The sequence below is a fragment of the Mytilus trossulus genome, chromosome 12 (genome assembly GCF_036588685.1).
Source record: "Mytilus trossulus isolate FHL-02 chromosome 12, PNRI_Mtr1.1.1.hap1, whole genome shotgun sequence".
Classification (NCBI taxonomy): Eukaryota; Metazoa; Mollusca; class Bivalvia; order Mytilida; family Mytilidae; genus Mytilus; species Mytilus trossulus.
The window spans coordinates 13,069,489-13,213,667 of NC_086384.1; the positions used below are offsets into that span (position 1 = coordinate 13,069,489).

Sequence of the window (144,179 nt, forward strand, 5' to 3'; positions counted from 1 at the left end):
AACATGCCATCTACAGATAACAGTTACATAAACAAATGCTATAAACATATTTCGAATTGTAAAATAGTTATTTTCAAAGGAAAGCAAGCCAAACATGAAATCATCATATCCCATATAGATCCATATACGTAGGAGAATTATGAGGATATAGCCTATAGGTACCGGAAATGTGATGTTATCGATCAAAAATTTCTTTTGTAAGAATAAAAAGATCAAAGTTGCATAGTTTAGGGAGTCTTACTTAAAATTGATAGAATTTTTTCATAACTTGTCAACATGAAGTAAATTTCAACGATACAGGTTGCCCAAAATTGTCAGATTTTTTATAGATTATGCATAGAAAATCAAATTTTGTAGATAAAAAGGAAACGTACAATTAGAACTTTAAGATAAATTGGAAAAGATTGTTCTTATAACATACTTTCAGATAAGAAAAAGAACAAATGGGGTCATTGAACTTATTTTATTGCTACATATCAAAATAGGTAAATTCATAACACTTTCTATTATAAAAATTACTCTATCTGAGATATCTTTCCTTATTTTGTTTTTGAGAAATTGTCGTCCTCGAAAACAACGAAAATAGGTTATCCATGAATAAAAGTACTTTTACAGTAAATAGAAAATGTCTAGAATACCGGTAAATAGTATATGATTGCATACATCTTCCATCATTTATGCATGTTATTACTATCTTTTTTGCTCTTGTGACGGTTGATTTATTAAGTGTGAAAAGGTAACATTTTTAGTGGTATTTTGTTTTCCGGAATAAATTTAGACGATGGTTTCTGTTATTTATATCCAGTATTTAATAAAAACATTTATAAATCATTACCATAATTACTAGTTCTTTGTTAAACAGATGGATGATGTATAATTATTCGAAAGATTTATTCCTTTAGAGCCTGTAATAACGGCTTACCATAAATCTACGGTGTGTTTCTTTTATGAATCTGTTTTTGTGAATATATCGTATGGCCTAATCCTGTATTAATAGATAGTGACTAACAATAGTAGAAGTTGCTTATGTTACTCGAGTGTAAACGATTTCTTACATTGACTAATGACTTTGATAAAAACGAAATGTTGTAGTGATGAACTATAAGCCTGGTATTGTTGATCTTTAGATTCAGATTGATAGTGTGAAGTTTTACATAAAAAAAGAACTAAAGTGTAATGTATTCAAATAGTCGGATCAAATATACAAAAATAAATGTCTTTCTGATAAACGTTGGATTTGTCACTAATCTTTCGAGCACTCATTTGTTTTGTTCAAAGCAAATGACTAAACCCGGATGAACTAGAGCTTTAAGGGTGAAAGTATGAAATCAATTTAATTTAATTGATATATAGTTTTTTTTACTGCCAAGATATCAAATGATGTCATATGGATGAATCTTATAATAGCAAATGAAAACATCGAAATACAAGAATCGTGTAATGGTATGAAGTAAGATCATCAGAAAAAACTTTTTTTCATATACATTTTCAATCATAAAAATAAAATAAAAAATGCATGTTTTTAATTTGACATTTCTTTAAGTTTTGAGACGGAATGAGGCAAAACAGTTGCAACTACCAAAAGTATGTTATTAACAATTGTTTATGACTGTAAACAGTTATCAAAGGTACCAGGATTATTAGTTAGTACGCAAGAGTACGCAAGACGCGCGTTTCGTCTATATAAGACTAATTAGTGACGTTGATACATTAATATTATAATGTACTATGTATGATGTATTTGTTTATATATGTTGGGTATACAGTGTGATGATACTCTAAAGTGAGATGGTCACGCTAAAGTGCAATAGTCAACGCTAAAGTACAATGGTGTCAGACGCGTAAATGAGATGGTTATTATATATGTTAGATATACAGTGCGATGATACTCTAAAGTGAGATGGTCACGCTAAAGTGCGATGGTCAACGCTAAAGTACAATGGTGTCAGACGCTTAAATGGGATGGTTGGTTGTTTTCAACATGTTTTTGTCCGATCGTATAACACGCTAAAGCAATGTGTGACATGTGGTTCAGTCAATGGTTATCGTTTGTTGTTGATTTCCTATTACTTTTGCATATTTTTTTCATCGATATATCAAGCCGCAGTCTTTTTTTTTGTGAATCATTTAACACTGATCATTGTATAACCCTATATAGCAGATTATGCGTTATCAACCAGTTGTTTCTGTTTAAAGTCGCATGATTATTAGTTACGACGGGTGCAACATGTGGAGCAGGATCTGCTTACCCTTCCGGGGCACCTGAGATCCCCCATAGTTTTGTAGGGGTCCGTGTTGTATATTCTTTAGTTTAATTATGTTGTGATATTTGTACTATTGTTTGTCTGTTTGTCCTTTTCATTTTTAGCCATGGCGTTGTCTGATTATTTTCGATTCATGAGTTTTACTGTCCCGTTGATATCTTTCGTCCCTACATACACGAACGGTATTTTGGGTCGGATAGATAGTTCATACTACATGTTTTATTTACGATAATTGCCCAAACAGTGTAATAAGTACATTGCATTCGCTAGTATGTCCGGAATTTAGTAATAGTCGTTCGTTGGTATTTAGTTGTTGTTCGTTTATTGTTTTGTATTTACATCCAGTTGTAATTTTTCTCGTTTTAATCGTTTTACACTGGTTGTTTTGATTAACTTTGATCTTAATATAATTCTATTCGGCGTAAGCCAATGGTCCGCGCTAAAGGTTATATTATAACCTAAAGTTGCGTACATCAATCATATTAATGACATTATGTTTTGGCAATCATATGATTCGGCTACATTCCTGTTCGTTAGGTTGTTGTCTTGTTAACATATATTGATTATTCAACAGAAATATAGAAAAAAAACAAAAACACATTGTTCATCTTTTTGTTGAATTAACCAATAGAAGGTAAAAAAACGAAGACCTTTTTGGCACCCCAAGTAGTTTTGATTAAATTTTGAACAATTTTACAAACTAAGTTAACCTCTTCCAGAATCGACCAAAATGTCCCAGATTGTGATTATTAGTTTATCTTTTCTTTTTTTTTTTGGTGTAATAATATGGACAAACATTCTCGTCATAATGGTGTTTAACATTGCTAACGTCGATACGATTGCGCAAAACCCCACTTTCTGTTGTTCAAATAAATTTCACATACCATCGCACTACAGCGTAGGAAATTATCGCACTTTAGCAATCTAGCTTTACAATCGCGTTTCAGCGTCCGCATCCCACTATAGAGTTTCACATATATCTGGAATTTCGAATAAATATTTTCATGCAATTTTCGGTCAAAGAAATTATTGTTTTAAAATAAAATCCTTCAATCATAAACAATACATTCTGTGTTCAACTAACAGCGGTTTGTTATGTTTAAGAAAAAAAATGCAATGTCAAATTTACAATGATGTTTGTGTAATTCAACAGTTTGTCTACACGAGTAGACAAGTGAGCGCACAAGTGAGTAAAGTAATTGTTAATAGTAAGTTTACAGGATTCATAAGGAGGCTGATGCTTTTTTTCCGATTCATGAAATAGTTGAAATAGATGATACTCTGGTTTCGTAACAAAATGTCGTTTGTTTTCATATTGGAACTGTTTTGATAAGCATCGAGTAAGTAAATAGTAGATTTGTTGCACACGAACACAGTGCGCAGCCGTTTCCAGAACCCAAGTCCTCTTGGCTACTCTTTTCATCCAAAAGGTTTAATATTGCAAATACCATACTAATCAGTTGTAGATGTTAAAACGAAATTAGAAATTAGTATAGCGGTAGCTTGATATCGTTTTGACCACAAATAAGGCTGAGTTTTATAACTAACTATTTAGTTTAAAAATTTGTATTTCTTGGTTTCCATATATAGACAAAAGTAGTAAAAGATAAATATCGGAAATGATACTGTTGGCCATTTTAATAAAATTCCTGTTACAAAACTTTGAATTTTTCGAAAAAAAAACCAAAGGATTTCTTGGATTGCCTTAGCCGTATTTGGCACAACTTTTGGGAAATTTGGGTCCTCAATGCTCTTCAACGTTTTATTTTTTTTTAACTATTTTGATCTGAGCCTTATGTAGACGAAACGCGCGTCTGGTGTATTAAATTATAATCCTGGTACCTTTGATAACTATTTGAACGATATGTTATTACGGAAACTATCATCTTATTATTTTCAACAAGCCTTCGGTACAAATGTTGTTTATATTAATAACGTAATAAACATTTTTGTATTATATATCACTTCCCGTAAATGGCATTCTGTATGCACAATTTGTGTTGATTTTCTATATGATGAAACGATTCACGTTCCTTAATTTAAAGTTCCTGAAATAGTTTGCGTATTAAAGTTTGCTTTGATATTCTCGTTTGTAATTCATACTTTAGTAGGACTATTAGCCCGTTATCATATGTATTCATGGAACTTTGCATATTAGATGAAACACATGAAATGAACCACTTGCATATGAATAATTGATTCAACGCTCATTATCTTAAAGGATTGGGAAAGATTGTGCTTTCCATAATACATTCACACTCATGTTTGATTAAAAGAAATCTATTGGTAAATAAATTATTCATTTTAATACATTATATTTTAAAATCCACATTCAAATATATCATTTTTGAATGACCGAGTTTAAGTAATATAAGACCTGCATGGACTGTAATTCGACTGAAACAACGATGAAGTATTGGTCCATATTTAATGTGAAGCAGTGCACGAGTTTACGTTTAGAGCATCTGATATTCAGATATATGAGTACAAGAAAATAATGGTGTACAAGGGAACATTTAAAAATTCATTGAGACTGTCTGAAACACAATGAGAAAACAAATGAAAGGCAACAAAAGACCGAATCATGAAACCACTACTTACATATCTAAAGTCTGAGCAACACAAACTTTAACTAAATGTGAGGGAGATTTCAAAAGCTTCAGTGCTTCACAAGGAATAACATATTCAACTACTCAAGAGGCATCATCGTGTTTCTTGTGATAATTAGACAACTGTTGACAGGTCTCTTTCTGTAATGTCAACAGAGGACTGGTTGTGTTAACGATAATGTGAACATATAAACTATAAGCTATCACAAAGATACTAAAAACACTCATGTATTAGAATACATTAGACTGTTAAAGAGTTAACTTCAGCTTTTACACTAGAAACCCTTCAACCAGTTGGTTTATTAGATACAAAAACGATATATATGTAAGTTTATATACAAGACATGCGTTTCGTCAACATAAGACTAATCAGTGACGCTCATATTAAAAGAGTTATAAAGCCAAACAAGTACAAAGTTAAAGAGCATTGAGGACCCAAAATTTCCAAAATGTGATTAAATGCATTTTGTTGATAGCAAAGTTAAGAATTAAAATGAATCCATTTCGGTTTACGCTACCCGAACTCCTTGAAGAAAATCCTTTTTATTTTCTTATAAATGTTGCAAGTTCAAGTTCAATAGCCAATTGATGTCATTAAGTGTACAAGATAAGTCAATATTTGTTTGTATCGCTACTGATTAGATAATGAACGAAACATTATTAGTCTGAACTTATCGTAATTGATCATCCACCATTCATTTGGATTGAATACAATAAATTAATCTAATCACCACTACTACAAAACTCTTAATGTCGGCATTACAAATAAGTTAATGTGTTGTAAAAAGAATAATTCGAATAAAACGCTCAGTGCCTGGGTCAAACTTAAGTTAATGTTTGTAAACGGTTGAACATATTTGCTTGTTCGGCAATATATTCAATATTTGTACAACGACCATTTATATCTATTTGATCATTGGGCACTGAGGTTATCTGTCCAGGTCTACAAATCTTCAACTGCAAAAAGTGTATCGTCATCTTGTATCAGTAGAGCCAGTTTTGTAAGAACTCTAAATGTGTTTCTTATTATTTATTTAATAAGAAAAATCTGTTTTATGTTTATTTTGTAAAGCGTCAACTTCAAGTCGGTGGAGTCTTTAACCCAACACATAACAAATAATTAATTAAAAGCAGCTACACATGCAGATGAATCATATAAGTAATTATTGAAAGTTGGATAGATTATTATCATGGCAGGTGTTGCATGCATAGTGGGAGATGCTTAACATGCAACACACTGGTCTTGCTGCTTAAAGAGCTCATGTTTTTGCTACATTAATTTGACTACCAAATCGAATTATAAAATTTAACATCTGTAAACTACTGTTGCTTATATTAATGAGCATGTCCACGGAACACACCATTTACTGCTTGTTGAATGCTGTCTGCAAATTTATTTTTTGCGCATTTAAGTTCATTTATTTTTCATTTTAACTGTTGAATTTTTTTATACGCCAAGGCCTTTTCAAGTAGAAGTTTGACGCATTGTTGACAATAGATCATTTTTGAATGTTCTGTGTAGCTGTTTACCTTTTTTTTTATTTTTTAATAAACAATTGTCTCCAAAACATTAATGACACATCAACTTATTTTTATAATCCATTAACATCTAATTTATTTATTTTATTGGTCGATCTTGTAAGCTTTGTAAGTTCTTTATTGACAAATCATTTATCTGTTATGTTCCCCTTTCTGCATGGACTTAATATACTGTTTGATAGAGCGGAAGGTTGTAATGAATCGGACGTGTTTATCTTTTAAAAGATATATATCTCTTTTATATTACCTACTGGTCTCGGAATAAACAGTTGCATAGGAATTTTGGAACGGCCAATTGCAATTATATAGTGGGGGTGGGGTTGGGGGTGGGGGAAACCTTTTATGATTATTTTTTTGGTTGAAATATTTTGCTACACATGCAGTTTTTAAATGCATGTTATGCTGCAGAATATTCATTTTTATTCTCTGTAGGAGAACAATTTCAGCTTTCCAGGTCTGGCTCTGTCTTTTCAAAATCTTCCAGACTCCTTTTCATACATAAAATTCAATTTTTGTCCTCTTATGTAGGCTTTTGTTGTTTTTTTATGTAAAAAGTCGTATGTTTTAGAAGTAATGTTGCTTCTGACTCTTAAATATACAAACAGGAAGTACATTATTGGTCGGGAAAACTGCATTAAAACTACAAAATGTTTATCTGAAACTTAACAGTATTTGTTAAAACAGTCAGATGACTATTGAAAAGGGTTAGCTACTCTTGTTTTTATTTACCATTCTAGAAAGCTGCTCATAACGTGTACCCTTGTCATCTAAATATTTAAGCATGACCATCAATAGAAATATTGTATTTGATATTTTTTAAACACTAATGAAAATCAACTTCTAAAAAAACAAACAATTTATTAACGCACACTTCTGGATCTGAAATGAAACACCGAGAAATAAACCAAGTGCCCTTGAATGTTATTACAAATATGGACATACTGTTTATACTTGTCTCTATACACATTTTTATCTCATTCCGTTTCATTGGAACAAATACAAACAATTATAAAATCAGTTAAATTGAAATATTTACAATTATCTGCAACACTTGAATTGATTATGAAAAAAATATTGTATAATTAGGATATATTAGTCATCACGTCTGTGTTGACTTGAGTTAACATTGATATGTTCATAATTATAAATAAACTGTAAACAAAACTTAGAATTGTTGAAAAACTAAGGCTTTTCTACTCAGGAATAGATTACCTGAGCTGATTTGGCAAAACTTTTAGGAATTTATGGTCCTCAATGCTCTTCAACTTCGTTCTTTATTTGGCCTTTCCATTACATTTTTGATTCGAGCGTCACTGATGAGTCTTTTGCAGACGAAACGCGATTCTGGCGTAAGTATTACATTTTATTCCTGGTATCTATGATGGGTTTATTTTTATAATAACTACAGCGTAAGGTAGACAAGTGCAATCAGTAGCTTACATTTGAGAACACCATTTTCCCATGGGAAGCATTAACATACAATTATAGTATTCGCTGTTCCATAATGTTGACAAGGATACAAAGATTTGTAATTACGTGAGTTCTATCCTTGATTATCTTTTAAAATGCATACCTGGATTTTAATTGATGAAACAATTCACGTTCCTTCAAAAAATGATTTAAATGTCAAAATTTGCTTTGTCAATTGACATCAGTATTCATAACAATTTGAACATAAAACGGTACACACGAAACAAACTGCTAATAAACAAGCAGCTTTTTCATACGATCTAAAAATGAAATAAGTTATTTTGAATATGCTATATATGTAGGAATCAAATCTATGGTGGGTTCCAAATCTATGTACCTAATCTATGGTACATATGACGTCATGCCATCCCTAATCTAAATTGTAAGTTTTGTTATTTCCTTATCTAAGGCAAATATTGTTATTTCCTAATCTATGGCGGATTTTGGTTGTTTCCAAATCTCTGACAAATGTAGTGCAAACGGAAAACACTGCAGTACATATACGACAAATTACTTGTCTTAAACAAGTGGAATTATACGACAACGGGATCATGTTTTTAAACATTTGTGAAATAAACAATGATTTCCATAATTGTTTTAATTACGTAAATAATGAATTCAAACCTGAAAGATTGAAATGATGCGCCACGTAAAAATTAAAAAAAAACATCTGTGCATGGTTCCTGTTTAGCCCATTCATTTAATCAACGAGTAAGTCCTTTAAAAATAAGAAGGAAGGTTTTTATCAATATCAAAAAGGAAAACAAAATTGAATAGTTTAAATTTTCACATAATGTTATTTCATCGTTAATACTTTATTTATCTTTTGGTGACACTTTAAATCAAAAAGGTAACTGGTAATTTGATCTTTCACTTTATAAACTTTTCAAGCGGTAAACTATTTATTATAACTCCTTTTTCTAAAATATCCGGTACTGAAAAAGCCGCAGTGTCATTATTCATCGCTAGCTTCGGCAGGTACAGCACATGTTGTCCCTCTTTCGGATAAAAGGTGACAAAATAAAATCATGGCTTTTTATAAACCATCCTTAAATTGTTGTCGAAAGAAATACCTTCATTTGTAATTGTGTTCAAATCAATGGGTTCCGCCATCGTTATCGTCGACGACGATGTAATATGTCGTTAATTAATTATGACGTCATGAAAAATATCTGCCATAGATTTGGAGAAAGCAAAAATCTGCCATAGATTTAAGTTGTTTGGCATTTGTAACGTCACATTTGCCATAGATTGGGAATCTGCCATAGATTTGGAACCCGCCATAGATTGGAGTCCTACATATATACTATTGATATGACTCGGAACTAATATATCCCGCCATTTTTTTTTATTGTTATCTGATCCGGTAAAAAATCTTGTGTTTCATTTTTGCTTATTAACCTGATGTATATATGGAAATATTGTCTTCAAACAGATTTTTTTTGAATAGTGTTTAAGGTGGTTCCCAACACCTTTACTTAATTCAATTTGGCTTGTTAAATTTTCTTAAAGTTTTGACAAAGTATTAACTTTGACACTTTGACATAAATACAAAGATTTCAAAAAATTTGAACCAACGGTTAAATCAGATAATTACACTGTTTATACAGCAGTTTGACAAACACTTATTTTGATCATTGAAAAGCTTAATATTCCCTTAACAACAAAACGTCTTTAAAATGTTATGATTTTACACAGTTATCTCCCTGTAGAATTAGGTTCCACCTTAAGATACTATTACAATGTTAACTGTTGTATCCCAGTTATTGGCGTTTTATCTTTAATGTTTGTTTGTTTGTGTCACAAATTGTTATCAATATAATGAATTACAAAATTGTATGTAAGTGTCAAAAACAAGCGAGGGGTTAGGCTAGCTAAAACAAACAGGTTTCGTCTGCATATGAAAATACTTGTTCCAAGTCAGGAATATGACAGTTGCTTTCCATTCGTTTGATATGTTTGAGCTTTCGAATTTCCCATTTGATAATGGACTTTCCATTATGAATTTCTATCAAATTCTATCATTTTTGTTATTTTACATAATCCGTTTTATTGTGTAATGTATTTTGTTTTTTGAGTGTTCATTATTTTCTCGATATTGTTGTTTGTTTAAGTGGACATTATCGGAAAAATGATCACAGGAAATGAGTGGATAACAATTTTTACAATTGATAATCAGTCCATTTCCTTCTATACTCTATTAGAAATACTCGAAAGAATCCCATATAGATGTTCAGTGTCTTTAGGTCAAGCTATTCAATTGTCAATTGCTGTCCTTGAATTTAGAAGATAAGCCAATATTTGTATTTATCGCTACTGATTAGATGATGGAAGAAACCTTATTAGGTGATTATTTGTCGTAATAATCATCGAACATTTGGATTGAATACAATAATTAAATCATATAATCAAGATGATATTCTATTTAATATCAGCCTTACTCCCGATATTGTGTTGTATAAGTTATTGTTAGAATAAGACGTACTGTATCCGTTTCAAACTAACGGTTTATATCTTTTCTAGATAGGGAATATGTATTTGTAGTGCAATTTATTTAATTTGTCAACAGTGACTTCTGATATCTATTTTCTTTTTAAATTTTAGTCTCCTATCTTTCCTAAAAATAACAAGTCGTCCGCTTATAAAGGTTTTGGTTGACTAGTTATGTAAATAATATTAAAAAAATGTAGTATTCATTGAAAATTAGACATCTCTTCACAAGAGACCAAATGACACGAAATAAGACCTTGTGTATCAGGTTTTTTTTTATCATTATTATTTAAATGCAGTAAGTACATTATAATTGCGGGAAAAGTCTGCAAACAAACAGATGAAATTTCAAACTACAAAGTGTCGAATAAAGACCTAATATATAAGTTGTTATATATAGTTATATAAAAGATTCTTATAATATATATCCATAGTGATACTGAACTCTTGTTACCTTAACAATTAAATCTATCCATTCATAGAACAGTTGTGAAAAATACAGCTTTCATTAAATTAACTTTGATTCATAACGTTTCTATAACCAACTAACATTTATTATATCCTCTCATCCAAGAAGCAAACTGCAAATAAGACATGGATTGAAGGGAGAATTTCACTTTCATCAGTTGTTAAAACAAATATGTATATCATATATAAAATTACTTCAAAATTACATTTATCGTCTTCCATGTCGATTGGCCTTAACAAACAATTATGCAATCTTTTGAATAAAATAGCAATTAACAATTACATGAATTTTACGCCACGCTTAAATATACCAAACATTAAATACAGACTTCCTTTTCAATTCCTGGTCAATCAATAGAGGGCTTCTAGTTAATTGAAATATATTGCATGATAATAATAAATTACATAATTACTACAACGTAAAACAGTTTAGTGAAATCAGTAACTTCCACTACAGGAACACTATTCTTCACTATATAAAACAATAAATTGCAATATTGTTATCAAAGATAATCGAACGGAAACCAATTTTATAAATTAATTTAGCACTGAGAGACATTGAAAATAGTTCAACTATATAGGATTTGCATTTTTTAGCTTTGTGTGTATATTACTTTTTTTATTTATAAAAATCTATCGCCCTACAAATATTGGCTATAACGTGTTGGTTTCAATTAATATTCACATCCTGAATGGACATTCAGATATATTGACAGTGTATATTCTATTAACAATCCAACATTTTCAGATTCTGTTCAATTAAAACATTTCCTCAAGAACTAGCAATTAAAAGAAACTTCATCTGTAGAAGGGAAAAAGTAAAATTGCAAACAAAGAACTCCAAAGAATATTCTAAAAGAAAAGTCCTTAAACAAACGACAAAATCAAATACTAGTACTCAAACATATCAAATTAATGGATAACAATTAGATTACATTTCTGAACGCATTCGGTATTCAAAATCTTGCAGCTACTACCCAAACTTTGTAAAACATCACCATTGTCTGAGTATTATTAAACGTATCTACTTGAAAACGGAGTAGATACATTTATCCAGATTTATGTGTGTATGACACGTAATCTATGACGTCATGCTTTTTTACGTTTATGCTCATTCAAACAAATTGTTATACACATTCATCATTAATAGGTTAAATAAACTAATGGTAGTTAATGTATAGAATTTCAACAATTCATTTGTGGTTAATGATGAAAGTGTCCGGGCGAAGGTGAATGAACTCACAAAATCATACAACTCTCCTCCGCTATTATAACAACTGCAATTGTCAACTATGTGTCATGTTCTATTACAACATAATTAGTTTAAACATATTTATTTTTAGTGGATTAGGAAACAAGTTTTTGAAACTCATATTAATTCCATTCCACGTTGAGGATGCGAGTAGCGGCAGTATCCTGCTCTTTTGTCGAAATCTACAAGGGTGTCTTGACTTGCTTGAAATAAGGATTAACCAATTTCTGTTCCCTTTCGACGGACTATCATCATTTCTCTAGACCATACTTGCAAATGGTGTCAGTTCCTGAATTTTCTACCCGGAGCGGGGAATGGACAAGGAACCTTTGTGATAGTAGTCCGATACGCTAATCTATAACATAATTTGCTTGAATAAAAAAAACTTTAGAAGTAAGCAACTTAGTATTTATGTTTTATCATTTTCTGTTAAAATATTCTTATGACTATAGACATAGTTATATTACTGTTGTCTTGATTTACATTCCAGAAAGATATTCGTTATGTATACTCTTTTAGCCTCAATATTTAAGCATGACCAGCAATAGATATTTTGTATTGCATATATTTTTATTTAAAAAAAATAAAAAAATATCAACATATTACAAAAACAGACACAACTAGAGCTGGTAATGCAACGCTGAAATTAACCAAACATCAAATACAGACCTCCTTTCTCAGTTTCTTTTTAATGGATGCTGGTTTTCCAGTTCAATAACATTATGTTGTATATTACAGTTACATTACATAATTACTAATTTAGGTAGATCATTGCAATCAGTAATAACATTAACGGTACCAATTTTTTGTCTGCACCAGATGCGCTTTTCGACAATACATATCTCATAAGGGATGCTCGTAGCAAAAATATGTGAAATTCAAAGCTTATATAAAAAATGAACAGCTATTATCCAAAAGTTCAAAAAGTTTACCCAAATCCGTGAAAGGAATCATATACATTCCTTAATATATAAAAAAAATTAACATTTTGTAACAGCAAATTTAATAACACACAATAAAATCAGTTTGTTCATGCCAGTACCGGAGTACTGGCTACTGCGCTGGTGATACCCTCGGGCATAATAGTTCACCATTAGATGCTTCGATCCAGAGGTAGTAATACCTTTAACAGTAACTTACACTTGAGAATACCATTTTCCCCTATAAAAAGTATTTCTTAAAAACACAATAACAGTATTCCTTATATATTGTAATGTTGATAATGGTACAATAATTTGTTATTGTGCGAGTTCTATTTTTAATTATTGTACCTGACTTTGATTAAGATGTTTTTTTATACTCACACCGTGATGGACATCGTATTATCTATTCCACACTTATTTACAAGAAAATGGCTTTCTCCATACAGTTTTTTATTTGTTTATTCTAAATGATGAAACAATTCACGTTTCTTCATGAAATATTTCGAATGTTTAAGTTTGCTTTGCTTGAACACTTTGACCAATGTTACCGTTCATATCAGTATGCCTTTTTGTCTTTCTTTGTTAAACCAGATATTTGTTTTATAATGATTATGATTATAATTCGGTGTAGACTGTTGTATCCGAATTTTTGACGGTCTTATCTATTATGTCTGTTTGTTTTAATAACAAATTGTTATCAATACAATGAATTATAGATTTTTTTTGTAACTGTCATTAACTCGAGATTTAACGATAGCTTTTAAACAAAGTTTCATCAGCATCCGCAACCTCTTTTTCCCAGTTTGGAATATGACAGCTGCTTTCCATTTGTTAGATGTGTTTGATCTTTTTATTTTGCCATTTGAAATTCGACTTTTCATTTTGAAATTCAATTGGAGTTTGGTATTTTTGTTTTTTCTTACTTAACCCGTCTCATTGTATATTGTCTGTTGCTACTTATTTGTGCATCATTACCACGACATTGATGTTTGTTGTAGTGGACATGTATCTGAAAGATAATCACAGGAAATGGGTGAATAACAATGTTTACAATTGATAATCTAACCATTACCTTCTATACTCTATTAGAAATAATCCGAAAAAAAATCCTTGTTATTCCTTTTAAGTTTTCAGTACCTATAGTTCAAGTTATTTTCTAGGCAATTGATGTTCGTGTGTTTACACGATAAGTCAATATTTGTATTTATGGCTACTGATCAGATTGTAGAAGAAACCTTATTAGTTTGATTTTGTCGTAATTAATCATCGAGTAATAAAACATGTAGAATTTAATACAATTAATAAATCACATTATCGAGACATATTACACTTTTTAATATGCACCATATTGTTTTGTGATGGGAATTGATAGAGCTAAACGTACATAAACTGACGTTTAGGTTTATACATTCAAAGGATAAGGGATATGTATGTAGTGCATATCTATTTTGTTAACATTGACTGCATATATTTATTTTCAAAATCTTTCAGCCACCATTTTACCCTGAAAATAACAAGTCGGCCTATTATAAAGGTTTTGGTTGACTTGTTATGTATATGATATTAAAATAGATACTCATTGAAAATTAAACATCTCTATTCAAGAGACAAAATGACACAGAAATAAGACCATGTGCATCGGGGTTGTTTTTGTTATTTAAGGAATGACTGTAATATTTTTTCCTGTCTATGAAGAAATAACATAAAAAATTTGGTGCACACTGAATAACGCGCGTAGCGGGTTATTTAACAGTGTGCACCACATTTTTTATGTTATTTGGAATAGACAGAAAAATATTACAGTCATTTCTTATAATTTAATTCTAAATTCCATTTTAAACAGTAAAAAACCATGAAAAAACGACGTCACGGTCTCATGACTTAACTATATCTATTGGCTGATAACAAAATAACTTCAGCCAATCAGAGGACGCGTTACATCCAAACTTAACTTATTATTATTAAAATGCAATAACTACATTATAATTGCGCGAAAAGCCGGCATAGAAACATAGGAAATTTAGTAGAATGTAAAATGTCGAATAAAGACCTTATATATTAGTTGTTATATATAGTCACTGTATATAGTTATTTTAGATAGATAGTTATGATATATATATCCATACTGAACCCCTGTTACCCTAATAGTTAGACATATCCATTCATAGAGCATTTGGGGAAAACAGCTTACATTGCATTTGCTGTAATTGATAACTATACTATAACCAAAATTTATGATATCAACTCATTCAAGAAGCAAACTGCAAATGAGACGCCTATTAAAGGGAAAAATTCACTTTCTGTTAGTACAAATATGGATATCATATATAAATTTACTTCAAAATTATATTTATCTTATTCCATTTCGATTGGTCTAAACAAACAATTATGCAATCTGTTGAATAAAAAAGCAATAAACAATTACACCAATTTTACGCAACGCTAAACTATACCAAACATCAAATACTACAGACTTCCTTTTTCAATTCCTGGTCAATCATTAGAGGGCTTGTAGCTAATTGAAATATATTGCACGATTAATTATATAATATAAGTATAATATAATTACATAATTACTACAACGTAAAGCAGTTTAGTGCAATCAGTAACTTCCATTGCAGGAACACTATTCTTCACTATATAAAACATTAAATTGCAATATTGTAATCAAAGATAATCGAACGGAAACCATTTTTATAAATTAATTTAGCACTGAGCGACATTGAATATAGTTCAACTATATTTGTTAGAACTTGCTATTTTTGGTGTTTTCTGGGTTTTTTTTATTCATGCAATTCATCGCCCTACACAGATTTTGCTATAAATGTTCCTAATGAAGATGTATATCCAGAAACGTTGTTTACTTTTAAAAAAAAATATAGCGGGTTGGTTTCGATTTTTAATCCATTCTGAATAAACATTCAAATATATTGATAATGTTAATTCTATTAAAAATCCAAACTTTTCTGATTTGGTTCAATTAAAGAACTAGAAATTGAAAGACATAAAGACACGATTTCAACTGCCTCATTATACTTATAGTATATCGAATATTATCGGTCATCTCAGTATCAGAATTCAAGACAAACTAGACGATTTCAATTTGAACTTTGAAATTTTCCCCCACTTTAGTAGCAATATACAAACTTCACCTGCATATGGGAAAAAAACTCCCAAGATTGTTCTCATTGGAAAGTCCATAAGGAAATCAAAAACTCAAACATATGAAATTAATGGAAAGAAATCAGTTAACATTTCTTAACCTATTTCGGTATTCAAAAGCTTGCAGATACTACTCAGACTTTGTAAAACATCACCTGTGTCTTAGTATTATTAAACTTATCTGCTGTAACCGGAAAAGATAAACGTACCAAGATTTGTTTGTGTAGCACGAAATCTATGACATCATTTTGTTACGTTCATGCTCATTCATACATATCGTTATAGACGTTAATCATAAATAAGTAACACGAAACATTGGCTTGTTGGAAATAAAGACAACAAGATTGTCAAAGCTATATAGGATTTCAACAATTTATTTGTGTTTTCTGATGAAAATGTCCGAGGCGAAGGTGAATGATCTCACAAAATCATACAACTTTACTTCGCTATTATTTAAACTGCAATGTCCAATGTGTGTTGTGTGCTATAACGGCATAATTAATTTACGCATATTTATTTGTAGTGGATTATGATAATAACCCTTTCCACTTCGCAAGTGCGACAAGCGGTATTATCCTGCCTTTTTGTCGAAATCTACAAGTGTGGCTTTTACGTGCAGAAAATAGGTTTCTCTCTCTTAACACGGGTAAACCCTTTTTCGTCCCCTACCGACGGACTATTGTCGTTTCTCAAGATCATACTCGTGGAATGTGTCTAGAGAGAGCCAAAAATTCAGTTCCTGAATATTCGCCCCGAAACGGGGAATGAACAAGGAACCTTTGTGTTAGTAGTCCGATACTGTAATCTATAACATAATTTGCTTGAATAAAAACACTTTAAAAGTAAGCAACTTAGCATTGATAAACAACCCTTCGATTTGACGATATAAAAAGAGGTGTATTATCTTCATCACTAAATTCGTCAGTAAGAAATAATTCAAGAATTATTAACCCACTGTTGTCAGAATGTTTTTTACATTTTACTTTTTAAACTACTTTTGAATTAACAGAGAATCACAGAACGATAATTCAACAACCGACTTGATAAAATAATGCGACTGTTTGATTACAGAATTATCAATTTTGAAAACGTAATAGCACGCGTTGCAAAATAAAGTGCTCTTATACAACTTCTAACTTACGTAGATACATTTTGGTTAATATAACTTTACATTTTGTATCTATCATTCGAAGCAGCGGATGTAGTAACGGCTTTGAATGAAATAAGATAATGTCTCATTGAAATCGAGTTATGATTTTTTTTCTCTGTATCTGATACACATTTACTTTTTCCCTATTCGAGCGTATTTGTTCATTTTCATCTGCTGTAAATAAGGAAATGTTTTGAGGTTAATTTTATAAATAACAACAGAGATTAAGAAAAACGACACTAATTTATATAGTTTGAATTTATTATTCGATATTCTATTTCTAGTTATTTAATACTGATCCAATAAATGTATTTATATTACAGATGCATGGAGGAATTTTAATGTTTAATTTACAAACTGACGGCGGCAACCAGGAAATCATGTCTCCCCTGGATTGAAATATTGTATTAAAACAATTTTTTATCGTTATTTTTATGCAAATAAGCTTAAGAGTTCCGTAAATATAAATAATGAATGACATTGTGTTTGTACAACGGAGGCACCTTATTGAAAATATATAAATATGAGAATTAGAATTAGTACAATTTACCTTCTAATCCAATTCACTTGTCGATATAAATTTTGTGGGTGTATAAAGCATTTTGTTACCATTTCTTTTTTCAAACTAAAGCTTTATAATGTAAGAGAACGAAACAGAACGTATTATGTGTCTCTGCCGATTAATGTTTAACCGCAATATTACATGACAATTTGTTTGTACTCGACCGCCTTACACATAATAAATTCCAACCAAAACCACGCATCTATTTTTACGTTAGATTTAAGAGATAACTGTATTGTATTTTAAGCTCCGACGGCATCAATTTGGGATTTGATGGTCGCAAATACCCGTTTACTGTCTCCGCTAACGCGTCGCCAGTAAACGTAATTTGCGACCATCAAATCCCCAATCGATGCCGTCGGAGCTAAAAATACAATATTGTTATCTCCATTCTAATGAAACTGACATTAAACAACGTTAAAACATGTATTTAAAATCTGCCATATGCCGTCTGCGCTTGCGCGTACGTCCCATAGCATCAATTGTCAATTGGACAATTGATGCTATGTAAATAAGCGACGTTTTCCAATCAAAATGAACGTTACAAACTTTATTGCATTAGAATGTTGGTTTGATTAAATGTATTCCATACCTAATTTCAATCGTATGTTAGTTTTTCAATTAATAAAATATATACAATCATTATGGATAAACGCCAATTCGGACCAACAATTATCAATGGTATTTTTACTTACACTATTATTCGAATTCTCATTGGTACTCATACCACATATATTTATATATTTGTATCAAAGTTTGATCGTCTTACCATACAAACCTGTCGTTTATGGCATTGGCTTTTTTTTCCTGTTTCCATTTTAATTGTGTCTAAGGCCACTGCAATTAATGCGGGGTTCACACATTGCCGATTATTGCTCCCGTTTGAGATCAGACAGCAATACGATATGAAAAGTGAAAAAGTCGGATTGGTATCCTCAATTATCTGGAATGTCCTATCATTGTCTGAACGCATTCGTTTTAGTTCGTAACAGATTCCTACGGATCGGCAAGGGTCCGAATAGTTCGGCAAAGCATCCCGACAGTTAGGTGCGTCCCGTAACATTCGGGGCAACTCAGCCGATTTTATCTAATCGGATTACAATCGTGGCTATGTCGTGACAGATTCTGCTGTATCGGATCGAATTCCGAACAATGTCTTGTGTATTCTGGACGGTGTCCTGTGAAACGGGAATGATCCGGAGTAATTTTTCATAGCTGTTTTTCTGCCGATTGAGTCCAGATTGCATCCAGATCTTGTCGATTGCTAACCGTTTTTTGCCGAAACCGTTCCGAAACAGTCCCGTTATTAATACGAAATTCGTTAACGATACCCACGTCAGAGTCCCGACAACTACAGAATACAATACGACTGAGACCAGACAAAGCCGTTTGCAATGCGATAGAGCGGACCGTGATAGGATTACGTTCCGACAGTACCTGATCATCCCGAATATGCCGACAGTTTCCGAACAAATAACTTCCGTCAGCGTCGGTTCACAGTCTGGTCACTGTCTGATCTCAGTCGGATTACATTCGGTAAAGTCGGGACGCAGTCGTGACAGACTCGGTCGAATTTTACCTGGCGAAAAATACAAATCGGATTAGAAGCGGATTCAGAACGTGATCATCGGGACTTATTCGCTTAGAAACGGTTGAATATCGGTGCTTCCTGAACACTATCTGATTGTTGTCGTGATCAAATTATTTTTTTTACAAATTTTAATTTAAGTTTGAATTTCCATCCACGATTCACAGGATCTTGATCAGACTTTTGATAAATTTTAATCGGGAATGGTCCTATCAAGAACGGTAGTAAAAGTCGTGAATGTGTGACCCCAGCTTAACCGAATTTCAAATATCATAAAATCGATTAAGAAAGGAAAAATTGAAGTAACACAAATTAAAACTGAAGTAAATGCATAATCAATTGTGAAGGAATTATTGGATTTACTTCTGTTTGTCTAACATAATCCTTCAATATGTCAGAAATTGACAATTTGATATTTTTTTTTGTGTTCAATGTTTACTTTTAAGATGAAAAAAGCAAGTCTTTGCAATGTCTGTTTATTGCTATCCAATATCGGATTAAAAAATCAAATGAGTTATGTTCTTAAAATTCCAAAGCTTATTATATAATAGAAGTTTCGTTACATTGTATTTTAGTTTATGAAGTGCAAAAACGTACGTTTATAACTTTTATAGATATGTAAAAACATAACGAAGGAGCCGATTGTATTTTACTGATGATAAATGGGAAATTGATAATGGAGAAATTGAAATTATCCTGTTTGTCAAAGATTTAAAGGTGAAGACGTCTATCTGTGTCAATATTGAGGAAAACGTCAAAGTATGAATCAGCTCTTTTAATATCAGTTGTATCCCTTTTTACAAGTTCACTGGGATATCGGAGATACAATTACTGACTTGAATATTGATTATTTATTGATAGGACATCAATATACTCGTAATGAAAAGAAAAATTAAAGAATTCCGCTTGGTGTTTTTTTGTTTTTGTTTTTTTAGAAGGTCTTATCCTTCATACAAGTACAAACACAAACAACCAATAGTGTTGTAAAATACTAACCTATTCAAACTTTGACAATATGTTAAGCAATCCTCCATTGACAATCACGTGTATTGTCGAACAAAGAGTTATGCATTTCAAAGAGTGTAACTTGTGGTAAAATCAATGTGGTTCTTCACAAAATAAGAATTATCATAACAAAAACAATACATATTTACGATACCCATTTTTATAGAAAAAACTCTGTTTAATGAGATTATTAGGTCAATCATTCAATTAAAAAAATGAAATAGCATTGTAAAGCGTAAAAACATCGAAAGTTTAAATGTTGCTGCAAAATTGAAGTGATTAATTTGCAGAAGATGTTTAAAAACTTTAAGAATCCACATATAATTGAAATCACTAGTTAAATATAATCATCACAGTACGTTTGAATGCCGTCGTTTACGATAGAAAGAACAGTATGCAACACTTTAGCAAGGTGTTTAATCGAACATCTAGATGATTTTGTATGGGGTTCGTGTTGTTTATTCTTTAGTTTTCTATGTTGTGTTATGTGTACTATTGTTTTTCTGTTTGTCTTTTTCATATTTAGCCATGGCGTTGTCAGTTTGTTTTGGATTTACGAGTTTGACTGTCCCTTTGGTGTCTTTCGTCCCTCTTTTGTATAAAGAGTTTTGTAAAGTTTTTGTATCTCATAAAATGACGGTAGATTTTCTTTAATGTTCAAATCAAAGGGAGCGTAGGACCGATATGTGATTTTCTAAAGTTTTATCCTTTGTAAATCATTTAAAAGATTATATGATCGCCAGTGTAGCTGCTTATACCAAGTTTTTTTGTTAGACATTGCAAAAAATAGATTTAACATACAAAATTATGAAGAAAGTATTTTTTGAGGCTTTACATTAGATGGATTTTGCAAACTTAAATGGAATATGTTGGTCGTCAATGTTCTACAACTTCGTACTTTATTTGGCGTTTTTAACTGTTTGAACTATCCGAGCATCGCTGATGAGGTTTTTGTTTAGACAAAACGCCTGTTTTCGTCTGGCGTAAATTCAAAATGTCAATCTTTGTTTATATGATGAGTTTATTTATTTGCTGCAACAATAAGAGGATTAAGCATCTAAAATTTCCGAGCTCTAGAATGCGTAAGAAACCTTTGTCTTCATATTAGATGGTAGTTTACGATTACTCTTCTGAATGCATATACATATCAAATTTTTGAAACGTGCTTGTTACCAGTTGATAGATATAAGAAGATTTGGTATGAGTGCCAATGAGACAACTCTCGATCAAAGTCACAATTTGTGAAAAGTAAAGCATTATAGACCAACCATGAATACGGAACGCCTACTGATGAAAACAATTTCTGTTAACGACAACAACTAATCGAAATCATTGACTTTTCGAATCTAATGTTTTAATTGTTTTAATTGTTCTCTTTATCACGTTAATTGATTTCAATAGCTTGTAGTTAAAAAAAGCCTCCTTTTAACGACATCGAAGAAATATGAAATATTAGCCGAACTGTACAAACTGTACTGTCTATTTGAACACCAGCGTTTGGATGCGGTAGGTCTGATTTAGCACAAACACCTTTGAAAACTAATATTTAAAAATCATAGAATAAAAGAGGGACGAAAGATACCAAAAAGACCAAAAATTTCAGGGGACCTCAACGGTGCTAAATATCTTATAGCATTAGTTTGGAAGATTTTATCGCGTAGTTAAGAGAAACGTTTTTTATCATTTGAAATCATTGACATAAGGTAAAGAAAAAAGAGAGAAAAATATTAGATGTGGACTTAAAGAAACATATGAATATTTTAAATTCAAGCAGATAACAAAAACAATTTATTTAGATAGTAGTGTCACATTTTTAAATTAATTTTAAACATATAAAGGAGCGTCGCATTCAATAAAAATATTATAAAAACGAACTGTCTACATAGACTATGTACTGGCAAAAACAATAATTGTTTGAAATTTAAGTGTGACCTGAACCTTTGTTGTAATTAAGAATGTTTTGAAATAGAACAAATCCGAAGCTTTTAATTTTCTTACCAAGGTATGTCAAAGCCATTTGTTACTTTGGTCGACAATAGTGTTTGTACTTCGTTATTTCTCCTTATTAACATTTAATTCGAGCGTCAGTGATATGGATTAATTTGACAAAATATGCAGATGGCAGATAAAATTTCATCTTGGAATCTATTATAAATTTATTTTAAAGATTGCATAATACCTTTTAAAACGTTAAGAGCTATTTGATCAAAGGGTACATAACAGGAATAGCACAATTAAGAGGACGACAACGCTACATCTATTTAACCATTGAAAAACAATGTTAGTTTTACTGCTAAACGGTTATATTTGGAATACAGTTAGTAGCAGATATTACCAATTAAAGTAAATGTAGTAATTCAAAACTTAGATATCAAATCTTGGTCGATTGTTGTTTGCAGGACATCAAATTAGAATAAAACATTAAGTCCTATTTATCGTCAATTAATATGGATGGAAGAACTAGATCAAAGATAAAAGAAATTATCAATACGATACCAGATTACACGCAATTATCAATTAACTTAGATATTTAGGTTAAAGTTTTATTTTTTATATCCAAATATAGGATTGAAGGAGTGGTTGTTTATCATTAAATTGCTATTAACAGTATAAAGAAACGAATGAAACAAATTTTTGACAACAGCTATAGTTAAAATGAAGTCATATTTAACAAATCTAGAAAGGAAATTAGCATACATTTAAAGAATCTGATACATGTAGGATGAGTAAATCTGCAGTTCACTGTTAATTGTTTACTCCCTCCTTTAGATAACGACGTAACTAAAGGATTTTGGACAGTAACTGTAAATTAGGATAAAGTATGCTTAATAAAGATATCAAAGGATGTGGTATGAGTGCCAATGAGATAACTATCCATCCAAGTCACAATATTTAAAAGTAAATTATTATATGATCTTTAAGACAGAGCATTGACTCACAACGAAACAAAAACTATAAAAGGCCTTCAAAATAGCTAGTGTAAAACCATTTCAACAGTCTTATTTATATATGAAAAAACGAGAAACACACCAACAAAGTTCAACTTCGGATTTCAATTCACATTAGTTCGGAGTATATATCATTGTGCTTTTACAGTAGACGACCTTATGTAGCAAGCAAACAGCTTGGAGTGTAGTGTTATTTAACATGGCACACATATTGTATCGTTTTGATGTCATAAACACACCAAAAAAAACACTCTTACAAGGACTTTCTAGAATTTACGTTAAGTCTTTTTAAGATTTGGTTTGTCATTACACAGTGTATTTTACCTTTCAAATTTTATCTGTAAAAAAGAGGCGAAGGATATCAAAATAACATTTAAAAAATTTCAAGTTAATACTTCATAAATATTTTGTGCATAGTTTGAATATTCTAGAACGAGATCGAAATTTAACTTGTATATTTTATAGTCTTATTAATTTTACTTTGCATTTAGAATGAAAGCTATTATACAATAGAAATATTCTCGTAATTGTTCTGACATTTTCATGTGGAGGTATGGAGATAACGTCAAAATGACAAATTTGACAATTCTTAGCAAAAACTCAGCATATAGTAGGAATTTTTCTGTTACATTTATGAAGAAACCATATGCTTCCTGACCGAGTATAAAGTAGCTATTATTTGGTCCAGGGTTATGATCTACAGTTGATTTACATAATTATGAGGCAAACTGCTAATTTCTTTTCTTGTGCATCAAATCAAAGGATCAAAACGGAACATTGTTAACCGTTTTAAATAGGTTTGTATGAAAAATCTACATTTAGATACAAAAGTTCTTGCAAAAAGTAACATCCCAAAAAACTGAACTCCGGGGAAAATTGAAAACGAAAAGTCCCTAATCAAATGGCAAATCAAAAGCTGATTCACATCAAACATCTGTCATATTCCTGAATTAGTAGTGCTTTCATGTAGAAAATGGTGCAACTGTTTCTAAGCGGTAATGAATAATATCAGTTGCAATTGATACGATATTCCCGTGCTTGCATTTCCTTTCATGATTTTCTTGATAGAGGGTTACTGCTTACAAGGAAGCAATCAAACCAAGAGTTCCGAATGGTGAAGTTGAAATCATCCCTTCGTAAATTTTACGGACGGACGCCATCACGAGTTGGTTGACCGTTATGGAATAACCGTTTCACAAATGATATCGGATATGTTCCTTACGTCGTAACTACAATACCCTTCCCTTTCATGAATTTGACCTACCGAATTAGACTATTTACCGGATTTGTAATCACATAAGCAACACGACGGGTGCCGCATGTGGAGCAGGATCTGCTTACCCTTCCGGAGCACCTGAGATCACCCCTAGTTTTTGGTGGGGTTCGTGTTGTTTATTCTTTAGTTTTCTATGTTGTGTCATATGTACTATTGTTTTTCTGTTTGTCTTTTTCATTTTTAGCCATGGCGTTGTCAGTTTGTTTTAGATTTACGAGTTTGACTATCCCTTAGGTATCTTTCGTCCCTCTTTTCTTTTGCATTGATGTTATATGTCATTACCGTAGAAAATCATTAAAATGTAGTAATCTCCGACTTATGAGGAAGAAGAAAATGTTTAATTATAAGATGATATGAATGTTAAACTACAAAGTACTTGTAGTCAGGTAATATTATTAATTGTTCAGCCTTTTTGTGATCGCATATAGTTTTTTAACATAAATGGATAATTTTTGAAGATGTGTATTATCACACATATGTCGACCCTTGGGGCTTCTGTTTAAGAGTTGTTTTGCCTCAAATCAATTACCTATCGTTGCTATTTTACAAACAAACGATTGACTTATTATATGTAGTATACATTTCAATTAAAACAAAATATACAAAAAAGCCAATGGGTATTTGTAAATACAGGTGATGATGCAGAATGCAACTAACGGTTGTGAAAACCTGGGTTTTTTTTTAATTAAAAGCTATGATATACTTTTTTAAAATACTTATACGGTCGGACCGTACGCGTATGGTCTGGCTGATATTAAGAAGTTGGTCACGTTTATTAGATACAAATGTATAGTACATATCAACATAACTTATGTTTCCAATTAATATAAAAAGTTCAACAGCATTTTACATAAAAACTTAATATTTTAACTATTTAAAAAGATCAGGCTTATTTAATCTGTTAATCTCCTGTATTTTGCAGGCAGGTTATTCATTAATTGCAGCTCAGTATGCTCATTGAAATTGAAGTTATCGGAAGTAAACAAAATGAGGAGGACAATTGTTTTAGAATATTTATGAACTTGACTAAAGAAATGCATACACAAAGGAACATGCATAAACAAAACATGTAAATGTAAAAAATACGACGTTCTTATTAGAAGCAAGTGTCACCTTTGGCTAGAGTAACAAAATAGAATTCACGGATATACAATTAAACAAACATTTAATTTCAGTTGTTCGCTTATTTACCTTATCCATCTATTTTGTAAAAATAACAATTTGTATAACTAAAAATAAAGATTTTGATAAATGTTTGTTTAAATTTAACCCATATGATCCCAAAACATGTATGATCAGCTGGACCGTACACGTATACTCATACGGTCTGACCATACGCGTATGGTCGGACCGTACGAATATACCTATACGGTCCGCACCGTACGCGAACGTTCCAAATACTCATATCGTCTGGAACATATATAACAAAACATATGATAGTTTATCTGTAATATTTATTGTGAATATTGTGAAACATCAATAGATTAGGCATTTTGTTGATTTTATTCAGGTTTTTTCCGTTAATCGCATAATAAACAACGTGTCGTCCATTTAGAAGTAACAGTTATGTTATATCTATTTAAGTAAGGACAATATTTGAACAAAAATCTACAATGAAAAAGCCAATTGTAATCATTTTGCTTGCACAGCTTTTAATCTTCTTTTTTCGTATGTTGTTCATGAATTGAGAAGCTCTGACAGTATATTATACCCATCTCTATATTTTCGCAGTGAAAAGTTCTAATCCAGGTTTTACATGTCCTTAGAAAAATACGTATACATATACTAAATAAAGATTGTAATTTTATCGTCAGCATCATCAAATGGAATAAATATCTATAATATCATATTGACTGTGATAAAAAATCACTATATCTAAATGAGTATGGCGTTCATTATCACTGAACTAGTATATATATATATATGTTTAGGGGCCAGCTGAAGGACGCCTCCTGTGCGGGAATTTCTCGTTACATTAACGACCTGTTGGTGACCTTCTGCTGGTTTTTTTTTCTATGGTCGGGTTGTTGTCTCTTTGATACATTCCCCATTTCCATTCTCAATTTTACTATATGTAGACGCTGTTGGACTGCTTCTACTTGAAATAGAAAGTATCTATTAACGAAATAAATCATTATTTGTCGAAAAGCTAGTGCCTTTGTCAATTCAAAAGATTTAAATTTATCTGTGGTTTCTTTTACTTAAAGTTCAATAAGACTGAGATACATTTTCAAGATATTGAGAGTACTGGGTGGATGAATGATATAAGAGGTTCAACTACTTACTATAATCACTAGCCAGTCAACGCAGGTTGAGAGTTCGAATCCCCGCTCGTATTGTTGCACTCGACAATAATCTTAGTTGACTAGGAGTGTCAGTTTTTCTACCGAAGCGTTGTGGTTTCTCCTGAGACTCCTCAACAAATAAACACTATCCTCTATGAAATAGAACAATAGTTTTAAAAGTGGTGTAAAACACTAATCAATCAATCATATCAAAGTAGTGAGTATATGCTGTGAAAGGTGATAACGGTACAGAAAAGTGAAATCAAGGAATAAATACAGCTTTTTTTAAAATGTTTTACATTGTCTCATTGAAGCCTTTCATAGCTGACTATGCGGTATGGGTTTTGCTCATTGTTGAAGGCCGTACGGTGACCTATAGTTGTTAATGTATGTGTCATTTTGGTCTTTTGTGGATAGTTGTCTCATTGGCAATCATACTACATCTTTTTTATTATATTTTACATATTTTTCAGAATCGTGTATATGAAGACTGTTACGTTTGAACATTTGACAGATAAAAGACGACAATTATTGGTTCTAAATGGTATGATGAATATCTGTTGAACAACACGTCTTCTAAATGTAATAAATATTCTGTCAGTTTCAGTGAACTTCTAAAAATTATTTCCTATTGACATTAGATAGTGAAAGCCATAGATAGAAGTTGTTATTCAGTCACAGCGGGGAATACAAATTAAATTGTCCGCAAATTAGTTCATAACTAACTTATTTTTAAGTATATCAGCTGTACTCAAATATTATTAACCAGACTTGAATAGTTGCTGTCAGCTCTAAATCAAATTATAAAATATTATGGCAGCTTTGTTATATGAAATTTAATTTGCGCAATTTAATAACTTTACTAAAACTTTGATAGGCAAAATAACTCGTGTAGCTAGGGAAAAGGTCAAATGTTTTAACAAAATGAGTAACTGATTTTAAATTATTTAATTGAAAATTCATTTAATTTGGAAGACATTGCTCAGCAGAGCGTCTCAATTCATATATAATTAAAACAAGTAAATTGGATAACAGATATAGAACTTGTATCTTAAAGGCGAAAGTTCGATTTCAAATACTCAACATGTTATATTGTAAGACAAAAGTACGCGTTCCCTGACGAGCTTGCTTTGTTAGAAATAAATAAATTAATTTCATTGAATATGTTCTAAAATTCTAAATCCAATTATTTATTCAATATGTGCACAATTACTAAATCCAATTTAGAAGAAGTTGACGTATGCCTTTTACGTGCAGGATGAGTTAATCTGCAATTCACTGTTAATGGTTCACTCCCTCTTTTAGATAACGACGTAACTAAAGGATTTTGGACAGTAACTGTAAATTGGAAAAGTTTATGCTTTATAAATACTCAACATGTTATATTGAAACATGTTGAATTGAAAGACAAAAGAACGCGTTCCCTGACGAGATTGCTTTGTTAGTAATAATTAAATTAATTTCAGTGAATATGTTCTAAAATTCTAAATCCAATTAAAAAGAAGTTGACCTATGCCTTTTGTGTTTAATTGTTGACATTATTTCGTTCAATTTTATAGTAAGGTGGCAGAAACCAGTTATTTTACAATAAATCTTTAGTATTTCATGGATTTATGATTTTATTTTCTTGAAAATTCATTCAAGCTTATATACAAATAAAATGTATGGTTTCAAGGAACTAAGATGTGTGCGTGCTTATGTAAATATATAGAAAACCTTTAAATATGGGTGTCTGTCCAGCATGGAGATTTTAAAATTTATAAATGCATTGCAAATAAGGCAAAAAATGTGATGCTCTGATACCAATCTAATGCTCACCTGCAGAATCCTGCTAAAAGCCGACAAGAATTATAGGCAAAATTCAAGAGATAAAGGATATTCAATGAATTAGAGCCTTGTCCGAACCTATCCTCACCATCAAAATCTAAGATATTTTTGTTTACAAAAAAATGAATATTTCCCCTACTTTGATTGGATGCCGTCAAGTGAGGAGACCACAATTTTGACATCTGATTGGACCTATTTGGAAGGAAATCCCCTCTCTGTGTATGCAACTACTTACTTGTGTAGTACAATAGCATAGAATTTACATTCATTTATTTTTTCAGTCCACATGAAGCAGTTATATACCTCAATACTTAACTATAACAAAATTTCTGCGTGGGACACTTGTTCTGGTACACCAAAACTGGTACCTGCCACCTAAGGTATACATAATTGCGTCAAATACAGGATATATTTCAACACAGTTCGATGTTTCTTCTATCAAAGTTTGCCATGATGACAATAATACAAGTTTGTTGTACTGTTTTCCAAGGTCGTCTTTATAACGTGTTCTTATCTTCTATATTGAATGATATGATTCTTTCGGCACACACGTCTCTAGTACTGCTAAAGGTGATTTCATATTTGCCAAACAAGCGTACCATCAATGATTTGTTACGTGTGTGCTATTTCTAGATTTGTCAGATATATTTTTTTTCTGAAACAATGAATAATGTTCGATATTAGGCATGAACAAAATACATTCTTGTTATATCGTTTTGTGTGGTGTATTATATTGTATGAAAACGGTCTTATTTTATTCAATAAGAGTAATAATTTGGCTTTTCAAGTAGTACGAATGTAAAATAAATTCGCCATTACTGTGTCGGTCTTATTTTGAATTCGAGTTGTTTTAATACATTAGATAAACTAGCAGCGTGACAATTAAAGCAAATATTTTTCAATTGATTAAACTTAAAGATATGAACATTTTCAGAGACAGGTTTTTTTGTAGATCAAGATGCTTGTACATTGTTCAACATTACTAAACTTAATACACGTTGGATTCTATATTCTAAGTACGTTGTCACAAGATAATTGCTCACCTTTCTAGAGCGATGATTTTTTGGCATTATTGTCTAGATGTTTGTTTTATTGTTTATTTACTTGTTCATCTTTTGTCATTTGTGATCTATTCCCTATTAAAATTTATGATTTCAAATTAAGGTTTCCTCTGCATATGCACCCGTATTAGTAAAATAACAATAGCTACAAAAAAATTAAGGAATTGAGTTAATTGTTACGATGTATATGTATAGGATTCGTGATTTAACCATACCAAAACACATCAACAGAAAAAAAATTAAAACAATACAATTATTAATTTATGACATTGAATGTACATACATATTCAAGTTATAGAACTATATTAGGTGTCTGATATTATTGATGCAAATTGTCATTGACATTTAAAAACAAAATTTCTGAATATGTTTTTTATTTCATTACTACACTACAATTGATGAATTACACTGGGTGAGCTGTAGAAAAAGTTCTTCTGTTGATTTATGTTTTCCAAATACTTTCTTTCGCCTTATTATAGGTCAGTAAATGTCTGTTCTTTGTGATTAAATGCACTTAGAAGAAACACAATATCTTTTATAGCATGTCAATAAAAAGATGGATGAGGACAATGACTTTTCAACAACTAATTTTTCTTTCAGTATTTCTTTCAATGTAAGATTGCAATAATTATATTTAATGAAAGTACATATTGAATGTATTTCTCATCAAACGTAATTATTGTTTATTTGACGCGTAGTTTATGAATACCTTTTTATAAGTCAAAATAAATTGATTAAGAAATGTTTCTAATATAATTATGATAATGAGGTGGTTGTTTCGAAACTAAGTTAAATTATTTTTTGTACTTTAGACCTTGAATGATTTTAATTTAAACATATTTATCTATGGTGGATTGGGAAACAAGCTTTGCAACTTATATTAATGCCTTTCCACTTTGCGGGTGCGAGTGCTACCTTGTAGCGGCATTAGCCTGCTCTTTTTCGAAATCTACAAGGGTATCTTTTACGTGCAAAAGATATCACTCTTTAAACACGGGTTAGCCATATATCCTCCACTTCCGACGCACAATCATCGTTTCCTCAAGACCATTCAAATGGTGTCAAGGGATAGCCGAAAATTCAGTTCCTGAAATTTTATATCTTGCACAATATTATTTTTAAGAAACATAGGCTGCGATAAAGGGTAATGAATTAAAGGGTATATACACCTGGTATATATGATATTAGGCTTATTACTAGACAGCTGTCTATTCACACTTATTAGTGTCGCTAGAATTCAAACAGTTGAAATGTGAAATTAAATATGCAGTTGAATTGCGATCAAAATCGAAATGATAACAACAAGCCCTCTACATAATCTAGAAATGGCATCGATTCAACAGTTGTATGAACAATTCATAAAAAAAATACGGAGTACACCAGATGCCTATTAATTTCATCTGAAACATACTCGTCAGTGGTGCTAATCAGTTGATAATTTTGTATAAACTGTGCATCCGGTTTCACTTCTCAGGGAGACGTTGTTAACAAAGAGAGAAACGTTATCGTTGTAACATGAAATGCCACGCAATTTTATATAAGAATCAAATCTCAATGATATTTTGAACCATGCTTAAGTAGTCATAGTTAATTACAAAGAAACATTATTTGATCATGTTGATAGCAGAAGAACTCCTTCACTACATCAATCACCTGCAGTACATGTTCATCGAATTACTTTTCTGGGATAATTTTTATGTTTTGCTCTACGCCTGATTATGCATACAGAATAGAACATAACTCAACAACAGATTGATCACTATGTGGTAATTGTAAATTACAAAAGTCACAGGTTATATCCTGCAATATCGATATAAAAGATATTCAATTCCTTTGTATCAGGTTTCAGATAAAAGTGGCATGTCATACAGCCTTGTATAGATGTATAACTAAATATAACCAAAACTTATGAATAATCATGCATATTGGTATCAGTTGAAGGGAAATGCAATATAAACAGTTATTTAACCTTTAATTTCATAATAACTAACGACCTACTGATATTTAACTTATTTAATCTAACAGCATGGCCTTATTTTGTAAACAAGCTTAAACATGCCACAAAATCAGGTTAAACCCACCATTTTTCTTAAAATGTCATGTACAAAGTCATGAAAATGACCATTGTTCTATTATAGCTCGTTTCTTTGTCTTACAGTTAAATAGTGTGGTTATCCTCCTATATTTGAATTTTAGTTTGTAAGATGGATTTCTTTTTTTTCTCAATCGATTTATGAATTTTGAACAGCGGTATAATACTGATACCTTTATTTAAATGGTCATCTAAATATATACTCTGAATGTATATATTATAATCACCCTGAGTTTTTCAAATTGGTTAATCAATGAAAAAACTGTAACACTCTGAAACTCCCTGAGTAACCTTCATCAGGAATTACCAAAGCCAAATATTTGAAAACTCCTTACATCCCGAGTTCGAAATGAAGAAGCTTACGGAAAACCGTACGAGCATTATTAAAAATTTATCTGTAACTAAATACTTCTTTTAATTGACATTATTCTGTTTGATGTTACTCTTTCATCAAATGTCTCCATTTATTGTTCAATGATTATACGAGCATAATGCTGATTAATAAAACCTGCTATAGACATGCACTGACAGTATATATTATTCATTCAGATAAAATAAAAACAACTGAAAAGTTTCAACCTAATGTTACAGTATCAATCCTTGTAGCGACGAATAACTTTCGTTAAAGAAAAGATAACAATAGAAAGATTAAAATTACCCACTTGAATGTACATAATGTTTGTCCGTTAGTGAATTTATCTATTTTTTATTTATAACATTTACTATGTTTCTGCATCAAGATGTATCATAATGGTTAATTACTATTTGTTACACAAATGCATTAACTTTAACGTAATGTTCGTTAGGATATGGCCAAACAAATACGATGATAAGGAACATTTTGTCCTTATGATAGGAAAACATGCATAATACCAACCATAACGATATCTTTCAAGTCGGTACTTAATTTCATGAGTCTGTTCTACAGTTTAGATGCTTCCAGTAATGTTTTATAAGACGGCGCCGGAATAGTTTTAATTCATTACCGTTCTGTTGTTAATGGGTTATTTGTAATAAAAAATCTTATCTATTGAGTTTGCAATATTTCTGCATCATATGGATGTATGGGATTAAGTTAGTTTTAATATTGATTGATTTGATTTTAGGTGTTTCAACGCCGCTTTTAAGCACCGCATTTAGGCTATTTCAAGGCGGTCAGTTATTATTGGTGGAGGAAAATAAAGTGCCCAGACAAAACCACCGACCTTCGATAGAAAAACTGACAATCCTAGTCAATTAAGATTTTAGTCGAGTGCACCCGCTCGAGCGGAGTTTGAACTCACAACCTCAGTGTTGACTGGCTCGTGATTACAGTAGTAACTACTAAGACAACTCGACCAACGAGGCCCCCTGATATATACTATGATATTATTACGTGAGTGTTTCTGTATTGACCTTGTTATTGGTCCGATGCTTGCTATATTGGTCTGAGAGGAAGCAAAAGGCCAATACAGCTGGCCTAGGACCAATAACAAGGCCAATACAGAAATACACGTAATAGTATCTTTATTATTTAACTATAATGTTACAATAATTATTTTTTTTGCATTTCATTTCACCAGAGATAAATATTTTTACCATAAAGATGAAGTATCCAAATTTCATTTATATTATAAAATGAGCGTCACTATTGAGTCTTACCTGGCCACGTATTTTTTATAGTTCGTTCTTATGTTGTACTGTTATACCACTGTCCCAGGTAAGGGTGAGGGTTGGGATCCAGCTAACATGTTTAACCCCGCCACATTATTTATGTATGTGCCTGTTCCAAGTCAGGAGCCTGTAAATTCAGTGGTTGTCGTTTGTTTATGTGTTACATATTCGTTAATCGTTCTTTTTTTTAACATAAATAAGGCCGTTAGTTTTCTCATTTTAATTTGTTTTACATTGTCTTACCGGGGCCTTTTATAGCTGATTCTGCGGTATGGGCTTTGCTCATTGTCAAAGGCCGTACGGTGACCTATAGTTGTTAATGTCTGTGTCATTTTGGTCTTATGTTGACTCATTGGCAATCATGCCACATCTTCTTTTTTATATTATGTAGACGAAACGCGCGTCTAACATACTAAATTATAATCCTGATACCTTTAATAACTAGTAATTACCTCTGGAGTTGCTAACAAAGAGAATCAACCCGGCTTTAGATTACCTCCATAACAAATACATAAAACACAAAAAATGTTGACATTTGATTTAATAGATGCATATTTTATTATATGTACATACAATAAAGTTCATACTTTGAATAAAATAAAAATTATTTGAAAAATGATAAATGCATAGAACAGTTTTCTCTAATGTTAACCTGTGATACAATTGCAAGCTGATAATATGAACGAAAGTAAAATCAGTTGATAAAACTAGTAGTACATTGTATTGGTTTGATTTGCTTCAAATTGATGTTTTATTTTTCCTTTTTATATTTTATTTTTCCATGTTTGCCTTCCTTTAAATAAACGTATTGAAATCCAAGTCATACACGGTGTTTTAAAGAACAAAAATTTAGTCAGTAGCAAGAGCATAAATTGAACTCATAGCAGCTACCAAAGCTAAGTGTTATGTGCACCAGAGTCCGTTGTCATAAAAAAAAAATAGTTTTATCAGTGATTCTTATCCGTTAATAAGTATGCATCATAATTTGCATCCAGTTCAATTTCTCACAATGAAGTTTTTGATTTAAGGAGTATTATGAACTAAGTATATTCAAATGCCCAATAATTAGATCTGAGAATAAATCATACAAACTTATTTTTGTTTGTTATATTTCAAATCTAGATTGATTCAGATTGCTAACAACTTATTGTAGATTAACCAAACAAATAACCTTTCAATAAAAATTGTTATGTTTTGCTTAATACCTGATTAGACATAAAAAATAAAACATATCTCAACATCAGGCTTTTCACGCTGTGTTAAATTTATATTATAGAAGTTACTGTATATTACTTGCAACATCGATTTAAAGGAGATATAATTTCGTTATCATACATGTTTAAAGTGGCACTAACTGTCAAATTCGTGTTCACATTTATCTGTAGGGGTAATCTGAAGCATGCCTACGGGTGCGGGATTTTCTTGCTGTATTGAAGTTACATTGGTGACGTTCAGCTGTTTTCTGCTCCTTGTTCGGGTTGTTGTTTCTTCGACACAATCCCTATTTCTATTCTCAATTTTATTCTATTTATTTATATGGGTATAAAGAAATGTCATTTGAAATGATATTGAACCTTTATTTTGATTAAGTCCAACATTAACATCTCGGTTTATATTAATGTAACAGCAGGGCATTCTTATGTCCGTCAAGAAATAAGAAATTGTTAATTGGTCTTCTAAATATATGTTTTATAGATACAGATTATCATTTCCGTGGGGTGCTAAGCATTTGTATTTAACGAGTTCACCAAAGTATAGATAAAAGTCAAAAACAAGAATTTTTTTCTTAATTAACCTTTATCATGAATGCAAATAATCAAACATTTGGAAACCATTACACCGCGAGTGTGAAATTAGTCTAAACGGACGTTATAAAAAAAACCACAAACATAACATAACAAAGAAAACTGAAGACTAAGCAACATGACGCCTAAAAACGGGGGTTGGTCGCAGGTGCTCAAGAAGGGTAAGCAAACCTTGCTACATTACATGTTACTCATCGTTGCTTAAAGTTCTATGATTTTATGAACTTTATACTAATTTATGAAATCCGCTATTAGCATGTACTGAATAAATATCGGATTCTTTGAATCAAAATAAAATCTGCTGTAAATATTGCACTAAACGTAACAGTATCATCATTTTGTTGCGATACGTTTAAGAAAACATAGCAGAAGACAGATCATGAATTACTGTCTTTAATGTACTAAAATTCTTCCGTTAGTGAACTTATCTGTTTCTTGTTTATTACTTTTTTATGTTTCTGCATCAACATGTCCATCAAACATGACTGTTATGTAACAAATGCATTCCCGTTTGCGTAATATTTCATCGGAATATGACCAAACAAATACAATGATAAGGAAATGTTGTTCTTACTGTAGGAAAACATGCGGAATACCATCAATAACAATATATATGCAGTCGGTACTAAATTTTATAAGTTTTTTCTCCACCTTAGTTTCTTCCATCGATATGTTCAAGAACAGAAGATTGCACATTAATGTTTTATTTGGTAGCTCTGTTATATCTTTAATTTTACTCGTTTTGCGTTTAATAACTTTCTCTTAATGCATATTTCTTATCTGTTGCGTTTGCAGTATTACTTTATCAAACGGTTGTCTGGTATATAGTCAATAGGATATTATTAAAACATAATGTTGGCAAAATGATATTTTGTTTAAAAGTGCCTTATGTGCTAGACATAATGGTATAATGTCAATACAACTAAAGTCGGTATTTTATGAAAAATGATACGACTGATTTGGCTCTTGCATTTTTCTTCAATTGTAAAACACAATTAATAATTTTAAGAAGACAATGACATTTAACATGTCTATCGATTAATACGTTTACGTTTTCGATCAAAATAGTTAGCCATAGATCAAATGTCAATTTACAGAAAAGGTCATCAAATTATGTTTTTCTTAATTTCAGCGATTTTGAGTTTTTTTTCACAAAAGGGGTTTACACTTATCATTTTGTAAGTATACACAACATATTTTCTCATGTCGCCCCAAGTTTACTGAAATTGAAATTGCACAGCAGAATGTTTTAAAATGTAAAAAGGTAACCCAAGAAATAGTAATACAGCAGTCAACATTGGGATATTATCTTAATAAATATAAAAACTAAGAAATATGTAAAAAAAAACACATTTGCACTAGCTCAATAACACAATGATGGGGTGTAAGGTACGGAGACAAGACATGTGTAACAAAGAAACACATAAAAGTAAAAGGACAAAGCATATTAGCTAAAAGGAAGGACCAGAATACAAAGATTATCAAAGAACAATAACACAATGACGAGATGTATAAGTACAGAGCCACGTCAAATGAATAACACCAAAAACAGACTAAACATTAAAAGTTATATTAATTAAGCTACAGAAAAGCATACTATAAGACAATATCAAAGAGGGACGAAAGATACCAGAGGGACAGTCAAACTCATAAATCGAGAAAACTGACGAAGCCATGGCTAAAAATAAAAAAGTCAAACAGACAAACAAAAGTTCTCATGACACAACATAGAAAACTGATGAATAAACAACTCGAACCCCACCAAAAACTATTAAGATTATAAAAAACTTCAGTACCAAGAATCTATTTATTGTTTTTATATTTGATCGGAATTCTCTCAACAAGGTATTGGTACCTTTCGACAACGCCATACGTTCGGAGGAAAAAGTCAACCAATTGTACACAAACATACATAACACAGAAAACTGAAGACTATGCAATACGAAGCCTAAATAACGAGGATTGATCTCAGGTGCTCAAGAAGGGTAATAAAACCCTGCAACACATGTGGCACCCTACGTGTTGCTCATCGTTGATTAATGTTCTATTATTTTATGAACATTATACTAATTTATGAAATCCGCTATTAGCATGTCCTGAATAAATGTCGGATTATTTCAATCAAAATAAAATCTGCAGTAAATATTGCACTTAACGTAACAGTATCATCATTTTGTTGCGATAATATACGTTTAATAAACATAGCAGAAGACAGATCATGAACTGCTTTCTTTAATGTACTAAAATTCTTCCGTTAGTGAACTTATCTGTTTGCTGTTTATTTCTTTTTTATGTTTCTGCATCAACATGTCTATTTAATAGGAATTGTGTGTAACAAATGCATTCCCATTTACGTAATATTTCTTCGGAATATGACCAAACAAATACAATGATAAGGACATGTTGTTCCTACTGTACGAAAACATACGGAATACCATCAATAACAATATCTATGCAGTCGGTACTAAATTCTATAAGTTTTTCCTCCTGTTTAGTTTCTTCCATCGATATGTTAAAGAACAGAAGATTGCAAATTAATGTTGTATTAGGTAGCTCTGTAATATCTTAAAGTTTACTCGTTTTGCGTTTAAGAATTGTCTCTTAATGCATATTTCTTATCTTTTACGTTTGCAGCATCACTTTATCAAACGGTTGTCTGGTATATAGTTAATAGGATATTATTAAAACATAATGTTGGCAAAATGATATTTTGTTTAAAAGTGCCTTATGTGCTAGACATAATGGTATAATGTCAATACAACTAAATGCGGTATTTTATGAAAAATGATACGACTGATTTGGCATTTTTCTTAAATTGTAAAACACAATTAATAATTTTAAGAAGACAATGACATTAAACATGAACTATCGATTAATACGTTTACGTTTTCGATCAAAATAGTTAGCCATAGATCAAATGTCAATTTACAGAAAAAGTCATCAAATTATGTTTTTCTTAATTTCAGCGATTTTGAGTTTTTTTCATAAAACGGGGTTTAAACTTATCATTTTGTAAGTATACTCAACATATTTTCTCATGCCCCAAGTTTACTGAAATTGAAATTGCACAGCAGAATGTTTTAACATGTAAAAAGGTAACCCAAGAAATAGTAATACAGCAGTCAACATTGGGATATTATCTTAATAAATATAAAAACTAACAAATATGTAAAAAAAAACACATTTGCAATGGCTCAATAACACAATGATTGGGTGTAAAGGTACAGAGACAATTCATATGTAACAAAGAAACACATAAAAGCAAAAAGACAAAACATATAAGCAAAAAGGAAGGTCCAGAATACAAAGATATCAAAGAACAATAACACAATGACGAGATGTATAAGTACCGAGCTACGTCAAATGAATACCACCAAAAACAGACTAAACATTAAAAGTTATATTTATTTAGATACTGAAAAGCATACTATAAGACATTATCAAAGATTGACAAAAGGGACCAGACAGACAGTCAAACTCGTAAATCGAAAATAAACTGACAAAGCCATGGCTAAAAATAAAAAAAAGTCAAACCTACAAACAATAGTAATCATGACACAACATAGAAAACTGAAGAATAAACAACTCGAACCCCACAAAAAATTATTAAGATTATAAAAAACCTCAGTAACAAGAATCTATGTATTGTTTGTGAAGTTGATCGGAATTCTCTCAAAAAGGTCTTGGTACTTTTTGACAACGCCATATGTAAGGAGAAAAAAGTAAAAACAACTGTACACAAACATAACATAACACAGATAACTGAAGACTAAGTAATACGACGCTTAGAAAACGGGGGTTGATCTCAAGTGCTCAAGAAGGGTAATCAGACCCTGCAACACATGTGGCACCCTACGTGTTGCTCATCGTTGATTAATGTTCTATTATTTTATGAACATTATACTAATTTATGAAATCTGCTATTAGCATGTCCTGAATAAATATCGGATTCCTTCAATCAAAATAAAATCTGCAGTAAATATTGCACTTAACGTAACAGTATCATCATTTTGTTGCGATAATATACGTTTTAGAAAACATAACAGAAGACAGATCATGAATAACTGTCTTTAATGTACTAAAATTCTTCCGTTAGTGAACTTATCTGTTTCTTGTTTATTACTTTTTTATGTTTCTACATCAACAAGTCCATTTAATATGATTTTTGTGTAACAAATGCATTCCCATTTACGTAATATTTCTTCGGAATATGACCAAACAAATACAATGATAAGGACATGTTGTTCCTACTGTACGAAAACATACGGAATACCATCAATAACAATATCTATGCAGTCGGTACTAAATTTTATAAGTTTTCCTCCAGTTTAGTTTCTTCAATTGATATGTTTTAAGAACAGAAGATTGCACATTAATGTTTTATTTGGTAGCTCTGTTATATCTTTAATTTTACTCGTTTTGCGTTTAATAACTTTCTCTTAATGCATATTTCCTTATCTATTGTGTTTGCAGTATTACTTTATCAAACAGTTGTCTGTTATACAGTTAAAAGGATATTATTAAAACATAATGTTGGCAATATGATATTTTGTTTGAAAGTGCCTAATGTGCTAGACATAATGGTATAATGTCAATACAACTAAATTCGGTATTTTATGAAAGATGAAACAACAGATTTGGCTCTTGAGTTTTTCTTTAATTGTAAAACACAATTAATCATTTTAAAAAGACAATGAAATTAAACATGTACTATCGGTTAATACGTTTACGTTTTCGATCAAAATAGTTAGCCATATATAAAAAGTCAATTTACAGAAAAAGTCATCAAATTAGGTTTTTTTTTTAATTTCAGCGATTTTTAGGTTTTTTCACAAAACGGGGTTCAAGCTTATCTTTTTGTAAGTATACACAAAATATTTTGCTCATGTCGCCTGTGACCGAACTAAGGATTGCTCTGACCAGTCCTAGGACCAAAATCTAGTTAACTTGAAAAGCGGACTTGGTCCTAGTACTGGTTTTATGTCTGCCAAAAAGTAAACTTGGAAACAGGTCCGCTATTGATATAAGTTAACTTCGAACCAGTCCTGTCAAAAGTTAACTTCGAAACCAGTCCTGCCACAAAGTTAACATAAGTTAACTTTTGCTTTGCCAAATCCGATCAAAACCAGAACTGTTCCCAAGTTAACTTTTGACTGGTCTGCTAAACACTAAGTTAACTTGTAACCAGGACCGCTCTATACGATTTTTTAAAAATATTTTTAATATCTTTGTTTCGTAGTGTAAACATCGAAAATAAAGTAAAATTAATACTTCCCTTTTATAAACAGTATTAAAGACAAAATGAATTATTTGAAAATTAAGTACGCATAAAACTTGCTTGTAACACAAATTTATCTGTGATCTGACTATCTATCAATTATAAAAACGATCATGGTTACAATGATAACGGGCACTAAATATATATATTCCATTACCTATCAAATACAACCATATTTGCACTTTATTATGTATATCTTTGGAAAGAAGTATATTTGATATTAGTTGTATACGTCCTTGTTAGTAATACATGTACATCCTTGAACTGCATCACTGAGATTTATAAAAAGAAACGTCAAAACTAACAGCATAAAAACAAAAGAACTGGCTTACAAAACATACGTAAGACCAAAAACTGAATACTGTAGTGTCGTCTGGGACCCCTGGCAGAAACAACAAATATATAAAATTGAAATGGTACAGAGAAGAGCTGCCAGGTATACACTCAACCAATACAGCTATCAAAGCAGTGTAACAGCCATGCTTGAACATCTAAGATGGCCAACATTACAACAAAGAAGAAATCTTGCATCCGTCACCATGCTATACAAAATTTAACACCAATTAGTCTTCATCCCAGTAAATTCATACCTAATACCATCCAAAGAACATAAATTTATACAGCCATTCTCTCCCACAAACTATCATTTGTATTCATTTTTTCCTAGAACAATAAGGTTGTGGAATACCCTACCATACCAAGTAGCCTGTAGCCCAGACTTAGAAGCTTTTAAGTCTGGTGCAAAACCACATATGTATTGCTAAATCAAACCATGTTTTTAACTATATACAAACAAACAAAAAATGTTTTCTTGCAATTATTGTTTAGTTTTAATTTGTTTCCCTAGCATGTGCCTTCTTGTAATCTTCAACATATTGAAGTTAAGAAGCATTATGTAGATAGATGTATACTATGCAGTCACAATTTGCAATCGTTTAATTCATTTACACAAATGACTACAAATTTTTGTTCGCATAAATTTCGGGTGCCAGCATGTTCTCCTTTTTTATGTCAGGATTCAATTTAAAATACAATGGACAGCAATATAACAATATAATAAGAACAAATTTTTGTTCGCATAAATTTAGGGTGCTAGCATGTCCTTTTTTACCCAAAAAACTGATACATAACAAAATTTCAGTAGTTTTGATACCTCATGCTGACTTGTTCAACAAAATTATTCGACCGCATTGACCAAAACTGTAATTTTTGCACTTTAATTTGTAAATCCATATACCCGCATAGTAAATCAGCCATATTTTTTATGTCAGGATTCAATGTATATTGCAATGGACAGCAATATGGCAATATAATGAAAACAAATTTTTGTTTGCATAAATTTAGGGTGTCAGTATGTCCTCTTTTTACCCAAAATACTGATACGTAACAAAATTTCAGTAGTTTTGATACCTCATGCTGACTTGTACAACAACATTATTAGACCGCATTGACCAAAACTGACCATATGTGCACTTCAATTTGTAAATTTATATACCCGCATAGTAAATCAGCCATATTTTTTATGTCAGGATTCAATGTATAATACGATGAACAGCAATATTCCAATATAATAAAAACAAATTTTTGTGGGGATAAATTTAGGATGCCAGCATGTCCTCTTTTTACTCAAAATACTGATACTTAACAAAATTTCAGTAGTTTTGATACCTCATGCTGACTTGTACAACAAAATTATTAGACCGCATTGACCAAAACTGACCATATGTGCACTTCAATTTGTAAATCTATATACCCGCATAGTAAATCAGCCATATTTTTTATGTCAGGATTCAATGTATAATACAATGAACAGCAAGATTCCAATATAATAAGAACACATTTTTGTTCGCATAAATTTAGGGTGCCAGCATGTCCTCTTTTTACTCAAAATACTGATACGTTACAAAATTTCAGTAGTTTTGATACCTCATGCTGACTTGTACATCAAAATTTTTTGACCACATTGACCAAAACTGACCATATGTGCACTTTAATTTGTAAATCTATATACCCGCATAGTAAATCAGCCATATTTTTCATGTCAGGATTCAATGTATAATACAATGAACAGCAATATTCCAATATAATAAGAACAAATTTTTGTTCGCATAAATTTAGGGTGCCAGCATGTCCTCTTTTTACTCCAAATACTGATACGTTTACACAAAATTTCAGTAGTTTTCATTCCTGAAGCTTACTTGTACAACAAAATTATTTGACTGCATTGACCAAAACTGACCATATGTGAACTTTAAATTGTAAATCTATATACCTTCATAGTTAATCAGCAATGTTTTTAATATCAGGAGTTTTTAGTAGGACCTTAAATGTACATGTAATCAATAATATTGGGAAACTATATAAATGCAAAAAAAAAAATCCGCATAAAATGAGAGTGTCAGCATTTCATCTCTTTATTCAAAATGACAGTCACTACATATATAGTAGTTCATGATGGTATGTAAAACAAAACTATTATACCGCATCATCAAAGTACCAACACTGACATGTCTGAATACAACTTATAGCTAATGGTATCCGGTCGTTCCGGCCCCAAACCTATCCGGCCCCAAGTCAATCCGGCCCCAAGTCGATCCGGCTCAAGTCGATCAGTCCCACGTCGATCCGGCCCCAAGTCGATCCGGCCCCATAATAAAATATGAATAAACTGTATTGATTTTGGAGGTATTTGTGACACATTTCAACAGTATAAATGTAATTTTTAAAAAGTGTCAGATGATGGGTGACAAAAGGTAAGTGAAGTATTGAAGTACCAGTTAAAGAACTATTTTAAATCGATACGAAATTGAGAGTTAATGTGTCGTTGGTTGTATAGCACTTTCAACATATTTTAAAATATGAAGTTATTTTCAATGATAACTTTAACTTTGAATGTCTTGGCGATTTTATTTTGTTTAGTTCATACACAGAATATCTAAATACATATTTACTGGAACCTATAAAAATTAACTCATCGTCATTAATCAAATCATTAGTCTATAATTGGTTTGTTTATTCAACAATTGTCTGATGATTGTGAACTAAGGTAATGCCACTTGTAATCACTTAATTAAATCAAATCCTGATTAATTAAAGTTACGTAATCAACAAGGTCTTTATAGTTTGATATAGGTTGGTTTATATGATAATAATAAATTGTATTTTTTTCAGGTAAGTAGCATCACAGGCTTTTATAACACTTGTTTTTTTTTCGTAATATCAACAAGGTCTTTATAGTTTGATATTTTGTTTGGTGTATATAATATTTTTTTTTTTCATGTAACATCATAGACTTCTAAAGTACTTGGTTTTTATTTTTGTAATATTGTATATTGTCAATTAGACCGTTGGTTTTCCCGTTTGAATGTGTGTAGAAAAAAAAAACAAGTTATATGAGTATCCATTATTCTTTATTGCAAGAAAATAACAAAACAATGACACTGAATGCACGTTTTCACTCTCTAAAATATAATCTCAGCACTACTAAAACATAACAATAACTTCATACATACTAACAAACACACTATCTCTGACACTCACATAAATATATATAGCTTTTAAATCATTTACACTGTCACTTACTTAAAGGGGTCACAATTGCAGCACTACACTAACATGTCATACAGCAACTTTCATACGCTCATATAATATTTGCTCATCAAAAAACAAAAGCACTATATCATTATAGCTAATCCCGGCTGACCCAGCCGATTGAACTTTTGACGCATACAACAATCACTTTTCGATTGTGGCGTCAGATATTTTGTTTGATGACATCCAAATTTTACGGGAACCTGTGTACTATCCAGCAATGGCGGACAAATAGCGATATTAAGGTGTATTCATTTGTAAATACTACCCTAGTTACAATGATAAAAAAGGTTCTCTTCAGGAATAGTATACTGTTTATCTATTATGTAGGTTGATTGGTTTTGCTTATAGTTAATCCTCAAGTGGCAACTATGTCACTAAAGTGCGCATTGAGTATAATTCTGGGACGTCCCATATCTCAATTAATCGGCAAAGACAAATCTTTTGACCAATCTGACGAATTTGACGAGATTGTTGATAGTTTTACCACACCGTATGCCTACGGACACTGTACAATTTCTGTTAGAATATTCTGCGGAAAATAGAATAGTTAATCCAATGCAAACAAGTTGAATAACAATGAAATATCCATGCATGTACAAATTTAGGCATAAAGTAAAATTAAGGAAGGGACAGGCAAAAAACGGGGAACAAACCAACGTTGACAATGTTGTTGATATCCCGTGAATATTGCTCCGAAGCGTTGGACAACCTCTCTATCCGCCTAAAAACAACACTCTATTTGATTGTATAGGCAATTTTTTTAATTTATTTAAGAATAAAATTGAGAATGGAAATGGGGAATGTGTCAAAGAGACAACAACCCGACCAAATAAAAAACAACAGCAGAAGGTCACCAACAGGTCTTCAATGTAGCGAGAAATTCCCGCACCCGGAGGCGTCCTTTAGCTGGCCCCTAAACAAATATATACTAGTTCAGTGATAATGAACGCCATACTAATTTCCAAATCGTACATAAGAAACTAATATTAAAATAATACAAGACTAACAAAGGCCAGAGGCTCCTGACTTGGGACAGGCGCAAAAATGCGGCGGGGTTGAACATGTTTGTGAGATCTCAACCCTCCCCCTATACCTCTAACCAATGTAGAAAAATAAACGCATAACAATACGCCCATTTAAATTCAGTTCAAGAGAAGTCCGAGTCTGATATCAGAAGATGTAAACAAAGAAAATAAACAAAATGACAATAATACATAAATAACAACAGACTACTAGCAGTTAACTGACATGCCAGCTCCAGACTTCAATTAAACTGACTGAAAGATTATGATTTCATCATATGAACATCAGGCACAATCCTTCCCGTTAGGGGTTTAGTATCATACCATCATAACATATATGAGAAGAACATAACCCGTGTCATGCCAACAACTGTTTTTAGAATAAATGTCTTTAGTTCCGACGCAAAGACCTTATCAGTGACTCAATATTAACGCCAAAATATGCAATCTTTAATGACTTGACAACAGTATCGTAATTATATCCCTTCTTAATCAGTCTATTTAAAGGTTTTGTAAGTTTCTGAGGTGAATACTGACACCTTTGTGCTTTATAAAGAATATTTCCATAAAAAATTGGATGTGAAATACCTGAACGTATAAAAAGTCTGCATGTTGAGCTATATTTACGAATGATGTCTTTATACCGATGATAAAATTTAGTAAAAGTTTTGACTAGTTTTCGAAAACCCTGGTGTAATAATTTTTCATTAATACATAAATTTCTCTCGTTAAAATCTAAAACATTGTTACAAACACGAGCGAATCGTACAAATTGAGATATATAAACACCGTAAGATGGTGACAAGGGAACGTCACCATCTAAAAACGGATAATTAACGATAGGAAATAAAAAATCATCCCTTTTATCATAAATTTTAGTATTCAGCTTTCCGTTAGTGATATAGATATCAAGATCGAGAAAAGGGCAGTGGTCATTATTAGTATTAGCTTTATTTAAAGTAAGTTCAGCAGGATAAATTTCATTAATATACATACTGAAGTCGTCATTATTGAGAGCCAAAATATCATCCAAATATCTAAAAGTATTATTAAATTTGTTTATCAGATGTTGTTTTGATGGGGTCTTTGCTTATTTTTGTCATAAATTGTAACTCATAACAATACAAAAAGAGGTCCGCAATAAGTGGTGCACAGTTAGTCCCCATTGGAATTCCGATAATCTGACGATATACGGAATCCCCAAAGCGAACAAAAATGTTATCTAGTAAAAATTCAAGGGCATATATAGTATCAAAGCATGTCCAATTAACATAGTTTTTTTTTGTTTATTGCTACTAAAAAATGACCTTAAAGAATTTGAACATATATATTCACATTCTGATTTTTTGAATGCCCATTTAATTAGGTGTGTGAATATTTTCTTAATGAGAATGTGAGGCAATGTGGTATACAGGTTAGAAAAATCAAAACTTTGAACAGATTCAAAATCACCAATATGAGCATGCAATTCATCAAGTACTTCCAACGACTTCTTGATTTATTCCACTATTTTCGAAGGCCTTATTTGAACAATTTATTGTAAGGTTTTTAATTGTACCAAGTGTGCTGGTAAGAAGAATAGACAATTTAGTAGTTGAACAATGGCTTGAAGACGAAATAAATCTATATTTGTAAGGGTTTTTGTGTAGTTTTGGAAGCCAATACATAGTTGGGACTTTCATTGTATTTATCTCTGCTTGTAAAGCGGTGGCTAAAAGTTTATGTTTGTTACAGATTTCGTTTTCTGAAAATGGAGTCAGTTGGAATGTTGGTGAATTGGTGATTTCCTTTTTCAGAACCTCAATGTAAAATTTACGTCAAACAATAATAATATTATTAGCAGCTTTATCGGCCGGGACAAAAACAAATTCCTTGGCTAGTTCTTTTAGTTTATGTTTGATACGAGAAATAGGTTTATTGTGGTTATTGTTAATAGTAAAATGTTCTTTAAAATGTTGAATACGTATATCAACTATCTTCATTACTGAATTGAAAAAAGAGTCCAAAGATTTTTTGTCAGCTTTTTCCCGTTTTATCCATTTCATACAGTAAGTATGGAGTGAGTCGTGGATGATATTACGACACTCATTCCAATTAATAATTGACGGGGGACGATATTTAGGTCCTTTACTGAGGAATGATTTTGACTCTTGGTCTTGAACGATATTAAGATCTCCTGTTATAAAATGGGAAATGGGTCCATAAATATATGCGGAATTACTGCAATTACATGAAGTAGGTGTATTTTCACTGATATTAACATCTTTACACAATTCACTATAATTAAACACAAATTTCCGGGTAGATTTCTTGTAAATATAACAAATAAGAGGTAGCTCAGTATTGTCAAAATAACCAGGAATTTGTTCTTTAACAGAATGGTCGTTAAATATACCGGCAATATTTACAAAATCAAAGCCTTTATTGACATACTTAATTTTAATAAAATGTTTTTTATGACCTTCAGGGCGATCAATTTTGGGAAATAATTTAGAATAACAATATGCCATAATAATTTGAACAATATCATACTTAGGACTGCTATATGAAATTGTGTTGCAATCCTCCAAAATTTTATTTAACTTATTAACCGGTAACGAACAGAGTTTTGTTAACAGATAATGTCTGCCGTGGTTTTTTGAAATAGAAATTAGGTCCGAAATATTGGTATGATTGGCCCGAAATTTTCTTTGATTGCGATTTGTTCTACGACCGTGAGAACGGTTTTTACGAACAGTTTTAGAAACTATATCCAAAATGTTAACGGAATTGGTTCTAGATATATTACCAATTCCCATGATATTATCATTTAGACCGAGAGGGAAAACTGTCTGTAATTTTTTAATCCAATTTAATTCAATTATTTTCCGTGATCGTACAAACTTTGAATGCGATTCACCAGGCTACTTATTTACTACTTCTAAAGGTTGAACTGCTAAATATTTAAACGGATGGTTGTGCTTCTTAAGGTGTTGGTAAATGATACTTTTATTTATTTGGTCTTTTAAAACGATACAGATGTTCTTGAGTGCGTTTAAATAAATATCGTCCAGTTTCTCCTACGTACTGAATACCACACCCCGGTTTGTTTCATGTGAGTAAATAAATAATACTGTTTGTTTTTCAAGTTATATCAGTTTCAAAATTTAAAGAAAATGTGCGACCATTAAACGTGGACCTTACCGTATTGTTGGTGGAAAGACGGGGACATGTAAGTCATTTTTTGGCATGACACTTATCGATAGAAGGGAAACCACGATTTTTATTGTTAAAAATGTTAGCGATGGTAGTATTTTTAGATAACCGATTTTGAAAATTGAGACGTGTAGATACCCTTTGAACAAGTTTAGTTTTGAGTATTTTTCCGTTTCTAAGCTTCATAATTGTTTTGTTAGTGAATTACATAATAAAGGAGCAAAGATTGGCGTCCAGAATATGAACCAGCATACAATAATTAAAGTTATGTAAAATTGATAAATTTTTTGTTCAAATAAAAAAAAAAGGAATTTGTATAATATCTAGTAAAGTCTATAGCGAGTAAATAATAAATGATATCTGTGGAAAAACAATGCGAATATTGTTTGCGTATTTTAATTAAAGTTCAAGTCTGATATGAAAACTCGTATAACGATATACTGTCATAAGCAGACCTGTCCTCAGGTCTAGTCAATAGCAGACTTGTCCACAGGTCTGGTCAAAAGCAGACCTGTCCTCAGGTCTGGTCAGGAGCAGACCTGTCCACAGGTCTAGTCTGAGGCAGACCTGTCCTCAGGACTGGTCAAAAGCAGACTTGTCCACAGGTCTGGTCTGGAGCAGACCTATTGGTAGGTCTGCAGCAGTCCTAAAAAAGCAGACCGTAGGTCTGGTCCACCGGCGACGAAGTTAACTTGCTTGACTGATTAAAAATTCTCAAGTTAACTTAGAATGCAGTCAATAAGTTAACTCTAAGTTAACTTTTGTCAAGGTTGGGACCGCACCCATCTGTAGTAACAATAAAACTTCAAAAGAATTTGATTATGCAACGTCATTTGCCAATCATATTTACGGTCGCAACGTCAACTGCTAACCAAATTGCCGAGTGCCATTGAGTACAGAGTCATGCCATAAATGTTTCCCATGAACTGTATTGCCAAAAAATTAACTGAAGGAAAACATGTAAAGCCCTCAAGTTCCAACCGCATAATTGCCAAAACCAATCAATGGGTTGAACAAATGCAAAACAAAACCCAAAAAAAAAATGTCAGACATAATTTGTTGACCTTTCTGACAATCATTTTTGCGTTAGTAACAGACAGTCATCGCTTTTGACGTTGACACATTCATTCAAAAATAACACAAAAATAATCTAGTGTTGCGTTTCTAAAGTCGTTCAGTATATGAAATTCAATATTGTTTTATAATAAAAAAATTAAAAAAAGATGCGAATGAGACAACTCTCAACAAGAGACCAAAAAGACACATAAATTAACAACTTTAAGTCACCGTATGCATGTTTTATTATGTCGTTTACTTTTGGTCCGTATTTCGCATCCAATCCGGTCATATTATTAAAAATCATTCGAATGTTTTCTAACATTTTCATAAGTCCAACATTTGTGGTAAATAAACTCATCACATATACCAGGATTTAAAAAAAACTCATCATTGACGCTCGAATAAAAAAATGTTTAAAAGGTCAAATAAAGTACGACGTTGAAGAGCTTTGATGACCAAAAATTCCACAAAGTTTTGCCAAATACAGCTAAGGTAATCTATTCCTGAGGTAGAAAAAGCCTTAGTTTTTCTGAGGTAAAATGCATATGATTTTAACTTGATCTCTTGCTAGATAATTATCAATGGTTTCAGAAAAACTGTCGTTCATTAAGACCGAATTTAAGCTTCAGACCAGATTTGGATCCCTTTCTTGCAATATTTTGTATCAAATAAATGCAAACTTGTGCCATAGCTAAGCCTCAATGATATTGTATTGCATAACTTAACTGCTGGCATTCAAATCAATGGTGAATGTCGTTCCCGTACATCTGCACATACATAACACAAAAATGATGTTTTATTAGTTAAAAGAAAGGAAAAAGAGTGTTACTTTTAATTATTCTTTCTAACTGTGTACTGCTACCTCACTCAATGCAAAACAAAATAGTGTCATAATCCCAAATGGTATATAATGCATTACAGCTGGTAAGAGTAAAACATCATCATGTTCGGTTATAAGTTACACTACTGAGTGTGTGTATGGTGGTGACGTAATCCTGAGTTGATTATTACCTTGTGAGCCAACATATACAACATACAGCTGGGTGTGTAGACAGTGTTCAAGTTCAGACATTGTTTTGTTCTCATATCACATTGACACGTTCTGTTTTGTTTTTGTTTGGTTTGGGTTAACGTGTATTTTTTAAGTTTGCTTTCCTATACAGATTATTTGCAAATTCAAATCCAACTTTGACATGATATGAAAACAATTACTAGTAGAGAAAAAAGGTTTTAACGATGACAGCCAGGCAGGGATAATTGTGATAGTATATATCTATTAAAGGGGCACTAGCTACGAGATATATACAAAACTAAAGTAAGATTTTTTTTTGTTCAATCAATAATGAAAGTGAAATAGTTTAATAAAACTTCGTTTTTAGCAGCCAAAATGGTTCAATGTTGTCAAATTAAGCGAAGAAACATTGATAATCACTCATTCACTTGCAAGTGAATTAGTCGACCTCATTAAATCCGTATTCATGTGAACTTCAAAAAGAGGGATGAAAGATAACAAAGGAACAGTCAAACTCATAAGTCTAAACAAACTGACAACGCCATGGCTAAAAATGAAAAAGACAAACAGACAAACAATAGTACACATGACATAACATAGAAAACTAAGAATAAACAACACGAACCCCACCAAAAACTAGGGGTGATCTCAGATGCTCCGGAAGGTTAAGCAAATCCTGCTCCACATGTGGCACCCGTCGTGTTGCTTATGTGAATACAAATCCGGTAAATAGTCTAATTCGGTAGGTCACATTCATGAAAGGGGAGGGGGTTGTAGTTGCGACGTAAGGAACATATCCGATATCATTTGTGACCAACTCGTGATGGCGTCCGTAAAATTTACGAAGGGATGATTTCAACTTCACCATTTGGAACTCTTGGTATAATAGCTTCCTTGGGAGCATCAACCCTCTATCAAGAAAATCATGATAGGAAATGCAAGCACGGGAATATCGTATCAATTGGGAGATATGTACCCGTATGCAGGTGCTGCTGGAATGCTGCTACTTAGAAATGGAAAGTTCACAATTGGAAAGCTAAAATCATCTCTTTTGTCGTAAAATTTTGTTTTCAATCGACCCTCATTGTCAATTTCTAGATGATGTAAGTCAAGATATGAAGCCGACTTAACTGTATCTGTAGCATCCTTTATATCTAGTTCAATGGGATAGATGCGTTCCATATAGTCATCAAATTTTGAATTATTTAGTGAAAGAACATCATTTATATAGCGAAAAGTAGAGTTAAAGGATATTGCTAACTTCTTATCTTTCTTCCTAAGAAGATCCTGCATGAAGTCAGCTTCATAATAATAAAGAAATAAGTCGGCAAGTAGAGGGGTACAGTTTGTTCCTGTTGAAAAACACGTCCTCCGAACGTAAAAAATATGTTGTAAATCAAGAAATCAAGCATCTTGATAATATCAGTTTCAGAAAAATTTTTGTGTGAATAAGAGTGGTCCTTTACAAAGTATGATTTATTCCTCCTTAAGACAAGATACTTGTATCTACGTTGGCCATTCTTTTTTATGAAGCAAAGCAATACCAACTCTTTCAATTTGTCTTTTAGTTTGGAATGTGGAATACTTGTGTAAAGAGTAGAAAAGTCAAATGGCTTCAATAAACATTACATTGAACACCAAATCGGAGGACTTACCTTGTTTGTATTGGATACCAAAGCTTCATAAAATTCCGTACAAACAACGGTATATTGCTGGCTCATCTTCATGTTTCACTAAGGAATTGTCTATTAGATTGACTAAAATTCTGTCCGCAGTGAAAGAGGGTCTTCAGAAATACTGTGAAACTGTTAACTCGCGTAGTGGTATTTACCATATGTGGATTCTTAAAAATTTTAAAGAACTTCTAGACAATTTCAAATCATTGTCTCTTTCTGAAATAAGTTTCATCAAAACTTTTGATTTTTCAACCCTGTATACCACCATTCCCCTTGTAAAATTGAAAAATCGCCTAAAAGAAATTATCCACAATGCCTTTCAACATAAAAATGGTAGCTTGTGCTATAAATTTATTACTTTGGGATTTCATAAAGCATATTTCGTTAATAGTGACAAACAAAAAGGTAAATCATTCTAAACAGAATAACAAGTAGTCAGTATGCTGGAGTTTCTTATCGACAACATATTTGTTGAGTTTGGAGGTAGACTTTTCCAACAAATTGTCGGCATTCATATGGGAACAAACTGTGCGCCTTTTCTTGCCGACCTCTTCTTTTTTTCATATGAATCGGAGTTCCTCCAGACACTTGTCAAAAACAAGAGGATCAAAGAAGCCAGATTATTAAATTTCACTTTCAGATATATTGATGATGTTCTTTCCTTAAACAATCCGAACTTTTCTGATTGGGTTCCATTAATATATCCCCCAGAACTCGAGATTAAAGAAACAACAGACACGGCTTCCTCCGCCTCATTTTTAGACTTATATCTCGAATTTGACTTACACAGTCATCTCAGTAACAAAATCTATGACAAACGAGACGATTTTAATTTCGAAATTATAAATTTCCCCCACCGTAGTAGCTATAAACCAACTTCACCTGCATATGGGATATTTATTTCCCAACTTATTCGATATTCAAGAGCTTGCAGCTCCTACTCAGACTTTGTAAAACGTCATCAGTGTCTGAGTAGAAAGTTGATGAACCAGGGGTATGTCAAAGAACGTCTCGTCCTTTTTCTAAAAAAGTTCATCGGAAGGTACCAAGACCTTGTTGATAAATATTCCGTATCAACTTCTCAAATAATACTCGATGGTCTTGATGTATAGATTCTGCGTAATGATGTTGTGTATCATCTTAACAACATGTTTTATTGTTCTTTTATTTGTTTTTGTTCTATTATTAAGATTTCTTTTACTGTTGAATGGTTTTATATGATATCCGTTTGACGTGGCTCGGTACTTATACATCTCGTCAATGTGTTTGTATTGGCTTTCATTTTTTGGTGATTTGTTTTGTATATGTGACTCTTTGTATTTCTTTTGTGCTTATAACGTGACTCTGTACTTTTAAAGATCCCGTCAGTTTGATATTTGTCTATAATATGTCATTATGATATATTTCTATTATGAATTACAATATACGTTGAACCACAAACGTCAAAATCAATCAATGGTGTAGTGGAATTAACAATTTTTGGATTCTCATAAATTCTATGTATAACTTTTGGACTAGTTTGAATCTCGGTCTATTTCTGTAATTTATTCTTACATACTTTTGATTTTTTAACCCTGTATGCGTACATTGCCTATGAAAATTTTTAAATTGTTTGTATGCACATTGAACGACAAATTTATGTGACGTATATAATTTTTCTGACGTCAGACACTCAAATCAATTCATGTGTTCGTAAATAGTAGATGTTTTTTGTGTCCTGTTAAATTGTTCCTTTTAAAATTGTTATACGATGATGACTGATGTAACCATATTTTGACTATTTCATTTATTGTGACTGTTTATTTAACGCATCATGTAAATGTAGCGGAATTTGATGAGACTGTTATTAAAGTGAGAGGGTTAGCGCTATAGAACCAGGTTTAATCCACCATTTTCTACATTTGAAAATGCCTGTACCAAGTCAGGAATATGACAGTTCTTGTCCATTCGTTTTTTATGCGTTTTGTTTTTTGATTTTGCCATGTAATTATGGACTTTCCAAATTGATTTTCCTCTGAGTTCGGTTTTTTTGTGATTTTACTTTTTAGTAATGTTACAAGATGAAAAAGAGTTAGATTGTATGTACTCTAAAAGATCTTTGGAATTTTTAAGTATCCACCTCTGATTCACGCTACCTCTTGCATAGGCAGTTTCACAATAACTTTGAAGCCCGTCTTTGATTGATCAAAAAGATGTTAATAATTTAGAAAGAGGTTTATTTAACCCCTTGCTAGTGATTGACAACGAATGCATTGGACGTGTACTGGTTATTAAAAGAAAAAAATGTCAACAATGAAAGTGAAACTACGGAAAATCATTTGATTATTGATTCGATCCATATAAAATCATTCGTATACGGTTAAAAACAATGAAAAACATATATGTATAATCTATAAAATAAACCAAAACAGACCTAAACAATCCAATTGAATTTGAGTCAAATAGGCGACCACGAATTTGACAGCTAGTGCCTGTTTAAATGAATCATACAAACATCAATGTAAATATTTATATTTTTTTATATAATGATTATCATAAATTTGGAGATTGAATTTATTTCTGTTTCTTTTAACCTTAAAATATATCTAGAAGTCACTTTACCCTTCGCCTTTGAACACTGGAAATAACAGTTTGTGTTTGAAATTGATATTTCTATCCGTATGTAAGAATCTACTGTATATATAGTTCTTATTATCCCGGTATCTATGATGAGTTTATATGCTTTAGTTCTTAAAATCTATGAAATAAACAAATGTTATAATACCTGAAGGTACACTTAATTCTATTTTCCAAACTTACCGATAAATGTCAATATGATAAACGTGAACATGAGCGGGACACTTATTATCATGTTATCCAGTTTTAACTGACAACGCCCATACATGTATATACTGTTTACAGCGAAATACAAAAATTAACACTATAACAATGTGATAATTGTATGTAGCAACATTGCCTTCGGTTTCTAAATTAACTCGTTGTATACATAACAGACTACATGAATAAAATGATATTATCATGTCGGATTATGGAAATTAAAAGAGATATTTAAGTAAGCAACAGACGATCGGGATTTATCAAATGAATTATCATTCTCATAGTCAAAAAGAAGCGGTAAAGCCCTGCTAAAAACAAACAAAAATATCTATATCAAATTTCTAAGTCTTTTATATGAAAAAACTTTGACTATTGCATACAAAACACAACTTAGAAAACTCACGACTGATAAAAAAAAAGAACCTAACAAAATACAAGGGTGATCACATAAAAGTGTGAGAAGAGCCTGCAACAAATTTGGCGACCATCGGGTACTCATTTAAGTTTAAGTTTGTACCCTATGATGAGTCTTATATCAGTATGTCACATTTGGGGGGAAGAGGCTTTTGGTTACAACACTTAAAAAGTGTGAAGAATTTGTTGTCGTCTATGAAATAAATATTTCAAAACGGTCAACCAGCTCTTCATAGTGCCTATAACGATTTTTATTTTCAATACGGTTTTCTTTAATTCTTTGCTGGTACTGTTCCAAGACAGGGATATGGCAGTTGTAATCTAACAGTTCGTTTCTCTATATATGTTGCATTGTAGTTTGTTTTTTGGTGCATCTCAGTGTGTCTGCTCTTTCGTTGTTTTCCTTTTATAGTTGATGTGCTTCCATCGGTATTTAGTTTGTGGCCTGGGTTTGTTTTTCTCTCTGTGACTTTTGAACAGCTGTATACTACTGTTGTTTTTATTTTAATGCCTCCCTGTGAGAAAAAAAAACCTTTATGGCGGATATAATGAAAGAACAGCGAGTTTTAAATAATAGATATATTATATCCATATGCAGAGGCTGATGTAATGTCGAAAAGTTATCAAAAGTACCAAGATTATAATTTAGTACGTCAGACGCGCGTTTCGTCTACATAAGACTCATCAGTGACGCTCATATCAAAATATTTATAAAGCCAAACAAAAACATGGTTGAAGATCATTGAGGATCCAAAATTCCAAAATGTTGTGCAAAATACGACTAAGGTAATTAATGGCTGGGATAAGAAAATCCTTAAATTTTCGAAGATGAAAAGTGTTGTTCTCATCCGACTCGCATCGTCAATTTCTAGATATAAGCTAAAATACGAGGCAGACTAAATTGAGTCTGTGTGTCATATTATTCTAACTCATTCGGATAGATACGTTCAGTGTTGTCACCAATTGACTGGATCATATCATCATGACAAGAGCGTAAAGTTAACGGATAGAGCTCGCTTTCTTCATTCCAAAGAATTGCCTGTATGCTATTCCCTTATAAGATTATAGGAGCACTACTGGTTTGCATAAAAATGTTGTTTATTTGTTGATATACACGTCCTCTAAACGTAAAACATATATTGTCAATAAAAAAATCAAGCATACTCATCAAAATAGTTTCCGAGAATTTTTTGTTTGAATCCCCTCTCTTAGAAAATATACGTGTTTCTAAGTTAGGTACTCTTGTCTTTTTGTTTTAAACAATCAGGACCAATTCTTTCAATTCAGTGGGGAATACCAGTATAAAGGGGAGAAATGTCTAAGAGAAAATATACTGGCAATGGAATTTTGTAGTATCAGCATCATATTCTTAAATTGAAGTTCCACTGGGCCGCCTTGAATGCTGATACAGTTGAAGTTAATAATTTAAAAAGGGGTTTTATAGTGTGCTTCGACATCTCTGCAATTTAACGTTGTTTGTAAGATAACGTGTGTAAAATAGGTAAACTTACAGTTCAGATATCCAGTTTTCATTTTTGGTTGAAATCCAAAAGACAATAGCACAGACCTATCAGTATTAAGAATTTATATGAAAAAGGGAGGACAGAGACTTAGCATTTGATAAATCCCAATCTCTTGTATTCTTTATTAATATTAAAAACTAGCGAGTGGACTTCATGAGCATAACTCCGGCTAATGTGTTAAGCATGAACTCACTACCAGTCAGGTGGACCTGAGGTCACATTCATGTTTTCTTTTATTGTCAAGTATGTAATGTATTCACTGTATTTTCCTTTTTAGTGTCTTGATGATATTTTTACTTCGTTTGACTGGGGGTTTGTTCTACTATTACTAACATTAATGTCTTTCCGTTCTACTTTTCTTTCTTATTTGATTTATTTCTACTACTTTAAATTATATTGTTCGCAAACAATATTACACTCTTGTCACATATAATAAATGCATGCTATTAAAGATATTTATTTTGTTACAAATATTCATCGTACAATAAATAATAACATGAAAAACAAATTCGTGTGTCGGTTTATAAAATTGATTCAACTGACAAATTATATACATATAATATATTAATGAACAGAAATATTGCAAAATTCTTCGATACAGAGTTATTTTAACTTCTTCAGGTAAGGTAAACAAATCATTGTCTCTCAAAGTCTACCTTTGTCTCAATGTTTGCAAAAAAGTACACTATGTAACGTATTTAACACATTTGTAAAAGTGTATGGTGATGTTTATATTATATTCGAACAAGTATATTTTCAGGTGGCACGGTATTATTTCCCGGCCCATTAGGGATAATGATAGCCTTTTTAGGATTTTCACCACTTTCTAGCACTGCAAAAAATATCTACATACACAGTCAACTGAAGTAATTTCATTATAATTATCCGAAATAAATTTAAATAAGTATCATGACTGTTTATCTTTTTTGCATTTAAAAAAATCTAAGGTCACTAGTGCTTTTAGATCTTTTATCATGCAGTGAATACAAAAATTAAAAACAAATCTCAAAAATTCATTTTCAACTGTATGTAAAATTATTTCATATTTTTCTACACCTGATTCATCCCTCAGTTTTGGTAAGTATGTTCAGTTGATACTGCATTTTTAGTCCAATAATACTGTTCAGATCATTGACCTAAGTAGGGTATACAAAAGACCAACCTAAAATCTGTAATGCAAATACTACCGTGCTACCTTCAGTGTCCATTATAAAAACAATTTTTTCCATTTTACATTTACAGATTAGTTGTTGAAGAAAGGACATACAGTAAAATGCAAATATTCCGATTAAATCTTATTTTCAAATATGCTATTCCTCCACTATTTCAAATGAATATTTATTTATAAACTTTCTTTAAATATGTTTTGTTTCTTTATCTTTTCTTCAAAAGAACATGCGTATAACATTTTTTTTTTTTTAATTTTTTTTTTCAAAATTATTTTGGGTGTTTTACTCGTTACTTGACCTTCTAGTTGTTGAAACCAACTAAAATTGTAGAAAAGATGTCGTCAGTTGTTTGGTTGGTTGATAGTTTCATGAAGGTACACATAAATGAGTATAAGAGAGACATTTATGTAAGCTTCATTCTATATTTTTTTCTGCCATTGTGTAATCAACACATTACTACCATTCTTAAAACAATGTACATTACAAATTATTTATATTTAAAGCTGATCAAAATTGTTTGTCACCTCTTTAGCACTACCAGTAAACGGGTTAAGATATATAATAACCTAATCACCATATTAAATCATTCCAAAGAAACAACATTGGAATTATTTATAAACGCACTTGTTCTGACTGTCATACCAATTAAACTGCTTAGACAATGTTAACTTAAAGTAAATGGTGTATAAGTTGAAACACATGAGGGTAATCCCTTGTTTGCGCAAACTAAACGCAAAATCATTGTACATCTGGATTGGTTTAACACAAATATATAGAGATAAGAAAATACATAAGTACAACTAAATGGATGTAAAACACAATTCCAAACTTAATCCAAATAATGTTTAAAACGAGGTTTATTTGATGGAAACAATTGTTATGGAGAGATTGGTAATGCTAAGAATAAAATAACATTTTAAACAAATTCATCAAATGAATATTCGTATTTCAAGCTTGTCCTGAAGTACTATTGAAGTACTATTGTTCCGGGTAAATGGTAACCAGGCTGACACGAAACAACAATCAACAAAGAAGGTTTCTACATTTTTTTTCTTTCTCTCTATTGTTTTATCAAAAAAATGTTTAAAAAAAATGTAGTTGCAATTGACGCGGGATGTATTGAAAATATCAAGGAATGAGCACGAAAATTATAAAACAAAAATCGATTCAATCTAATAGAATTTTCACAAAAACAACACTTTACATATAATGGTTGAACAAACTATAATAGTACAGTGCATATATTTTGTTTCACATGATGTTTAACAAATAAGGACACTTGCGCTTTCGTTGATTGATGATAGTGAAATGATTTACTACAATGACATGAATCAAATATTTCCATAATAAACAACGTATGTCAAAATTGATATCGCTATGAAAACGTAATGAGTTATCATTTAGGGGTTCGTTTTGCTCAGTCTCAATTTTGGCGTTGTTGGTTCTTGCTCATTTGAATTTGAATGATGTTACGTAAAATGAACGATTTGATCAAACGAACCATCCCTAATATCCCTTTAATATCACTAATATATACATGTGCTTCTCACATGAGACGTTATAACGGCAGTTGCATTTTGATTCAGTGAAACCCATTTTGAATTGATAATATTACATTTCAAAACAAACATAAGTACATGGTAGCAGTCTGTTTTGCTTTGAACGTATACCTTGTATTCATTATTATTGTTCCGATACTGAAATTATCATTGCTGCATATTTATCAATAACACACTTTCATGCAATGCTTTCTTAATACTGGATCGTCGTTGAGCCACGGAGGCCCTGTCTCATGTAATATGTCATATACTTGAAAAGATGTGACCAGGCGAGTTGTACCTCTTCTGACCATATATCCTCCAGATGTGGCTGTATAGCGTAGAGAAACTGTTGTCCTACCATCTAGAATAGAAACAAAAGGAATTCAAAGGTAATATATCCTATATTTTGCAGCAACAAACCCCTGTATGTATATGAAACAAACATAATTTACTTGATGCATTTATTTTATAAGGGAAATATGAAGATTCGTTCACTCAAGAAAAATCATATTTCACGAGGGCATCGCATGAGGGTAATATGACTTTTCGAGGGTGAACAAATCGTCATATCTCACGAAGCCAAGGGAAAAAAAATTGAGAAAGGAAATGGGGTATGTGTCATCGCGACAACATCCCGACCATAGAGCAGAAAACAGCCGAAGGCCACCAATGGGTCTTACGTTTTATTTCACTGCCTATACTTGTGTTACTTCCGATTATAAAATTTACATAATTGTTCCTTATTCGTTTTGTGTTATAACGAAAGACAACATACACAATAATAATCAGAACCGATATAAAGTTGATTAATTATTTATTCTTTTCTATTTGTTTGTAGATTGGAAATAATTTTTGAAATAAAACCTTTCAAAATATTTTATTGAAACATAAGAATAAGAAGGCAATGTTCAGAGGGGAATATGAAGTTTTGTTCGACGTGACGTGTGAAAGTTTCAACCAATCACAATTTGATTTTGCTATCAAATACAACATGCCGTTCCTGAGGGAGATATGAAGTTTTTTTTTTACCCAGGAATATACATGTTTCAAGAGGGTTCTGCCCGAGGGAAATATAATTTTCGAGGGCGAACAAATCTTCATATTTCACGATGCCAAGGGAAATGAATGCTTTATTCAACTGCCTAATTTTTGTATACTTTCTGAACTTCAAATATTAGTTTGCATACTGGCATTTTTCTTATCCGTTTGTTTTATTAATTAACACGACATACAAATTGATAAACGTCTGAAATAAATTTGAACACGAAAATGATATTTGCTAAAGCTATTTAGAAAATAAGAAGTTTAAGACGTTATTTTGATAAACAGCGCGTAACGTCGCATGAGTTAGTCCCAACATTTCAATGGGGAATACGATACTCAGAAGTGAATATGAAGCTTTGTTCTATGTCACGTGTAAAAGTTTCAACCAATCAAATGTTGATTTCGCTATCAAAATAAACATGCAGTGGAATAATAAAATTTATAACGTGTTTGTTTAGATATAACTATTATCAGACCAAACTAACAATTAAAATCATATCAATCAAGTAGAAGTCAAACTTTTCTCATATTTGATTAACTCAAGTATTTGAAATTCAATAAGACTATCAAACAAGTGAGAGGTTTAGCTAGCTAGGAAACCAGATTTAAATCAGTATTGTTCCATAAGGAAGTGCTTGCACAAAGTTAGGAATATGACAATTGTTTTACATTCAGTCGATGTGTTTGAGGTTTTGAATTTGTCATTTTATAAAGGACTTTTCGTTTTGAATTTCCATTTGAGTTAGATTTTATTTTTTCTGACATCGTTTTCTTATCTCTAGGATGTGATTTACGACAAAACAAAGGTCTGCTTTTCATGTTCAATAGTGTATTGTATTTGACAAATATTTGTACTTTTTCAATAAATATATAGAAGATTTGAAAAAAATTATATTTCGAATAATAACAATAAAAACCTCATCCCTATGAAATCAGTTGCATTGTAATAATGTTTTTTTACTGTTGCCTTTATTTTTCCAGATTGTGGTGTAAGCAAATAAATACTTGTTTTTTGCATCTTCTGCACTTTGATAAAAAAAAAAAAATTAACACCCTCTTTTTATTATGCAAAACAAAGATAAATGTCATGAAATGTACTTGGCCCTCCTGCATTCGTGTTTCCTTAGCATACTTAGCTTTCAAATGCTAAAAGACGCCCTTCCAAATTATTGAAATCGTTTAATTTGTATAAACAATAATATATCTGTGTAAATGAACTATATGCATTTTGGTTGACGCCCTCGTGGGTTAATCTTATACTTTAAATATGAATGAATGCGTTTCATGATAATAATGTAAACACACATTTTATTTTATCGTGTCGCGTTTGATCAAATCAAGGGGTTTGGACTCATAAACTGATATTTCAATCGAAAATATTTTAAAATAGAAATAGGTATTCTAATGAATACTTTTTCTTCGTTGTTTTGATTTATCCTTAAAGAATAAAGTATCGGGATATTGTTTACGCTATTTGTCTATGCTTAAAAGAACTAAAAAAACTAAGAACTCAAAGATACATAAAAAAAAAGTTCATAAAACAAGGCTAAAATGGAACGCTCGACTATTTACATCATATTCCGGACATAAAAACAGGAACTTGCCGTAGAAGGAAATGGTTAGTTAAGAATGTTTGCTACTGTTTCAAAATAGCAAGCGTCTTAAAAGACAATTATAGATTGAAAGTAAATGAATAACAAAATTTTAAAACAAAAAAAGGAAAAAGTATGGGTCCGTTTGTTGGGTTTTTTTATAGAAATATTCATGGAAGCCGTATAATTGTTGGAAATGAACACACGGCCTGGGCCTTGATACTCGAATTTCCCTCTAAGCATTTAAGAGGGATAAAATCAACGTTGCAGGTCATATGTAAATTGATAACAAATATATGGCTTGCATGAATATTTCGATTCTCAAAAGGAAAAATACGGTTATTAAAAACCCAAAACGAGGGTGTGTATGCCGTATGTGTGTCTGTTCCTTTTTATTCCCTATTAGATAAAGCTAAAACAATCTAATAAACATGTAGCTTGAATGTCTTATTTCGTAAATAACTGCTAGAAAACATATGTTTAACTCTTTTAATTCTCAAACCCAAGATTCACAATATTATTCTCGTAAGCAACCGTCAAATCCAAAGTTGACATTTCGTAATTAAGAACTCGCTGAAATCAGTTTATATGCAAATAATGCAATACAATAGAATATAAAACAAACTCTACCTCAAAAATCCATTTTAAAACAATATAAAAAGAATTACGATGGTTTACATAACGTAAAAATCTTCAGGTTTAGCGTTTACATGTGCATGATGTTTTGTTTTGAAATGATTTAAATGTGCCAAAAGCATGAATGGACTTTTGCGGCATTGTATTTAATCTTAATTTTGTATGATTCTCCAAGCTCCTGTACATTAATTCTTTTTGTTACGCATCTGAATAAGGACAGAAGTTATGTAGTTATGTAGTCTTTTTTAAACTACAATTTTTAAATAATAAAATCGGCAAAGCGTTTACAAATAGGTTCCGATGCATGTGGATTTAGTTGGGAGGTATACCGTTACATCCATTATTATGTATATCGCTAAGTAAAAATGTATCAAGAATGTTATCACGGTGTTGTTTACAAAGCGAAAGAAGCACGTCATATTAGAATTTTAGATATAAGCCATTATGTTGGCGGGAAATTACAAAATAAATATATATTTGCCACTGGACGTTAAGCAACCAACAATCGATCAATCAATCAAAATAAATATAGACAAGAAAGAGAACATTATCATACCTGTTTTTATATTGTGATGAACATCCAATCTTGTTGACAATCTTAATATAACAGGATTAGTATCTATGTCTATGAAGTAGACCAAATATATCGTTTTCTTAATTAAAAAAAACTTATGTATGTATATCAATCATTACATACTAGTAGATATGTTTTAAATTAAAGTCTAATGATCAGAAGACAGGTGCGTCATCGAAATTAAGTACACGATTTCATCAAAATCTACGGTTTCTTACAATGTAAACTATATGATATCCATGATATGGCCTAAATTAGATTAAATAGCAGGTGTTTAGTATATATAAATTATATTGGTAATTAGTGTATATTGAAAGACACAGATTGAACAGGTTGAATATTCGTTGAGGTAGACAAATCGAGATGTACTTTATATCAGTAGCAGACAAATCCATTATTATCTTATATTCCCAATGTTAGAAAACACAGTAACAGGGGAATTTCTTAAAACAAATTAAAACAAAAATGAAAAGTATATAGACGTATTAGATCATCCAAAGACAAACCCTACTGGTATAGAAATCATGGCGTTAACTAAAACAGTTTGACAATGGTAAATCAATGCATGCGAAATTGTCTATATGTCCTTTCATAGCTGACTATGTAGTATTGGCTTTGCTGATTGTTGAAGGCTGTACGATGACCAATAGTGGTTAATTTCTGTGCTTTTTTTCTATTGTAGAGAGAAGTCTCATTGGCAATAATACCATATCTTTTTTCTTATATCTAAGCATGACTATGTTCATTGGTAAGTCAAGGGGTGTTTATTCTATAAGAACGGCTAGTTTAACACAGTATATAAAGTACCATGGATGTTGCTACTAGAACAGAAACTGGTGACTATGGGTAATGATTTAGCTTTCTGTCGGTCTATTTAGGAATTACATGTTGCTCAATCTAAGGTAATATTAATTAGATAGTAAAATTGAGAATGGAAATGGGGAATGTGTCAAAGAGACAACAACCGACCAAATAAAAAAACAACAACAGAAGGTCACCAACAGGTCTTCAATGTAGCGAGAAATTCCCGCACCCGGAGGCGTCTTTCAGCTGGCCCCTAAACAAATATATACTAGTTCAGTGATAATGAACGCCATACTGATTTCCAAATTGTACACAAGACACTAAAATTAAAATAATACAAGACTAACAAAGGCCAGAGGCTCCTGACTTGGGACAGGCGCAAAAATGCGGCGGGGTTAAACATGTTTGTGAGATCTCAACCCTCCCCCTATACCTCTAACCAATGTAGAAAAGTAAAAACATAACAATACGCACATTAAAATTCAGTTCAAGAGAAGTCCGAGGCCTACTTTATTTATATCAGATACATGAATCGTCTTTGTGTTTATTTCGTCTAACATCGAAATTGGGTCCGCAAATTTAAGTATAGTTTAACCTGATAATATTATTCCTATTGTATTTTTCCTATCATTTGTAGGCATTGTAACAAAATTATATTCCGTTATTCATAATTGACAAGACAATTTTACATCGCGTCATGACATCTGATGAGTAGCTGCAAATTTTAGTGAGTGAGGCGTAAATTGTGATTTTAATTTGAATATTCCTGAAGCCCCTGCTTGTTTAAAATTTTACAGATGTTTTATGTTTGGCAACATTACTCATTACAATAAACAACTGCCAAAATGATGATCCTAATTACACATTAGGCTCTTATATATCTGTTTACAGATGAATTTATATTTATTTTGCCCGATTATCCTAGTTTTGTCTCAGATAACATACCGTAATTATACACTAATGAACCTACCTCTATAAATTCTTCGTTTACATTGTAATTAAGGTGTCGTTGGCCTAGATTGGTCATTAATTCTTTGAATTTATCAGGTGTATCTAAACGTGATACACATTTATCGACAGTTCCCATTACACGTAAAGCATGTGATCGTAATATTGCACTTTGTTCCATATCTTTTTTGCTGAGCTGTTGAAAAGGAAGGAATGCATCTTGTACTTCTGGGTGGCTATCAAATAATCTGAAAAAGAGAATCGATTTTTTTATGATTTATGAAATGATTTATACATACAAAATCTAGACGATACTATATTAATTTTGTTCTAAAAAGCAAAACTGTGTTCCTGCCTTATATCACAATACAGTTTAGTAAATAAAGGCAACAGTAGTATACCGCTGTTCGAAATTCATTAATTTAGATTTGTTCATAGTTGAGGGCCGTTCAGTGTTATTTAATAAAATTCTCAAACGTACAGATAAGTCTCTGGTGAGAAGATGTATCATTGGCAATTATACCACATCTTATAATTATAATATGTATGGCATTGTTAACGTTTTCCGAAAAGTGAACCTTTAATTGGCGGGAAGCAACCTTATATGATAGATATCACCTGCGTCAGTACATATGATGTCAATTTTAGTGACTTTTGAAACAACACTACTAATTTGTCTGTCACATAAAGTAAATGTCAAGAGTATATATAGTTTATTCAATATCAACTTATTAACTAGAAACTCCTCTGCAAAAGTTTTACTGGAAACATAATGACTTAAATAATGAGTTTATCAAGTAAGTCCAATTAATGCAAGACAATATAATTCATTGAGTATTCTTTTACAAAAATATCCAACTTTTAAAAATCAAATGATATGTTTTACCATGTTACTCACACTACATTAACGTTTTACATCAAATTTTAAGCACTAAATAAAAACGAAGAACATGTAATTCTTGTGAGGTCGTTGTAGCAGGATATAGATTATACATTCATTTTTCAAATGTGGACATAGATCACTATAATGTTCACCTGGCGATGTTTTAGACATTTTCATGGTACATTAAGTTTTTGAGAGAAAAAAAAAATTGTTTACTAATTGCTACATCTCTGTTAAGTCTGACATTATCAGAGTAATGCCATTAGAACGGATAAATCGGTATTCTTCACGCATTTTGCTTGTTTAAACAATATGCTCATTCTTCTGGAAGATATTTACTAGTTGTTAATCCATTCGATGTATGTGTTGGCTGTATTTTAGGTTTGATGCTCGATTATCGTCAAGTGTCAAACATAATAATCTCATAAAATTACACAAAGTTGGGCAAGATAATTTGCTCCACATAGAAAAATATTCTAACATCATTTTACACTGCAGTGTGTTTTCATTAGCACACAGAAAGCGTTTTATTTGTCATTATTGGCATATAATAGAATAAAAATGCACCCATTGCAGTTTAGCATTACTCTGAATACTACAAAACATACCATTTATTATAAAAATAACATTGCTAGGGAAGAACATTTAAAAAAGTACTGATCTGGTTACTTATAATGAATCAAAATGTTACATGATAAAAAAGCTCTACCATTTTAAACAGTCACTTAACCATGACAAAAAGGACATATCACATGCAAAGCCTGAGTTGTTCAATGGACTTCGTTGGTTCATTTCTGTGCTATCTTTTTAATTCAAAATTTGTTTGCTTATAATTTAATCAAGTTGCAGTTTTCTGTAGAAAACACATTACTAGAAATCTTAGAAAGAAGCTAGTTAATCAAAGATTCTTCTTAATAATTAACTTCAAGCAATCTTTTATACAATTGTTTATGACGCCAACATTATTTAGTTGACCGTTGTGACAACTTTGAAAAAAATTACCCTAAATATGATCCATTCGAGATTAATAACACTTACAATGCAAAAACAATTTGAATAATAATCAATGACAGCACGATTTATAATAAAAGACGTTGGAAAAACATTAATTTAAGTGAGAAATATAATATAAGCTTATATAGGTCTTTGATATGATGCGAATACGTGAGAGCTTTCATTAATAACATAATAACTAATCAGCATTTTATTGAAAATATATTGACGGGCCTTGATGCTTGATCAACATGTTTTACATATTGTACGACAATCTAATTAGAACATTGTTTTTAAACAACTCAAGTCTTTTTGTACTGTTTGTTCAAACCTAATCGATGTTATTTCTTACTCCCTTTTAAGATACAGATTTAAATGTTCAACTGTGTTTATGTGGGAAGCAAATCTATTAGAGGGATGTCTTATTTGATAAAGAACCACATTTGAATAAAATCACGCATAAAAATACCGTATAGATTGACAAGAGAACGATATTCTTTGTTATTCATGCTGCCTCATCATCGGTTGTGATCTTTTAACAAATTTTCAACATTTAATCATTAGCAATAAGGAAGCAGAAACTGCTCTCCCTTACACTACAATAATTATTACAAAAGACATCTTTAGATTATTGGTTATCGTAATAAGTTCAAGTTTATGTGAGGCGAGTATAGTGGACAGTTGTTATGCCCCACCTACGATAGTAGAGGGGCATTATGTTTTCTGGTCTGTACGTCCGTTCATCCGTCTGTCTGTTCGTTCGTTCGTCAATCTGTCTGTCCGTTCGTTCGACCGTCTGTTCGTCCGTCTGTCCCGCTTCAGGTTAAAGTTTTTGGTCAAGGTAGTTTTTGATGAAGTTGAAGTCCAATCAACTTGAAACTTAGTACACATGTTTATTATGAAATGATCTTTCTAATTTTTAAAGCAAATAAAACTTTTGACCCCCATTTCACAGTTCACTGAACATAGAAAATGAAAGTGCATATTTCAGGTTAAACTTTTTGGTCAAGGTAGTTTTTGATGAAGTTGAAATCCAATCAACTTGAAACTTAGTACACATGTTCCTTATGATATCATCTTTCTAATTCAAAAGCCTACTTATATTTTTTATCCAATTTCATGGTCCATTGCACATGGAAAACGAAAGTGCAAATTGGGTATCCGTGTACTTTGGACACATTCTTGTTTTTCTGTGTTTTTGTTTTTGTTCTTTTCAACTCATAATTTTGTATTCCTCCTATTTTCTAGATGATCTGTGCATTTAATTTCTTCTGATTTCTGATCGTTATGACATGATTAAGAAAACTCGCTCCACATATGTTCGTCGGCTATTCTTATTAATTAAGTTAAAAGAAGCATGTATACTTTTATAAGGGATGCGAATGATTTCAGAAATTTTGAATCAGTGTAATATACCACCCACATCTTTAATCAAGTTAAGGTTTTCTTGTACCTTCGATAGTTGTATATTATCAACAAATTCATATTTCTGTGATTTTCAATATTTTTTAATTACCTTGTCACCAGGATTTAAACTGTGTACGTAAAACGCCAGACGCGTTTTTCATCTACAAAAGAGTCATCAGTGACGCTCGAATCATAAATGATCATGACCCAGTAATTTTTACTTCTAGAAATTATTTTTTTCCACTTATCTTAATAAACTTTGAAGATTACTCCTGTAATATGCACTTTAAATATCTAGTTTGTTAACAATACGGTTCAATATTATTCGTATATACAGGTATACTAACTGCAGTCTAATGTTTTCAAGTTTACGTTATTTAATACGTTAACAGTACTAGAGAACCCGTTGTATTATTACACTCTAAATCTGAAAATGACAATTTGTTATTTGTTCGATGTTCGTAAATATACATGTATTAACTAAAGTCACTCCGTGATATGATTAAAGTGTCACGAACAAATAGAAATCTAGACTGTGTTATCTGGATCAGCTTGATTATTCTTTGAAATCTAGATTTAAAGCAATAAATGTTTCAAAAAATTTAATCAAAGAAAAACAAATTATCTTACGAATGAAATGACTGTTGTATTAGAAACTCAGCCAATGTATTTTTAAGATTGCATAGAGTAATTATTGTAAAGTGCAAACATTATGTTCACTTCAATAAAATGAAATGCAAATGTTTAAAAGTTGTCGACAATCCTCAAAATCTATAAACGAAAGGCAAAAGATACTTAACAAAGTCGAAAACAAACTGACAATGTCATGTAAAACAAACTGACAATGTCATGTAAAACAAAAAAAGAAAAAAAACGACAGATAGACAAAACAGTAGAGATAACAAACCATAGAGAGCCACACCTGCCACCCAAAAAACACGAGGTGATAAAAAAAAAAGGTAAACAGAACCTTAATCATAAGGGCGGTCGCCGTTTTAATAATTGTTATAAATATTCAAATAAACTGTTAAAGGCTTATCAAATTCTCACCCAATATTGAACCGTAAACAGAAATAAAACTATTCTGGTATATCCCGAACTTCAAATAATCAAATGTTTGAACACTGACAATACATTTATTATCAGTCTGTTGATTTTATTTCCTAATCTTTTCAATCAAACAACCAACAAGAGTCACGTTATGTTTGTCATAGATGCCCATTTGGGAACCTTTTTGATTGGTAGGCTGCATATACCAATGTCCGTAATTAGCATCATGGGTTGAATATATCATCACAACCTTCATATAACTACCGTCGAAGTCCGATTAGGGTAACAGTACTCGATAGACCATAACATCATTACAATCCCAGTGTAAATATGACAGTTTGCAATACTATTATTAAGACTCTACAGGGAGTTATAATGATTAACAAAATATGTTTTGTAATTCTTTGAAATCTAGGTTAAATCAAAAAAGATTTCACAGAAATTGGTCAACAAAAAAATATATCTTGCGAACAAATCACTGTGTAAAATTTCAAGAAGAATTTTAATTGAAAGGACTGTATATAGGGAATTAATGTGAATTGAATAATTATTGAAGGCTACACGTTTTTATTCACAACAACAAAATGCAATATTTAAGCCAGCTACAACTATTTTAATTCATCATTGTAGCAAAAACAAATTCAAACTTTGTATTGACATAAGAAGTTGTGGTATGAGTGCCAATGAGACATATCTCCATTCAAGTCACAATTTGTACAAGGTAAACCATTAAATAAGCACGGCTGTCACTACAGAACCTTGGCTCACAAATAATTGCAAGCTATAAAGGGCCAGAACCATGACTAGTGTAAAACATGTCAAACATGAAAAACAATGATATATATGTCAATTAAAAGAAAAACGAAAAAACATCAATATCAATAAAAGAGGGACGAAAGACACCAAAGGGACAGGCAAACTCGTAAATCTAAAACAAACTGACAACGCCATGGCTAAAAATGAAAAAGACAAACAGAAAAACAACAGTACACATGACACAACACAGAAAACCAAAGAATAAACAACACGAACCCCACCAAAAACTAGGGGTGGTCTCAGGTGCTCCGGAAGGGTAAGCAGATCCTGCTCCACAATAATTGTTGCATTCGGTTGTATCGATTTTTTTCGATTGGTCTTTTGCTTGGGCGAGGAAGCGGGTTTATTTATTTTCTTTTTCTTTGTTCACACGTTTTCCTATATAAACAATATCGCTTTATCATATCGAAAACAACTGCAGTTTTATTGTTCCAACACAAGTTCAACTAGTCTTTTATTTCATAGTAGCTTTTTTCTCTCATATAGAATTATAGTAACAAATGCATCTGTTAATATTATTCTCAAATCGTTAAAATAAAACAGGCAATATGTTCACGTAATGTTTTTGTTTGTAAAGAAGCCAAGTTGTGTACCTTTGCATTTTTAAAATGTATATTATTATTGGAAGCGTGCAATCAGGAATGATTATAATTAGCGTCATGAATTTAGTATGTCATCACTTTAGTTATTTCGTAGTCTGAAACCGTAATAGATAAAGCATTATATTATTATGCCCAAAGAAAGAATATGACAGTTTACATCAGCGCTGTTGTTTTGTTCCAATAAATATATTTTATAAATCAATCCGTGATATGAATTAAGCTGTACAGAAAATAGCAACCTAAATGTCTAATCTTGATCGAAAAAATATGTTTTGATCATTCTGCGAATCTAGTTTGAGGAAAAACATATTTCATAGAAATTGGTCAACGGAAAACAAATTATCTGGCAAAACAAATAACTATATTATTAGAAACTCTCCACATGCAATGTTAAATAAGAAAATCGTAGGGATTGAACAACTTTGAACTGATGAATTATTGGAGATGTCATGTAGATTTTTCTAAAATGAACATGCGCTTTTAAGGTCATGTGATGAATTTAAATTATCTTTGTTTTTATTTCTATATTCATTAATCAATTGTAGAATGATTCAAGTACGAATTGAAACCAATGAAGATTTGCGATAACACATAAATACATGTAGTACTTTTAAACACAACTGTGTAAACACTGTCATCAACTGATTTCATCTTATGCAAAGATGAAAGTTATTAATGTTAAGGTGAATAAGGATATTTGTTTTCTATTTCTGCGATTCCTTTTATTTGTTTACGATAAAAAAAAAATACCATAAGGTGTGTTTTTACATGAAAACGTTTCTAACTTGACTTTAAGGCAATGAGGTAGGGAAAATGAGAAAAATCTGACAAAATAATTTAAATAGTTTTAATACAGCGATTTATATATGATAAATCATTTTAAACAAGCCTATAATACTTTACAAAGGAGTAGGTTCAGTAAGACCCCTTTTTGGACCCAAAATATAGCAGTGTTAGAAGATTGTATAAATGCAATCTTTAAGTTATATTTTGGAAAGTAAAATGCTTCTGCTACATAAATATGAGCTGTTTTGACAATACACTGCACAAATATCGCGTTCTAGAATCATTTAGTCATGCTAAACTACTGATTTTGCATTTTGGTTAATTTTTAGACGGTTTCCGTCTAAAATGTAAGTGGCCGCATTCGTGTTTATACATAATATTGAAATGTAAGTTGTATTTGATGATAATACAAAACATAAATTAAGGTTTAGGATGAACACGAATGCGGCAACTTTCCTGATTGACAATAACTATCTGAAAAGAGGCGTTTTTTGGCATATTTAATAAATTTGTCATATCTAAGCTTGAATCAGAGAGTTTGTAATGACTAAATCAGTTAAAATCTTTCACATAAACTAATCGCATCGATTGAAATAGTTCAAAAACTTTCTTTAAATGAACCTGCAATTTGAGGCCAAAATCGGCCCTTACCGGACCTACCCCTTTTCATGCATGTCTGTCAATTTTCACATTTAATTCTTATTCGGGTGCTCTTCTGAGAAAACTGACACTTATGTCATTTTGTGTCTGTAAACCTAACCAAAGATTATATCAGTATAAAAAAAAAGTTATTTCTTTAAACGCACCCTTTTACATGAAACTTATCTTTGTTCTAGTGTTTTTTAACGTTATAATATTCACTTTGTTTTATAACAGATATCGTTTGATTCATTTAACTTCTACTAGCGATACCTAACAGATTTATGAGTACCCTAAGTGCATCAGTTTAGAATACGTGTTGTGCTCGGTGGTACGGTTGTTATAAAACTACATCTTTAAACACTATCTTATACATTTGTCATATTATATAACACTTTATAAATCATTCATCATCTTAAACAAAAAATAGTATAAAAGGATGTTGTATTAACGTTATCAAATATATCGATAACATAATCGAGATCACTTAGTTTGATGACAATTTTGATGATATTTCCTGATTTGAAAAGATAAAAAGATAATCGCGAAGATTGACAGACGAACAGTATATGCATATGATTGTATATATCAGGTTTTTGAAACTTTTTACATGTTTTGTAATGTACATTAGGTTTGTTTGTAATACATATTGATGAACCTATTTTAAACTTCAATACAAAGAAATAATAAGTTAGGAAACATATTAGAACCTTCTCATTTGCAAGCATAGTTCGAGTGATAGTCTAAGCTTACAGGGCTATTACTTTAAATAGATATTTTTTTTTTTTTAAATGGACAATTTCGAACTTTGTACAAATACTAATGTTGAGAAGTTCGCGTTTTACTATGAAGAGGTATTATATATCACTTTAAACTGCAATTATATATTCTAATGCAATGACAACTAGTCTTATATTATATGTTAACTTTTTTTTCTGATAGCAAATGATGATAATACATTCATCTGTTGATATTATTCTCTTGTCGTTTAAATCAAACAGGCAACATGTTCACGTAATGTATTCGTTTTTAAAGAAGCCAAGTTGTGAACCTTTGCATTTTTAAAATGTATATTATTATTGGAAGCGTACAATTAGGAATGATCGTAATTGGCGTCATGAATTTAATTTGCCAACACTTTAGTTCACTTTAGTTTCTTTTTTTCTCTCAATGTCTGAAAATGTTAACAGTACTAGATAAACCATAACACAATTGAATATGACAGTTTGCATCACTGTTATTGTTTTGTAACAATAAATAGATTTTATAAATTGATCCATGATATGAATTAAGCTGTTCAGAAAATAGCAACCTTAAAGTCTAACCTTGATCGGAAAAATATGTCTTGATTATTCTTTGAATCCAGTTTACAGAAAAACATATTTCTTAGAAATTGGTCAACGGAAAACAAATTATCTGGCAAAACAAATAACATAATTATTAGAAACTTTCCACATGTAATGTTAAATCAGACAAACGTACAGATTGAATAATTGTTTATAAATTATTGGAGGTGTCTTGTTGATTTTTTCTGATAGAATAAAATGCGCTTTTTTGGGTCAGGTTATAAATTTAAATTATTTTTATTTTTATATTTCTATATGCATTAATCAATCGTAGAAGGATCCAAGAACAAAACAAATGAAGAGTTGCGATAACACATAAAAGTTCTTTTTAACACAACTGTGTACACACTGTTCATTAACAGATCACAGCTTATGTAATAGAAAGTTATTAATGTTAAGGGAAATAGGGATATTTGTTTTCTATTTCTGCAACTCCTTGTATTTGTTTACGATAAAAACAGATCATTCAGTGTGTGTTTTAAACGAAAACGTGTCTAACTTGACTTCAAGGCAATGCCGTAGGGAAAATTACAACAACCTGACAAAAGAATTAAAATTATTTTATAAACAGCCATTTATATATGACATATTATCTTTTTCAAACTAACCTATCATACTTTACTAATTTTCCTGTATGTTTGTCAATTTTCACATTTGTCCCTAACAATAATGATATAAGTTTAAAGATACATAAATGTAATTTGAATATTTAAATGTGATTTAAGTAGATTTAAGTCAATTATGTCTACTATTTGAGATCATTATCAGGAAAACAGAGGCACAGGCAAACTCTATTTAAACTCATTGATAGAAATTGGAAGGTATTTATATCATTTTCACCTATAGTGGAAGTTGTTCGATTGTTTATCAAAACGATGTTTTTATTTTATTTTTTTTTTAGGTGAGAGGTGAGTCGCTTACAAGTTGTCGGTTTTACTAAATTAAGGTTTTTCATATCGATGATAAAAAAAAAAAACAGTAAATATCAATCATTTCAAAAAGCCTGATGAAAATTTGAACCAGCCATTTTAGCTAAGCAGAAAAAAAAGTACAGGCATTATTCGACTGGACGACAATGTGGAGGGATCTTTATAGCACTGACAGGAGTTTTGACTGGAATTAAAGTTTGAAAATCCATTTTCCCGGAAGTTTTCTGCAAACGTGCGAAATAATTCGTATGATCTAATGAAAAGAATGGCACTTATGTCATTATGTGTCTGTAAAACTCGACCAAAGAGTTTTCCAGTATAAAAATACAGTTATTTCTTTGAACACACCCTTTTACATGAAACTAAACTTTGTTCTGATGTTTATGAACTTAGACGTAATAATATTCACTTTGTTTTAAAACAGCCATCGTTTGATTTATTATACTTCCACTTGCGATACCAACCATGTTTATATTACCCTAAGTGCATCAGTTAAGAATACATGGTGTGCTCGGTGCTACCGTTGCTATAAAATTATATCTTTTAACACTATCTTAAACATTTGTCATGTTATATAAGATTGTATAGATAATTTATCAATTATAAAAAAAAAGAATAAAATGATGCTGTATTAATATTATCAACGGTATCGATAACGAAATCGAGATCACTTAGTTTGATGAATATGTTAGATGCTTTGAAAAGATAATATCATATTTTGACTGACAAACATTATAAACATCAGGTTTGGAATATTATTTACCTTGAAAAAAATGTTGATTATTCTTATTTGTTAAACCTTTTTATAATATTTATTATTTAAATATATTCCAAAGAAGAAAACATTAATGAACAAAATGTTATACTTCTCATTCGTAAGCACCTTTTTGCGATAGTATAAGCTTTCAGTGTTGTGACTCTTAATTACAAAATAAATTAAATGAATAATTCCAAACACAAAATTTGCTTTTGTATAATACTCTTAAGCGTACAAGTATCATAAAATGTAGGTTAATGTGTTAAGCTGCTTTATGAAACCATATACGAAATGTTTTAAACGTTTTAGGTTTTAGTTGGAAAATCATGTGAAACTGAAGCTAGATATGTGGCCCGAGAACACAGTTATTTCGTAGTGCATTTCTTTTAGACAATAAATTCAAATTGAAAAAATCGCACCTGCTCTTTCTCAAAAATATTTTTACAGTGTAGTGTACTATCAGTGAGACAAATAATATCAAAATTATAGAAACTTCTACCAGCTCTAACTCAAAATATTGACGATTCTGTGTTAAGGGGGTGTAAAATTCAGTTTGACAGCTACAGACGTGATAAAATTTGACCTTTTTGAACTGGACCAAATCACTACTTAACATAAGGATTCAGCACCCAAATTTTATAAACATGTAATTACATCCTCCTACTTAATATTTCATGCATTTAATATCAAGAAATAAATTGGGAAAGTGTCTCAAATAAAACATGCAAGTTATACACTGTTTACACTAGGGACTATATTCGTAGACAACAAAAACAAAGGACGATAACTGTGTCCTTGGACCTAATAGGACAGAAAGACTTGACCAATTTTTATAAAACTTTGCATAACCTAAGCTTAGGCTTATGAGATAAGTTGCCAAGTTTCATGGCCATACGGCAAATATAAGAGAAACTAGGGTCATTTTAATATTGACATTTGGATGTTTGTTTTTGACGTATAAATTAAATATCTTCAACTGTCAAGAATTTGGCCTAAAAATTTGATATTTTTCAAAAATTTGCTTTTTAAATGCTCTTGAATATCAAATATTAAGTACTAAAAGCATCTGAACACTCATTTTATTTATCAGATGTATTGTAATTATTCCAAAGCTAAATTTATATGAGCCTATGTCTGAAAATAGAGCTTTTCTAATTTAGGGACGCCTTATATAAATATGCATTTTTCTCAGCCAATTGGAAGTTTTTGAAGTTTTTTAAGCCTAAATTATTCTTTCATATATATTAAATGTACTTTAAAAGTTACAAAAAGCATATCACATGAGAATAAAATGGTCTTGGGCCATGTAGTACTCGGAATTATGCTGATTCAAGCGGTAGCCCATATTGACATATAAAAATGCACACAGAAGCTATTAGAAATGAAAATGTGTAACTTTTTGCTCATTTCTATGCTAAGGTGTTATTATACAAGAAGTCTAATTGCAAAAGGACTCTTGCATTTAAATTTTTCGAAAGACAATATGGTCTGATGGCCAGTTTTTTCATTTTTCAATGGAAAACTTGCATTTAGTTTTAGTCTCAATATGCATAAATTTGGACCACCTACTATCAAACAGAGAAAAAAAATGGTAGCCTATGAAAGGAGTAAGATAAAATAAAATCAACGGTACCAATTTTGTTGCACCAGATGCGAGTAAGGTGTACTGAATACAGTCAAGTGCTTTTTTTACAGATTTAGTGAAATATTTGTGATGGACTACAGATTTGATGTACAAAGCTCTTCACATTTTACATACATCTATTAGGCCGTTTAACAATGGCCGTGAATACAAAATATTTGCATTTTTTTTCTGTGATAATCTACTTTTCTCTATATCCAGAGTTCACAAATGGTTAATTTAATCATAGAAACACAATTATCAGGAACAAAAAAGCTGTCAGCATGCCTCTAAGGCATACAATGTAATCTGCTTTAAAATGCTGTTTATAGCCGTAGAATGCCAAAATGGCACATTTTGGCATGCCTCAAAACCAGGTTCAACCCACCACTTTTATTCCCCTTTAAAAGTGTCCTGTACCAAGTCAGGAAGATGGCCATTGTTATATCATTGTTCGTTTCTGTGTGTGTTGCATTTTAAGGTTGAGTCGTTTGTGTTTTCTCTTATTTTTGAGATATTGAGATAAGACGTGGCACGGTACTTGTCTATCCCAAATTCATGTATTTGGTTTTCATGTTATATTTGTTATTCTCGTGGTGTTTTGTCTGATGCTTGGTCCGTTTCTGTGTGTGTGTTGCGTTTCGGTGTTGTGTCGTTGTTCTCCTCTTATATTTAATGCGTTTCCCTCGGTTTTGGTTTGTTACCCCAATTTTGTTTTTTGATGTTGATTATATATAATAAGAACATTCTAGACACCAAATCTGAACGGTTACAAGAAAGACACAAAGCAAGCTACAGAGTACTAGACAAAAATGTTAAGCGAATGGTTAGAGCAGACAAAAGAGCTTACATGGAAGACCTTGCTAAACAAGCAGAAGAAGCAGCAGAAAAGGGCGAGCAGGGAAAAATCTTCAAGATCACAAGAGAAATCTGTGGCAAATTTCGTAATACTAATGATGTCTATATAAAAGACAAAAATGGAAGGCTATTGACAACAGAAGACGAGCAAAAAGCCAGATGGACAGAACACTTTAAGGATACTTAACAGGCCACCGCCAGATGACGAAGCGATAGTAATTGAGGCAGTTCAAGACTTGGAAATTAATATCAACCTTCCAGACAAACAGGAAATTATTAAAGTAATAAAATCTTTAAAAAATGGAAAATCACCAGGTCATGACAACTTGATTGCAGAACTTTTCAAAGTCGACCCAGAACTCGCAGCTGAAATTCTCCAATCATTATTTACATCAATATGGGAAGGAAAAATAATACCAGACGATTGGACCAAAGGCATAATAATAAAGCTAGCCAAGAAAGGAGCTCTAAGCGACTGCAACAACTGGCGAGGTATAAATCTATTGTCAATTCCAAGTAAAATCATGGCCAAAATTATTATCCAAAGAATAATAGATGCAATTGATAAACAGCTAAGAGAGGAGCAAGCAGGATTCCGTAAAGGTAGAGGGTGCATCGATCAAATTTTTGCGTTACGCAACATCATCGAACAATGTACAGAATGGCAAAGGCAGCTTTACATCATCTTTGTGGATTTCCAGAAGGCTTTTGACAGTATCAACAGAAAGACCTTGTGGCGAATACTAAGAGCATATGGTATTCCACAGGATATAATTGAACTTATCAAAAGTTCTTACAAAAATTTCACTTGCAGTGTAGGGCATAGTAACATCTGGTTTGAGGTTAAAACAGGTGTTAGGCAAGGATGTGTTATGTCTGCTCTTCTTTTCAATGTCGCCATTGATTGGGTAATGAGAAAAACGACAGAAGTTGCTCCAAGAGGAATAAGATGGAACCTTTCAGCAGCATTAGAAAATCTTGATTTTGCTGATGATCTTGCTCTTTTATCACATACCCACCATCAATTACAAGAGAGACAAACCGCCTTAATACATTTGCCAGTCAAGTTGGACTTAAAATCAGCCTAACGAAAACAGAAGTCATGACCCTAAACATTGATAACCCAGCTCCTATCCTAGTAGATGGAAAAGATCTTCCCATCACAGAAACATGTACATACCTAGGAAGTACAATAAGAAACGATGGAGGTGCAGGAAATGACATTGCGAACAGATTAAACAAAGCCAGAAATATTTTCAGATCATTAAACAATGTATGGAAATCATCACAGTACAGTAAGAAGACCAAACTGAAACTGTACAGGAGTTGTGTTTTATCTACTCTGCTATACGGATCTGAATGCTGGAGGATGACAGAATTAGATCTAAACAAACTGTCAATTTTCCATACCAAAAGCTTAAGAAGAATCCTACATATTTTCTGGCCAAATAAAATATCAAATGAAGACCTTTTAAGACAGTGTCATCAAGATAGCATGGGTACAATATTAATGAGAAGGCGTTGGAAATGGATTGGGCATGTCATCAGAAGAGATAGAAATTCCATCACTAGAACAGCTCTACATTGGACTCCAGAAGGAAGACGTAAGCCAGGTAGACCAAAGAACACAAGGAGAACTGAAGACCATGAATAATACATGGGGAACAGTAGAAAAGATGGCCAAAGACAGACAGAAATGGAGAACTTTTGTTGCTGCCCTACATGCCGATGGCATACCGGGCAGTAAGTAAGTAAGTAATCAGATATTTGTTTATTTTAACGACAGATCCATGCGTATTGCGATCACCGGATTGTTACGAGGAGGGTTACGCTCGGGTTACTATGCATACGGAAAATATGACGGCGAATCCCTTCCTGGAAGCAAGCAATTAAAAATAAGTAAACTTCTTCTAAATGTGAACATATTAAAGAATTTTCCTCAGAAAAAAGTCTATGTACAAAAGTTGTATAATGAAAACTATCCATTTTTTGCAAGGATTTTTGTTACCAACTTATTGGTTTGACTAGTATTTTAGCTCTGTGTGACATCAAGTACCTTGACCCTACCTAAATAACTTTGAGCAGACATGTCTTCCATGTCATCATATGTAATACAAGGAAAAACTTTTGTCAGGGTAACGAGAGGCAACGTGTGAATGAACAGGGCTTTACCTTGACGTTAACCTATATTGAAGATAACAATCGTCATTTACGATACAAGATAACTTCAAATATCCAATAGTCAATTTTCTTTCGTAGAAATTTTTCCAATGACGGCACCTGGTTATTAAGCTAGATGTACAAGTTAATATGCTATACCTCAGGTTGATTACTGTGTATCATTTAATTTTATTTTTGTTTTACTCTTATTCAAATTTTTATTCTTGTCGTATTTTCTTTTATTCTTCGACATGATTTGTTTACCTGTCCTAAATAAAAAAAAAAATTTATAAGAAAAATTACTCACACACTAACAAGTTTTGTTTATGACATCAATCCTTCAATACCAGCAACAGTAAGTGTTTTTCATTATCTAAACGTCAATACAAACATAAGTTGATGGTATTTGTACTTATATTACTTAATGTCCTTATCTTTCAGTATTCATTAAAGATTTATATTTATAATATGTGAATGTACTTTATGATAACATTAGGAAATTAAGTAATTTTTGGTGGAGATTTTATTAAAATCCTTTGATTACATTATTATTCTTTATTATCAATAGCAAAACAATGTCACATGATTACTATAAAAAATCGACTTTTGTAACTTTTATGGCAACACATAAAGCTCAGAATGTTCCGGTGCTGCTATTCCTATAAATAATTAACAGCCAGGAACGTAGTTTAAGATTTTAAGACATGTGTTTAAGGATAAAAGATTTGTTAGTCATGTTTTACAACAGATATATATGTATATATATATATATGTATGTTGAACCTTTAGTAAAAGTACAGTTAAAACAAACATTTGTCATTTGTAAATTCTATAAATAGGAATTGTTGCAATCATTGAGCATAACTATTTACAAAATGATTAAACTACAATGTTTTAACTAGGACATGCTTTTAATTGATACTTGTAATTAATCTAAACAGAATCAGAACATTGCATTATGGAATGGGTTTTTGACTTCACCATGTTAACTATGAAATTGAAAATGGAAATGGGGAATGTGTGAAAGAGACAACAACCCGACCATAGAGAAGACAACAACAAAAGGTCACCAATAGGTCTTTAATGCAGCGAGAAATTCCTGCACTTGGAGTGGTCCTTCAGATGGTCCCGAAATAAATATATATACTAGTTCAGTAAAATGAACGCCATACTAAACTCCACATTATACACAAGAAACTAAGTTAAAAATAATTCAAAACTAACAAAGGTCAGAGGCTCCCGACTTGGGACAGGCGCAAAAATGCGGCGGGGTTAAACATGTTTATGAGATCTCAAATATGGTATTTTTTGGTTATGTTATTCCTTCCACGTTTGGATTTTCCAATATTTTGCCACGATCATAACTGATGAGACAGTGTTATAATTCTATACTTGTTACCCAAGTGTCATTACATAGTCTCTTAATTGATTGTATAGCTGATCATTGCCACTCTTGTTCAATAATCGTTTCAAGTTGAAAACAACACGTTTAATAATTATATGCGTCCGAAGCGCTTTTCTGGATTTTTCTTCATCAGGAACACTCAAAGCCAAACATTTGAAATCCGAAGATGTATAAGTACCGAAACTGTTGAAGAGCTTTATGAAAAAATACCTAAAATAAGTAGCCAAATTCATCTAAAGTCAACTTATCCATGAAATTTCAGTTAGACAAGCGTTCGACTATTACAAAAAGAAATAGTAAACCATTTATAGGATCTGTAAGTTTTGTATGCATATTTCATTATACGATAATTATTAATGGTCTTTTTCAAGTAAATATAAACGTTTAGAAAAAGAGCGTAATTACTAGTCAAACCAATAAGTTGGTACAAAAGATAGAAAAAAAAATATTGCAAATAAACGACAGTGCGTAATTATCTACACAGAAAACCTAATAGTCGAAGAGTGACAAACACAAAGAGATAAACAATAGTTCATAAATTACTTCACAGTACAGCATGAGTTCAGATAGTTATCAAAGATACCAGATTATAATTAAGTACGCCAGAAGCGCGCAGAAATTAAGTAAACATCTTGCAACGTTAAACGGCGTTAAATAGGAGGCGAAAAAATCCAAAGGCACAGTTTCCATATACACTCATTGGCACTCATACCACATCTTTATATATATATATATATATATATATATATATATATATATATATATATATATATATATATATATATATATATATATATATATATATATATATATATGACTAGCGTCAAAACATAAAAGGCAAATTAAACCCTAACTAAAGGAGTTTCCAGCTTTGTATCAGATAAATAACATACCACACCTGAGCACATTGTACTCGGGGAATTAACAATACGATCTTTCAATTAAATAATACCATGTGAAGCCCTTACTATCTTTCACCACTCTTTTACTACTAGTTCATTCGTTCTCATTGGAAGACTGTCACCGATAAGCCACAGAGGAACCGAAGCAAACTAGAAGTTCAAGTTTGAGTGAAGACGATATTTTTAGGAGTAACGTTCAGTAATTAGCTTAGAGACAATACTGAGATTTGTTTACCTACAAACTCTGTCGGCATATATAGTTTTTTTTATTAATCGGTTTGCAGTTATTTATAGTTTATAGTTTCATAGTTTATTAGTGAAAACTTAGCTGCAGAAGACTGCGTAACAGGAGCATATTTATATACACAATATTAATTACAGCATAGTAGTTCATAATACAAACAGAAAACATTTTTAACTTATACATCTTCAGAAATAAGTTTGTGTTTATTACAGTTTTAAATTAGACAAGCATTTTTTCTACCTTTTGAAAAAAAATTGACAGCTTAGACAGCACATTATTATTACTATATTTAAGCATGCCAAGTACTTTTTTTCATTTGGATATTTTAAATAATATGGAGGTATGAACTTCCCCCTTAAATCCTTAACTTCACAGTTGGTACATTTACATATATAGTGGTATACCTCCCCAAGACCAGCTTTACAACTTGTAAGGGAACAAACATATTTGCAACATATAAGTAATTGAAAGTGTCATCCATACTCCAGAATATGAATTTAAATTGGTTATGCAGAGATAATAATTTACTTAAATTGATGCATTTTTTACCTGTGATAAATATTGTGAACTACAGATAAATACAACACTTTGAAATGAAACAAAATACGCCCACGAACATTTTAACAGCGATTTAGTCAGATTGCAGCAGCACTTTTAAAAGCTTTCAAAATGTATGATGTTTAAATTTGCGGAAACTGTTTGCTGATTTCGTTGAAATCAAATACGAGTTATAGACCATTAAGTCATATTGAATTTATTCTTTTATGGTTGATTATGATTAATATTTCAAGGTATCTAGTAAAAATATAATAAATTTGTTATGATCAAAGTGATTTTCAACATTAATTTTTCATCAGCAACTCCTAGAATTAAACATTTACAGAACAAATGATTCACGAAATCATGCAACGGTAAAAGATCATAGAAGAAAACAACTAGCAAAACTATATATTGGCTCATTTGTCTAATGAAGTAGCAACAATCCCTTTTGAACAAGTATCAACTTTTTTTCTAAAAAGACTTTTTTTCAAAATTAAAATAAAAACAAACATTTTCTATATTTCATGAAAATAAATAATTGCATAACATGTCAGTAAAATTTGCATTACAATTATACTGTTCAAATCACTAAATAAAAGATGAACAAATGGTTTCAACATTCTACATAACGTTTGTTAACACGTCATTAATGAAACCACGTAAGATCGACAAATTTATTAATCTCTTACGATTGTAAACTTAGTTCTGGATTCATACCTTTTTATTCTTTACAATGAACCGTCTGGGTTTATGTATTGATTTAATGGATAATAGTAAGTGCCTAGCTGGAATAAGTGTGCTACTGGGAATATTTAACATATGAAATGTTTCACAAACCGAACATGTCGGGAATGTTTGAGATACATTCACCCTACAATTGCGACTAGGAGATAATATGTATAATATTTTATTTTCTTGGATATTTGTACGTACATCTATACGAGAAGACCTCATTTTGTGCGTTTTGTTTTTTAAACGACTTTTCTTCACTGACAAACTATTTTGTCTCTAACGCATACAGAATCAGGACTTTTCTTACTGCAACATAATGTACTTTTTTAATTTTAATGCTCAGTAGATACTATTTTGTTCACTTCCCTTATGCTAGTCAACTCAATGAAAGAGTTTTTTACTTCGATTCGGAAAGGTTGCGCACATGCGCATCAACACCGATCTTTTAACTCAAGTCAACCAGAGTCGAGCGAATCAAAGTAGGCCGATTACTCGGGAACCAAAATTACCAAATGTATCGAGATAAAACAAATGAACAAAGGATGAACGTAAGAGCTCCGGAAAGGTAATTATTTCTTCTCCTAAGTTTTCGCAAAAGTACACCTTTCTTCCTCATGAGGGACAACCTATGTGTTACTATCTTTTGTATCATTGAGGAATCTGATACATGTTAAAAGTCATACAATATAGAAAACATGAAAACATATTAAATTTACAAAATCACATAAAAATAGAAGCAACAAGTGTGGATACTGCAGTTGGATACGTTTGATATGGAATCTTTAGTAAGCAGATTATCAGAAAGAGTACTATTTATATCAATATTAAAAACATGTTTAGTTAATAAGTTATAGTTATTATGATAGCCATGTTCTGTCTTTTAAGCAAATCCGCCATGTACAAATAACACTGATTATTTAAGCGGGGATTCTTTTTCGAAATAAAAAAAAAACAAAGTTTTAAATTTTATAAAAAAAAATAATGTAATTAAGTTGAGAAAATGAAAGTTGGTTTTGCCATATGATTAGAGACTTTCTGATTTTAATTTTCCTCGAAGTTCAGTTTTTTTGTTATTTTACTTTTATGCTACTCAAATTTATGATAAAAGATCAACAAATGGTTTCTACATCCAAGATAAAGCTGGTTAATATAACTTCAATGAATGGAACCACAAAAATTCTACAAATGTACTTATCTTTATCGATTGTAAACTTATTTCTGGATTGATACCATTTTAATTCTTTACAATGAATCGACTGGTTTTACATAATGAGGTGATGAATGATTGTTAATGTCTTGCTGGCACTAGTGTGGGTTGCTGCTTACATTCACGGCATATAAATTGTTTCACAAACAGAACATGTCGAAAATATTTTAGATAAATTTACCACACAATTGCGTAATTTACAGATGAAGAAAATAAGAATATTTTGTTTTTTCTGTGATTGTTTCTGACGTTTATAAGGGTTAAATGTACCAACATCAAGTAAGGTATCAAGATAAATATATAATGGGGAAAAGTACAGTAAATCCAAAGCAAAAAAAACGATAAAAAGATGAATAAAGGCAACAGTAGTATACTGCTGGTCGAAATACTTCACATTAAATAATGGATGAAGTTACACAAGTTCAACCAAAAACACGACTCCAAATTTTTATGTTCAAATATTTTCATTGACGTAAGATTGAAAATCACCGTTCGACACAAAGAATTCTTTGCACGAATCAATTTTTTTTTCTCTCATAATCAAATTACAAAGAAGGAGATCAGTGGAGGTGGTGTGTATAGTTTAAGAGTTGTTAATCAAAATATTCATTCAACTGAACCACCTTGGGTACTTTTTTAGGGAATTCAGAGGAAAGCAAGAAAAATTGACGTCGTAACTCAATTAGGACCAATGGAGAACTGGGTTGAAACAAACCCCGCGTTGATTTTATATAAAATATTCGTACACGTTTGGAAGATATGGTATTTTTTGACGAGCTATAGAAATCGAGAGAAAAGCAGTTAAACCTTATTTATTATTATACTGAAATTAGATAACATGATTTTGCGATATTCAATTCTCACTCGTTATGATACCTTCAATTTTACATGGTCGGTCACACATTTCTACCAGTTTAAGGTGGTACCTAACACCTTGACTAAAATTAATTTGGCTGTTTAATTTTCATAAAAAAAATTACAAAATATTCACTTTGAATCTTTGACAAAAATATAAGAATTTCAAAAAACTTGAACCAATCACTTTCTCAGAAAGTTTTGGTTGGATATATAGCAGTTGTAAACACACTGATTTTCCCTTACTTTCAACGTAATTAAAACGTTTGTCGATTTTACAGAGTTATCTCCATGTAGTGTTAGGTACCACCTTAACATGGTTCTAATATATCAAAGTCATTTCCTAAATGATTTAAACAAGTTGTTTAGCGTGTAATTGGATTCCTCTTTTTCAGGCTGAACTAAGCCAGTGCTATTCTGGGTTAATTATCTGATAATTATCTGTACCTTCTCCTGTGAGATAGTTATATTAACTGTCATAATACAGATCGATAGTACAGCATCTGAGTGACACGATAATATAGTTCTGATTTTTATGGCTGATGTTCGCGCTACTGCAAGTTATATAAAAAGTAACATGCCAAAAAAGACAGCTGATATATACAAGTTAATTGGATTGTCTTCATTCAAGATACAACTGTTTCAAATCTGCTAACATGTTTGCATATATGCAAGTCATGCCATTTCAAATCATAGCAATACATAACAGATGAATGTTGTTGAAGGCGCAATATGACCTATGGTACTGTCAGAGTGTTTTATACCAAAAACGTTGGTACTGCTTCTAATGAACAAAGATCCATAAGTAATAAATACTTCGGTACTGGTAATATTTAGTAATACAAATATCTGCAGAAACTACTTAGCATAAATTCTGTATGCTTTCTTTACTTTTCGTGAGAAAATACCTGTTCCAAGGCAAAATAATCTGTCATCTGTGTCTTTTGTCGTTTTTTCTAAAATAATTTCTATTGAAAAGCTTGTATTAGACTTGTGTTATATTTTGTTTTAATTTTCCCGTTGGACTTTCTGCCTCGTCTACCTTATTTGATTGACTTGTTAAATGAATAAAACTAAAAAACATTCTTAGACTAAAAAATTAAGATTACATTTTACTGACCAAAGATTATTCATCAAGATCACATTCGCTTTAGGACAACACTTTTCAGTTTTACCTAAATAAAAACAATTACCCATGTTATTATCTTTCTACTGGATTTTATTATATTTTAGTTGTTTAAAAGAAAAATGGATGTTTATTTTTTTATTGTATCATATTCAACTATTTGGTTGTTTGTTTGTTTTTTCGTTTGTTTGTGTGTTTCTCTACTACATTTATTAACTAACACAACTAAAATGATGACACAGACTGATCTAGACCCTAGCATATTTGTCTACTGCGGATGGCCGTGATTTTATTGCCTAAAGATTTCTTAAATCACAGAATCAAATAATTTGTTATTGCCTTAACGTTATACATCTTTCTTATACATGCTTTTTCGAATGAATTCTACATTTATAAGTTAATCAGATACTTTTATATTGAACAAATATTCAAGAAAAACAGTTAAATTTCTTTCTTGTTATCAATTTATATTTTGTCGTTACAAAAACCAATTACAGACGTCCTTCAAAAAAAAATCCTAAATTTTCTGTAATAGATACAAGTACTTAGCATATGACACCGTTTTGTCTGGTGATATTGCCATATCCAATATATGTCCAATTTAGATATAGTATAACATCCACTTAACTGTGCTATGATTTGGCATACATGAAAAATGATTGTTTGAGTTATATTCATATTTGAGAAAATTGTGTTCTAGAACATTGATTCCTTTGAAGATTTGATACCAATAAACATGATAAGACTATAGGCATGACTAAACAATACGAAAAACGTATCAGAAGTTTAGAAATATCGAATGTCTTTTTGCTAATATGGTTAAAAAGTATGCACCATTATTATTATTGTACTATCGGCTTTACAGATATCACGAAAGACAATTGAAGCGGCGTCTAGTCCGGCCAAAGAGTAGGTCGTCGAAGAAGGCTTAATAAAGCAATCACTAAAACTTGAGTATTGATTCTTGTTCAGTGGTTAGCTTAAATAACTTTTTAATGTCCTCGTTCTTTAAGACAATTGTGTTAGGTCTCAACGTCTTATTTCAAGACTAAACGCACCGTTTAAATATTTTAATACCTTATTTTCTTGAATTTAAACATATATTCTATGTTTTTTAATCAATTTGAATATCAAAAGAGCTTATTATTACATTTGATTAAGAGCTTATTATCACATATGATAGAGAGCTTATTATCACATTTGTGGAGAGCTTAATTATTGTCGCATTTGATAGAGAATTTGAGAAACGATAATGCTATTCGAAACTGTCGCACGATCTTCAAGATTAATAAAACATAACACATCAACTAGAACTCGTTTTACACATATAAAACTTTCACGCAGGTATATAAATCTGTTCATGTATATAAAAAATTTCACACAAATAAATATTTCGCACATGTATATAAATCTCTTCACACATAAAAAAAAAAAAATTAACGTACTTCACATATTATTCTTCATCGAAAAATATCATGTTGCAATTCCCACAAAAGTTTTGTCTAGGTTGACACATGGTTGATTACTATTCCAATTATGTCAATTCAGTTTTACAATTACACATTGTCTGAGTATAAACTATCGACATTTTATTTCCTGCTCACACCGGAAGTTCATCGTGGGAATTCATATAAGCATTTATTCTGTTAATAAAATATCTACATTGACTTAAATCAGGTTTTGCGGTTATAAATTCTTTTTTATTATAATTGTCCCAAGCCATGAGAGCAAAGCGCGTCGCGAGCGCCATGAGGAACAAAACTAGAGGCTCTAAAGAGCCTGTGTCGCTCACCTTGGTCTATGTGAATATTAAACAGAGAAGCAGATTCATGGCAAAATTGTGTTTTGGTGATGGTGATGTGTTTGTACATCTTACTTTACTGAACATTCTTGCGGCTTACAATTATCTCTATCTTGGCCCAGTAGTTGCAGTGGAAAATGTTAGTAAAAATTTACAAATTTTATGAAAATTGTTAAAAATTGACTATAAGGGGTAATAACTCCTTAGGGGGTTAATTGACCATTTCGGTCAGGTTGACTTATTTGTAAATCATACTTTGCTGTACATTATTGCTGTTTACAGTTTATCTTTATCGATAATAATATTCAAAATAATAGCCAAAGACAGTAAAATTTCCTTAAAATTACCAATTTAGGGGCAGCAACTCAACAACAGGTTGTCTGATTCATCTGAAAATTTCAGGGCAGATAGATCTTGACCTGATAAACAATTTTACCCATTGTCAGATTTGCTTTAAATGCTTTGGTTTATTAGTTATAAGCCAAAAACTGCATTTTACCCCTATGTTATATTTTTAGCCATAACGGCCATCTTGGTTGGATGGTCGGGTCACCGGACATTTTTTTTTTAAACAAGCTACCCCAAAGATGATTGTGGCCAAGTTTGGATTAATTTGGCCCGGTAGTTTCAGAAGAGAAGATCTTTTTAAAACATTACTGAGATTTACGAAAAATGGTTAAAAATTGATTATAAAGGGCAATAACTCCTAAAGGGATCAACTGACCATTTCGGTCATGTTGACTTATTTGTAAATCTTACTTTGTCGAACATTATTGCTGTTTACAGTTTATCTCTATCTATAATAATATTCAAGATAATAACCAAAAAGAATAAAATTTCCTTAAAATTACCAATTTAGGGGCAGCAACCTAACAACGGGTTGTCCGATTCATCTAAAAACATCAGGGCAAATAGATCTTGACCTGATAAACACTTTTACCCCATGTCAGATTTGCTCTAAATGCTTTGGTTTTTGAGTTATAAGCCAAAAACTGCATTTTACCCCTATGTTCTATTTTTAGCCATGGCGGCCATCTTGGTTGGTTGGCCGGGTCAACGGACACATGTTTTAACTAGATACATCAATGATGATTGTTGCCAAGTTTGGTTTAATTTGGCCCAGTAGTTTCAGAGGAGATGATTTTTATAAAACAACGACGACGGACGACGGACGCCAAGTGATGAGAAAAGCTCACTTGGCCTTTTAGGCCAGTTGAGCAAAAAATAACGCCAATTTGTTCATTAACCCTTCTCAAGTTGAAAACAAAGAATGTTGGGTATCAATCCATAACACAAAATAAATTAAATTGCACATTAAAAAAAGAAGAAAAGAAACAGTTCGTTTAATGCTGTTCTTAATCTCAAAGTCATAGTGATGCCTTCAACACGAAACAGAAAATCTATCTATCACTCACTGAAAGTTTAACACGGTCCGTTCTTATGGAATTCTGTGCTAATCAACAATTAAGCCCCAACTGTGAATTGAAGAACAAATATTAAAAAAAAAGTGGTATGATTGCCAATAAGAAAACTCTTCACAAGAGACCAAATGACACAGAAATTAACAACTAAAGGACACCGTACGGCCTTCAACAATGAGCAAAGCCAATACAGCATAGTTATGTTGTAATATCAATATGTAGTTTATACTAAACATATAGTCATCATTTAGCCAAACAATCATACTGAAGCGTAAAAATAACAATCACATGCTAACAATCAGAGATTTAAATTATGCCAAGATCCTAGCATACAGAGTTACATTAGTTTTCATCAAATTACATGTAGCAAAGTGATTGTATCTTAAGATTTATTTGAAAATTCATACGGGTGTTAAGGGACTCATAGACATTTCATACGGGTGTTTTAGGGACTATATACATCCCATACGGGTGTTTTAAGGACTATATACATTTCATACGGGTGTTTTAGGGACTATAGACAATCCATACGGGTGTTTGAGTGACTATAGACAATCCGTACGGGTGTTTTAGGGACTAGAGACCATCCATACGGGTGTTTTAGGGACTAGAGACCATCCATACGGGTGTTTTAGGGACTAGAGACCATCCATACGGGTGTTTTAGGGACTAGAGACATTTGTGTTTACTATTCTACCACAATAACACCTTGTGGACGCAACTTATTTGACCGTTAGACAGAAAGCTTTAAGACTTTGCACATTTGTTTTTCGTCATGTGTAACTGATTAAAATGAGAATGGAAATGGGGAATGTTTCAAAGAGTCAACAAACCGACCAAAGAGCAGAAAAACCGCCGAAAGCCACCAATGGATCTTCAAAACAGCGGGGATAACCAACACCTGGAGGCGTGCTTCAGTTGGTCTAAATTGATAGTAAAACAGTTCAATGAAAGTGGACGTCACACCAAACTACCAAACACATTAAAACTAAAAGAAACAAGAAAAACAAGACTAACTTAGGTAAGAGGCTCATGATTACAACAGGCTTAGAAATGCGATGGGTCTCAAAAAACCATTCTATTCCGTTTGTTTTGGATTTGACAATTTAGTTGAAACCAGATGCTCCGCAGGGCGCAGCTTTATACGACCGCAAAGGTTGAACCCTGAACGGTTGAGGAAAGTATGGACACAACATTCAAGCTGGATTCAGCTCTAAATTTGGATTGTGATTAAATAGTTGACACAGCATAGGTTTCTGACACAGAATGAATGTGGTCTAATGAACTTTAAAAAAAATTGCCTTTGAGCAATTCACTATGCTGTTGAATAATAATCCTCTCAAAAAAATATTTGAAGAAATTCTTTTTTTATTTATGAAATCTGAAATGAGAAAAACTTTCCCTTATTCCAAAACTTATCTCAATTCAAATTTCTAATGGAGTTTGCAACAATAACTGCTCATTTAAATACATCATAATATATTAAAATGTAAAAAAAAAAGTGCTTGTTATCACTGAATGGTTAAGATTGTTTTAATTTATCATTTGGTAGTAATGGTGAAAAAACATTGATTATTGTATAAAACAATGATTTAAGTTGGTTCAACTACTATTATGGACAAAGAAAGATAACTAAGATTTACAAAGAATATTGAAAATATCTTGCTTTTGCACAAATATCTATTCTGGACAAAGAAAGATAACTCCAATTGAAAATTGATTGCTATTGCACAATATTGTGAAATTAGATATTTCTTGCTATTGCGCAATACTGTCAATTGAAAATATCTTGCTATTGCACAAATATCTATTCTGGACAAAGAAAGATAACTCCAATTGAAAATTGATTGCTACTGCGCAATACTGTCAATTGAAGATTTCTTGCTACTGAACAATACTGTGCAATTGAAAATTTCTTGCTATTGCACAATACTGTACAATTGAAGATTTCTTGCTATTGCTGAATACTGTGCAATTGAAAATTTCTTGCTATTGCACAATACTTAATATAATCCTGATTTGGACCAACTTGAAAACTTTGCCCATAATCAAAAATATAAGTACATGTTTAGATTCAGCATATCAAAGAAGCCCAAGAATTTATTTTTTTGTTAAAATCAAACTTAGTTTAATTTTGGACCATTTGGACCTTAATGAAGACCAATTTGAAAACGGGACCAAAAATTAAAAATCTACTAACACAGTTAGATTTGGCATATCAAAGAACCCCAATTATTCAATTTTTGATGAAATCAAACAAAGTTAAATTTTGGACCCCGATTTGGACCAACTTGAAAACTGGGCCAATAATAAAAAATCTAAGTACATTTTTAGATTTAGCATATCAAAGAACCCCAAAGATTCAATTTTTGTTAAAAATCAAACTAAGTTTAATTTTGGACCCTTTGGACCTTAATGTAGACCAATTTGAAAACGGGACCAAAAATTAAAAATCTACATACACAGTTAGATTCGGCATATCAAAGAACCCCAATTATTCAATTGTTGATGAAATCAAACAAAGTTTAGTTTTGGATCCTTTGGGTCCCTTATTCCCAAACTGTTGGGACCAAAACTCCCAAAATCAATCCCAACCTTCCTTTTGTGTTCATAAACCTTGTGTTTAAATTTCATTGATTTCTATTCACTTATACTAAAGTTATTGTGCAAAAACCAAGAAAATGCTTATTTGGGCCCTTTTTGGCCCCTTATTCCTAAAATATTGGGACCAAAACTCCCAAAATCAATCCCAACCTTCCTTTTGTGGTCATAAACCTTGTGTTATAATTTCATAGATTTCTATTTACTTAAACTAAAGTTATAGTGCGAAAACCAAGAAAATGCTTATTTGGGCCCTTTTTGGCCCCTTATTCCTAAAATATTGGGACCAAAACTCCCAAAATCAATCCCAGCCTTCCTTTTGTGGTCATAAACCTTGTGTTATAATTTCATAGATTTCTATTCTCTTTTACTAAAGTTAGAGTGCGAAAACTAAAAGTATTCGGACGACGACGACGACGACGACGACAACTACCACGACGCAGACGACGACGACGACGACGACGACGACAACTACCACGACGCAGACGACGACGCCAACGTGATAGCAATATACGACGAATTTTTTTCAAATTTTGCGGTCGTATAAAAATTTAAGACGTTTAGATTGTTCAAACAATTGTACTAGAATGACACCTTGTAAACGAAATCCCTTTGTGCATGACCGTTTAACAGAAAATGTGTTTATAATTAAAAGAATTGATTGTCAGCATGTGCAGTCGACAATACTGTACAAGAATATACACTATGTGTGACGGAGTTATTTACGACTTTTACTATTATAACACAATTGCATATTATGAACAATAGATGATCATAGATATGCATTCAATGACAGCTGGAAACCGGATTACATAATCAGTTATAACTCATGTTGGTGATGTATATATATAATTTCAATCATATTTAATTATCGTACATCAAAATGCCAATCCATAAATTCCACATGTCTTAATAATAACAATAATTATATTTCTTATGAACTAAACCTATTAGTTGTGTTGACAATGTTATCTGTGTATTGTATCAGATTATATATATATATACTCCATTTATCGGTGCTGCTAGAATTTTGCTGCATGTACATCAATCTAATTGAAATGTTGATCTCTGATTACGTTATACTGCATATGAGTATACGTAATCAGAGATCAACATTTCAATTAGATTGCATGTACATTAAAATGAAAAATTAACAAACGGGAAGATGAAATTACCATTTCTGTCTTTAAGTGTTGTTGTCAACGAATCTTTATAAATACAATTTATCAGAGGACACATAGAAAATAGAAATAAAAGTAAACCAAAACAAAGCTTGGTATATCATGCAGGGATGTCAAAAATTTGAGCAGGATCTGCTTTCCCTTACGGAGGACCTGAAATCACCCTGTTTTTTTGCTAGGGTTCGCGAAGAACACTTTGAATGAAATGAATAAAAGAACACGACGACCCCCCCTTTTTTTTAAGGATGATAATCACAAGCGATGTACAACAACAGTTGTTGTAATCTAAGCGTGTAACTGTATACAAATCGGCTACTGGACTGTTTCGTTTTATGATGGGTACCCAATGTGTTATCAGTTATTCACTATGTTGACCCTTTTATTGCTTACAATTAGGTATGGGCTTTTCTCATTATTGAAGATCATATGGAAACCTATTGCAGTTAATTTCTGTGACATTTAGTCTCTTCTTTTTTTATGTATGTATCTATAGGAAACCTACGAAGGTACTACGTCTTATTTCGTTAGTTTAAACATACGCTAAAACGCCATTATGACAATACAATTCAGAATTATAACATTTACAACGGACAGTTATATCGACTTTGTTTAATACTAACTTATAACCTGGCAGCAGATAATGAGATACATTTTGTGCGATAAATCCGATCAAAAAGTAGTAAAAACAAATAACCCAGAAGATAGCAGGTAATTATCCAACATAAAATAATGTGATATGTCTACTAATTGGTCAATCTCTATAGGTATTCTGTTTGCTAGCCGGTAGTTAAATGGTCCTCATTACAAGGGATGTATACTTACGGTAAATTAAATAAGGTCCTTGTTCGTGAACATATCAGCTGGTTGGTAACTACCAGTGTGTGTCTTTATTACTTATACGATTTAAACAAGCAAAAAACAGATCTAATAAACAAGTAATTTTCAGATGTGATAGATAATTGGCTTCTTGCATATGGCGGTTCACAAGTTATTAAAAAATCGAAACTCGTCTGCTGGTTCTTATCTTATTTTTTTATTTATTTTATTCTAGGGTGGTACAATTGATTGATGGGGAGATGTATAGATTCTTACATAATTACTCGTGGATTATCGAATTTATCCAATCTCGATAGTTAAATCCGATAATTCACGAGTTACTATGTAAGAATCTGTTTCTCTAATGATTAAAAAGACATTTTTTTTTGTTAACCGAAAATCCCCTTCGAGTGCCTTTCACATTGCACGAAGTTGTCAATTTCATTAACACCTGTTATCATATTTTGATTCATCCAGTCAGCTAAAAAGGTCATGACCCTTAAAATCGTCCAATGATCTTTTGAGATCACCAGCAACCACACGTTGATTAAATATTTTTAAACAATGGGTTCAGAAAGGGATAAATTTCCATAGAATTAGAGAAACACGATTATATAATAAGTCGCTGCTCATTGTTACGATATGTGTTTTGCTCATTATAAAGCGTTGTAAGCTACAAAGCCAATACCGCATAGTCATCTATAACAGACCCCGAAATGACAAATATTAAATAAATAAAACGAGAGAAGGACATTTCTGCAGTTTTTATCATTGATGGGATATACACTTTAAATATTAAGTACATTACAATGAGATAGCACTGTTTTAATATATTCATGACTAGCAACTACTGTACAATAAAACTTGTACCTTTTCGTCGTTCTACTGTTGTTCATTTTGTACTCAATTTATAAATTTGATAAAAGCTTTCCATGTAAACCACTTATATTTAATAGATATTGTTTGCAATAATTGGGTAATATTGTGATTACTAAGACCTGTCCTGATAGGTCTAATCGGCATATGTACTACTCGTGGTAAAGGTCCTCTTGTATACTAGTACTTTGTCGACGAATGAACCAATACAGAAAGTGGTAGCAAGTATTATAGCTCCTCATGTTACGTATTTTAATGTATATCATAAACTTGTGTCTTTCAGTTAAACATTTCTAATACTTTCCGTTGACTACATGATTGCCAAACCCATTTCTGTATGTCAGATTTATACTTTTAGTTTTTTGGGTAAAAGAGCCACAGAGATGTAAATATATCATATTTTAAATACCATTGTTATTTAGCAAATACAATCAATGACGTCAGCATCGAATTATAAATTGGACGGGAAATTTAATAATCAATCAATCAACAGTTTAAAAGTTGCGTTAACACACTAACTGTTATTTATTAAATAAAATTGTCTATTTTTGTTTGGTTCCTTTCGATGATATAGCTCTTTTAAAAATGTTTCGATTCTCATACATCCGTGACTTTCGAATATTCGTCCTTAGGCGTTCCTAATGAAGGTAAATCCAGAAAGTGTTCCGAATGCATGAAATGTATGTTTTCTTTTTTCTTTTTTCTTTTTTTTTTACTAAAAATGAAAACTTATGAAAAAATATCGTGCACATTGCATACAGTGTGATTTTTTTTTACTAAAAATGAAAACTTATGAAAAAATATCGTGCACATTGCATACAGTGTGATACATTTATATTCTTGTCGGGTTCATTTTGCTGTAGTGATTGAAAACATGCAACTTATTGTTAAAGTGCTCATAGACAGCCTGATGTGAAGAAAAAAATATAAGAGCGATCTCGTGTTAGCAATTTACTACTAGTAATCAATTTTCACCTACTGATTCTAACATAAAATGCATTTAAGACTAATTGATAAGCCATTATTATGAGGTTTTAATCCGTCTCTGATGAAGAAAAAATCATATGCATTCTTGTTAATTATTTGTAAAATGTTTTTAATGTATTTTTAAATAACAAAACAAGATAAAGGTGCATTACATGAAAGAAATAATAACTTTCTCGACTTTCTATATTTTGTCATAGAAAGGTAAACATGGTTGTATTTTTGAACGAGTGCAGTGCATTTTCTGAGTAAAAAATAAAAAGCAACAGGTTAGGTATGCCACACACATTTCTGTTTTCCCATATATGTCATAAGTAGTATCAAAGGACAAGTTTCCATTAATGCCCAACGTGGCCTTGCATTTCAACTTTATTATAAAAAATTTAATTGTACTTTCTTTGGACCTGTTTTGCTAAACTAAAAACTAGTTTGGGGTTCGTGTTGTTTATTCTTTAGTTTTCTATGTTGTGTCATCTATACTATTGTTTTTCTGTTTGTCTTTTTCATTTTTAGCCATGGCGTTGTCAGTTTGTTTTAGATTTACGAGTTTGACTGTCCCTTTGGTATCTTTGGTCCCTCTTTGAACCTATCACTTCATTACTGTACATTGTAGGGTTTCAAAGTCAGCACATTTTTGTATATTGTCAAAATATAATAATGTTTTGCACTCTTCGGACCTTAAAACTTGAGGAGACCTTTGGCCTTAGGATTCAAAATGTTCTGTATTCACCATTATCCAATGATGATTTGTAATGTCTTGACACAAAATAATGCTGGACCAGGGGTGGTGACCGTAGTAAATCTATTCGGAAAAAAAACCGAATAAAACTGACGTTACTACACAAACAATGCATATTTCGGAGTGATTGCTTCCTCATCTTTAATGTCATGTGCCAAAAATAAGTATTACATCACAACTATTCCTATGTGAAATGTGTAGTATTTTGTTCTAGATAAAACTGATATCAAAGTATGGCCAATATTTACATCTTCGCGAACATACTCCGAAAGTTTACACAACCAAAAAATAGAGATTTGTTTTTGTTTCCTTGAGGAAATTATTTTATATTTCGCACGTATACCCGCTGTATAATACATTTTGTATATGACTATGTCATCTTAGTGTAGCAATCTTATAATAACGTTATCTTATAATACAATTTAAAAAAATATTACTTTGATATTGTACTGATATCATTTATAACAAACTTTCCTAAACAAAATCCATGTATATATTTCGAAATTAAGAATAAACTAAGATTTCAACTCCCTCAGACAATGTCGACCTTAGAAGAATTTTCCAGGTCCTTTTGGGTTATCTCATTGTTTCGGTTCTTTCAAAAACCTCCTTGATTTTCAATTATTCGCCGTTATGAAAGAAAATCTAGAAAAGCTCTACGGGACGAAAGTATTTTATCTTTTTTTAATGTTGTTACAGCTACGTTCTGCTATTGTCACAGTATGGCAACTTATTGTGACAATTTAATGATTTTTATAACTCATACCAAAAAAAAAATCAAAAACAAATATTAAAATAATAAAGTAATAATAATATCATTTGATACTCTAAATGTATTTCAACTCTTGTAACTACCGAAAGGAACGTTTTGTGCCAAGTAATTTCATCAACACTATACTTTAGAATAATAAAGATGTTAATGATTGCAATAATAGCAACGATAAGAAAAAAATCATGATGAAAAATGAGTGTTATCATATTAATTAATAAGATAATAGCAATACAAATAATAACAAAATTTATAATAAAAATGAGTGTCATTATACTATCTATTAAGATACAGACAAATTCAACTTACTTCATGAATGTAACTACTCCCACTTTCTCCACATCAGTTCTTAATCTTTGCCACGATGTCACTAAAATAACTCTTTCTTTTTCTGTTAAACTAGGTGGTATATTCCCATTTTGTTCATTTTTGAAAGACTTTTTCTTAAAGTCAAATATTCTATGTCCTTTAGATTCAAAACATCCCATGATTTAACAATATTCCTTTTTCTAAGTATTTTTTTACATTTCTATAATATCTATGCTTATTGATGATTTTTATAAACAATTCACGTGGTTGTGTTTTCAAATACTTTTGATTCACGACGTCGTCATTGTTCGAGCATGCGCAAACATAAATACCGATCTGTAACTAAGTTAAAGCAAAGGTTAATTTGGATATTGATCCACACTCAATAGGTCAATACCAGATTATCCATGGTGTCACGAAGTATATCTGTAACAGACGTATTGGATAAAGAACATGTTAACCGTCAACCTACGCCATCATTTCATTTATAATTGAATCAATGTATGATTCTATGATAGTTTTATCAATACCTTGAAAAGCGCCAATTATGATAACCGGAAAAAATATTAAAAAAAAATAATTATCTTTTCATGGTGTATACAAATATCAAATAGACATCATATGGTTCATTCAGAGGCGGATTTAGAGGGGGCCAGGATGCCCGGCCCGCCTTTTCTGGGAAAAATTAAGTTGGTTATTTAGGGAATTACTGAAGCATGACAGGAGCGGACTCTCTCTAAGGCAGTCAGTGGGCCCCCACTTTTAAAAATTCTAGATCCGCCACTGTCATCAGGTGAAACATGTGAAGCAGCACGGTTTAATTACTACTCTTAAAAAGTATAGTTTAACTTAGTGAAGTGTCAATTTGTATATCACAGGCACTTGTATCTGAAAAATACCTATACTTCAATATAGCATTATATAAAATTATGTAGGTATATTTTTTGTCAGAAACGTGCGTGTCTGCTGTATATTCAGTAGACGAGACATGATGTCTTGTGTGTGCGTCAGTCCGTACATCTGTAGGTGCGTATGACAAAAGTGATCGTCATGTTTAAGATAACGATTTTGGCCAAAGAAGTTAACCATGACATTGTATGCATCAAAACCGTCATATTCTACATAACGACATAACGATAGCAATAACAGTAAAAACGGGCTGGTTAGATAACAAGATGAGGAGAGAGAGGCAGTTAACACCCAGGAAGTAGTAACCAAATTGCATTAAAAAAAAATATTATGATATCAGCATACGATTAATTTAAATACTATAGATTACATCGTTGTATACAAATAGTTCAACAGAATACCAAAAAAATTAAAACATATCTCAAATTCCTTATAACGCAAAAAAAAAATGAAAAAGAGATGAAAAAGATTACATGACCCTCTTTCATAGAAAGAATGAAAGTCCTATAGGTCAAAACATATGAGAAATCAGTGTATATAAAGTTCGAATCCAGCTAGTTCATTTTCACTGTCATATGCGGGTATGTCTATTGTAGAATAAAGGATCATGGGAAAACTGTATTTGTTTACGTTTCGAAAATACCAAAATAATTGATTTAAAGAAAGTTTCAACATATTTTCATTGTGATATGTCTTTTTAATGTACAAACATAGCATTAAAGTTCAAATAAGTCTTATAAAAGCAACATAATATAGTATATCGATTATTGAAAGCGATCCATTTTAACTATAGATGCGACGAATTATCACTGTTAGTGCAATCACTATTGATGTAGAATTTTCGAAGATGCGAGGAATTTTTATTGTAGATTTATGTGATAAATGGACTTACAACAAATGAAAAAAACTTAATTGATGATTTAAGTATTTATGATATCTTCAAATTGAAATACAAACTCCTCATTCATTCTTCATCAAATATATATAGCTATACAAACTTGTAACAAAAACTCTACTCAAAATGTCACATTATCTTCCACACAATACATACACATGCGAACAGAGAACGTATTCAACTTTGTCATACTTTAAACGAAATGTCAACTAAAAAGATTGTACAAAAATCAAGGTGAGTGTAATAAATATATACTTGATGCAACTGGCTTAATAATTTCAAATTGAAATTTCACCCCACATTATTTTCTGAGACATCAAGAGAAAGAGAAAGAATCGTTTTAATTCGACGAGATCAAGAATGTTTTGGTTTGTTTTTTTTCAATATGAAGATGTTACAAACGCCATAGCATATATATAAAGAAGGTATTGGATTACTAAAAGTCAAACTTCGCCGGTATTCCTCTCAGACAAACATGTATAATGCAAAAGGACAAACGTCAATGACGAATCATTGATGGCCCTTGGCTGTTATCTGCTCTTTGGTTGGGTTGTTGTCTCTTTGATATATTCCAGATTTCCAATCTCTAATTTTTTTTTTAAATTCATCGTATTATTATGAAAACGAACTTTTGTAGTGTACTATAGGCAAGGCTCTCAAACATGAACTAAAACTACCGGTTAATCGGTCGAACTACTATTCGAGTAACCGGTAAGGCAAAATTGTACGATTTGACAACACTCATATTAAGCCCATTGTAAATATATTAGAAAAGTAGTGTGTTTTATTTTATCCCGTCCCGTTTCAATTGGAGCTTAAGATAGATATAAGAAGATGTCATATGTGACAATAGGACAACTCTCCATCCGAGTCACAATTTATAAAAGTAGACCATAACAGGTCAAAGTACGGTCTTCAAGGTCTTCAACATGGAATCTTAGCTCACACCTAACAGCAAGTTATAAAGGGCTCTAGTGTAAAACTTTTCAAACGGGAAAGCCAACGGTTTAATCTATATCAAGATGTACGTGATTATGGTGATAAAGTCTTAGTGTCGTGGAAATGGATAAATAAAACCAAGGACCAAGATCCCTACGATTTATAGAAATTAAATAGAATTACATTTGAAATAAATGTTATTTCTATTGAATCTTTCATCCGCAAGTTGAACTTTATCAAATCCTTTTCTTACTTTATCTACTGTTTGAGCAAGTCGGCTGAATTAAGGCTTTAATAGATTAAAAAAAAATCATATAGTGAAAATGCACCGCATATACAATACTAATGAATTGCTCTACAGTGAAAATGAAAGTACAGTATCATTATTCGACAGTAAACATGACTCGCATAAAGACAGCATCATAGTGGAATTTAGTTCAATATGAAGAAACTGAATGACAAAACCTATTCTCCGTTATACAACTTTAATAATTGTGTCGAAATGAATATTTTTCTGCAACAACATCTGACCTGCTAGTTTTAAATCACCAGCACGATCTGTTCGTGAAATGTCCTAAATATTCACCTATTTCGGTATATATTTCACAGCTGGATGGCTCTATGCATGATAAAACCCTGTTCGCATCTCTTGCATTGTCTTACAAGTATTATTTATTTCTAAACATATACATTTTAACTAATTTTCTTCAAAAATAAAAAATAAATCGTCTGTTTATTTATCATTCTACATCAGAATTTTGTGGCATATACAGTGAAAATGATATTTTAGGATCCGCACTTTACATACACTGAGTAATTACACAGCCTCCCAGAGTTCAATAAGTTACTTCTGGAAGACGAGGTAAGTTCAATAACATAGTAGAATGTTCTCATTTCCGAAGTATGATCTCTGTTAGTTAATCATTTTTAAATGAGTGCGTAAAGAATGATAACTCAAATATTTATTAACATTTTCCTTGAGAAAAACAAATAACGCAAAAACATAACAGAAGATTTAAAGAAAATCGATTTTCTTATTATTTAAAAATGCCAAGAAGACAATAATAAATATTCTATTACAGGTAGTCCACTTCATCTACAATATGGTTGAATATTAAAACAAATATGTGGTATGATTGCCAATGAGACAACGCTCCACTAGACACAAAATGACACAGAAATTTTAAAACAACTATAAGTCACCGTACGGCCTTCATCAAAAAGCTGTAAAAAGTATGGTAAAACTACCGATAACCTTATCAATTTCAAGGAGACTTACAAAATTTAGTAAAAAATATATGTCATATTTCTGACTTGCTACAGACATATTCCGAAGAAAATGGCGGTTTAAACCTGGTTTTGCAGCTAGTTAAAATTTCTCGCTTGTTTGACAGTTGTAGTTTTGGAAGAAAAACATGGACATGGATAAACGATTCATGTGCCAAAACTTCGGATCTTATTCTTATTTTAATCAGAGTAACTTTTTGCAAAGTCAGATTTATGTGAACATACATCACAAATAAACATACACACACACAACTAAATCTATTTTTGACGATAGCATTAAAGGTGTTGTAGTTGATAGTATACACCGGTTATATTTTTCACTTTCTTGTCAAAGTACACATTACTGTGTTTGTCCTGAAGGCTTCGGCCTAACTCAATAGCAATTTTTCAAATAAATTACTATTTTGCAGTCTGAATTGATTTCCCATAAACTGATTAACTTGTAAAATATTTTAATAAACTGCTTCAGTGAAAAATTGCTAGTTTCAAGTGAGTGCAATGAAATATGAATATCTGCAGGTAGTCCATGACACGGTTAAACTTTATGTTCTTCTCGTATATGTTATGATGTTATGTATGATACTAAACACCTAACGGGAAGGATTGTGCCTGATGTTCATATGATGAAATTGTAACCTTCCAATCAGTTTATTTGAAGTCTGGAGCTGGCATGTCAGTTAAATGCTATTGGTCTGTTGTTATTTATGTATTATTGTCATTTTGTTTATTTTCTTTGGTTAAATCTTCTGACATCAGACTCGGACTTTTTCTCTTGAACTGAAATTTAAATGTACGTACTGTTATGCGTTTACTTTTCTACATTGGCTGGAGGTATAAGGGGAGGGTTGAGATCTCATAAACATGTTTAACCCCGCCGCATTTTTGCGCCTGTCCCAAGTCAGGAGCCTCTGGCATTTGTTAGTCTTGTATTATTTCAATTTTAGTTTTTATTGTACAATTTGGAAATTAGTATGGCGTTCATTATCACTGAACTTATTTATATTTGTTTATGGGCCAGCTGAAGGACGCCTCCGGGTGCGGAAATTTCTCGCTACATTGAAGACCTGTTGGTGACCTTCTGCTGTTGTTTTTTCTATGGTCGAGTTGTTATCTCTTTGACACATTCCCCATTTCCATTCTCAATTTTATCTTTGTTAGTTTATGTATCATTGTCATTTTGCTTAGTTTCTTCTGTTACTTATACTTACATCGGATATTAAACTTTTAAACTAAGTTTTACACTGCGTTTTGCTGTGTGTTACTTTATTCTACTTTGGCAAGAGGTAAAGGGGAGGGTTGCTATCTCACAAAACAAGTTTAACTCCTTTGCATTTTTACGCCTGTCTCTTGTCAATAGCATCATGCCTTTGTAAGTATTGTATGTTTTGAATTATAGTATATTTATATTGTTAGGAGTTTGTATGACGTTCATTTTCACTTAACTTTAACATATTTTCATTTAGGGGCCATCTGAGGCCCACCTCCAGTTGTAGAATTTTCCCGCTGTATTGGTGGACTTTGGCTGTTTCTGTTCTATGGTTGGGGTGTTGTTTCTTTGACAATCATATAGTTTTTACCTTATTTTTATTCCAAATTTGAGTTCTTCTGTGAGGGGGGCAAGGGGTTTAACAGTTATGCTGTTATGGGGCAATTTAATTCTTTGTTATCTGTTATTTTGAAAATACATTTGCTGTTAGCTGTTATTGTCTTATTCTTTGTTAGCTGTTATTGGACTTTTAGATTTTTTGTTATCTGTTATTGTGATAATGTATTTGCTCTTAACTGTTATTGAAATTTGGAATGTTAGCATTTTTTTTGGACAGTCAATATTCGGTATAAATTGAAGATCATTGGACATAGGGGTCTACCACTACTAATATGTTTGTCCAGTATTTAGAGAAGGATTCCATTAACATATACACATCACAGAAGTGAAGTCCAGGACAATTCAATTATTATATCTTATGATTATCCTTTGTAATAAATTCCATTTTTTTTATGAATGTGTATTTAGAAATATCTTAATTTTTTGTATGAGAATAATGTTCCTTGTTTCCCGTACGAGCATATTAAATTAAAACAATTCTTAATATGACAAAAAGGAAAACATATGGCCAGGAAAATCTGACAAGGATCTCAATTAAGGACTAGGTCCTAACAACCACTTAACCTTTAATATAATACGGTACATAGACTCAGCTCTGTGATTCTTTTCAAAGCAGACCCAAATGCATTGTACAATGAAAATTCCAACCATGTACTTGGGTCCGACGCTGCACATAACTCATTACAAACAAAGATTTATTTCGTTTCAAGCCATAGTTTCCCTACTACACTATGTATTCTACTTACCAGTGCACTTGGTACAATTAAAAACCTTAGCTGATAAAAAAAATGTTCAAATAAGGCCTTTGGAAAGAGTGGAATAAATTGCTTTTAGAGTGTCAAAATTCGTTCGAAGTACTTAATAAGTGCTGGCTTATGATTGGTGCTTTTGGTTTTTCTATCCTATATACCAATTTGCCTCATAGTCTTTTTATGAAAAAATCACACACCTCATTAAATGGTCATTTAGAAAAAGTCAGAATATTCAAACTCTTTTAGGTCTATTAGCAACAAAGGGAGCTTCAGTCAATATATATAAACAAACCAACGTTTCATGAGAACTGCTGAAAGCATTTTTGGGTTATTTTTGAAAACTAGAAAATACCAGCTTTTTCTAATGAATAATATCCCTTAACTCAATAACATAAAATCGAAAATTAATACAAATCGAAAGGGAGTTTACAACAATAGATATAAACATTTCAGCAAAGTTTCATGAGAACTGCTGAAAACATTTTTGTGTTAATGTCTGAAAACTGGAAAAATCACCCCTTTTTAATTAATAAAACCCGTCAACTCGGAAACGTAAAATATAAAATTTATAAAAATTGAAAGTGACCTCATGTTAATAGATATAAACAATTCACCTAAATTCCTGGCTTTGTGAAAGCGTTTTTGAGATATTATCAGAAAACTGAAAAAAACACCAATTTTATTGAATAAAAACCCATTACCCAGAAACTTAAAATCTAAAATTTATAAAAAAAAAATAAAAAAAAGGGAGCTCACGTCAATAGATATAACTTGAAAATTTCCCAAAGTTTAATGCAATTTGGTTAAAAAGTTTTTGAGTTATTGTCCGACATGTTGACAACAGACGGACAACAGTATGTACCATAATACGTTCCGTAAACGAGCATATAGAAGACCTTTTTGTTCAATAAACTGAATGTGACTTTTTCCCTTTGTAATACTGGTTATTTCAAGCATTTCTGTCAAGTTTTGTCATAATCAGTTCAATAGTTTGAGAAAAATCTAGTATAATGAAAGACGACATCTACAGCGATTCGAGCAAAATTTCTTCGACAAATCCAAACCAAGCCGCATCAAGTTAGAATAGAGTGTGGACCAATAAATGATCAAATATCTATATTATCTGCCTACAAACAGTTGAAAATGATACACAAGATGAGTTTTGGAAGATAAAATACCACTAATAAACCTCTTTGTCTCTTCTTTATAAGGTATCTTGGGGTCAATTTATACCTCACATTTCCTGAAAATTTCAACTTTTCAGGCCAATAAATAAAAATATTGGGGTAACTTTCACTCATTTATGGTAGAAATGTTATAAGAAATGAGTAATTGAAGCATTTTAGCAGAATGAACAATCTATATAAAAGTTTACTGTCTCCAAGGAGGTTTCAATAAGTCCTTACGTAAAAATTAAATTTACGCTGCGTTCCAAAGAGCGACATAAAAGACTTCTCTTTTAAAGAATACCTTGTCGTTACAACATTAAAATTAATTTCATCTACTTATAACTATATATTTATTTAAGTATTACCTAGGAAAATGTTATATCATAGCAAAATATAAGAAATAAGGAGAAAAAGCCCACCCCCTCCAAAAAAAGAAATATATGCTCTTAGTATGGCTCTTTCTGTCAACTGAATATTCATGGTATAGTCCTATTTCAAGACAATTTTCTCATAAAATGTGTTTTGGAGACTCAATACACTCAGAATATTTCATTTTTTGTATTATTTCACTTAAATAGCAAGAAATTTTAACACATGAGATTACTCACAAGGCCATAGGTGCATGTACAGCTTCCCATATTAGGTGTAATACCACCATTGATTTTCCCCTATTAGTCTTTGTTAAATTTGCACTTTTCAAAAAATTGTGAAGAATTTATCTTTGTTTCAAATAAAGAAATACTTGGCATGAGTAAAGTTTTATCCTGTCCAGTTCTATAGAAAAAGTTTCACATAACATTTCATTGCATATAAGAAAATAACCATCATTGGAAGTAAACCAATCAAATTTATCCCCTTATTCTATCTTTGTACAAGGTTTAGTCACCATGTAACCTCAAGATTACAAAATGTTCTATAGATATCACAAATAAAAAATAATGGTGTTTTGAAATACCCTAAACATATGTTTATGACACAGAAATAGTTATACTGCAATAAAATGTAGGATTAATTACCTACAACGGTCAAATTCAAGGGAATATTTTTTTAGACCTACTTTCGTATGCAACCGGATGTGGCGTACCATGATTTGGTGGTATTACACCTATAAAAAATATTATAATATATTGAGTAGTAATTTAAACACATTCTAAAAATTGAATTAATACTAAAACATATTCATAGAAAATGGAATGCAATTACAAAGGAGTATTGTGTCTTTTTATGTCGGGATGTATGAGTACCCGGCCACGTCCACTTGTATTGTTTGTCTATCTGATGAGTTAAGCCTTTTTCAACTGATTTTTATAGTTCTTATGTTGTACTGTGATACCACTGTCACAGGTTAGGGGAGGGTTGGGATCCCGCTAACATGTTTAACCCCGCCTCATTATTTATGTATGTGCCTGTCCCAAGTCAGGAGCCTGTAATTCAGTGGTTTTCGTTTGTTTATGTGTTACATATTTGTTTTTCGTTCATTTTTTTTACATTAATAAGGCCTTTAGTTTTCTCGTTTGAATTGTTTTACATTGTCTTATCGGGGCCGTTTATAGCTGAGGCTATGCGGTATGAGCTTTGCTCATTGTTGAAGGCCGTACGGTGACCTATAGTTGTTAATGTTTGTGTCATTTTGGTCTTTTGTGGATAGTTGTCACATTGGCAATCATACCACATCTTCTTTATTTATTTTTTATATAATATCCGTAATAAGAAATACTGATTTGTCAAAGACATTATTTTAATATTTCATTTACTGTTATCTGTTTTTGTCCATTTTAAATTCCTTGTTATCTGTTATGGGCCAAATCAATTTGCTGATTGCTGTTATTGGGACCCCACCTTGCCTCCCTCCCTCCTATTCTGTGTGCCGATTTAAATTATCTATAAATACGACATGGACGAATTAATCATTGCTCGATCCTTCTGCATGTACATCAACCAGCATTGTAAAAAATCCACTTCATATTTTTAATTGTAATCTGGATTATTATTATAAATAGTTAGTTTATTTTGTCAACATGCCAATTTATCTGAACATCACTATCCTTTTGCTGATATGGTCTAAATATATGTGTATCATTTAAATAAAAACTTTCAAATTCTCAAAATAGTCACAGGAGACTGGAAGGTAGGATCATTAATGGATAATAATTCGTGTTGCTTAGTTTTTATGTCGTGTCTTTTTATTATTATATAGATATAGGAAGATGTGGTGTGAGTGCCAATGAGACAACTCCCCATCTAAATAACAATTTATAAAAGTAAACCTTTTTCATTTTCAGCCATTGTGTTGTCAGTTTATTTTTTATCTATCAGTTTGACTGTCCCTCGTTTATCTTTCGCCCCTCATCCTTAATAACATGTGTAAAAATTGACTAAAATCTAGATAAAGGAACCAAAGGCGCAATTTTTGTCTTTTGAAAGGGGAAAGTATAGTTTGTAATTTATTCTCAAACATATCTCAGACCGTTGTTACTACGAGTGAACTCAACTCTTTCAAAACTTAAATCATCGGTGTTTTAGAAATTTGGCACCAACGATGTTTTATTTGGAACATTTAAAAATCGTATTATTTCAAATAAGCGACTTATATATGTTATATCCTCAGGGAATTTGTGAAATCATGGATATTGTAAAATATCTGAAATTTTAGGGAATTTGCAAAGTCACTTAACTGATCAGTGATTTTATAAAATTCCTGATTTTTACTAGTGATTTTACAGATTCACTGACTAAATTTAGGGAATTTGTAAAATAGAATCATTCATTTTTGTTTAAAATTTCTGTGAAAAAAGCCTACAACAGTAACACTTAATAAGTTTGAGGTTAATCTAGCCTTTATTTTAATATTACGTGAGCAGTGTTCATGCACTATACAACTGACATAGTTAAGAACAATGGCTCGTGCACAGATGTTTTTAAATCAAGAGCAAACATACACACAAAAGTTGTCAATGAGCCACAGAAAGAAGACAAACAAGCTCTTATCCCTACCTTGTTTGAAAGAAAGTTACTGTTTATTATAGTTTTTTTCTGTAATTACTGTAAAAAATAGATACCAATAATATCAAATTTTAAAAGCAAATATAGAAACGAAACACTAAGTTTAATTGCAGTCATAAGATATGACACATGTGTTAGGTATAAGAAGAGTGGGTCAGGGTATGTGATCCAGTGGCAAATATCACATGCATATCAGAGCAAGCGCATCTTATTGGTGCATGAAAATTGATATATAAAAGCAAATATGTGGTGTGTTATTAATTTGTGGCCTACAGAAAATATAGGTAAGAATACTTTGTTTTGTACTTGCATGTTTATGAATAGTTTCTAACTAGGCAAAAATAAAAAAAAGTTTTACTTACTCAGGTTATATATCAGATACATGTATTATATCACAAAGTTTCTAAACTTTCTCAACTCTTTTGATCCAAATGAAGTATCTTTTTGTTGAATGTAGGTATGAAGTTCTTCAATAGTGAGATTTGAAGAAAAATAAAATCGTTAAAAACGGTTTTCATCAGATGAAGATGTTTTAAAAAGATTATGTATGTTTTGAAGAAATGCACAACATATTTCAGAAAGGTCACATATCAATAGGTCATGGTGGTAGGGACAAAATGGTATTAAAAGTACGCAAATAGAAAGTGTGCAAATGTTTCATACAAAGCTTTAGAATTTTACAAGGAAATTTGAGAGGAATGACAACTAAAAAAACGTAGAGCTGCTACAGTAAAGGTGTTGTCGTTACGTCTATATTAAGCAAAAGAGTTCAATTTTTCTCAAAATCCCTAGCTCTATTTTCAGTGATTTAGTAAAATCCCTAACAATTTCAGGAATTTAACAAAAGCACTGAAACTGTTAGTGATTTTACAATATCCCTGATTTTACAAATTCCATGAAATATATATACATCAAAATCTGTTGATTTTTAGGTCGACATTTCCTCTGAAGATCACAGTAGCATGTTGTATACTATATTCTGTCATTTTTCTCAAATTTTCTAATTTCAATTATCAATGAGATAGTGTACAATGTCATATATATATGTGTTATGAAATGATTATATTTTGTATTTGAAAAGACCTTGTAAGTTAAACACATATATTTTATACGTTGTTTTCTTTATTTAGCTGACCATAAACTTGTTGTTTTTAACTATGAACTAAACACATTTATTCTAAAAACAGTTGTTGGCATGACACGGGTTATGTTTTTCTCATATATGTTATGATGGTATGATACTAAACCCCTAACGGGAAGGATTGTGCCTGATGTTCATATGATGAAATCATAATCTTTCAGTCAGTTTAATTGAAGTGTGGAGCTGGCATGTCAGTTAACTGCTAGTAGTCTGTTGTTATTTATGTATTATTTTCATTTTGTTTATTTTCTTTGGTTACATCTTCTGACATCAGACTCGGACTTCTCTGGAACTGAATTTTAATGTGCGTATTGTTATCCGTTTACTTTTATACATTGGTTAGAGGTATAGGGGGAGGGTTGAGATCTCACAAACATGTTTAACCCCGCCGCATTTTTGCGCCTGTCCCAAGTCAGGAGCCCCTTGCCTTTGTCAGTCTTGTATTATTTTAATTTTAGTTTCTTGTGTACTATTTGCAGATTAGGATGGCGTTCATTATCACTGAACTAGTATATATTTGTTTATGCGGCCAGCTTAAGCACGCCTCCGGGTGCGGGAATTCCTCGCTACATTGAAGACCTGTTGGTGACCTTCTGTTGTTGTTTTTTTATTTGGTCGGGTTGTTGTCTCTTTGACACATTCCCCATTTCCATTCTCAATTTTATTATTCTTTTATATATGTGTGACATTTGGGTCTTTCTTCCATGTTTCCCTAACGTAAATGAAGATATATATTTAAACATCGTTACACTACTGCTGCTCTTACTTTTTGATTGATTGATTCATTGGGTGTTGTTTGTGTCACATACAGTAAAAAAAACCACTGAAATTAAATACATATTCGCTATCTCCTAATGTTCATGCATTAAATTCTTTCATAGATACATATGTTTGATTAGTAAATTCGGATGAGCTCATTGGACCTTTATTCAAACTTATTAGTAAAGGTTATCTTATCAAAGTTGTAATTTATTTAGATGGTTGAACATAGCTATTAATAGTTGACTTTGGCCCAAATATCGAATTTGTCATCAGCATATTAAATCATATCTAAATTTGTATTTTTTCATAATAACTTTTTTTTATGTATAAATAAACATCCACGTTCTTTCTATATAGAGATTAATCTATCTGAGTATTACATAATTCTTATTATTGAAAACTTAGCTACTGACTTTCCTTCAATGCCTGTCGATACTTTTACTTTTTGGCATTGCACAAGTCATGTTTTTTTTTACTGTCCATAACGTTAACATACTAAATTCCGTGCATGTACTTTTATTTAGTTTTGTCACAGATCCATGATTTATTATTAATAATTGTTTTTGGCTTATAACTAATTTTCATTAACTGCAAGTACCATCAAATCGTACTTTCTTGATGATTTTACCTTTTCTTGTACTATGAACAACATAATAATGTGTTTTGTAAAACATATTTCCGTATTCCATTACTGCATCCCTTAAAGTAATTTCATTTACATGTGAATATTTTTTTTATTTGGCGGCATTTTGTCTAATGTTATGATTGACTTATTTATATTGTTTAAGATCTTATTATATTAATTTTGAATTTACATTGCGTCATAGATCAAATGTATAAGTGTATGTTAACTTGTTTGTGTTAATATGTCTTTTAATTGGGTAAAGTCGTTTCAGTTGATATTTTTATAGTGTGTCTTTTTATTTTGAATTGTTGCACTAAGTATGAAGGTTGGTAAACATTTGTTTACACCGGTCCTTAGTCAAGAATCTTATGTTTATTAGTTATTAAGTCAATTCGAATTCAACATTGTCATTTTAATCTGAACAGCTCTTTTAAAAACTGGGCAGTAAAGTAATTTTCAGACTGTCAGCTAACTTCCAAGCTTATCCACTGTGTTCAATTCAGTACCGTTGAATTCGCTGAAAGTCATTTGAGATCGGGTCAATAGTTCTTATTTACCAGTGCATAAAAAAATCACACTGAATTGTCAGAAACGTTACAAAACAGTTCTGAATTGACCGCGTTAGAATTATTAAAGAATAACCATAGTATCAGTTTAAAATAAAATAAAAAGTTGGAACAAACCAAGGCTAGCACAAGGGAAATATAAAGTGCAGCTGCAGTAGTTCAGTACATCAGTACTTTAGCTTTCAAATTATATAAGGTAAACAAAAGGATACATTCGTTAAACAATCTAACATTTGCAAATTTGTCATATTGCATAGATATAAATATAACTAATCGAACGATTCATACTGGTAATAGATAATGATTTAATAACACATAAAATTGTCCTCAATGTTGGAAGATGAAAAGTTATACCTTGAGTTCATGTTCAAGTTGACATGTATATATTTGTACACATATGCAATTCACTGTTATCAAATAAACAAAATGCTGAGTAATAAAAAGGACGATAGCGGAAGATACAGAGCAGACATTTAACGTATTAGATTTTTCACTGTATGCGCAAAGTCTAGACCCTGTCACAGCTTTCTGGATACCACGAAAGAACGCCGAATGGATAACTTTTTTCAATCCATTAATTTGAAATCGTCATTTATTCGTTTTACATCCGGTACGTATCCGTTTTTATCCGTGCCCGTTATACATCCGTTGGAGTTCTGGAAGATAAATTTACCAACGGGCTTCTACCGCACGTATAACTGATAAAACGGATGTTTAATAAATGAGAAACGGACTTCTACCGGACGTATTAAAAGAGGGACGAAAGATACCAAAGGGACAGTCAAACTCATAAATCTAAAACAAACTGACAACGCCATGGCTAAAAATGAAAAAGACAAACAGAAAAACAATAGTACACATGACACAATATAGAAAACTAAAGAATAAACAACACAAACCCCACCAAAAACTAGGGGTGATCTCAGGTGCTCCGGAAGGGTAAGCAGATCCTGCTCTACATGCGGCACCCGTCGTGTTGCTTATGTGATTACAAATCCGGTAAATAGTCTAATTCGGTAGGTCAAATTCATGATCATGAAAGGGAAGGGGATTGTAGTTACGACGCAAGGAACATATCCGATATCATTTGTGAAACGGTTATTCCGTACCGGTCAACCTACTCGTAATGGCGTCCGTAAAATTTACGAAGGGATGATTTCAACTTTACCATTTGGAACTCTTGGTTTAATAGCTTCCTTGTGAGCAGTAACCCTCTATCAAGAAAATCATGATAGGAAATGCAAGCACGGGAATATCGTATCAATTGGGAGATGTATACCCTGTATGCAGGTGCTGCTGGAATGTTGCTACTTAGAAATGGAAAGTTCACAATTGGAAAGCTGAAATCATCTCTTTTGTCGTAAAGTTTTGTCTTCAACCGACCCTCATTGTCAATTTCTAGATGTAAGTCAAGATATGAAGCCGACTTAAATGTATCGTTAGTATCCTTTATCTCCAATTCGATGGGATAGATGCGATCCACATAGTCACCAAATTTTGAATTGTTTAGTGAAAGAACGTCATCTATATAGCGGAAAGTAGAGTTAAAGGATATTGCTAACTTCTTATCTTTCTTCCTAAGAAGTTCCTGCATGAAGTCAGACTCATTATAATAAAGAAACAAGTCAGCAAGTAGAGGGGCACAGTTTGTTCCCATTGGGATGCCGACAGTCTTTTGAAAAAAACACGTCCTCCGAACGTAACAAATATGTTGTCAATCCAGAAATCAAGCATCTTGATAATATCGGTTTCAGAGAATTTTTTGTTTGAATCAGAGTGATTCTTTACAAAGTAGGATTTATCCCTCCCTAAGACGAGATACTTGTATCTACGTTGGCCATTCTTTTGTATGAAGCAAAGTAATACCAACTCTTTTAATTTGTCTTTTAGTTTGGAATGTGGAATACTTGTGTAAAGAGTAGAAAAGTCAAATGTTTTAGTACTGTTACAAGATGAAAGAGAGTTAGATTGTATGTACTCTAAAAGATCTTTGGAATTTTTAAGTAACCACATCTGATTCACGCCACCTCTAGAATAGGCAGTTTCACAATAACTTTGAAGCCCGTTTTTGATTGCTGATAAAATAGATGTTAATAATTTAGAAAGGGGTTTCATGGAGCACTTGGAAGACCCAGCAATATACCGTTGTTTGTAAGGACACTTATGTAGTTTACGTATCCAATACAGTGATGGAAGATTCAGTTCTTCATCTTTGGTTGAAATACCAAAGGAACAAAGGACAGACCTATGATTATCCAGGATTTCCTCTTTGGTAAGTGTCGTGAGGGTATATGTTGAGTTTCCAAGTGAATTGTCTATACCTAATTCGTTAATCAAGCAATTAATGTAATGACTTTTACAGACAAAAACGATGTTATTTGGGGCTTTGTCTGCGGGGACAACAACATATTTATCATGGAGGTCGGATAGGTGTTAGCAACATTTGGGTCTTTGAAGATTGACATAGCATGGGCATTAATGGACCCATTCAGTTTCTTAATCCTGATTTGTATTAACGACATCAATGCCTTAATCCATTCGGATAAAGTGTCTACGTCTTCCTTCTCGCGCTCAGCCCATTGTCTGGCATAATCCTCGACTGAATCCATCAAAATTTTAAAGTTGTATTTCCAATTGATGGATTTAGGCTCACGATATTTCGGACCTTTACAGATACAACGTATGATTTAAGGATTTGTAACGGATAAATGCAAATTGAAAATTTCGCGTCAGAAATTCAAATTATTGGTACGTCAGATTTTTTAAGGTTCATGAATTCTTATTATTCATAATCGATCTTAGTAAGGTGTTTCATCCAGAATTACCTTTTAATTGTAGCCAACCAACAAAAGACAAACATTAATAGTAAAATTTAACAAAACTTTTTCTACAAAAGTTTAAAAAAGTTTTACAACAATATTACAGTCAACTTAACTGTCAAAATATGAGTCTTATCGTTTATCTTTATCTGTATCCGGCAATCTTCTCGTCATCCAATCAGAATATCACGTCCACTACTAAGATCACAATCTAGTATGATGTAGTTTGTAGAATAGAGTGTCAAACCAAATGTTGTGAATACTTATATCTATCGATGTCTAAATCTGAAAGTTTTGCTTTAGTGTCTATATATATATAGTTGTCACGGAAATCTCTAGAACACTGTAGAAAGTCAACGGAATGCCCTGGAAACCTAGAACGGAGGATTCTAAAAATTTGGAGAAGTTTGAATAACTCATCTTTTATTAGGATAATTTTGGAATTATTATGTAAGTTAAATACTAGAAAGTTTCAATCATTCCATCAGTATCTATGATTGTTTCAGTGATTTCTCAACTGCACAGTTCTAAGATTATTCTGTAAACTACTATCAGGCCACTCAGGAGCAATTAGGCCAACATAAAGAAATATGATAATTACACTATCATAACAAAGGGCAGGTCATCACATTCAAGAAGCTCTTATTCAGACCAGACACAGCTCTTTGTCGGCATTTTGAAGAACAAATCAAAACCAGTTACACTGCAACATTTTGAAAATTTAAGCTATTTACATGTATTATTATTGTCGCCTTTTTTTCGTATATCTTGTTCATCCGTTTTATCCAGTACGCTTCTTTTAGGTGTCCGTTTTATGCGGTACTCGTCAGTTGGATGTACGTTCGACATCCGTTCTGTCCGGAACTTTTCCATTTCTCGTCCATTGCATATCCGGTATGTGTCCGTTATGCATCTGTTACACGTCCGTTTTATTCAGTCAGTTCATCAACGGACTCCCAACGGATACCAAGTTTGTCAACGGACAAATTTTATTTTCATCCATTAGGCGTCCGTTCGTGCTATTCAATGAGGTGTGACCGAGGCTTAACGGACCTCCAACGGATGTATAAAGGACAAGCAATGGATACAGAACGAAAATGAAACGAAAAAATACCGTTAAAAACGGACACCTACCGGACGTCAAACGGAAACTTTATCCGTTGAACATGCTCAAAGTTTCCCACCGTAAGAACGAACGTCGACGGATAAAACAGACATTGAACGGACATTAAACGGAAATAAACGGACGTCGACGGATGAAACAGACATTGAACGGACATTAAACGGATATAAACGGACGTCGACGGATAAAACAGACATTGAACGGACATTAAACGGATATAAACGGACGTCGACGGATCAGAACTGACGTCTAACGGAAATGAACTGATTTAGAAAAAAAATTATCCCGTCGGCGACCGTTCGAGCTATCAGGTGAGATGTGACCGGGGCTAAATTCATTCGTTGCAGGTCCGGTAGACCAATTCACCGGCGTATAGTACTTCTACCGGACATATAACGGATAAAACACATATGAAACGAAAATGAACGAAAGGATAGCGGACAAAACAGATACGTACCGAATGTAAAATTGGTATTGTTGACCTTGGTGGCTGCTGAATTGTTTTTTCTATCCTCGTTTCTTCTAAAGGACAGAGTAGAGTAGGTTGGTTCCCTACGTAAAACATTCAGTATGCCTTCGGTATATACAAATATTATAGTATTGTCAAGAATTTCAATAACGGCCGGGAAACAGGCTAGAGTAGAGGATGTCTTCTAGCAGGTTTTCAGTGACTTCATATTATGTATACGTGGACCTGGTGAGCTTTTTCATAACTTGGCGTGTGTGGTCCGTCGAAGTTTACAAAATGAATTACTCTGAAACCACTGGGCCAAATTTATCCAAACTATATCAAAATCATTTTTATTGTATATTGTTTAGATAATGTGTCGGATGACCCCGCCCGACTTCCACGGTGGCCGACATGGCTAAAAAAAGAAAAAAAATTTTGTCTATCATTTTGAAAAACGGTTATCGATAGATAAAAATCTGACGAAGCAAAAACTTTCAAAATAATGAGCCCTTCTTATTGTTCATATACTGGTATGTTACATTCGCGAACGACTTCTTTTATGAGTTGCTCTTAATTGATAATTTTGTGAAATAATAAGGATTTTCTACCGCAGGAATAGAAAACATTAGCTGTATTAGGCAAAATATTTTGAAATTTTGATCCTGAATGCTCTTCAACTTCGTATTTTATTTGGCCTTTTAAACTTTTAACTGTGTTGAATAACCACATAGTTCAAGGTGATTGAAAGAGGCTCTAAAGAGCCTCTAGTTATTGACGCCCATAACATTCCGCTTATCTTTATCGTCCGTTTTATCCGGTACTCTTCCGTTTGTTGTCTGTTTTATGCGGTACTCGTCCGTTTGATGTACGTTCGACATCCGTTGTATCCTGTGCTCGTTAGCCATTCAATACGTGTCCGTTTCATTTTGTCAGTATACTAACAGACTCCTATCGGATAAACAGTTTTTCAACGGAAATTTGAATAACATTCCTTCGGCGTCCGAGAAAAATTTAAATTAATGACGACATTGTTATGAACAGCTTAAAATCGCAGCTGTGTTAGTGGGCCTTTTAAAGACAATTGACTGAATATCACATGCAGTTTTCCTTATTATTATTATATCCTTACGATATTCCTGTGCTTGTACTTCCTATCATGATTTTCTTGTTATGTTCTATTAAATCAAGAATTACAAATGGTGAAGTTGAACTCATCTCTTTGTAAATTTTACGGACGCATTCACGAGTTGGTTGACCGTTATGGAATAACCGTTTCACAAATGATATCGGATATTTTCATCACTACGTCACTACGATCCCTTTCCCTTTATTTTGCCTTTTTACATTTTGTGGATTCGAGCGTCATTGATGATTTGTAGACAAAACTACTGGCGTATACTAAAAGTCCTGGTATCTATGATGAGTTTATCATAAATGTGACCTACCAAATTAGACTATTTACCGGATTGGTTATATCATAAGCAACACAACGGGTGCCACATGTGGAGCAGAATCTGCTTACCCTGTCGGAGCACCTGAGATCACCCCTAGTTTTCGGGGGGTTCGTGAGGTTTATTCTTTAGTTTTTAATGTTGTGTCATGTGAACTATTGTTTGTCCGTTTCTCTTTTTCATTTTTAGCCATTGCGTTGTCAGTTTATTTTCGATTTATGAGTTTGACTGTCCCTTTATTATCTTTCGTCCCTCTTTATAATTATAATTATAAACATATTAATGATAACTCAAATCAACACAGAAGTGCTGACTACTGGAAGCTTATACCTTTTAAACCTAAATGAAGTTGCCGTTGTTGTATATGACATTGCATTGTATAAATTACTTTGAATTAAATATACAATTTTGTTGTTTCAGACATAACAACACAACTTCTTTCAGTAGTCATTGATGATTGAAGATGGGAAATAATGAATCAACTTCAAAAAAGAACTTTGAAGCAAGTGAAACCCGGTAAGTAGTGATTACAACATTTGTACAATGTATTGAACGTGAAGTAACTCCATCTTCGCAAGTCTTCTTGTACTTGTGTATTTGGACCGTAAAGCTGTATTCACCATTCACGCATAATCTATATTGCTTATCTTAAACAGAATGACATAAATAATAGTAGTGTTCTTTTTTCCATATTTTTAACCACTAATCCTAATTCACCAAAGGTATTAGAAAAATAGTATTTATGTCAGAAGAGTGTAGAATTTTGACGTTTAAGTGACATGAGTGTGCGCGAGAACTTGTTAATTTTGCATTTTCGAGATACTGTTTAACGTATGGTGTCGTATTAGTGCATTTAGACGTCATGTACACAGTGTATTCTCTACAAAAAAGTAAAATCACAAAAATACTGAACTTAGAGGAAAATCAATTCGGAAAGTCCATAATCACGTGGCTAAATCAAATGACAAAACACATTAAAAAGAAATGGACAAGAACTGTCATATTCCTGACTTGGTACAAGCATTTTCAAATATAGAAAATGGTGGATTAAACCTGGTTTTATAGCGCTAATACTTTCACTTTGATGATAGTCTCATCAAATTCCGTTATATTTACAATGATGCGTTAACTAAACAGTCACAATAAATAAAATAGTCAAAATATGGGTACAGCAGTCATCGTCGTGTAACAATTTTAAAAGGAAAAATTTACGAACAGAGTCATGTTATAAGAACCAAAGAAATACAAAAAGTCGCATATACAAAACACACCAGCAAAAAATGAAAGACAATACAAACACATTGACGGGATGTATAAGTACCGAGCCACGGTAAATGGCTATCACTTAAAACAATCCAACAGTAAAGGTGATATTAATAATAGAACAAAGACAAATAAAAGAACAATAATACACTTTGTTAGATAATAATAAAAAACATCAGTACGCAGAATCTATACTTCAAGACCATCATGTATTATTTGTGAAGTTGATACGGAATATTTACAAGGTCATGGTTCCTTCCGATGAACTTTTTTAGAATAAGGACAATACGTTTTTTGACATACACCTGGTTCATCGACTTTCTATTTAGACACTGATGACGTTTTACAAAGTTTGAGAAGGAGTTGCAAGATTTGAATATCGAATTATTTGGAAAATATATATCTCATATGCAGGTGGAGTTGGTATATTGGTTACAATAGATATGTACACATCACATAAGATAACGGAGTTTACTCGGTCAATAAGAGGGCTAGAAAGTTACAACACAAAAACACCTAAACTATTACAACAATCTTTAAACATAAGTTTTTTTTTCTTTTGTCTTTTTTATGCTACTCTTTTAGAAGCTTCAAGAATCGACGTAACGAAAGTATTGTAGAATCGTTTAGTCATTCATCTCCATTTTCTTCTGTGCCCGTATGATACCGTATATTGAATTTTTATACAGAGAGGTCGGTAGTATTTGTGCAATACAATGTAACGTGAACAAGCTGAGCTGGCAACGATTTATGAGCTTGCATTGAAATGAAACTTTCCCCTTGTTTATTAGAATTACGATTCGATTTAACGGTTTTGACACTGTTAGAGTTAATCAACAGTTAACACATCATCGAATGAAGCAATTACATATAACTGCCATCGTCTATCACACTGTCCTTGACGGTCTCCTCTACTGTCAAATTTAAGAAATTTCTCGGTCGGTCTGGAATCTGGCGAGTGCTTTTCCAATTTAAATGAAAACGTTCTGGTTGTGTTTTGTGCTGTTCCTCGTTCGTTCTCTTTCAAAGCATATTATAGCTATAAGTCAGTTATTAATCCATTTTTACTATCTGATTAGTATCTGAGAGCATTTCCTGGGGTTTAAGTATTCTTTCCTGGAATCCCTTTTAGACGTGAATCCTATAACTTGTTAATGTTCTTCAACAACTGGTCGTGCGTAGATTTTATGGCATTCTGACTGAATAATTTGCTGCAAATTAGGGTCCATTGGTTTACTTTGTCAAAACAACGCTGCCCCTCATTGAACAGTTCATCATCGGCCTACCGAAAATTCACGTTTACATATAGAGAATACCACATGTTTCTGCTATATTGATCGAAACGCGGGAAAATATAATGGTCTTTCCATATATAAATCTTACCTTGTTCCTACCTTAACTGGTTGACATGACTCTTTAAAACGACATTAAAATGCTGTTTATCATCGATTTGTACTTTTTTAATAAGTATTACATGTATTAATGCGTATTATTCTTCTGTTCTTAGTCAGGTGACTTAATACTAGACTGAACATAGGTCCGTTATGATGCCGGTCTCTGATGTTAAAGATCCGTGTTGGATCCAAACTGCATTCAAGTTATCATTTCTATTGTTATTTTCCCAATGAATGAAAATATATATTTGTAACACAATGTCATAACAGTTTGGCTAGTTTGACGGTATCCTTCATATATCGCATCTGTTCTTTTTTTATAGTATTTTTGTTAATATTTTCAGGCTAAAAAAACTAGAGGAATCATATAAAGCCCTTGATTCTAACCAGCAATCAAATATGGAGACGTAGGTATTATGTATCAATAGAAATCACTATATTCAAGAAATGTACTTGCATTTAATATTAAAAATAAAATGCAACAGTTTTATTTATATTTTTGTTTTCATCATGTTGATAACGTTTACATAATGATCTAATAAATAACTATATGAAGTGTTTCAAACCGCCACATTTGTATGTGCTTTTCTTAGGTCATAAGCCTTGACTTTATAGTGGTTGTCGTTGAAAATTATCTAGAAGATTTGATTTCGTTTATGTTTGTATATAAATCAGATTGTACGTTTTGTCGTTTGAATTATTTTACATTTTATCATTTGGATCCCTTTGGTAGAAAGATATGACATAAAATTGGTAATGGAAATTAGGAATGTGTCAAAGAGACAGCAACCCGATCAAAGAGCAGACAACAACAGTATGCCACCAATGGAGCTTCAATGCATCCAAACAATCCCACACCCGGAGGTGGTCCTTAGCTGGTCCCTTAGCACAATTTTGTTTTAGTTCAGTGAAAATGGTCGTCGCACTTAACTTCAAAGTATATTAATTAACTTAAATTTTTTTAAAAACATACAAGACTTACAAAGACCAAAGGCATCCTGACTTTAGACAAGAGCAAAAATGCAACGGGATTTAATTTGTTTGTGAGATCTTAACTTTCCCCTATACCTGTATCCAAACACATAGCAAAACGCACAGTAAAACTCAGTTTAAAAGAGGCCAGAGTCCGATGTCAGAAAAGGTATCAAAAGAACTTTAGCAAAATGACAGTAAGAGGCCTGTTTACTGAAATCCAGCCATCTTGTGAAGTCGCTGAGGGATAGTTTTGCATTTGGCCGTCCATATAAGGCCCATAAGTGAACCTCGAATAAAACCGTTTAGTAGGCAACAAAATGATACATTCGTTCGGTTGGTTGATAAAGTCAAGCATTTGTATTTGTTCGGTGTTTTAATTCACCTTGGGTTTCAGTATTTCTGTTGATACGTTTTGCCTTGAAAACAACAAAGTTCGAAAGAATACGCCGAATTCGACTGCGGATCATTTGCCTGTAGATAGATCCCGTAGTGTACATTAGAAGAAAGTTGCATGCCTTTCTTTGGTTTTTCTGCATTGATTTTTGGTACTTAGTTTCCAATTGATCAGTAAGAGGTTTATTTCTTAAATAGAAAAATGCATAACATTTATTATTACCCAAATATTTATTATCGTCATGATTTTTTCTCGTGTTGATTATTACATTTGTACACTTGATCTAATTGAGATGTTAGCTAGTCAGTCTATTCAGTCTAGTCAGCAATGGTGTATTCATTATTTCAGGTAAGCAGTGTTTCGAATAAACTCATCATAATTACCAGGATTAAAATTCCATATTTATGCCAGACGCGCGTTTCATCTACAAAGAACTCAACAGTGCCGCTCGAATAACAAAATGTCCCAAAGAAAATTTAAACTCCACACTTTCTTCATATGCATTTGGTTTATAAACTAATGTTGTTGTTGTTTTTGCATATAATAATATACATGTTCACGTATATTTCCTTTTTTTTAAATTGAATCACTAAAGATACACACAGATTATTAATCCACTTATAAAAATTAGTTGAAAGAATGCAGATAAGTAATGTGAATTTTCATTTTAGGGTGATTTTTTATATTTTCAAATTGGTATTTAAAGGGAAGGTAACTCTGAAACAGTTCATTTTCTGAAGGAATCTACATAGAATTTTCCTATTTTGTATTTTTGCCAGAAAAAAACACGGCAAACCTGTCTTTTCATTAATTTTGATATTCTCAAGCATTTTCTAAAAGCTATCTGTTGGTATTTTCTTTTATTAATCTTATCATTTAGTTCAGCTTCTAATCACATAAAACTGTTTTCTCCTGTATAATCCATAAGAAAATGTGTGATTCTGTCACAACATGTAGCTTTTTTGTTATATTTTTAAACATTAAACAATATATACGTAACCCGTTTTGGAAAAGTATGACCAAATCCTATCATTTCTATTCTAGACTCCCATATCATCTTAAACAGAAAAAAATATGGAAAAATAAAGTCACAAGATCAAACCGCAAAGAATAAATTTGTTGAATTATTTGCTTTTCTTTTGCAGAATGCGTAAGCTAGAAAAAAAGACTGTCGATTCAGAGAGAAGGTTTGTTTTTTTATACAATTAATACCTAATGCATAAAATGCACGACTTGTCGCCTACGACGTCTTCTTATATTTTTATGTTAAAGTCAAAAGAAACCTCAAATCAAAAAAAAATTATGCATATGTTTTTTTATAACTAAATGGATAGTTTTCATTATACAACTTATGTAAATATACTTTTATCTGAGGAAAATTCTTTAATTTGTTCATATTTAGAAGAAATTTATTTATTTTTAATTGATTGCTTCCAGCAAGCAATTCGCCGACATATTTTCCGTATGCATAGTGACCTGAGCGTTACCCTCCTCGTAAAAATCCGGTGGTCGCAATACGCATGGATCTGCCATTAAAATAAACAATTATCTGATTGTTCATGTTAAACACCTGCTCAATAAGCATGCTTTTTGTTATTTGTTTACTATAAGGTGACAATCGTTAAACGTCGGCTTCAAAACGCGGCATTTAATGAGTAGCCATATTTGTTAAATCATAACAGACAGAGAGAAAAAAAACTGACGATTAACCAATATATATGCGTTAAAAATGAGAAATTCGTGCACAGAGGACTAAGTTTATGGTATATACATGCATTGGTTCAAGATTTGGATAAACATTATTTTTCACCACTCACTCGTTTCACATGACTGTAAGTCTAGATTTTTTTATACTTATCTAATTTATAAAATATGCATATCTTATAATGTCAGTAAGACTGGTTATTTCGCATACCATATTTTACCGTTTAATAGGGTCCTGGTTGTTAAACGGCTAAAAAAAATCGCCATACGTAATCACCAGCGCTCAATCGTTGAGTATAATATTCTAACAGGAGTAATAATCAATTGACCATAATATTGAATCATTTTAGGTCCAATAACTCTTTTCAGATGTTATTGTATTTTTCAGATCAAATGAATCTTATCACAATTATGCAAACATTTTACACTAGTTCTTTAATGTATATCTTTAAAGGTGAAAGAGGAAATATTGATACAGGACAAAGTCAAAATTTACCGGGACCTAGTTTTTATTCTTTGTACCAAGAACATCAAATCAACAGACCCTAGGTCTCTATCACTTATGGTTTACCAGTTATGAGTTTGACTGTCACTCTGGTATCTTTTGTCCCTCTTTTGCAAATGCATTTGGGTAAATAACTCTCATATGGAATTTTCGTATTGCTTCACACACTTAAGTTTGTATATGAAATAAAAATCATGAACTTGATATGATTGTGAATACTTTTAAGATACTGAATATCGAGTACCCAATTAACGAAAAATCTCGCAATAAAAAAAATACGCAAAAAACGTGATATATCAAAATTTAATTGTCTCGAGTGAAGAAGTATTGTAGTACACTTGTTGCAATGGTGGAATCAATTTTTTTTTTATTTGAACTTCCTTTCATACTCATGATTTTGTTTAATAACTATACATATTACCCCCCCCCCCCCTCTTATATATCATTTTATTTGCGTCATGTCTTATGATGGTCATTGGATGTGTGATAGTCGCAAGACCATCATAAGTCATGTCGCAAGGTGTCTTAAGTTAACAACAACATTTATGATACATGAACTTTCTAAAATATACCTTGCGACTATCACACATCATATGACCATCATAAGACATGTCTTAGTCATAAGCTACTTTCGAAAACCAGGCTCCTGGCTTCACAAAATGTCTTGAACGTGAAACAAGTTAGAAACCGAACGAAGTTTGTATAATTTTACAGAGTTTATGCAGGTTTAGTATTCGCAATAACGACTGCAAAGATATGCATCCAAAATGAATAGAACTGTGCGATTTGAGGTTGTACGATTCTAAAATGTCATGGTTGACGACGGTTACATATTTACAATAGAATTTGTGTAGATGTGCATCCATAATGAAAACACATGACGGGGTAAAAGCAAATAAAATACCGATTATAACAGGAATAACCTTAATTCTGATGCAACAACGTTTGTAACCTTAATTTTGATTGGATCTTACATGGCATCAATTGACAATTGATGTTATGGGACGTACGCGCAAGCGCAGACGCCATATGACAGATTTTAAACACATGTTTAAACGTTGTTTTCTGTCAGTTTAATTAGAATGGAGATAACAATATTGTATTTTAAGCTCCGACGGCATCAATTTGGGATTTGATGGTCGCGAATACCCGTTTACTGTCTCCGCTAACGCGTCGCCAGTAAACTTAATTTTCGACCATCAAATCCCCAATTGATGCCGTCGGAGCTTAAAATACAATACAGTTATCTCCTAATTGGTATTGGAACGTAATTCAATTACTATGTATTGTATAAAGGAAACGATTCTACCTCCTTTAGGTTTTTTTTTTTAATTTTATGTTTGTTTAGTAATTATATGTCATATCTTTTATTGTCTTGTTAATTTTCATACAGAACACTTTTAATTCATTGCAGGATTGACGATTTAGGCCGTGCGATTGTAGGATTTGGGCAAACCTCGAAAGAAACAAAAACGATGTATGTTATATGTCCTTATTCGTAGTTTATTTATCGGACTCCAAATATTGACACATACAATCAACAATACATGTACATCATTTACTTAAAACGATATCTATAAAAATCCTAACAGTTTTTTAATTTAACATGGATGGTGAATAAAAAGGGTTTTAACGATATGACCCCTAATGTGGAAGAGAAACACATCACTTGAAAATACTACGGAAACGAATTTTTTAGACTTCCTATACAGGAGTGTGCTCCTTACGCAGAAACTGCTCCAACAAAGTTACGAAGGGAAAAGCTAAAATTGACGCTCTGTAAATTTCATGGACACCATCACGAATTGGTTGAGCCATACGATGTGTCTAAACTGACTAAGGACATTTTTTTATCACGTCTTAGATTGGTTTACCATTTACGTTGTCTGGTCTTTTAAGTACTGGACATGATCTATTACTCAATATGACTGTTTTGCTGAGTGTAAATTCGCATTGCTGTAAGACGTGTCATGGTATTATCCAACTGTCATGTATTTAGTTATTTAGTTATGATGTTGTACTTGTAATTCTGATCGGATGTTATAAATGTTAAAACCAGTTCATATATACGATTTTACTTTCAAAGACTGTATGTACACGATTTATTTGTTTTACAGTTTGGCATAGAAGAAATACCGACATAGCTAGAAAATTCAATTGATTATCTAATTACTAACACAATTCTATATTAATATTCTGATAATTTTTATAAAATACATCAAATGGCAAAGTTAAAAAAAACTAATCTTGAATTGTATCAAACGTTTAGAAATTGATCTGCCATGTCTTTTCTTTGACGTTAATGAAGTCGTGCGACAAGACAGGCTGTGGTTTCATTGTGCTGGGGGTTTTGTTTAGCCATTTTAGGTTGCTTTACGTGTCGTTTTTATTCTGTGGTTTGCATTTTAAATTGCACTATTTAGCATGTTTATCTATTGTCTTACAAAATCATAATATCTAATAAAATTAGTTGATTTATCTAACGAAGTCCTTATATTTGAATAAAGTAACATTCATTTTTAGTGAAAAATTTGTTTTAACGTTAATTAAGCTATAATTAAAAATTATTTCCTTAACCCTCTCTGTGACTATTGTAAGACAATTCTGGCCAATTTTCCCAATCATTCTTTCATTAGGGGGAATTAATATATTTCGATGATTGAAGTGTTTAATGACCTTGACTGAATTCACATCACTGGTACGGCCGTTCAGAATTTTTTTTCATTTATGTTGGTATATATTAATTTTAATTATTACAAAACAAATACATGAACTTATATATATTCATTTTTTTTTTATAAACCAATAAAGAATACTAAGATTTTGTACATCCATACATTTTGGAGCAATTTAAAGGCCAAAAAGATAAATAGACGTAAAGATTGAATTATGACTAGTTCAAGGTAGACAATCAACTTTTTGGAATTGAACATAGTACAAAGGAACGCAACTCTTGCATACAAATGATACTTCAAAAGATTATTAAACACGAATTCGTGCGCCACCTTCAACGAAGATTCTCAATTATCATTATGACAAGCAGTTGTAAACCTATAGAATAGTGACAGCTAATGAATGCTAAACCACAGTGAAATACATTTGTTTGAAATTTTTTAAAACCTACTCGGAAAAATTCACAAACTACTTGATTTACAGAGCTCAAAATTAACATGTTTACACATTGATAAAATATGGTGGTTAAACATTATAAGTCTATAACAGTGAAAGATTCAATATGACCTCGTATGCTTGCATCAACTTACTCAAATATATATCTATCAAAAGCCAAATAATTTAGTATTTGTTTACATTAAAATCCATCTTGGAAATTTTAAAATTATCACAAAACCCGGTTAAGATGTGACTAAATATCAACATCAAGATCTGTTCAGGTAAATATGCTACACTATAGTACTATTTTTTTGGTGTATGTCTCTGTCCTGAATATTTTAGCATTTTTTGTGGTGTTGTAATTTTTGTGTTATATCTATTATTGCCATAAAAGCGCGATGTTTTGCTTGCCACACAACCAGCTTCAACCCACCATGTTTTTGTTTAAATGTGCTTCACCAAGTCAGGAAAATTGCAGTTACTATCTTGTACAGTGAAACCTGGGTGAACCGAACCCTGATAAAACCGAATTTCAGTTTAAACCGAACAATTTTCAAAGTCCCACAAAATTTCCCTATCATTTAACGTTAATCTAACCTGAAATAACCGAACCCTGTCAACACCGAATACCGAACGCCTTTTGAAGGCTCGTTAGTAAATTTTTACCTAAAAATTACCTGTCAATATCGATCGATAGCAATCAAAACAATAAACTATTATAATGATTTGCTTGATTTAATTAAACAAACACAGGATGGCAGAGTATCCCCGAGGGTATTTGAGGTTTAATGAACTTACATGTGAGTTGTTATTACAAACTAATTAGCATGTCTGTGTCAATGTATAAAATGATTGTTTTGTATATAGAAACGATAAAAAATTGACCAGTTGTACCCCCACCGCCGATAATGACAAGAAAGGAACTTTTCCTCAGATCAATTAAATGCACCTTACTCAAATAATTACGGCCACAAAATCGTAACTGACATTCTGTAACTAAACTGTTTAATTAAATAATAGTTTTAAAGCCCTTCACTGGATTAAGAAGTCATGCAACACAACAAGGTAAATGGATTTCGATTGCTGGATTCCCTTTAGATGCCCTATATATTTGATTTGAATGCTCCCGAAGACGATAAAGTCCGAGAATAAACTGGATCCCTGCTGTTGTTTCACTGTCTTTCTGTCTCAAAGTATCAATCAACGGGTGATCAGTTTAGTCCGAGAACTCGTGTGAACAATGACGTTCCCGATTCAACTAAGGAATCGTCATTTGACAGTAACTGATAGTCTGAATTGGTCAGTGAATTGACGGATGAGAAAATAGTTATAAAACGTAAATTCGCTCCCCGATGAGCGTGATTGACGGAGTGGCGTTTGATTTATAAACAAAAATGTATCAAAACGTCTATCTCCATCTTCTTTTATTTTTAAATTTACATCTAAATCAACACAAAAATAAACTATCGTCTGTTGTGTCACCTTTTATTCTTTGTCAGTAAATGCCAAAATTATTTTGGTGTCGACTTCCGTTTACCTCTATAATCCGAACACCTGTGAAAACCGAACAAAACGCAAAGTCCCGTGGGTGTTCGGTTTGGACAGGTTTCACTGTAGTTTGTTTCTGTCTGTTTTTAATTTGTTGAACTTTAGTGTTTCTGTTGTTTTGTTGTTTTCTACTTATAGCTGATGTGTTTCACTCGATTTTAGTTTGTAACGCGAATTAGTTTTCTCTCAATCGATCTTTGGCTTTCGAACAGCGGTATACTACTGTGGCCTATATTTAGCAACCATAATCCTTTCAAAAACGAGGTAAACAGATATACGCCTGACGGCTAAGTAGTTTATGTTCGACTATTGTACAAAAGTTATGCAAGATATGTTACATCACCTTATTTATAATAAAATACCATAACAGATTTTTTTCAAACCTATTTCGATGAATTGTCTATCAAATAAGTAATAGAATATATAACGACAGCTTGTTTATCTTTTTTAGAATGGAAGAAATTCGCGATCTGCTGAAAAAGTCTGACGAGGAAAAAGAGAAGAGAAGAGAATCTTCGGACAGACAGTTGATCAGTAGGTATGTCAAATATAATTTCCTTCTTATTGAGAAATGCTAAAACAATGATTTGTAATTATTGCATTGATGTATAATTATTGTAAGCACTGAATGATTATTAATTTCAATAGATATAGGAAGATGTGATATAAGTGTCAATGAGACAACTCTCCATCCACGTAACAATTCAAAAAGATAACCCATAATTTTTCAAGAAACGGCATTCAACACGGAGCCGAGACTCACCCCGAACAGCAAGCTAATGTTGTGCTCTTGCATGCTGTAAATAAATCTTACTCTTTGACTGGAGTGAATGTATTTGTATCTTTTAAATTGACTTGTCTTGCTCAAATTCTTATTTCACCTCCCCGTGGTGAGCAGGGGGAAATAGTTATATACATATTATAATTGACAATAAATAACATGCAAACAATTAGCTAACGCAAAATAATATCTTAATGATAAAAAAGAAATAACAATCACCTGCGATTTACCTGTACACAATCGGCGCAAATGAAAGAATAAAATTGGCACAAGTGAAAGAAAAGATCGGCGCAAATGAAATGCAGATCGATGCAAATTCAAATCGTCAATGGATCAATCTCATACTTTTGATTTTTGACTTTTGTGGTCTAAATTTCATTTGCCGCTACGAACATGTTAATTTCTGTACAGTCTGCCTTTTAACTAAAAAAATTCCTGATTCATTCATTCGTTTTTAGCAAAACCAAGAAATTGTGTCACTACTGTATATGGTAAGATGTAGGGCATTATTAATTTAGCTTTGCATATTTAAAGCAATACAAAGACTTGTATAAGATTCCTAAATTGAGTTTTGTTTATGCAATATCTATACAAATTCAAATATAACTATAATTCAAATAGCTGGAGTTCGTAAATGAGACAATGTACTATTTTCTATAAAACTCATTGCTGATGTCATATTTGAAACATGATCATGTTACCTTTTTCGTTGATCTCAGATCATCCCGACTTTTTGTTTTGTATTTCATCTGATGTCTTCTTAACATTGTCAGTTTGACAACTATATCAGGGCATACGATACAGTTTGGATCCCATCATGATATTTTAATGACAATTTGCATATAGACATTTTTTTACCTTATTTAATCAAATATGTAATAAAGACATACCTTCATCTGCTACTTTTTATGTAAAATTTAGGTAAAAATTTAAGATATTCACTCAAAATTCGGATTGCTGGACGTATTTTCCTTCAGAAATACGTTACTTTAGTTTTGTTTTAAAAGATAAACAAAAAAACAGTTATATGTTAATTCTGTTTTGTTTAAGTGTCCTTTAACATGTTTAAGCTTTTGGATTTTTATTTTTACAAATATCTCATTGTATATATTCATGCATTTAGAAAAAAACGTAATTTTTTGCTTTATATTTATCAAATCTAAATAAAAAATGCTTTATTGACCTTTTCATGGAAATTGGTACACTCAATCTTCATACATTATCAAACCAAATATCATTTTTTTAAAAGAGTGGTCCATGATCTCGTCTTCAAGATGAATCAGTTTGAATGATAACAAACAGTAGAAAACTGCATCGTTTCGCGATATGTCACAGTTTGATTTCGTTAAAATTACAATTTACGTTAGCAACGTCATTACCTTCCTTGTAACTGTATTGTATTCTTATCGTTAGGAGCTCCCTTTGATTGACATATTAATATTTCCTTTTTAGCATTATCTAAACCTGATTTATTTCTTAATTTACTTGTTTTCTCTTGTGTTTTAGCGTACTAAAGCAGATGAATTATGGATGTAATAGGTATGTAGGTTTAATAACATCATAACTCATTAACATTTCAGACACTTTCAGAATGAAATTTATCATAACATCATATATATATTAACTCTTTTTTAAGAGTTCATTTCATATATTGATATTTTGTATCGATATTTATAAACTAACGTCATTATCACTGATATGATCGTAGTAACAAATGCACAGACTTATTCCTATTTCCTTTTTTCCGTTTGCTTTTCTTTAATTTGAAAAAAAATATATTCAGACACATGAAATTAACATGAAAATTAAAAAATTCTAGATGATAAAAATAACTTGACTTGAAATTGTGAATTTTTGCATTTATGATATAGTTCATTTTCTTTCTCCTATTAACACTTCCAGACAAACACCAGATTGGCCACAGACAGTTGGTAAGTTAAATCGAGTGAACTAGAGATTATATTATATTCATATGTTTTTGCCTAATTTTAAGTCCCATTCTTCAAATTAAACTCATGTCAATACCAGAGTATCTGATAAATCGACACAACGTCGATTTAAAGTTTACCTCATCTAAGCAGTTGATTCCAACTTCGTATGGAGTATATAAAAGATACCAGAGGAAACTCATAGATCGAAAATAAACCGACAACGCAAAAAAAGAAAAAGACAAAAAGACAAATAATAGTATACAAGACACAACCTAGAAAACTTTAGACTAAGCAACACGAACCCCGCCAAAAACAAGGGTAGATCTCAGTGGTCCTTGAGTGTAAGCAGATACTCATACGATATTTAAGAGCCTGCAGCTGCTTCTTTAACTTTAAAAACGTCATTGGAGTATGATGAGAAAATTTATAAGAAGTGTTTTGAAAAAGAACGTTTCGTTATTTTGCTAAAAAAGATCATTCAAAAACACCAATACCTCAGGAAGGGTATGCATTGTCTACTTCACAAATACTACAGAAAAGTCTCGAGTCATATATTCTAGGTGCTGGCGTGCTCTGCCATTTTATTTTCCTTACAGTTTCCCTTAAAACTATATCTTCTAATTGTTTATAGGGTGATGAAAATGGGCAACTATTTTTGGTTTACTAGGGTTCATCTTCTTATTTTTTTTATCAAGCTGAAACATTGTTATACGAACTCGTATAATTTGTAAATTAAACGGTTGTCTACTCTCGGGTCTGTTTTGTTTACATTGCTATGGAAATTAATAATATTTAGAATCAGGAACGGTCAAGTTGTGATAAGCAAACTAGAAAATATTCCGATCGGTAGTTGTAAACATAGGGCCGTCATTCACACGTTTAGCAAAAGAGGTTTAGGTATTTACAAACACTCACAGAAATAAGGCGTTTGGTATCGTCCAAAGTAAATGGTATGGTCCAAAACCTTAGTATATATGCTGATGCGCTGTCACAACAAGGGTTGCTTGTTGGATAATCCAGACGTCTAGAAGAAGCTAGAAAGTAATATTTTTTACTTTATAAAGATTAAATAGATTCTGAATAAGAATCTATCTGCGTGACTGAAGTTGCAGGAGGATATAAGTGGAACATACACACCGGGTAATAGGTGCATAGGCGACTGCGCGGTTATAGTGCACAGGTAAGCAAGTGCACAAGTAAAGCATACACCAGTAAGTGTTGGTTAAGCAGTGCCCAGTCGGAAAAGACCGATAGTGCACAGGATAATGGTGCACATGGATATCAGCGCATAGGAAGTATACAGCAAAGTAATAGTGCACAGGTTAGAACTGGTTGCGGCTGGACAGATAAGGTCTGTGTAAAGACATCAACACGTCCAACACATTGCTAGCGTGTGATAGAGTCCAACATAAGAAGTTTAAAAAATGGAAAGCTAAGAAACGGAGCATCATCCAATATCCAGGGGTAAACTCTGGTACGATACCCAGAAGTCACTACCCCGGGTACGTGACAATAGTAGTATTGATTTACAATCGGAGGAACTATGTTTTTTATGTGTTTTGTATATTTTTAATGCCTTGGTATCTATGTTTTACTTAACTAGTACTTTATCGGAAAGTGAATGAGTCGTAATAATTAACAGCGCTGTGTCCGTGTATGTACCAATTTTTTTAACGAGTGTTTACATATTTATGACTTCTGTATCTAATTATCGTCAGGTTAACCACTTATTTAACCTATTTAAGTTGCAACCATATTTTGCCAAAATCAGAGTCTATTTCAAGGATAAGGACAATTTAAATAATGAATTATAAAAAAATATATCTAATTTTGATATAATTGTAACTTAAAAAATATAACTCATTACAAGCACAGCTAAGACACAATTGAATTAAAACAAATCAGTACAAATGAACAACACGTAAATATATAAGCATGTAAACACAGAACACCGCTTGTCGTGTATGTAAAACAGGGGCTGAGCAGTGGTCCTCTATAAAGTAATTGTAGTCAGTATTCTTTACATACGGGAATCTGAATATCGCTGGAAATAGGACAATAGTTGAAAGTATTTTAACTGTTGTAGGATAAAATTTTGTTGGAGATTTTAAGACTGGTCAATTTCGGGAGAGGTATCGAAAGTCATATCAATTTTAATAAATTTCGCGTATTTCTGTATACTATGGACATACATATACTAAAGCGACTGCGCATGGTACCTATATGATATAAATACATGCTTATTAATTCATTGTGGAAGGAATAGAAGCGACACACAAAATGAGGTAATCTCTTTAAATAGTCTTAATATCACAATAAAATGTCAGTGTTCTATGCCTCCGCGAAGAGTTGAAAAGATTCCTTCATTAGTAAAGGAGTTCACTGAGTAACCAATCAGAATGAAAAAAAATAAAGAGCCAGGATGTTAATACGTAAGTCAATAGAAAATGAAAGTTCTAATTTACAGTATACTCTGTCATAGTCAGTCAAGAAGTCAAATCATGAACAAATATATACAAATACTATTTATCAAAACAAATAATCAGTTCAAGCTGTACTACACATAAACATCAAAGATGACAATTTTCCGTTAATTCCTTCTTACCGGATCTGTTCATACACGTAGTCTTACAGAGATTATCCAATTACATAAGTATCATTGCTTTTTTAGCGATTTCCGGTAGATTTTCTCAATATATTCAAGGCCGTAACTACCTATTAGGCAGGGATGGCCACTCCAAATTTGTTTTGAAGTAATAAAATAAAATAGTGACTATGTACATGAAGAACTTGAATTTATATTTAATCAACACAAGTTTACAGTTTTTACAGTGCTATCATGATACGTGATATATGCCATTTTCCGGATTTTTTATCGGTAGTGAAACGTTTCAGTATATTTTTTACGTGTGGCTGCCCGTCTGTTATCCAGTATTCATACGAGAACACATATGAAACATTTTTTTTGACAATTTTAAATAGAATTTAACTGTTCACATTTATTTAAGGGCTCAGTTAAGCAGAGGAAGTTCCCTTTGTATTGTGAATCTTTTATGATATCAGAAATTCGTTACCGGCTGAATCAGCTGTTGGATCTTTTTTTTTTACTTCTCCCGATTGTACGAGAACATTATGGTCAATGCCTTAGTGGTAAAACATTCCCATTTGTTGTTGTAGGGACTTTCTATACAAGTAATGAACTATACATATATGTCTGTTCAGCTTTCAACAATATTGAAATGCAAGGTCCTCGATAAAGAAAAAAACTATCTTGCGTTCTATGATCTTGCTTTATTTGTTTTTTTTAACCTACCAGTTTGATTTCTAACAAAAATTTCTTTAAATAAAGATGATTATTGTTGGCATAAAAACCTCCTCGAGGATTCTAGCAATACTGATGTTTCTTAAAGTAAGGAAATCGAATGAAAACGGGTAATTTTTAGCCACTGATTTTATTGAGAAAAAAATCCGCGGTCACAAAGTATTTAATGTTAATAATTATAGGTCAAAGTACGGCCTTCAAAACGGAGCAAGCTGGAGCCTTTACTCACCCGAACAGCAATCCCAGCTTGATTTTGCATAAAATGCTTCCACGTCGAAGCAATACTTATGTTTCTTAAACGAAAAACAAAGGAAAAAAAGGGTCATCTTTAGTCACTTTACTGAGAGAAAAAAATCGGCGGGGTCTCAAGGAGGGGGCCTCATTCGTGGGCCCAAAACCCCTGCCTACCCTGAATTCGAACCTTAGTTACGGCCCTGATATTTTTAATATCAAACTGACACGTTGATCAAACGTAAGCATATAAGTCATGAAGTGTACCCAAAATTCCCGTTGATGTCATTTGTATCTAATAATTAACAAAGTAGGGACGAAAGATACCAGAGGGACAATCAATCCCATAAATCGGAAATAAACTGACAACGCCATGGCTAATCATGAAAAAGACAAACAGACAGACAAAAGTGCACATGACACAACATAGAAAACTAAAGAATAAGCAACACGACCCCAACCAAACGCTTGGGGTGATACCAGGTGCTCCGAAAGGGAAAGCAGATCCTGCTTAACATCTGGCATCCGTCGTGTTGCTCATGTTATACCAAATCCGGTAAATAGTCTTATTCGGTATGTCAAATTCATTAAAAGGAAGGGGATTGTAGTTACGACGTAAGGAACATACCCGATATCATTTGTGAAACGATTATTCCATAACGGTCAACCAACTCGTGATGGCGTCCGTAAAATTTACGAAGGGATGATTTCAATTTTACCATTTGGAACTTTTGGCTTATTAATTGGAATATCATATAAATTGGGAGATATGCACCCCGTAAATATACAGGTGCTGCAGAAGTGTTGCTTCTTCGAAATTGAAAGTTAACAATTGGACAGCTGAAATTATCTCTTTTGTCGTAAAGGTTTGTTTTCAACCGACCCTCATTGTCAACTTCTAGATGTTAGTCAAGATATGAGGCCGATTTAACTGTATCTGTTGTATCATGTATCTCTAGTGCGATGAGATAGATGCGTTTAACATAGTCATCAAATTTTGAATTATTTAGTGCATGTATACTATTGGGAAGATTGAGAGATCATGCAGGTTAACCCATCGCATTGGGTTCAAATTAGAGAACGAGAATTTACGATACATTGATCATGAATTGGTCACAAGAAGATTTCCTACATTTCTTTTTTACTCCTTTCAACGATTACTAGCATGTGTTTAACGTTAATGAATGTTTATATTTTTTTACTTCTAACTAAGAAAATATCGAACTGACTGCAAGCTGCCGGTTTGATATTGAATATCGAATTACGAACAACCGCCCTCTGATTACCTCTCATACATTTCTTTCCGTTGGTTGATAAAGAAGAGCGTTTGATTATCAGGCTTTCTAGACTTTCCATGTTTTAAATTTACTTTAGAGTTCAATATTTTTGTAAAGACATTTTGTGTTAAGGATCCAGTTTAAAAGAGGTTAAAATAAAGAAAATTCGCAAAGGAAAGCAAAGCATGAAACACCCTGACCAAAATATAAAAAGCTGGACAAAACACAAAAAACAAAAAAACAACAGGCTTAATGTTGACATTAATGTGCTTATAGCAACAAGCTGATCATTAAGTTCTTTTAAATGTTTAATCCCGTTTAATTTGTATGCAACCGTCTAAAGTCAGGAGCCTGTTGTTCTGTGGTTGTCGGTTGTTGCTGTAGTTCAAAGGTGTTTCTCGTATCTCGTTTTATATATATATTAGACCGTTGTTTTTTTCTGTTTGTCCTGTTTTACACAATTTAGGGTCCTGTATAGCTTGGTGTGCAATGTGAGCCAAGACGTCGTGTTGCAGTCCGTACTCTAACCTATAATTGTCAACTTTTATACATTGTTACTTGTATATTTTGTTGTCTAACTGACAGTCATATCAAATAAATGAAAAAGACTCACAAATTAAGATATGAAACTTTTGGTTTTTCATTTGGTACGAAATTGAAATGTGAGGTAATCCAGATATGTTTTGAATATCAACTACATAATAGCATTTGGTATTTTGTAAATGATCTAACACATCAAAGTATTAAGGACGCTGTGTGAAAACACCTACAGAAAAACCGAAAAATATATCGGAAAATGATAAACTTAAGCGTCCTCATAAAAGGTGAAAAATATAAACAGTATTATGTTTCTAAACATATAATTGGAACACATGATTTAAATACTGGTTAACTGCACTAGAAGAACAATATAATGTAATCTGTTTCCCAATGTTCCTGTTCAATCACCATAGGTAAGGGTTAAACGTTAAATACAAGTGTCTAGAGTTAATAAAATAAATTTTCGGACTTCATAGAACAATTTTTAGAAATGATAAAAACAAATCCTTCCCAAAATAGGACAGTTTACAGAATATATTTTGTAATTATGTTTTTAAGTTCAAATGTCATATTTTATAAAATGCGAGGTTTATGTGGAATAAATTAATTAGTTATTTTGGAAAAACAGTTCATGTTTTGAAACTTGTTTCAAAATTTGAAAAAGTTTAAGAAATTTGAAACATCCAAATAAAATGATATTGATAAATACAAATATGATATAGATTTCTTCCAATGCTGCTGATTAGATACCAGCTTTTGGTCAATTCAAACTATCTTTATATTCTTATTTTGTTTAATTCCTGAACTCACGTGCAAATAAAATCAAATATGTTTCACGATGGCGGAGGAAAATGTTTTTTGTAATTTGAATTCAGGTTCAAAGGTCTGTTTTACATTTTTACATGTTTGTTTTGTTCACACATCATTGCCAAAACAATGAAATTTTATACAATTGCCATACAAGTGAGAGGTTAGGCTAGCGTTTAAACCAGGTTCTATCCACCATTTTCTACATTAAGAAGATGCCGGTACCAAGTCAGAAAAATTATAGTTGTTATCTGTTTTAGCTTTTTGACATTTGAAAAGAGAGTTCGGTATTTTTGTTATTTTAGTTTTCCTAAATTAACTACTATTTCAACAAACTAGAGGCTTGAAAGAGCCTGTGTCGCTGCCCCTGGTCTATGGACACATCAAACATTTAGCACTCTCTCAAACCTTGTAGATGAGAATAGACTTCAAGACAAAAATCCTTATTTTGTTGATTTGTATTACTGATAATTTAGTCTGTAGTTTCTTAGACTTATCAATAGATCTTGCCTTGCTGAAAATTTTGTGATTGGAAGTTTTTTTTTTCTTTTACAATTTATATCACATGAGGCATAACAGAAAAAAATGTTTCTCTCTAAACATCATAGTTTTCATGATAATAGGTAAAAATGAGGAAAACATTGTTTGTCATTAATGGTCTATAACTGCTATAAGAATTTGTCTAACATTATGGACATTTGGTAGAGCTCATAATTCTAAACATATTAGATCCTTTCCCTTTCTCTTATTTATAAATGTTTAAAATACAATAGACAAAACTTGCATTTTCCCCTTATGTTCCATTTTTAGCCATGCCAGCCATGTTGGTTGGTTAGGCAGGTCATCTTACACATTGTGTTTAACTAGATACCTTAATAATGATTGAGGCCAAGTTTGGTTAAATGTGTTTCAGTAGTTTCAGGGGAGAATTTTTTTTTAAAGATAACAAAACATTTAAAAAAATGTTAAAACTTCTTAAGTGTCAATTGGCTATTCAAGTCATGTTGACTTATTTTTAGATCTTATTTTGCTAAACAATTGTGCTGTTTACAGTTCATCTTTATCTATTATAATATTCAATATAATGACTAAAACTGCTAAATTTCCTTAACATTGCCAATTTAGGGGCAGCAACCCAACATCCGCTTGTCAGATGCGTCTGAAATTTGCAGGGAAGATAAATGTTGACTGGGCAGTGTCACTGGATACATTTTATAACAAGCTATCATAAGGATGAGTTATGCCAAGTTTGGTTACATTTAACCAAGTAGTTCCAGAGGAAATGATTTTTGTAAAAGTTTACAGACGACGGACGCCAAGTGATGAGATAAGCTTATTTGGTCCTTTTAAAAAGGAGATAGTGGAGTCAACAATGAATTTTAAAAGTTTTTTTCAAAATTTTTACAAACGAATCGACTCTTTGCAAACCATCAGTTTTAAATGATAGAAACGTGACTCTTTAAAAATGGCTAATTAGAAAACCTTATACGTAACAAAGCGATATCAAAACTATATGTTTTGTCAGTTAAAGAAAGTGTAGAGACCGCACCAATGTTGTATAATCATTCAATCAATATTTTATTGTGATATGCTTAGTATTATGTACATAAACAAAACTAGTTATAGCAGTATACAAAAATATATCTGTTACTTATAGATTATCATTGGTCATCTCAACTGGATTGTTTTTCACGCTTTCGCCGTTGAAATTTCCCCTAAATTACAAAGGAAACATATACCATGATAATGGTAAAATAATAAAATAATATTTGAGGTCAGTATAATAATGAAATCAATATCTAACTTTTTGGCACAAATTCTTGTTCGAGTCTATTTCTTTAAAAGTATTTCATAAGTAATTAATAAGTCCTTTCTATCAAATACCGAAATTAAAATTACCTTTTTATAAAAAAAAAAATTATATCTATTTCCAATGAAACCAACAAAAAAACAAATGAAAGAAAAAGAAGGAAGACATACTTTAAAGTCCATGGAAGCTACGAAAAATAGTTGTGCAGTTCAATTGTAACGTTACTCTAGAGCTAGCTCAAAGTACGTTGATTTTGTTGAACGAAGAATACTTCTTTCTCAAAAGTTGCTAAGACAGGGCTATGAATCATTCAAATTATGGTCATCACTCAAGAAATTTACGGTCGCCATCATGAGCTGATTGACCATTACGACAAAAGTGTGACAGAAATCATATCTGATCTTCTTCCTCAGCCATAACAACCATACATCATTACCGAACTGAACAAAGAAATAACACGACGGGTGACGTATACAGTGCAGGAAATGCTTACCTTTTCGGAGCACCTGATTTCACTCCCGGTTTTTAGTAGAGTTCGTGTTGTTTCTTATTATTATTTATAACTGTTGATGTAAATGTCCTTTGTTTTTGTGAGTTTTTGTTTTTCCTTGGTTTTGATTGTTATTGTCTTCTTACTTAAAAATGACAAGATATTTTAAGCTGTGTAATCATCGTTGTGCTTAAGAACAGGCTTTTGATCACAAATGGTGTCGATTCAGGCTACTAAAAAGATGTATTTGGCACAACTTTTTGGAATTGTGGATCCACAATGCTCTTCAATTTTGTACTTGTTTGGCTTTATAAATATTTTGATATGAGTGTCACTGATGAGTCCTATGAAGACGAAACGAAACAAATGTCTGGCGTACTAAATTATAATCTTGGTACCTTTGATAACTATATAACCCTTAAGATAATTTAATTTCTTATTTATTGACAAATTGTTATATACTTTATTTAGATAGTTTCTTACTTATTAAAGAATACACATATGTTTCTATCATTTGTACATGTTGCATATAATATTTGAGAGCATTTTATTATGTTTTGAAATTAATGAGTGTATTTCCAATTTAATTTCTTAATGACATGAACAGCGTCTCAGACCAATGATACGTTGAAAACGTACCAACATTGTTGAGTACACTAAACAGTCAAGACATTTGATACATTCAAAAACAAGAATATACTTTATGAATCATCGAAAAGTATTAAGTTAACGAGTTTAAAAAAGGCACCATTAGTACTGCTGTTCGAAATTCTCCAATCGATTGAGAAAAAATTCCGGGTTACACTACTAACCTGAGGGAAACACATCAAATATAAGAGGAAAACTACGACCCAACATAAACACAACATTAAAATGTAATACACAAAGAAAAATGGTGGGTTGAACCTGGTTTTGTGGCATTTATGAAGCTTTCCCGTGTAAATACGGGAAAGTACTATAGATTTGTTAAGTTCAAAATATTGATATTTCAACAGAGAGTCGGTATTTTAATGTGTACAAATGGTGTACTCCTACTGGTCGATTTGTGTTTGTACTCGTATGGTGCAGAATTCATTCTGAACCTTCTAAAACATGTAAAAGACAAAAAGAAAAATCACCTTGCAAAATTATTTTATTTCAATATTATAATAAACGAGACTCCGGTGAGTTTGTTAGAATTACGTGAGTTGATACCAAGCGATATCAAATTATCATAGTGTGTTTGAAATATTTTTCTTATGGTCAACACTCTCATTGTGTAAAAAAATATTCCGCGAATAATTGATATAAATTTTGGCACATGGAAGTATTATGTCCTGTCCAGGCGTCAAACTTTAACACCGGACATTTTAAAACACTTTGTACGCTTTGGAACGTTATGGAATTTGACCAAAAAAAATTTCACGTAAAAAGAGGGACGAAAGATACCAGAGTCAAACTCATACTAGATAGAAAATAAGCTAAAATAAAAAGACAACCATACAAATAATAGTACAGCGCAAAAATAGTGCGAGTGTCATACATATTCATGACGAAATCCCCTATGTCCGTCGCCATGGACAATTTGAACAGTGTGTTACCCTTTGAAAGTCATTGATCATTGGCGTTAATATTATCATTGTAATTGCAGTTACCATGTTCCTAAAATGTCGGAGTCAAAACAAGTTAAATCGTCTTCTTCTAATTTCTCCACGTAGACGCGTTGTTTTCAAGAACTACTCAGCCGCAAAGACGAATGATACAACCTGATGTAAAGCCTGAATCAACGACAGCTGTGGTTCTTTGAAAAATACACATTTTATATATAAACATTCAAACAAACTTTAAATAAAACGTATAGATTAAACTGTAGCAAATTAAGTTTTCAAGGAGATGTGATACGTAGTCAGATAAACGGACTTTTGCAAAATTTAATCATTTTTACGGCGCTTGTAATGCATCTCAGTTATTTCGATGAAGTGTAAAAAATAAAAACGTCCCCCAAGTTTGTCATTTTTTTTTTTGCGAGAAATTCATATATTGTAAATCGAAAAACTGCGCGAGCTTTATTTACTCTTGGCATCTAAACTTTTGTAACAGTTTTATGTTTCCTGACAAGCAAAAACAAAGCTAACCTTTAAATCTTGAATTTTACATCATGCTTTCATGACATTTTTCGAATTATACATACGGCAGATGCGTTACTACGTAAACGTCCAAATGCCAAAACGCCCTGGCGCGCTTCATACAAAATGTACTTCGCTGATACACCCAAATTAATTTACAACCAGATGGTCCGCAGGGCGTAGCTTTATACGACCGCAGAGGTTGAACCCTGAACGGTTGGGGCAAGTATGAACACAATATTCAAGCTGGATTCAGCTCTAAATTTGGATTGTGATTAAATAGTTGACACAGCATAGGTTTCTGACACAGAATGAATGTGTTCTAATGAACTTAATTTTTTTGTTTTCTCTTACAGCAATTCACTATGCTGTTGAATATTAATCCTCTCAAAAAATGTTTGAAGAAATTTTCTTTTTATTTATGAAATTTCAAATGAGAAAATTGAACCCAATTTTTTTAATCACATCCCCCTTTCCCTTATTCCAAAACTAATCTCAATTAAAATTTCTAATGGAGTTTGCAACAATAACTACTCATTTAAATACATCATAATAAAATCAACGGTACCAATGTTGTTGCACCAGATGCGCATTTCGACAATACATGTCTCTTCAGTGATGCTCGTGGCCAAAATATTTGAAATCCAAAGCTTATATAAAAGATGAAGAGCTATAATCCAAAAGGTCCAAAAAGTATAGCCAAATTCGTGAAAGGAATCAGAGCTTTGCATGAGGGAGATAGATTCCTTAATTTATAATGATTTTTAATATTTTGTAACAGCAAATTTTAATAACACAAAAAATCCGTATTTTCATGCCAGTACCAAAGTACTGGCTACTGGGCTGGTGATACCCTCGGGGACTAATAGTCCACCAGCAGAGGCATCGACCCAATGGTAGTAATAAAATCAACGGTACCAATTTTGTTGCACCAGATGCGCATTTCGACAATACATGTCTCTTCAGTGATGCTCGTGGCCAAAATATTTGAAATCCAAAGCTTATATAAAAGATGAAGAGCTATAATCCAAAAGGTCCAAAAAGTATAGCCAAATTCGTGAAAGGAATCAGAGCTTTGCATGAGGGAGATAGATTCCTTAATTTATAATGATTTTTAATATTTTGTAACAGCAAATTTTAATAACACAAAAAATCCGTATTTTCATGCCAGTACCGAAGTACTGGCTACTGGGCTGGTGATACCCTCGGGGACTAATAGTCCACCAGCAGAGGCATCGACCAAGTGGTAGTAATAAAATCAACGGTACCAATTTTGTTGCACCAGATGCGCATTTCGACAATACATGTCTCTTCAGTGATGCTCGTGGCCAAAATATTTGAAATCCAAAGCTTATATAAAAGATGAAGAGCTATAATCCAAAAGGTCCAAAAAGTATAGCCAAATTCGTGAAAGGAATCAGAGCTTTGCATGAGGGAGATAGATTCCTTAATTTATAATGATTTTTAATATTTTGTAACAGCAAATTTTAATAACACAAAAAATCCGTATTTTCATGCCAGTACCGAAGTACTGGCTACTGGGCTGGTGATACCCTCGGGGACTAATAGTCCACCAGCAGAGGCATCGACCCAGTGGTAGTAATAAAATCAACGGTACCAATTTTGTTGCACCAGATGCGCATTTCGACAATACATGTCTCTTCAGTGATGCTCGTGGCCAAAATATTTGAAATCCAAAGCTTATATAAAAGATGAAGAGCTATAATCCAAAAGGTCCAAAAAGTATAGCCAAATTCGTGAAAGGAATCAGAGCTTTGCATGAGGGAGATAGATTCCTTAATTTATAATGA

The 144,179-nt window shown here is 31.9% G+C and overlaps 1 protein-coding gene across 1 annotated transcript; it reads right to left on the reverse strand.

Annotated features, from left to right (window-relative positions):
* Window positions 1–59,270: 59,270 nt before the first annotated feature.
* Window positions 59,271–98,989, reverse strand: LOC134692992 (neuroglobin-like). The gene is made up of 3 exons (XM_063553661.1): window positions 98,683–98,989; window positions 65,350–65,575; window positions 59,271–60,090 (listed from the first exon to the last, which is right to left on the reverse strand). Exons 1-3 carry the CDS (start codon window positions 98,859–98,861, stop codon window positions 59,941–59,943), a joined length of 555 nt encoding a protein of 184 aa, XP_063409731.1. The 5' UTR covers window positions 98,862–98,989; the 3' UTR covers window positions 59,271–59,940.
* Window positions 98,990–144,179: the final 45,190 nt, after the last annotated feature.

Excerpts from the sequence above, each read along its gene's own strand:
- LOC134692992 (XM_063553661.1), bottom strand. The coding sequence starts at position 98,861 with ATGGGATGTTTTGAATCTAAAGGACATAGAATATTTGACTTTAAGAAA. Across the intron at positions 65,576-98,682 it reads GGAGTAGTTACATTCATGAA|ATTATTTGATAGCCACCCAG; the intron begins GTAAGTTGAATT and ends TCTCTTTTTCAG. Across the intron at positions 60,091-65,349 it reads TAAACGAAGAATTTATAGAG|ATGGTAGGACAACAGTTTCT; the intron begins GTAGGTTCATTA and ends TTTCTATTCTAG.